This window comes from Phascolarctos cinereus, unplaced genomic scaffold, assembly GCF_003287225.1.
Source record: "Phascolarctos cinereus isolate Bilbo 61053 unplaced genomic scaffold, phaCin_HiC Scaffold_4;HRSCAF=312, whole genome shotgun sequence".
NCBI lineage: Eukaryota > Metazoa > Chordata > Mammalia > Diprotodontia > Phascolarctidae > Phascolarctos > Phascolarctos cinereus.
In genome coordinates, this window is record NW_027555847.1 from 657,804,624 (window position 1) to 657,943,014 (window position 138,391).

Genomic DNA, 138,391 nt, shown 5'->3' on the forward strand with positions numbered 1-138,391 from the left:
GGAGGTGAAAGGAAATTTCTAGCCATTTCCAAGTTGGGATAGAGGTAAGAGAGTTAGAAAGGAAATTTAAGAGAGAGGGTAAGAGAGCTTTGGGGGGCCAGCTGCCCCTTTATAGGCTTGAAAACTGTGATCATAGGGTGCCCTTCTGAATTACCAGCCTGTTTCCTTCAGCCCCCAGCCCAGGCCATCCCTCCAGTCCCTGAGCTGACCCTGGCTTGGCCCACTCAAGATGGGAAGAGGAGGGTTTCCTCCTAGCTTTCAACCTCAGACACTAAGGTTGCCCCCAATTTATGCCCAGCTTTCCTTGAAAGTCCCTTTATGCATCTGATGGTGGCAAATCCAGGCACATTTCTTCAGTGGTTACTTCTTTTCTCAGGGTAAACTCCTTGAGTTTATTAATAAAAAAGAAATTTTTTATTTATGTTTTTGGTTGTGCGGTGAACACCATGCTGGACCTGTGGCAAGGAAGACCTGCAGCCTGCTCTAGACCCTTTCTAGCTGTGGGCCCCAGGCGAGTCTCAAGGTCTCAGTTTCCTCACGTCTGCAGCTATTATCTCATGGGGTTGTTATTGAGGATTGAATGAAAAAATGTGGGTAAAGTGTTTGGCAAAACAACATGCTACATGAATGGCAGTTATATATATATATATATATTATGGCCCAGAACGCCTCTCCCCCTCAAGACTCTGGGGGTCTGGCTTGAAAGGGTCGGTTCTCTTTCTTTGGCTTGTTGCTATCTTCTGGAGAAGTCCTCAAAAACACGTTCATGGTAGAACTTGTGTCTGTTTCACCAAATGGGAGTAATTCGGTCCCCAGCTTGTTTATGGGCACTCAGTGTGCCAAATGGGCATCAATGAACTCCAGTGGCTTCCCCCTTGCCTGTGGAAGCAAATGCAAAATGCTCGATTTGGCATTCAAAGCCCTCCATAACCTAGGCTCCTCCTAGCTCTCCAGTCTTCTCACACCTCACTCCCCAACATGTTCTCTCCAATCCAGTGACACTGGCCTTCTGGCTTTTTCACAAACAAGACACTCCACCTCTCAGCTCTGGGCATTTTCTCTGACTGTCCCCCATGCTTGGAATGCTCTCCCTCCTCCACTGCAATTAGTGACCTCCCTGGCTTCCTTTTTTTTGGTGAGGCAATCGGGGTTGAATGACTTGCCCAGGGTCACACAGCTAGTAAGTGCCAAGTTTCTGAGGCCAGATTTGAACTCAGGTCCTCCTGACTCCAAGGCTGGGGCTCTATCCACTGCACCACCTAGCTGCCCCCTGGCTTTCTTTAAGTTCCAACTAAAATCCCAACTTCTACTGGAAGTCTTTCCCAATAACTTAATTCTAGTGCCTTCCCTCTTTTAATTACTTTCTTTTTATTCTGTATGTAGCTTGCTTTGTATATATTTGCATGTTGTCTCCCCCATTAGACTGTAAGTTCCTTGAGGGTAGGGACTGTCTTTTGCCTCTTTTTGCATTCCTAGGGTTTAGCACCAGTGCCTGGAACATAGCAGACACTTAATAAATGTTGATTGATTGATATATGGAACAGCCTTTATTTCACACAAATAGATACAGAAAAAACAAAACCTATAAAATACGAGGGACTCACAGGAGGAGCCTGTGAACAAATACAGAAATCTAAAGAATCCTCAACAGCCCATTAGACTCTCTCTGGAAGGTAAAGACCCTTTGGGAGGCTGCTGAGCAGTACTCTCCTTCCCATTCACTGCCTGAGCAACTCAGGACACTATCAGGGAGGGATGACAAGAGCCAGATGTCCTGCCACACCCCGACCTTCCAATCAGGGCTCAGTCCTCCATCAGCAGGGCCCCCACTGGCCATCCTCTTTCTTCTTCCCACCAGCTGCCCTCTCTTTAGATGCCTTCAGCCCTGCCGCTCTTTCCCTAGAAACTGGTGAGTTCCTCCTTGGAACCTCCTTTTGAGGAAGTGCTCAGGCCAGCTCCCGATGCTCTGAAAAGTACCTTCCCCCTTCCTATTTCCAGCTCTCTTTTATTCATTACTTTCCCCATTAGAAAGCAAGCTCTTTGAGGTCAGAAACTATCTTTTTTGCTTATATTTGTATTTCCAGAGCTTAGCACAGAGCCTGGCCCATGGTAAGGTGGTTTTTGTTTGTTTGTTTGTTTTTAAATTTATGGTAAGGTTTTAATAATTGTTTTATCTAGGGGCAGCTAGGTGATGCAGTGGATAGAGTACCAGCTCTGGAGTCAGGAAAACCTGAGTTCAAACCAGACACTTGACACTTACTAGCTGTATGACCCTGGGCAAGTCACTTAACCCCAATTGCCTAACCAAAACAATAATTGTTTTATCTAATCCAATCTTAACCTCCCTTCTCCATTAGATTAGACTAGATTCTGGCATTCCAAATCCCCCCTCCTCCACAGAGTAGTTTGGCATTCCTGAACAGCCTCATCCATGAACTTACCCTCTTGGACTGTGTTGTGTGCAAGCTACCACTGCTATGGGCTTCTGAAACAAAGTGTCTCCATTTGGTTTTGTGAGTGGGGAGGAGGAGAGATTCCTTCCCTTTCCCCTTCCCCTTCAATCCCCACATCCCCCATGCCCAGACTGAAGATTTGATTTTCTGTGCTCCTGTTTGGAAGAGAGGAAAGAAGGAAGAAAGAGTAGAGGAAGAGGAAGAGGGGGAGCGAACGATCAATTTCCTCTTATAGATCTTATAGATGGTAGGGGAAGGGCGGCTTTGCTAACAAGAGCCTGTCACCACTTACTCTCACTCAGCCGTCATCTCTAAGGTGGCCCCAAGATAGCTGAAAGCCAATTAGAGGAACTCTCTTTGTCATTTCAGAATTCTGCCATCTTCCATGGAAAATGCCCTTCCTACAAACCTCCAAAACCCATAATTACACCAAGTTGATTGGGGAAACTAGCCATTGATCAGGGGTTGCCCCACCTAACTCCTCATTTCTGGTTTATACCAGATCTCCAGAGCCAAGATGTCTTGTGGGGGAATGGATTCAGACTCAGAAGATCTGAATTTGAACCCTAGCTCTACTATTTGTGCGACTTTGGCCCGGTTATTTACCCTCCTCCGGTTCTTTCCTTATCAGCATGTTATTCAAGCTGCAGAACCTATTTGCATGCGACTCTCCTCTTTGGCGGAGATTATTTATTCCATGAGCCGTGCCTCCCGGATTTGGGTTACTATAAAATTATGGAAATGATCACTAAATGAGCACCCTCCCATCTCTAAATTCAATTATCCTAGGACTAAGATAATTCCCCCGACCTCATGAAAAGACAAGATGTACACAAGATGAATTAAATTCATTGAACAGATATCTGAGCTTGCAGGGACCTTAGAGATGATCTGGTACAATCCCTCCACTTTTTAGATAGGGATACTAAAGAGAGAGAGTGACTTACCCAAGGTCAAGCTACGGCAGCCTTTGAATTCACACCCCACCCCACCCCATACCCACATCCTCTCACAAACTGCTTCCTCTGTCCCCCCATGTCACCCCTTCCTCATTCCAGATCCAGCCCTCCTTTATACCGTTCGTCCAGCTCCACCAAGAGACACCCACCTTCTGTCCCTCCAAGCACACTCAAGGAGTCGGGGATGGTCGAGAGCTTAAGGCTGGCAGCAAATGCTTTGTGTGTGTTACCTTCGGGGAAGTTTCACAGAGGGGCCATGGGAAAGGACTCACAAAATCGAAGGTGTTTGATTGGAAGGGACCTCTGGGTTCACCTTGTTCAACCCCCTCAGGCCCCTAGCAGTGACCTGTTCAAAGTCCATTAGCTCCGTTTGTTCAGAACACAGAGTTAATCAAGTGAAATAAAGCTGGGGCTAAAGATTTGAGAGGCAGCTAACTCGGAGTAAGCATTTTAAGGTCAAAGCACTCTTTGTGTGCTATTTCATTTGATTCTCACAACAACCCTGCGAGGTAGGTGCTATTATTATCCCCCATTTGCAGAGGAGAAAGCTGAGGCAGGAGGAGGTTAAATGACTTGTTACCCCACACTCACACAGCTAATAAGTGTCTAAATCAGGATTTGAACTCAAGGCTTCCTGACTCCAAGTCCCTGCTATGCTGCCTAGCTGCCAAGATAAACAGAATGTTATACCTCAGGTTGGAAAATGTCTACATTCAAATCCTGTCCATGAAAATGGCTAGCTATTTCATCCTGGGCAAGTCACTTAATTTCAGAGAACATCCTTCAAGGAGAAGTTGTAAAGATAACATGATATAAGGGAGCCTAAAGTGCTTCTGTGTCTTGTCCTCCCCCAAAACAAACCATTAGATCCTCTTCCTTACTTCCTCCAGTTCCACAGTCCTTTCTCTTTCCAAGGTTGGAAACCTGAGAATTTTCTCTAATTCCACCCTCTCCCTTGACCACAGACCTGGGGTTCAGGCCAAATCATTTATTCAACAAGAATTTATTAAGCACCTGCTAGGTACTTCGAAAAGCACCTACTAAGCACAAATAATGAAACACTACATATCCTTAAGGAGTTTACATATTTACTGAAAGCCCTGTTGATTTTTCTCCTTGACAATATCCTACTCTCCTCACCTCCTCTCCATCCTAGGCTCATCTCTTCTTATTTTTCCCCCAATTCTTTTTTTTTTTTTTGGCAATTGGGGTTAAGTGACTTGCCCAGGGTCACACAGCTATTGTCAAGTGCTTGGTCTGAGGCCAGATTTGAACTCAGGTCCTCCTGACTTCAGGGCTGGTGCTCTATCCACTGCACCACCTAGCTGCCCCTTTCCCCCAATTCTTAAACATTTTTATTTAAAGTTTTGAGTTCCAAATTCTATTCCTCCCTCCCTCCCCTCCGGTCCTCCCTGTGACAGTAAGCAATCTGATACAGGTTACACATGTGCAATTACATAAAACCTTTCCATATTAGTCATTTTGTATAAGATGACTCAAATAAAAGAAAAAAATGAAAGAAAGAAAAAAATAGCATGCTTCAGTTTGTATTCAAACAATATCAGGTCTTTCTCTGGAGGCAGATAGTATGTTTCATCATTAGTCCTTTGGGATTGTCTTAGATCATTGTATTACTGAGAATAGCTAAGTTATTCACAGTCCTTCATCGAACAATATTGCTGTTACTGTGTATAATGTTCTCCTGGTTCTGTTCACTTCACTATGCATCACTTCATGTAAGTTTTTCCAGGTTTTTCTGAAATCATCCTGCTTGTCATTTCTTATAGCACAATATTATTCCATCACAATCATATATCACAGTTTATTTAGCCATTCCCAATTGGTGGGCATCTTTTTGATTTTCCATCACCACAAAAAGAGCTGTTATAAATATTTTTGTACAAATAAGTCCTTTTCTCTCTCTCTCTCTTTTTGGATGTCTTTGGGATATAGACCTAGCAGTGGAATTGCTAGATCAAAGAATATGCACAGTTATATAGCCCTTTGGGCATAATTCCCAATTGCTCTCCAAAGTGGTTGGATCAGCTTACAACTCCACCAACAGCACATTAGTGTCCCAGTTTTCCCACATCCCCTCCAACATCTAACATTTTCCCTTTTTCTCATATTAGCCACTCCGATATGTGTGAGGTAGTACCTCAGAGTTGTTTTAATTTGCATTTCTCTAATCAATAGTGTTTTAGAACATTTTTTTCATATGACTATAGATAGCTTTGATTTCTTTGTCTGAAAACTGCTTGTGCATATCCATTGACCATTTATCAATTGGCAAATGACTTGTATTTTCATAAATTTGACTCAGGTCTCTATATATTTGAGAAATAAGGCCTTTATCAGAGATACTTGTTGCAAATTTTCCCCCCATTTTCTGTTTTCCTTATAATTTTGGTTGCATTTATTTTGTTTGTGCAAAAACTTTTAAATTTTGTATAATCAAAATTATCTATTTCACATTTTGTAATGCTCTCTATATCTTCTTTGGTCCTAAATTCTTCCCTTATCCATAAATCTGACAGATAAGCTATTCCATGCTCTCTTAATTTGCTTATGGTATCACCCTTTATGTGTAAATCATGTAACCATTTTGACGTTATCTTGGTATATGGTACAAGATATTGGTCTATACCCAGTTTCTGCCATACTGTTTTCCAGTTTTCCCAGCAGTTTTTGTCAAATAATGAGTTTTTCTTCCAAAAACTTGGGTCTTTGGGTTTATCATACATTAGATTACTATGGTCATTAGTAAATGTAATTTGTATTTAATCTATTCCACTGATCTACCACTCTGTTTCTTAGCCACTATCAAATTGTTTTGATAATTATTGCTTTATAATGCAGTTTGAAATCTGGTATGGCTAGACTACTTTCTTTCACATTTTTTTTTCATTGATGCTCTTGATGTTCTTGAACTTTTATTCTTCCAGATGAATTTTGTTATTATTTTTTCTAGCTCTATAAAATAATTTTTTGATGGTTTGATTGGTATAGCACTGAATAAATAGATTAATTTAGGTAGAATTGTCATTTTTTATTAATTGGCTCAGCTTACCCATGAGCAATTAATATTTTTCCAGTTGTTTAGATCCGATTTTATTTGTATGAAAAGTGTTTTATAATTATGTTCATATAATTCTTGGGTTTGTCTTGGCAGGTAGACTCCTAAGTATTTTATATTGTCTACATTTATTTTAAATGGAATTTCTCTTTCTATCTCTTGCTGCTAGACATTGTTGGTAATATATAGAAATGCTGATGATTTTGTGTGGGTTTATTTTGTATCCTGTAACTTTGCTAAAATTGTTAATAATTTCAAGTAGTTTTCAGTTGATTCTCTAGGATTTTCTAAGTTTAACATCATATCATTTGCAACGAGTGATAGTTTTGTTTCCTTGTTGCCTATTCTAGTTCCTTTAATTTTTTTTCTTTTACAGCTAACATTTCTTATACAATATTAAATAATAGAGATGATAAAGGGCATCCTTGCTTCACTCCTGATTGTATTGGGAAGGCTTCTAGCGTATCCCCATTACAGATAATGTTTACTGATGGTTTTAGATAAATATTACTTATCATTTTAAGGTAAGCTCCATTTATTCCTATGCTCTCTAGTGTTTTTAATAGGAATAGGTGCTGTATTTTGTCAAAGGTTTTTTCCTGCATCTATTGAGCTAATCATATGATTTCTGTTGGTTTTGCTACTGATATGGTCAATTATGTTAATAGTTTTCTGAATATTGAACCAGCCTGCATTCCTGGTATAAATCCACCTGGTCGTAGTGTATGATCCTTGTGATATATTGCTGTAATCTCTTTGCTAGTATTTTATTTAAAATTTTTGTATCAATATTCATTAGGAAAATTGGTCTATAATTTTCTTTCTCTGTTTTGCCTCTTCCTGGTTTGGGTATCAGCACCATATTTGTGTCATAAAAGGAATTTGATAGGATTTCTTCTTCACCTATTTTTCCAAGTAGTTTATATAGTATTGAGATTAATTGTTCTTTAAATGTTTATTAGAATTTGCTTGTGAATCCATTTGGTTCTGGCAGTTTTTTCCTAAGGAGGTCATTGATGGTTTGTTCAGTTTCTTTTTCTAAGATTAGGTTATTTAAGTGTTTTTTTTTTCTTCTGCTAATGTGGGTAACATATTTTTGTAGATGCTCACCCATTTCATTTAGATTGTCAAATTAATTGGCATATAATTGAGTAAAATAGCCCCTAACAATTGTCTTAATTTCCTCTTCATTGGTGGTTAATTCACCTCTTTCATTTTTGATACTAGTAATTTGGTTTTCTTCTTTCTTTTTTTTTTAAATCAAATTAACCAACTTTTATTAGTTTTTTTTTCATAAAACCAGCTTCTAGTTTTATTAATTCAATGATTTTCTTACTTTCTTTTACTCTCCTTTGGTTTTCAGGATTTCCAATTTGGTGTTTAATTGGGAATTTTAAATTTGTTCTTTTCTTTTAAGTTGCATGCCCAATTCATTGATCTGCTTTTTCTCTTTTTTATTGATGTAAGCAGTTAGAGATATAAATTTTCCCCTAAGTACTACTTTGGCTGCATCCCATAAATTTTGGTATGTTGTCTTGTCATTTTCTTTAATGAAATTATCGATTGTTTCTATGATTTGTTCTTTGACTCACTTGTTTTTTAGGATTAGATTATTTAATTTCCAATTAATTTTAATCCCTCTTTCCATTGTCCACTATTGAATGTAATTTTTATTGCATTATGATCTAGAAAGAATTTGTTTACTATTTCTGCTTTTCTGCATTTGGTTGTAAGGTTTTTATGCCCTAATACATGTTCAATTTTTGTGTAAGTACCATGTACTGCTGAGAAAAGGTATTTTCCTTTCAATTCCCATTCAATTTTCTCTAGAGATCTATCATATCTAATTTTTCCAGAATTTTATTCTACTCAATTTCTTTCTTGTTTATTTTTTGGTTATATTCTAGTTCTGAGAAAAGAAGTTTGAGGTCCCCCACTAGTATAGTTTTATTATCTATTTCCTCCTGTAATTCATTCAACTTCTTCAAAATTTTAGATGCATACTATTTGGTGCATATATGTTTAGTATTGATATGACTTCATTGTATTTGATACCTTTTAGCAAGTTGTAGTTACCTTCTTGCTCTCTTTTGATTAGATCTATTTTTGCTTTTGCTTTGTTTGAGATCATGATTGCTACCCCTGCTTTCTTTGCTTCAGCTGAAGCATAATAGATTCTGCTCCAGCCCCTTACCTTTACCCTGTGTGTATCTATCTGCTTCAAATGTGTTTCTTGTAAACAACATATTGTAGGATTCTGTGTTTTAATCCATTCTACTATCCACTTCCTTTCTCTGTGTGAGTTCATACCATTCACATTTATAGTTATAACTATGTATTTCCCTTCATGCTATTTTCACTTGTGTATCCCCTTCTTTCTCATACCCCCACCTTTTCTCTCCTCACAAGTGTTTTTTTCCTCAATCTACCCTTTTATAAGTCCCCACTCCCCCTTCTATTATCCCTATCCCTTTTTATTTCCTCATAGGGTAAGAGATTTCTATATCCAACTGAGTGTGTATGCTATTTCCTCTTTGAGCCAAATTTTTTATTTTTTAGGCAATTGGGGTTAAGTGACTTGCCCAGGGTCACACAGCTAGTAAGTGTCAAGTGTTTGGTCTGAGGCCAGATTTGAACGCAGGTCCTCCTGACTTAAGGGCCAGTGGTCTATCCACTGCTCCACCTAGCTGCCCCTCTTTGAGTCAGTTTTGATGAGAGTAAGATTTAAGTTTTGCCTACCAACTCCCCCCCCCATCTTCCCTTCCATTATAATAGCTCTTTCATGCTTCTTTTATGTGAGATAGTTTACCCCATTCAATCTCCCCACCTCCTTCTTCCAATGCAGTGTTCTTTCTCATCACTTTATTTTGTTTTGGGGGTATCATCTTATCAAAGTCACCTTATATCCATACCCTCTGTCTATACATACTGCTTCTAATCGCTCTTATAGTAATGAAGTTGTTAAGAGTTATAAATATTATCTTACCATATAGAAATATGAACAGTTCAACCTTATTGAATTTCTTATGTTTTCTCTTTCTTGTTTCTGTTTGGAAGTAAAATTTTTTATTCAGCTCAGGTCTTTTAATTAGAAAACTTGAAAGTCCTCTATTTTGTTAAATGTCTATTTTTTCCCCTGAAAGATTATATTCTATTTTTCTGGGTAGATGATTCTTGGGTATAATCCTAACTCTTCTGCTTTCTGGTATATTATATTCCACACCCTTTGGTTGTTTAATGTGGAAGCTGCCAAATCATGTGTAATCTTGACTGTAGCTCCAGGATATCTGAATTGTTTCTTTTTGGCTGCTTGCAATGCTTTATCCTTGATCTGTGAGCTCTGTAATTTGGCTATGATATTCCTGGGAGTTTTCATTTTGAGATCTCTTTCAGGCAGTGATTGGTGGATTCTTTCAATTTCTATTTTGCCTTCCACAGTTTTCTTTGATAATTTCTTGAAAGACGTTGTCCAGGCTTTTTTTTTTTATCATGGCTTTCAGGTAGTCCAAAAATTATCATATTATCTCTTCTGGATCTATTTGCCAGGTCAGTTGTTTTTCCAATGAGAAATTTTACATTTTCTTCTATTTTTTACTTATATGATTTTGTTTTATTGTATCTTGATGTCTCATAGACTCATTAGTTTCCACTTATTCAATTCTAATTTTTTTTGGGGGGGGGTTGTTTGTTTTTGCTAGGCAATGGGGTTAAGTGACTTGCCCAGGGTCACACAGCTAGTAAGTGTTATGTGTCTGAAGCTGGATTTGAACTCGGGTCCTCCTGAATCCAAGGCTGGTGCTCTATCCACTGCACTACCTAGCTGCCCCTCAATTCTAATTTTTAAGGAATTATTTTATTCTGGGAGCTTTTGCACTTCCATTTCCATTTGGCCAATTCTATTTTTTAGGGAGTTATTTTCCTGAGTAAAATTTTATATATCTTTTCCCATGTTATTGCCTCTTCTTTTCATGATTCTCTTGCATTACTTTCATTTCTTTTCTCAATTTTTCTTTTACTTCTCTAATTTGCTTTTTAAAATTCTCTTTAAGCTCTTAGAGGTATTCTTTTTGGGCCTGAGACCAAGTTAAATTTTTCTTTGAGACTTCACATGCAACTATTGTGATACTATTGTCATTTTCTAAATTTGTGCCTTGATCCTCCCTATCACCATAGTAATTTTCTACAGTCAAGTGCTTTTTTTGTTTGTTTGTTTTTGCTCATTTTTTTCTGCCATTTTTTATGACTTGGTATCTGTGTGAGAGTTGGGCTCTGGTCCCTCACTGTCACAGCTTTTTGTGCTGGGGCTCTGGGTATTACTACTGACTTTTGCTGGGTTTCAGGGCTTCACTGCTTGTTTCCTCTGGAAGTGTAGGCTTCCCTTCTGGCTTGTACTGTAAGGTGGGGCCTCCCTGTTGACCTGCCCTGGGTGTGGGGTTTAATTGCTCCAGGTGCAGAGCCTTGCTGCTGGGTTGCTATAGAAACAGAGTCTTTCTGGTGGCTGGCCCTGGAGGAGGGATCTCTTTGCTGGTCTGCCCCAGGGGTGGGGCCCTGCTGCTGGGTTGCTATGGAAACAGGGTCTCTGCTAGTAGGCAGCAAGGGACTGGGTCTCTTGCTGACCTGCCCAGGTAGGGACTTCCCTACTGGTCAGTAGTGGCATCAAAGCCTCGTTGGTGGCTTGTCCTGGAGGAGGGGTTGCTGGGGTGGGGCCTTGGTGCATTGACACAGACTCTCACTTGCCTAGGGGGCTGCAGGCTGGCAGGAGGGCAGGACCTCCATGGTGGATTGCTCCAGGCTTGGAGCCTTGGGGCAGGCCCCCTGCTGTGATGCTGGCTGCTGCTCTTGAACTTTGCTACCTCCTTGCTCTTAGATCAATTCTGAGGCAGTTTTCTAGTTGTTTGGAGGGGACTTTGGGAGGGCTTCAGAGGGGCACTGCCTCACTTTGCCTTTTGGTACCGGAAGTTGGCTCATCTCTTCTTGACTGGACTTTTTATTGCAAGAATTACCTCCTCCTTGAGCTTTGATATCTTTCTGCCTGATCTATCCTGCACAGCTGCCTCATTAATATGTGCTGCAATATGATGCAAACCAAATATATAAACACCTACTGTGTGCAGTAGTGAGTGATGGGCACTGGGGGGGCGATGCAAAGTCTACATAAGTCTAGCATAGAAGCCAGAGGCAACCGCTGCTGGGACTCAGAGGGGCCCAGGGTAGGCACCCCTCCCTGCTCAGTACCTAGCCATTCTGTTGTGTACCTGGCTCATTGCTGAGGAAGTCTGACGTATCCCTAGAAAAAGTGGGTTCTCCAATTCTCACATCTATTGGCTCACCAAGCCCCTCACTCCTACCCAGGCTACTCTAGGAACAATCCTACTTTTGGCTCTAGCCTAGGGTTTCTACAACAAAAGGAAAGAAGTGAAAAAAAAAAGTTACCCAGAGTACAAACATAAAGTGGGTATTGACAGAACCTTTATTCCCATCCTCTAAAAATGGAATGCTAAGCACAAGAGAGCCATAGTGCGCATTACAGAATGACTAGAATAGAATTTAGCAACTTATTACTACAGGCAGTCAGTTGGGAGGCTAACATTGTAGTTTAGCCTAGTTGGGAAATCTAACAATTTTTGCAAGGTTGCTAATTAGCCATTCCACATTTCCTCCCTACTGAGCACAGCCCCATCAAACACCAACCTCCCTCCTCTCCCTGGTGGCCTCTTTCTCTTTGATGCCAAAAATTCCCTCGGCTCCAGCCCACTCCTGCCCATGCTTAGGCACTCTCTCCTGGTGGTGGTTAAAATACCAGGCACAGGCATTTCCCCCCTGCCATCAGCTGCAGCCAGTACAAGGGGTGCCATGGCCGGGACCTTGCTAGTGACAGATGCTGCAGGTATTTTGAGTTCTCTCGAGGCCTTGTACAAAAGGTAAGAAGGCAGAAAAGACCCCTATACTGTATACGGGATATGTACTCATAGCTTTCAGCTAGATGGGGTGGAGCACACTGCCTCACTCACCCCTGTAGTGTATCTGCTCTATTGCTGACCAGTAGCTAATTAGGGGACTTAACTCGTTGATGAGTTACACAAGACCAGAGCAGTGTGCGTGTGTGTGTGCGCGCGCGCGCGCGTGCGCGCGCGCACCTACCATAGAAGACACAGTCCCTGCCCTCATGGACTTCTCAGACTAGTAGGAGGAGAAGATGCCCGGACAGGTAATAACACACATTGCATAATAAGTGCGTTTGAGTTGCAAAAGAAAATACTTGGAGTTGGGGGGGGAGGAGGGTGGTAATGATAATAATGGCTCATATTTATATCCTTTCATCATTATGATCATAAGACAACAGGCTGTTTAAATGATACAAACCCCTTTTTTTTGCAGATGAGGAAACTGAGGCTTAGAGAGTCTTGTCCAACATCACATGGTCAGTACTGTCCAGGGCAGAATTTGAACCCAGTTCTCTTTTGACACTAAGGCCAGAGCTCTTCTGCCTGTACCCTGTGCTACCACAGCAATGGTGTCATTAAGGAAATGGTATCTGAATTGGGCTTTAAAGGATGGGGAGGAATTTACCAGATAAAAGGTCACCTCCCTTCTCTTCTATAGACAGACAAAGCAAAAATAAATCCTTGCACACCTCCACAAGTAAGTATGAAATAAACCCCAAACTCCTTAGATTGTCATTCAAGGTCTTGCATACTCAGACAGCCTCCCCACCTTATCTCGCACTCCTCCCAGCATGAACTTTATACTCCTGTCAAACTGGTCTTCTCAAAGTTTCCACCGCAGAAATTTTGGAGTAGAGGATAAACCGTAAAAAGCTCTATTACTGCCAGCTGTGATGATTCATCTGGTATGTCTGCCTCCAGCTCTTGGTTGATGTTTTCCCCTGCACTTGGGAAGCCCCATCATTCCTTTCTACCTTATTCACCTTCCATAGATTTCCTCCTCCAGGAAACTTCCAGGATTGCTCTGAACCCTCAGTCCAGTTATCTACTGCCTGTTCTGCTAAGTGGAAGCCCAAATGATTGAGGCCAGCCCAGCCTCCTCTTAGAAACTTTTCTAAGAGGCAGCCAGGTGTCAAAATGGATAGAGCCTGGAATCATGAAGACCTGAGTTCAAATCTAACCTCAGGCACTTACTAGCCATGTGACCCTGAGGAAGTCACTTAACTCTCTGCTTCAGTTTCCTCAACTATAAAATGGGGATAATAATAGCACCTACCTCCCAGGATTGTGAGCATCAAGTGAGATAATTGTTAAAAAGTTGTTAGCACAGTGACTGACACAGTTCTTAATAAGTGTGTGTTTTCATACTTCCTTTTCATGTGAATGTCTCCTGTCTGTCCAATGAGACTGTGAGCTCCCAGGGGGCAGGGTATGAGGCCAGGGATTCACAGTCCACAGGCAGCCCCAGAGTTATTCCCAGGTTTCCTTGAACCTATATTTGGGCAAGCATTACCAGGTTTTTTTGTTTGTTTGTTTTGTTTTTCAATTAGGCAGTTGGGGTTAAGCAACTTGCCCAGAGTTACACAGCTAGTAAGTGTCAAGTGTCAAGTGTCTGAGGCTGGATTTGAACTCAGGTCCTCCTGACTCCAAGGCCGGAGCTCTATCCACTTCACCACCTAGCTGCCCCCAAGCATTGCCAGTTTGATAATTAGTGTGGATATGTTAGGCAGCATAATAAAAAAGCAAATAAACTTTCTGTGGTCTGCCTCTCTCACACACAGAGCTATTATGATTTTTCAAATCTCTGTAGATATGGTTTTGATTGATAAAAGATAAATTCACCTTTAAGCATTTCTAAACCCATGGCAGCTTTTTGTTGTCTTGCATTTTCTCAATCATTCCATACCTTGATTATAATTACTACTATGTAGAGGTCCACGAATTTTTTAATATTTATTTATATGGTCTGGTAGGGGGTGAATGTGATAACATTTCATTCAAAGTGTATAGTAAAGAACAAAGTGGCCTATACCCATTCCGTCTTGTATCAAGATGTCAGTTCTTGGAAACCCAACAATTCGATTAACAAACAGTAATTAAGCACCTACTACATATGTGCTGGACCATGAATCAGAAAGATCTGAGTTCAGATCCAATCTCAGACACTAGCTCTGTGACCCTGGGCAAGTCATTTAATCCCTGCCTGCCTCAGTTTCCTCACCTGTAAAATGAAGATAGTAATAGTAGCTACCTGCCAGGGCTGTTTTGGGAAGGAAGCAAGCTAAAACATTCGAAAAACACCCTTTGCACACCTTACGGCTCTTATGCAAGGGAGCGAAGGTGGCATTGTGGGTGGAGGGCTGGACTTGGAGGAGCCAGGAGTCCTGAGTTCCGGCTCTCTGACACATACATACTAGCTCTTCGATGCCAGGAGAAAAACCCAACTTCTCAGAACCTCGGGCAAACTCTCTCTGCTCATAAGTTACTGAGGAGTCTTCCCTCTTCCTCTACTGAGGGAGTTTCTACAGGAGTTCCTGGTTACACTGATGAAATCATAGATGTAGACCAAAAGAAATTCACAGGCGCTATGCCAGGTCCTGGGGAACCAGAAACAAAAAACAAAACAATCCTTGCCTTTAGGGAGCTTATGGTCTATTTGGATGGGGGAGCGCAAGGTATTCACAAACAAACAAGTGTAAGATCGTTTGAAGATGGAGCCAATGCTAACTAATTAGCACTAACAACGTGGGGGGAGGGAGGATCATCAGGGAAGGTTTGGGGAGGAAGGAGAGATGGTACTTGACCAGAGCCTTGAAAGAAGATCAAAGATTTAGAGAGGGAAGGGACCTTAGAAGCCATGAAGGCCAACCCTTCCCTACCACCTCCCTCCCCATTTTGCAGATGAGGAAACTGAGGCCAGATTTGCTCGGGACCACAAAGCTAGGAAGTGTCAGAAGTAAGATTTGAACCTTCCTCTTCCTGACTCTCTACTTACTACCCCAGAGAGGCAAGGTTGAGGAGGGAGTGCATTCTAGGCATGGAGAACACATTGTTTGTATACAAAGGCCGGGAGGTGGGGAATGGCATGTTGAGCTTGGGATCAGCTAGGAGTCCAGCTCTTCGGGAATGTAGGCAGCTTGAAGAGGAGAAAGTGAAATTCATCTGGAAAGGTCGGTTGGAGCCACCTGATGGGAAGTAGTTTGTTTTACCTTGGAGCAATAGGGAGCCACTGAACATTTTTGAGTAAGGAAGTGAAGTGGTACGGGCTCCTGTTTCAGGAAGGTTACTTTGGTAGCTGGGTGGGGGATTTCTCCACGAATGATCCTGCTCTGCTGAGTCATCATGTTATAGAGATAAGTCTGAGCACTGGATGTTTATGCCAGAAGAGACTAAAAGTAGGTAGTTTTCTACTTTGTTGAAAGGGAAATGGAAGGGAATGAACGTTTATATAGCTCCTACTATGTGCCAGGCCCTGTGCTAATTCAAATATTTGAATTTCAAATTTTATCAATTTGGAAATTTTCAAATATTGTCTCATTTGATCCTCACAATAGCCTTGAGATGGAAGTATTATCCCCATTTTACAGCTGAGGAACTGAGCAAACAGAGGTTAAGTGACTTGCCCAGTCGGTGTTTGAGGCTGGATTTGAATTCAGGTCTTCTAGTTTTCAGGACCAGCACTCTATCCAATGTGCCACCTGGCTGCCTATTGAAAAACCTGAGCGTGGTCCTAGTTTGTCCATCTAAAGTTAGTACATAGGCACCTAGTTGACACGGTGAATAGAGTGCTGGGCCTGAAGTCAGGACAACTCCTCTTATAAGTTCAAACCTAGCCTCAGACACTTACTAGCTGTGTGACTCTGGGCAAGTCAGTTAACCCTGTTTGCCTGAGTTTCCTCATCTGTAAAATGAGCTGGAAAAGGAAATGGCAAACCACTCCTGCATCTTTGCCAAGAAAACCTCAAATGGGGTCGTGAAGAATTGGACTGGACTGAAAAATGACTAAACAGTAACAAATATATCTGAGGCAAACATTACCACTGGGCCATGAATTAGGCCTAGGATCTAATAGAAGCAAGAGATGGCCTGTGTAGCATTTGGGAAGTGTCTGAGTGAGTTAAAGAATCCCAGGCTGATCAACATAAAAGCCTCATTCCCTTTTGTATTTAAATACAAATATTCTCTCAACGACACTGTATGGCTGAGAAACTCAGAAAGCCACAGTCTCCAAAGAATCAGTTGCTAGTGGCCCGAAGGGCAACTGAGGACTACATAGTAGGTGCATTCAGTGGTGTATTTCCAAGAATGACCTAACCAGAAAGAGCAGAGTAAGAGATATCATAGATTAGGAGAGGGAGTTTATGACTGGAAAAAGAAAGAGGCAAGTGTCTAATACAGGTGAATAGAGAGTGGTCCTTAGTTCTTGAAGAAGACCAAGGCCATCAGGAGGGTGATCTATTGACTTGAAAGTGAATTGGATTTAGGTGAGGTAGAACTGTGCAAAGTCATCAGCCTCACTCTCCCCTTCAGAGTCATAGAAGCCCAGTGGCAATACATAGGTCCAGACCAATGGTGATGGCCCCCACAGGTAAACAGACCCATTGCTAAATAGATAGAGGAAGGCCCCTGGAATACTGAGAGGACCCTTATGAGGAAACATGGACAGAGGAGTGCACAGGATGGGAAGATACTCGTGGACTGTGTGATCTTCGTTGAAGAAGGAAATGCCCACACTGAGGAGAATGCAGATCCCATTTGATCTGAAGCAATGGGAAAGTGGAAACAGGGAGGTCAATTAGAATGCTATTACAGGAGTGAAGAGGAACGTTACTAAGTACCTGTGAGAAGGGTGGTAGCCAGGTAAGTGGAGAGGAGGAAGTATATCATGATTGCTAACATTGATATGGTGCTTTTAAGGCAATACATTACAATGGAAAGAGCCCTGACTTGTGAATCAGACCTGGGTTCACATCTTGTCTCTGTCACTATGTATAAATACTAGGGCAAGTCACTTAATCTCTTTGGGTCTGAGATTCTTCCTCTGTAAAATGGGGGAAAGGGGGAGGGAAGGTTGTACCAAGTGGTTGCTAAAGTAAAGATCTCTTCCATCTCTCAATCAATGATCCTAAGGTTTACAAAGCACTTCACATACATGATATCATTTTGTCATACATGATGCCATTTTGTCCTCCATGAGGACTCTATGAGATCATCACCAGTATTCCCCTCCCCCCATTTTACAGATGAGGGAACTGAACCTGCAGGAAGTTGATGAACTAGAATAAGGCCATAGAGCTGGTATATGAAGTCGGATTTGACTCTTTTTTTTTTTTAGGCAATTGGGGTTAAGTGACTTGCCCAGGGTCACACAACTAGTAAGTGTCAAGCAGTTGGTCTGAGGTCACATCTGAACTCAGGTCCTCCTGACTTCAGGGCTGGTGCTGTATCCACTTCGCCACCTAGCTACCCTGGAATTTGACTTTTAAGGTTGGTCCTTTGGGCTGTCTCTAAGGCTTCTCACCAGCGGGAATCCTGCTGGGTCCAATCGGGTCTGCACTTTTCCTAGGACAATTATGACTCAGTACACTTCAGTGGCTCCTTCTTGTGTTCAGGATCAAAAGCTGTTTGGCTCTTAAAGTCATTCACGAGCTGGCCTCAGCTTACCTTTCCATCCTTATTGTGCCTTACTTTCCTCCTCACATTCCACAGTCTCTTGGTTTTCCTCATGGTCAATACTTCATTTCTCACCTCTATACTGCTGCACTGGCTGTCCCCTATCTCTTGAATTCACTTCTATCTCACCTCTGAATCTGAAAAGACTTTATTTCCTTTCAGCTCAAAGGTCACTTTCTATAAACAGCCTTTCTTTACCCCCTCCCCACAGTTGCTAGTGTCCCCTTAAATTTACCTTGAATTTATTTTGTCTTAAATTTGTCCATGTTGTCTCCTTGAGAGCAGAACTATTTAATTTTTATCTGTAGGGCTAGTGCCTAGTGAAATGCCTGGCACATAGAAGGTACTTAACTAGGTGCTTGTTGATATTTGGAAAGGCTTTCATTGGATCAATGAAATGACTGACTACAGCTATCATTTTAAAGGCTACCCACCTTTTGATAGAGAGGAGATGAATTTGAGGTGCAGATTAAGATATTTGGGGGGGACGTGGCCAATACATGAATTTATTTTGCTTGACTATATTATGTTTTAAGAGCGGTGTTTTAATGTTCTTTTTCATTGGGGAAAGGGAAGAGGTGGGGGAGAAAGAATTTTCATTTGTTGAAATAATAAAATTACTAAGATAAAAAAAGGTTGCTCGCTATCCTAATACCTAATGTTCTTCTATATTTGTTGTACTTATAAAGTTTTTTTTCATACTATGAATAAAATCGATTGATGATGTAAAAGCTTCCCACTTTATTATATATTATATTATATTATATTATATTATATTATATTATATTATATTATATTATATTATATTATATTATTAAAGAGGTTCTCAACTGCATGAATTTGACAGTTCTGAACAAAAAAATCTGACAAATGAGTGAAACAGCATGTGAGAAAGAGGTTGTGGGTATAGAATTGACAGGACTTAGTAATTGATTGGATGGTAGAAAGATTATAAACTTGGGTGACTGGGAGGATAATGGTGCCTCAACAGAAAGAATTTTGGAGGGGGCTTAAGTTTAAGAGGGAATGACAATGCATTTCATTTTGGACATGTTCTTCCTGCCTCAAGTCTCATTCCAGTGATTTTCCTAAATTGAAGGTTTGACCATGTCACACACACCCCTCTCAGAAAACTCCAGTGGCTCCCTATTACTTCCAGGACCCAGGATCAAATATAAAATCTTCTGTTCGACATTTTAAACCCTTCACAACCAGGCCTTTTCCTACATTTGTCATCGTCTTCAACTCCCTCCAGTCACTCTAAGATGAAGCTTCGATGACCTCTTTGCTTTTCCTCACAAAAGGTATTCTGTCTCCTGACTCCTTGCCTTTTCATTAGAATGACCTCCCTTCTCACTCCCAGGTCCTGATTTCCCTGAAGACTCAGCTCAGATTGCACTTTCTGCAATAAATAGGCCCTTCCCTGTCTTCCCACTGCTTCCCTCTGAGATTATTACCTCCTATCATCTCCTTTGTTTGTACATATTAGTTTGCTGTTGTCTTCTTCATTAGACTGTGACCTCCTTGAGGGAAGGGATCCTGTTTTTGCCTTTCTTTGTATCCCCAGAGCTTAATACAGTGGCTGGTATGTAAATAAATACCTGTTGACTGTCTCCTTTTGAGTTTAAGATGCCACTGGACATCCAGGTGGAAATGTCCAGCAGGCAGGTGGCAATGCTTTACTTTGTGTTCCACAGTAAATGAACTGTGTGTGTGTGTGTGTGTGTGTGTATGAGATTTCATTTTCTCATTGGTAAATTGAAGCTATTCTATTAGATGAACTATGTAATAGTTGTAGCATCCACCTCACGAGTAAAAACTCTGGTAGAGTCAAATGAGATCATATTTATAAAGCAGTTGAGGAACTTTAGAGTAATGTGTTAGTTTGAATAGGGGATAGGGATAGGACCTGAGATTTCATGGTATAAAGAACTTCCATAAGGAAACTCCTTCTATCCATGCAACTCAGTACCTTCTCTGTAGTTTATAGTTTGAGTTTCCTAGAGCCCCGACAGGTTCATTTGCCCAGGGTCACACAGCCAATAGGGGGCGGAGGAGCAAGGTGAATCTAAGGTTTCCTTGCTTTGAGGAGGGCTTCCTATCCCCTACACCGAGCAGCCTCTCATCCTGGTGTTTAACAAATGTTTGTTGAATGAATGATTCAAGAGGGGTTGGGAACAGATCATGATGGGCTTCATAAGTCGAATAAAGATGCTTGGACTTTACTGTGGGCAAAGCGGAGTTCCTGAAGGCTCTGGAGCAAAGTGACAGGAACAGAACTGTGCATTAAGAAGAATAATCCCGTCTCCATGTGCAGGATAAATAAGTAGAGAAGAGAACATGAGTCTTGAGATAGGGTAGAAGGATATTGCAATAGTCCAGGTTAGGGTTAGAAAGGCCTGGACTGGGGGAAGAAGGTACGGAAAGGAGAGGGGTAGGATGTTAGAAAAGAGAGAGTGGAAGGGAGCTGGTGACTGACTAGAGAGGCGTTCTTAATGAGAGAAGGAATGGGGCAAAGCAGCTGGGGATGGCTCTCAGATTCTTCTCTTACACTCCAAGAGCGCCCCCTGTTCATCTAGTTTCCTCTCTAAGACCAGCTGGGTAAACAGGACTATCTATCCATCCCTAATGGCTTTCAGACTATAGACCCAGAGGTAACGATAGGACTGGGCAGGACTTGGGCTTGAAGCCACTTGAGCTACTAGGAGTCGAGACCCTGGGTCCAACGGATATATCCTCTGCTTTGCGATGGTGCTCAGTCCCTAGCTGAGGCAGGCTCTGGTACCTGAGAGCACCAGGTCCGGCCCCCGAGGAAAGCGCCCAGTGTGGATGAGTTGGAGCGGGATAAGGCTCCCAGGGTGCGGTGCCTGTGGAGCGGCCCACTGCCCAGGGCTGATAAGCGGGATGAAGGCGATATCCGGAAACAGCCCCGTCTGCCAGGCTTACGTCCAGCCCTAGGACCCCCAGTCCGGAGCTCCGCTCCCCAGCCCCTGACCCTCGTCGGGTGCTGGGACCCTGGCCGCACCCTAATCCCTCATAGCCCCCCTGATTCCAGCCCTACACAGTCTCCCCTACTCTAGTCTCCGCACGCCCCCCGCCTTGCTTAGGCTCTCCTTGACCCCAGACCCGCACCTGAAGCCCGGCCCAGCTTCGGCCCTCCTTGACCTTTCTTCAGCGCCCCTCTCCCCTGCCCCGTTCCCCTCACCTCGCACCCACTCTCCTGGAACCCTGGCCCGCACCAGGATCCCGGCCCGCTTCGGCTCCCCTTGACCTTGCTCCATCTCCCCACATCTCCCCCACCTCGCATAGGCTCCCTTTGACCCTAGGCTCACACCAGGATCCTGGCCCCTCTTTGGCTCCCCTAGACCTCTCTCTACCCCCCCGCCCCCAGCCTCGCACAGGTTCCCCTGGACCCTACACCCGCACTCGGAGCTCGGCCAGGCTTGGACTGTGGCCAGAACCCGCCTCGCCCCGCCCCGCCCCGCCCCGCCCCGAGGCTTTAGTGGCCCGGGAGGTTCCCAGTCCGGGGCCGGCCCCTCCCGCCCGCACGCCGGGTCGGCCGGGCCAGCCGGCGGGGGCAGGTCCCGGGGCGGGGCCTCGCAAGGCCCGGCCTTCCGGGAGCCGAGCAGCGGCCGCTAAGATGGCGCTGGCGAGCGCACCCGGGGCAGCCGGAGTCAGGGCCCCCGCGGGAGCCGGAGCCGGGCGCTGGGCGGCAGCGGCGGCCGGGCCGGGCTCCTGGTCCGAGTGAGCCGCGGCCCGTCCTTCCCGCCTCTGCCCCCGCCGGGGCATGAGCGCCCAGGTAGAGGGGGCGGGGCGGAGCAGACGGGGGGAGGGGAGGGAACCCAGGTGGGGTCCGGGAATGCCCGGCAGCCCTCGGGCCCCTGCCCGGGCCCTCACCCCAGCCCCGGCTCTCCCGCCAACAGCCCCGCGGCAGCTGGGCAGAGCCGGAGCCGGAGCCGGACCGAGGCCCATGAATTCCGTGTCGCCCGCCGCCGTGCAGTACCGGAGCGGGAACCAGGACGACGTGTGCCGCCCTGAGGCCAGGAAGCCGCCGCGGGCCCCCGGAGCCCGGGGTCAGGGGGCCGGAGGAGGCGGAGGAGGAGCGGGCGGCAGCAGCGGCCACAATGGCCTAGTGGCGGGAGCCGGCGCAGCTGCTTCGGCCACCCCGGGCCCTGCTGCCTCCAGTGAGCCGGCCGAGGTGGACAAGCTCAAGAGCAAATTCCTCTCTGCCTGGAACAATGTCAAGTATGGTGAGGATGGGCTTGGGGGGAGGGGGCCAGAGAAGGAAGGATGGGCCCGGGAGGGTGAGCACAGTAGGGGAGGTGGAGCTACAAGGTGACTTGGGGGTGTCCCCGTGGGGAAGTGGGGAGCTGTGCATCGTGGACTGGGGGGAATGAGGAGGCTGAGTCCTGGTGGGAGAGGACAGGGAGTGGGAGGACTGAATGGGTCAGGAGGGGCAGGAGAGGGAGGGCATAAGGGGAATGGAGAAACTGAGAGGGAGGAGGAGGAAGGAAAAGGGATTAGTGGTGGGAAAAGGTGGGGTGTGGCTGGGCACTTGGGTACCTGCCCACCTTAGGGCAGTCCTGCTGAGGGAGGAGACACTAAGAGCTGAAAACTCAGCCTCTGGTCACCAGCTTTCAGGGTAGCCTGCCTGCCCAGGGAGGGCAGTCTACAGGCTGGCCTGACTGTGCGCCCCCCCCTTCTTATCTTTCCCTCCAACCCATATCTCCTTCCTTGAGGCTGGACTGTTCGAACCAAGACCAGCTTTAGCAAGTTGTCTACTGTGCACCTGTGTGGCCGGCGGTATCGCTTTGATGGGGAAGGTGAGCATGGGAGGGGCCAGGGAATGAGAGAGGCCTTGCTCCCTTCGGGCAGGGGTCAAGGGCCCTCCATGGCCCCTGCAAGTAGATTCTCTTCTACAGGTGACATTCAGCGATTCCAGAGGGACTTTGTATCCCGCCTGTGGCTCACGTACAGAAGGGACTTCCCTCCACTGGAGGGTAGCAGCTTGACTTCAGACTGTGGCTGGGGCTGTATGCTTCGTAGTGGGCAGATGCTGCTGGCCCAGGGCCTACTTCTGCACTTCTTCTCCAGAGGTGAGACATTGGGAGATTCTGAGGGGGTGAGAAGCAGGGTGGACATGAGTGTCCTGGTCTGGCCTGACCCTCTGCCCTCTGACAGATTGGACTTGGTCAGAAGCTATTCTACCCCCAGGCCTCAGGGAATCTGAGCTCCTCAGAAGCATGTCTCCTTCTCGAGCCGGGGCAAGCTGGCAGCGGGTTCCTTCACCAGCCCTGGGCTTGGGTCGGGCCACCTGGACCACCAGTGGGGCCCTGAGCCCCAGGGAGCTGGAGCAGGAGGTGCAGCACCGGCACATCGTTTCCTGGTTTGCTGATCAGCCTGGGGCTCCTTTTGGCTTGCACCGGCTGGTGGAGTTGGGCCGAAGTTCGGGCAAGAGGGCAGGGGACTGGTACGGTCCCTCTGTTGTGGCTCACATCCTCAGGTGAGGTAGTCCCTTGGCTGGGAGGGAGAGGTGGGGGCTAGGGATTGCTGCTGGAGCTCAGGACTGCTCTCTTGTCCTCAGGAAAGCTGTGGAGAGCAGCTCAGAGGTGGCCCAGCTGGAGGTGTACGTTTCTCAGGACTGTACAGGTAAGGGGCCAGGCACCTCCAATGGAGGCCCCCAGAGGCCCACGCTGAGGCTTTGCCTGTTTTCTCACTGCTCCCAATCTCTTGTGGTGGGAAGAGCCTTTTAGTGAGAGGGAGGAGAGGGGGGCAGGGCATACTTGCTAGAACTTCAGCCTTGATCATTCTGAGCTTCAATTTCCCTGTTTTTCAGTTCCTTAAGCATCTGTTAATCCCTTACCATGTGCAAGGTGCTGGAGATCCAAAGATGGAAAACTCCATAAGCCCTGCCCTCAAAGAGCTTACACTCTCATTTGGGGATAAGAGCTATATACTCACATAAATATGATATGAGGGAGCAGCTAGATGGCACAGTGGATAGAGAACCGGCCCTAGAGTCAGGAGGACCTGAGTTCAAATCCAGCCTCAGACACTTGACACTTAACTAGCTGTGTGACCCTGGGCAAGTCACTTAACCCCATTGCCTAGCCAAAAAAAAAAAAAGATATGAGGGCAGGAAAGAAAAGGGTCAGATTGAAGAATAGTTTGGCTGGATTTTAGAATGACTGACAGGAAGCATGTGAAATAAGGCTAGAAAGTTGAAGCCAGACTGTGAAGGGCCATTTTAGAAACAGGCCAAGGATGTTGCATTTTGTCCGTGAGTAGAGGGATATAGTCACATCTCTGCAGCGGGTAGATTATTCCAACAGCTGTCTGAGGAGTGGATTGACAAGGGGAGAGACTAGAGACCCATGAGGAGGCCATTACAGTAGTCCAGGTTGGGGACTACCAGGGAGGTGATGAGGGCCTGAGCTAGGCTGCTAGCAGTGGTACTGTCAGGGCAAGGCCAGAGAGGAGAGGGATTGGGTACGGTCAAATGGATAGGACCTGACAACCTAACTGGATTCGATGAGCTTCCATTTTCCAGGTTGGACAACTGAGAAGAGCGGAGCCATCCATGGGTGGAGAGAAGATAGGAAAGTGAGAGGGTTGAGTTTTGGAGGGAAGGTGAAAAGTTCAGTCTTTGAAGCTAGTGTTTTCCAGGATTGTGGGCAAGAAAATTCTTCAAAGAATCAGAAGTTCTTAGACCTTTACCAGGAACCCAGAAGGAAGGAGCACCTCTGAGTAGGGAAACCAGAGGTTACAAAGCCTTTTCGGAAAACTTCCCGATGCAGAAGCTGTTGCCTCTCGCTTTCTACACACTTCAAACAAGCTTGGTTATCTGGTTCCCCAGCTTTGGGCCGATTAGAAGGGGCCAGGGACAGGGAGAAGTGGCAATCAGCAAGCAGCCTGATAAGGAGGGAGGAGACCAAAAAAGTAAGAAAGCCAGAGGAAGGAAAGAGTGCCCACAGAGCCTGGCCACTGAAGGTCATTCATTAGGCAGAGGGGCATACACGGTAAGAGAGAGAGAGAGAGAGAGAGAGATCCACTTTGTATACAGTAGGCACTTAATAAAGCCTTAGAAATTAGCTGGGCCCACCCCCTCATTTTACAGAGGGGGAAGCATGTCCAGCTTCACACAGTTAAGCATGAACAGAACTGACATTTGAACTGACTTCTCATCGTATCCCACCCCTCTTCTCTGATGATGTTAATGTCTTCTCAGTCTATAAGGCAGATGTGGCACAGCTAGTGGCCCAGCCAGACCCGAGCACTGAATGGAAGTCGATTGTCATCCTGGTACCAGTGAGGCTTGGCGGGGAGACCCTCAACCCTGTATATGTGCCCTGTGTCAAGGTAGGAGCCCTTGGTAACCCTGCAAGTGGTTTGGGAGAAGGGTTCTTGGGGCTTTTGGCATCTAGCTCCCATCCAGACTGCTCTGGTCCCGTAGGGAAGCCATCTCTCATTTTTTCATTTGTTTTTGGTTATTTTGGAGGCAATCAGGATTAAGTGACTTGCCCAGGGTCACAACTAGTAAGTATCTGAGGTCAGATTGGAACTCAGGTCCTCCTGACTCCAGGGCTGTCCTAGTCACTGTACCACCTAACTGCCCCTGTCTCTCATATAATGACAAAACTGTTTCAGTACTGATCATTTGGCTTTGGATTTTCTGTCCTGGGCCATTGCATTCACGCTTAAGACCCGATGTCCCATTCTTATTAGCATGAGGCAGCATGGGAAAAGACCAGATTTAAGAGTTTGAATTCCAGCTCCACTATTGCCTACCAGGTGACCTTCTGGTTCCCAGTCCTTTTTATGCCCGGTAAAAAGAGGGGACTCAATTAGATGATCTCTAAACATATTCTGTGTGGGGTCAGCCATGTAGGCCACAAGCTTATAGGCAGCTAGATGACACCAACTCTGGAGTCAGGAGGACCTGAATTCAAATCCGGCCTCAGACACTTACAGCTGTGTGACCCTGGGCAAGTCACTTAACCCTGATTGCTCTCAAAAAAAAAAATCACAAGAGCATAGAGTTAGAGCTGGAAAGGGCCTTAGAAGCCATGTAGTCTGATTTTTTTTTACAGATGAAGAAACTGAGGCCTGGGGAAATAAAATTACTTGCCCAAGGTCACAAAGGCAGTAAGTGGCAGGATTTAAACCCAACAACTTACTCTTTTTGAGAGCATAGTGTGCTTTCAAAAACAAACCATGTTTGGGACAGATCAGACATGACCTGGGAGCCGAGCCTCCGGAGAGTTTTGTCCTGAAGTCTGAGGGTCACCACAAGAGGAATGCCAGTCTTGAGCACTGTCTCTTCCCCTCCCCTCCCCCTAGGAGCTCTTGCGGCTAGAACTGTGCATTGGAATCATCGGTGGGAAGCCCCGGCACTCACTTTACTTCATTGGCTATCAGGGTAGGCTTCGCCTTCTCTCCTCCCCTTCCCTTTGGCCACCCTGCCTCCCAGAACCCCTGCCTCATAGCTGGCTGCTTCCTCTGGCAGATGACTTTCTGCTCTACCTCGACCCACACTACTGCCAGCCTTTCGTGGATACCTCTCAAGAGAACTTCCCCCTGGAGGTCAGTTCATTGCTGGGCTGAGGAGGAGGGAAGGGGGTGAAATGGCGGGGCAGCTTGGCCCAAACCCTTCTTTTGGTCTCTAGTCCTTCCATTGCACATCACCCCGGAAGATGGCCTTCGGCAGGATGGACCCCAGTTGCACGATTGGCTTTTATGCTGGTAACAGGAAGGAGTTTGAGCTGCTGTGCTTGGAGCTGACCCGGGTGAGCTGGCCTGTCTTAGGTTTAGGGGGGCAGCAGTAGGGCACCTGCAGCTCTTCTGACCTCAGCTTTCTTCTCAGGTACTCAACTCTTCCTCAGCCACAGAGAGATATCCCATGTTTACCCTGTCAGAGGGCCATGCCCAGGAGTATGGTCTGGAGGAGGTCTGTTCCCAGCTCACACAGCAAACACTCCGACTGCCTCAGGCAGGGAAGCTGAGCAAGGCCAAGAGGCCCAGCTCAGAGGACTTTGTGTTTTTATAGTGGGGAGAAGGGGAAGCAGAGACTGTAATATATATATTTTTTATTTATATACATGTGATGGAGCTACCCCTTGTCCCTGCAGATGGGGGGGTGGCAATATTCTCAGGCTCACTGGGGGTTTGGGGGCTGATTACCGATCCCCCAACACCTTTCACTCTTAACCCCCCTGTGTGTATGTGGGGTGGGTGGGTGGGGAAGGCTATGATTCTGCTGTAGCAACATGTTTCCACTGGAAATCAGCCTAGGCTGGAGAGTGGGGGCCTAGCCAGTGCTCCCTTCCCTTTGGCTGGGTTGTGGCCCAAGGGTGAAATTAAAGTTCTACTTGCTAAGTGTCTGAATGCATTTCAGTGCTTCCTAGGGCACACCATCCCAATGGTTAGGAAACCTGCTGCCAGTTCTTTCCTCTGTCCAGGAGAGCCATGCTGACTGCCATCTCCAAATAAGATATCCCCACCAAGTCATCTCTTCCCCAAGCACTCACTGAGGGACTGTGGATGTGTCATGAAGCTTTTAGAATTTAGACCTTCAAGGCCATCAACCAGTTGGATTCACAACATCAAGAGCTGAAAGGAACCAAAGTCATTTAGTTCATTCAGCCTCATTTTACCCAGAGAGGCAATTAGGCCCAGAAAAGGGTCACACAGAAAGCAAGGCTCATGCTCCAGACCTGCCCAGCAGGGGGCCCTCACTAGAGCAGCATCGTGTATAAACCTACTTTTATTTCATACCTCCAGATCTTCCCTAGCCCCAGAGAGCCGGGATGCTCAGGCTGCTACCTGCGCCTGGGCCCGTGCCCCTTTCTCCGTTCCCGGCCCAGCTGGCGGTAGTGCAGCCGCTTTGCATTTAGCCCATAGGCCTGCAATCTCTGGTGGCTGAACTCAAAGCCCCCCAACTTCACCCTCGGCCCCAGAAGTCCCCCCTTCTTGCCCCGAAGACTTTTCTTGTGTCTTGGAGGTGGGGCCACCTGAGTCCCAGATAAGGGCCCAGGCCCATCCAGCTTCTGTATCCCTTCAGCAGAAAGGGTGGCTACGCCTTTAGCTTTGGGTACCAGGAAATCCTCTTCCTCTTCTTCCTCTGAGGTGATCTCCAGCTTGGGCTTCTTCCTGTTGTCCTCCTCCAGGGACTCTGGTCCTTGGCCCCTTTTTCTGAGCGTGTGTGCTGGGTCAGAGGTCTCCTCAGTCCTGCAGGGTACAAGAAGCCTAAGATTGCCCTGCAGCCCTCGCTCAGGAAAAGGGCCCATGATGTTGGATTCCCCAAACTGCCCAGTCTATGCTTGTCCCAAAGCAACCCTAGGGCCTGGGGCCAGCCCGCAGGACTCACAGTTGGGCGAGAGACTGCAGTATCTGCTGCTTCTTCCGCACATTCTTTGCCTTAAGGCTGTACTGCTTCTGTTCTCGCATCTCCTCCTGCTCAGATCTGCAGACCCCAGACCCCGTTGGGCCCCATCAGCCTGAGCCCTGGCTCCTTCCCCAGGGCCATGGGATTCTCCCCAGGCCAAAAGGGCTTTCAACAAATTCAGCCCCTGCCACGTGATAAGACCTATTCTCAAAGAGCTTACAACCTATTAGAAGAGGAGGCCAGCTCATTCACAGGAGAAAAGGAAAGCTTTAGTCCAGAGGTTCTTAACCTTGTTTGTGCTCTGGACCCCATCTCAAAATAGTGTTTCTAAATGTCTTAAATATAATATATAGGATTACAAAGGAAACACTTATTCACATATTTTAAAAGTTCACAGACCTTAGATTAAGAAACTGACTCTAGACACCAAGCACCATCAAAGAGCTAAGGAGGGGGCCCAGGGAAGGTTCCTTCCATCAGTGGAACTGGGCTAGAGAGGGTAGGGACTGACTTCAGAGATGGGTGGGGGTCCACTGCACCTAGGGAAGGGCCAAAGAATGCAGGAATGGGAGAAGCAGGTACAGCAAAGCCTGGAAACACAGGCTGAAGCATCACCTGCGCAGGGCTGGGGGTGTCCCCAACAACTTTTGAGCAGAAGAATATGATAGCATTCTGGCATGAGAAACAGTACTAGGGTATGAGGGGTGAAGAGGGAGAGACTGGACTCTTGAAGACCACCTTGGAGACAATTCTAACAGTAGTCCAGCCAAGAAGAGGCAAGACCCTGAACTGAGGCAGTCACAGGGAACAAAAGGGAGGCTGACTTGGAGGCAGAAGTGACAGAACTTGGCAAATGAGTTCCATGTGAGGTAGAGGGAAGAGGCAAAGGAACTGGTGGGTCAGGAGCTAGAGGGGCTCACAGCCACAAATCCGGCATTTGATGCCCTGAGCTAAGAGTGCTGAGCCACCCATGTGGAGGCCTCTCTCCCCAGCCCAGGGGGCCTCACCTGTACATGCAAGTCTTCTTGAGGGAGCACCAGCGGTTCAGCTCCTTGTCATCCGAGGCCAGGATCTGCACAGGCAGGAAGAAACACAAAGTGTCTGCATGGCCTCCCTGGGCCAGTCTGACAGAGGGAAGGCGGGACAATTGGGGAAAGAAAGGGAGGTCGCGCCTCCCCCCGCCACTCAGCTACCTCCTCTGTGGTCAAGCCAAAGTCACAGGGCACGACCGAGCGGTACTTGAAGCGACAGGGCAGATCGTCAATGATGTCCTCATAGTCCAGCCTGTAGTACTCATCCAGGTACTCTTCAAAGGTCTTGTCCTCTGGCCAGACAGAACAGGGACCCTTTCAGAACTTCAGGCTGCCTCCCTCTGCCTAAAGGCTCAGCTGGAGCAGGGCAGGGGACGGGAGACCTGGCTAGGCTCTCAGCCACTCATTCATTCACTCACTGAGTGCAGAGGGGATGTGCAAAGATCTGCCCCTGCTCAGCCTAGCAAGGAATAAGCCATCCACAGGTAACTGTGGTACTCAACATCAGACAATTATATGAAAAAAAGTACGTTGGGTCTCACCAGGGTCAAAGACAGGCCTCTCCTGGCTGACAACTTCAGCAAAGTGGGATTTCCGCCTCTTCTTGCCAGTCAGCGGCACATCCCACTTCTTTTTTTTCTTCTTCCCACTCCTGACAGATGGTTGACTGGGGTCATAATCTGCGTCCATCTGCCAGAAAGGTTCACGTGGGTCATAAGAGGCTCAGGGGGAAGGAAAGGGCCTAGACGAGATCACACAAGCCAGAGGGATGGCAGTGGGGAGGTCTAGAGAGGATGGCACAGGAGGGGGGCTCAGGAATCTGCCCAGCCATCTGCCTCCCTGCAGGGAGCAGGGGCCAGCCACTAAAGCCCACACTTCTGTTCCCACAAGCTGCCTCAAAAGGGAAACTGGGGTCAGGGGAAAGGTACATTGAAGTTGGGGTCCTCGCAGTGTGGCTCCGCTGCCTCCTCCTCCTCCCAGGTTCCATTTTCCTCAGCCCCTGTCCACGTGTCCCAGTTCCATTCATCTGGTTTGACAGAGAGAAAGAAGGTGAGGGATAGTCGGTCGATTGGCCAGCTGCCTGGGCAGCGTCCGCCCTCTCCAGTCTTGGATGGGAGAGACCAGAGACAGGCACAGGGAAGGACTCACCATCACACCCCTCCTCCTCCTCAAACTGAGGCTTCTCCTCCTCTCCAATTCCATAGTACTCATCTCCAAAGCATTTCTGCAAAAGGGAAGGTGAGAAGGTGGGGGGAGGGGGAATAGGTTACGGAGCACACCAAACCTCCGCAAAGGAGCAGCAGTGCACATAGCACTGTGCTGGAGCTGGGGGAGACAAGAAGGGGGAGAGGACACCCAAAAGAGTAATCACAATGCGTGTTAATCAGCAGGACTCCAGCCTGAGCGTTCTAGGAAGCCTGAGGGGGAGCTGGGACCCCACAGAACCGAGAGCTGGGATCAAGCACTTGGTCCAAAGGTGAGGAAGCCACAGCTCAGAAAGGGCCCAAGGGGCCGAGGACAGCTTAAACAGAGGGCTTCCGACCCGAAAGCCCAGTGACAGTGTGTCACGCGGTTTGGCCCAGAGGTCCCAGCACCAGCCAGGCCTCACCTGCATGAGCTGGTCGTGCATGGCGGGGTCGAAGTCTCCCTCCAGGTCGGCCTCCTTGAAGCCAGCATCTCTGTTGCCTGTGATCTCCCGCAGCCTCTCCAGTTTGTCCAGAATCTCTCGGCGTTTCAGATTTTTCAGTTGCTTCAATTCTTCCTGCTTCTTCTGCTTCTCCTGTGGGAGGGAGAAAAGGCTGTGGGTCCTGCTGTCTAGTTTAGCCACCCCCCTGGGGCTCCTGCATCACAATCTAGAAAGCAAGGGACCTCACAGGCTCTCTAGTCCACTCCCCTCATTTTACAGATGGGGAAACTGAGGCCCAGAGAGGAGAAAGCGCCCCATGTCTTCTGACTCCAGGTGCAGTGTCCTTCCCACTACCCCACATGGGCAGCCCCCGGGGCTCCTTACCTTCTTCTTGCGCTCCCGAGTTGCCTCCCGTTTTTCCTTCCTCCGTTCGTCCTTCCTCCGCACAGAGGAGGCAATGGTCCGGGGGTAGGTCTTTACCTGTGAAAAAGAGGGAAAACCACTGGCCTGAGCCACATCCAGAGGACCTAGGCTCTCCTTTCTCCCCTCCTGAGGCTCTTAGTGTGAGCCAGAGGTGGGTGGGAAGGACGGCACAGAGCAACAATTCACCCTGACAGGGCCCTTTCCTCACAACAGCCCTGGAAGACAGGCATCAGATATTTTTCCACTTAAAAAAAAAATCAAACAAACAAAACTTTTTAGTTTAAGACCTAGAGAAGAAACTTACTCCCTCCCCAATGAAGATGAGTGACTGTTCTGCCACTTCTTATCTCGGCTGCTCGGAGGAGGCAAAGTTAAGTGACTTACTCAGGGTCACACAGCCCAGTCCTGTCCAAGGCAGGACTCAGACCTGGGCTTTGCTGACTCTTGAGGCCAGCTCTCTAGTATGCCACCCTGCTGCCTGATCCCCCGTTTTACAGTCAAAGAGACTGAAACAGGATTGCAGGGACTCTCTCAAGTGTCAGAGAGAGGATGAACCGGGGCCCCTTCTGACTCCAACTGCAGCACTTCTCCCTCTGATCTTGTCACACATTAAACAGTGGGGGACATACAGAGTTGAAGTCGGACGACGGCTCCTGCCCTCATGGAGCTGCCAGTTTAATGGGAGGAACAGCCTCCAACACAGCCCAGTGACAGACACCGCTGAAGCGTGTCCTCACCTGCTCAGCATCTGGTTCCTCAAAGCGGAAGTTGTACTTCCTCTCAAAGTCCTCCTGCTTCTTCAGGAACAGCTCTCCCTCGTCAGAGGAGTCCTCCACTGTCAGCTGCCCTCTGGCACTGGGAAAGAAAGGCAGTCAAGGCTCAGCCCCTCATCCCCAGCTGGACCCAGCTGCACCCAGCCTCCCAAGCCCCAGCCACCCTCCAGCTTTGACGATGGGCTGGAGAAAAGCTGCTTTGGCTCACTCTTTCTCTTCCTCCTCCTCTTCTTCCTCCTCCTCCTCATAGCCCCTATTCAGAATATAGTCTCTCAGGAATTTCTCCCCATCATCCAGCTGTGGGTTGCTCCAATACTCTTTGAGATGGGTCTGTGGACGGAAAAGACGGGAGCTGAGAATCTTCAGGGATAAGGGTCAGTCTTGCCATGCTTCTTCCAGGGGTGGGGCCCAACCTTATTCTGTCAGGGCTGAAGCCCACATACTAAGGAAATTTAGGGACAAAATCTGACCCCTCACACTGGGGCTAACCCCAACATCCAGGCTGAGAGGGTGATAAGGCATCTCGACAGAAAAGGGGTTCAAGAGAAATGTGTGCCTTATTTCTCCCCACGACTTGTTGTTGTCGGGCCTTCATTTTTGAAGAGGGCCAATGACATCAGGAAGGTGATATCTTGATTTATAAAAGAATTAGATGTGAGGCAGCTGCACAAAGTGGTCAGTCTCACTCTCTCCTGCAGAGTCCTCCAAGTCGAGGGGCAGGACAAAAGTCAGGATGCCTAGTGACTGCCTGGGATGCAGTGGGTGTCCTTGGCGTCTTTGATGTCTGACCAAGCTCTCAGCACGCTGGAGCCCATGGCCCAAAGAACAAATTGTTCTCCCTGACCCATTCCACCAGGGGAAGTCTCCACATGGTTGGGTAGATACCCCCCCCAACTCACTGACAGATCTGAGGCCTGTTGGCTGCCCTCAACCTAGTTTAGCCTGTCTGCCAAGACGGTCTGCTGGGGTGTGGCTGCCACAGGTGAGAATGGAGCACCAGGCAGACACCAAAGGCGTAGGAGCAGCCCTGGAAAGTGCTCAGCAAGCCCTCACACCAGAGGTGCTAGTCCTCCTTGAATACCCCATACACCGGCCCCCCTCAACAGAATAAAAGCTCCAAGAGGGCAGGACCTGTTGCAATTTTATCACTGAATCCCCAGTGCCTAGCATAGTGCCTGACAAGTCCAGCCGAACTACCAGCTGCTTCCTACTAGCAGATACTCCATCTCCCACCTCCAAGCATCTGCCCAAGCCTCATGCCTGGAGTACACTTGCTCATCATCTCGGCTTCCCAGAATCTTTATCTTTATCCAAGGTTCAGCTCAAGATACACATCCTCCAAAACTTCCCTGATCCTCAGCTGCTGGCACTCGACACTCTCAACTTTTCTTTTTGTGAGGCAATCTGGGTCAAGTGACTTGCCCAAGGTCATACAGCTAGTTTGTGTCAGAAGCCAGATTTGAAGTCAGGTTCTCCTGGCTCCAAGGCCAGAGCTCTATCCATGGTGCCACCTAGCTGCCCCTCACTCTCAATTTTCCTGGGAATCTACACTTGTGTCTGCTATTTCCTCCCAAAGCGCCCTGAGGAATAGGACTGTTAAATCTTTATCTTTGTACTGGGGGTGCCTCATGCATAGTGACAACCTGAAATGAAGTGAAATGAAACGCTTTCTCACCAGCTCCTTCAGGTCTTCCTTGTCTTTAGGGTCTTTCTGCCCCTTCAGCCAGTCTATGTAGTCAGCTTCTTCCCGAGCCTGGAAGGAAAAGCAGATGGGGCTAAGCCTCACACTCAGAGCTGAAAGAGGTCGAGCCTCCTCTTTCTGCAAAGGAGCGAAGTGAGGCTGAGAAAAATGAAGGCAGGAAGCAGCAGAGTTGGGATGTGAACCCACGCCCTGGGACAAGCTCGGCTGCCTCCCAGGACAGGTCCCTGTCTGTGCCCTTCCCGCGATCACCTTCTCCTCCTTGGTTTTAGTCCGTTTCTTCAGCAGACTGGAGCCACCCTCACCAGCACTTTCTTCCTCATCGCTGTCTTCGACAAACTGCCGGAAGCTGCCCTAGCACAGATGAACACTCAGCCAAACCCTGGCTGAAGGGCTGTGCACACCTCCCCAGCCCACAGCCCCCAACCTCACTCTGGGCACTCTGGCCCACTTCACAAAGCCAGCCTGAATATGGTGGGAGAGGCTCCTGGGGCTGAAGAGGGATGCAGAGGCCAGGGAAGGAGGTGCTGTTCACAGACAGAGGGGGCAATCAAGGCCGGGAATTTTTCCTATCTCTTGCCCTACCCTGAATCCCACAAGGATTTTCTAACCTTTATCCTGCCATAGCTCTCTGATAATAAATGTGAAATTAGGATTTTTTTTTTTTACACATCCTGGTGACTGGCTTTTACTCAGGGGCTTAAAAAAGCCCTAAAAATGTTTTTAAATTCTTTGGGCTTTTATGTTACCTAACGGGGAGGACACATGGAGGATCTCTGGCAGCCTGATACATTTAGGGTTTGAAACCAGACTTGGATCAAGCGAATGGAACCTGAAGAGACCCTTTAGTGGTATTCCATCCCCAACAAGGCCAGATTGGCAGAAGTGCCGGCCAATGGTGTCCAACTCCAATGCAGAGTCAGGCAACCTGGATTAAGTCTCTCCTTGATCATTCACTGTGTGAATGTGGGCATATGCCCCAATAGGCACCCCCTGGCAGCCTCTCAAAAGCTTATATCTGTCTAGTTAACAAACATACCTCTCCTTGAGGCACTTCTGCTCTTCGATGTAACTTCGGGATGTGGTTTGCTGGGCAGGGAAGAGAACAAGGAAAGCTGTTTGGGCAGCAAAGGCCCTTGGGATGCTGCTGTGAGCCCTTCCTCCTCCCAGACACACGAGCCCCTGTGGCCACAGCTCCCTGCTGCTGGGGTCAGGTCCACCTTTCCACCCCAAGGAGGGGGCACCAGGGAACTGGCCGGCAAGCCTGCCCTTCATTTCCCAGGCTCATCCAGGGACAATGCAGAAAACCCTTCCCCCACATTTGCCACAAGATAGGGCCCTTACAAATCAATCATCCAACCAAGAAGCATTTATTAAGCTCTTACTCCATGCCCAACATGACACCTAGTGTTACAGCCACAAATACAAGTTTACCTGTTGCTTCTGCCTTTCAGCTTCCTGGTCAGAGTCTTCCTCATCTATGTACCTCCTATAGGAAAATCAGTGATACCAGTGGGTGTGTGAGGACACAGTTTTCCTTCCTTAATGCTGCAAAAGGACCCCTGCCAAAGCCACTAAAAACACATCAGGGCTTCCAGGGCTCCTGAACGGATTTACAGAATTACTCTGCTACAACCAAAAGGGGCCTAAGAAACCACTTGGTTCAATTCACAAATTTTACAGACAAGGCACTTGAAGCTTGAAGAAATAAAGATTATAACCTGCCCAAGGTTATAAGTATGTGGCCATGTAGACACCTGACTCCACGGCCCTGGACTCCAAGCCTAACTGCCTCCATGGTAACAATTCCCATTTTCATGGTGTTTTAAGGTGTCTTAAGCACTTTCTTCACAATACCCTGGGGTAATAGCAAGTGTAAAGATTATCTCTTCTTTTACACATCAAGAAACTGAGGCTTAGGTTAGGAAATACAGTGGCTTTCCTAAAGTTACAAAACTACAAAGGGTTAGAACAAGAATTTGAATCCAGGCCCTCCCTCAGTTTAGTATTCTGTCCTCATCCCCTACAGCCAATGGATAGAGTAGTAGTGGGCCCACAGTTGGAACACCTAAGTTCAAATCCAGCCTCAGACATTTTCCTGACCGTGAGCAAGTCACTTAAGCCCAGTCTACCTCAGTTTCCTCAACTATAAAATGGGGATGATAATAGCACCAACTTCCCAGGGTTCTAGTGAGGATCAAATGAAATATTTGCAAAGTACTTAGTGAAGTGCTTAATTGATGCCTGTTTCCTTCTTTCCTTCCTTCAGTCCTGGTGGCTTCTAACTGAGGCCTGAAGCCATTCATACAACTAAAAACCATAGAAGGAGCCTCAGAGGTCACCTGAGCCCAACTCAAATGGGAGCAGTGATGCCCTGTAACAACCCTGTGGACAAGTGGCCATCCCATCTCTACCTGAAGGCCGTTGGGAAGGGGAAGTCACTGTGACGTATCCCATTCCCCTTGGGACAGCCACAAGTCTTAAGTTTACATTGAGCCAAAATAGCTCTCACTGGCCAAGCAGTCCACATTTATTAAATAACTACTGTGTGTCAGGGCAGCTAGGTGGTTCAGTGGACAGAGTGCTGGGCCTGGAGTCAGGAAAACCTATCTTCCTGCATTCAAATCTGGCCTCAGATAATGACTAGCTGTGTAACCCTGGGCAAGTCACTTCACCCAGTTTGCCTCAGTTTCCTCATCCGTAAAATGAGCTGCAGAAGGAAATTACAAACTACTCCAATATCTCTGCCAAGAAAACCCCAAATGGGGTCACAGAAGAGTCAGGCCCGACTGAAAACCAACAACTACTATGTGTCCTACAGTGCTAAGCAGTAGGGAAACAACGACAGATGGGGTTGGGTGGAGAGACAATCCATTCACAAGAAAATCCAAGGTACATACATACATAGAGATTGCAAAAGATAAGAGAGGAGGGGCAGCTAGGCGGCACAGTGGACACAGCACCAGCCCTGGAGTCAGGAGGACCTGAGTTCAAATCCAACCTCAGATACTTGAAACTTACTATCTGTGTGACCCTGGGCAAGTCACTTAACCCCAACTGCCTCCCCCCCCAAAAAAAGAAACATAAGGGAGGGGGAGTAGGAAAGACCTTGTCAGTTGACAAGCATTTATTTAACAACCACTGCGTGTCGGGCGCTATGCTAAGCACTGGGGATAGATACAGAGAAAAGCAGAAGACAGTACCTGTCCTCAGGGAGCTCACAGTTAGTGGAAATGAGAGAGACAACCTGCAGATAACTCTGCACAAAGAAGATACAGATGGGATAAACTGGACATGACCACCAGAAGGAAGGCACTAGCCTTAAGGAGGCAGGGAAAGGTGAGGCTGGGTGGGCAGTGGGGGTACAGTTCACCCTAAACGGTTAGCCCAATAGGAGGTGGCCCTTAAGCTGTATTTTGAAGGCCACTTGGAGATTTTATGAGGCAGAAATGAAGAGAGAATGGGGGTGTGTATGGAGGTGGGCAAAACCATTTATGCAAAGGTATGGAGGTGAGAGAAGTAGGTCACCTACAGAGAACAGTTACTCAGTCAGTTTTATGGGGGAAAAAAGTATAGCGAAAGGAGGACTGAAAAAGAAGACTAGTAGGAGATAGACAGATTATAGAGGATTTCAAATACCAAGCAAAAGCTTTTCTATTTTATCCTAGAGGCAATAACATGGAAGATTTATGAGACTTTTGATGGAGGAAGGATGATATGGTCAGATCAGTGCTTTAAAAATACACATTTGAAATGTTCTAGTTGTGTTTCTTCCACAGGACAGCCCTGCAGATACTTGAAGCTAGCTCTTCTGATCCCCTAAATCTCCTATTCTCTGGGCTACAAGCCATTAGCCTGTCCTTGAGGGCAAGAACTGTCTTTTACCTCCTCTTGAATGTCCAGCCCTTAGCACAGTGCCCAACATATTGGTATGCACTTAATACATGTTTATTGATTGACTGATTGTCAATCTGCCCTTGGCTCTGACACAAAGAACTTTCCCCTACCCCACTCCCTTTTCCACATCAGAACTCACCCTTCCTTTTCCAAAATGACCTTTCTCTCGTAGTCCTTTAAGTACATGGACTTTTCTTTCTTCTTTTTCTTCTCTTTCTCTGAGAGTTTATCATCTTCCCCTGAAGAAGAGGGTTCTATGACCCCAGAAAGAGACTACATGAGGCATCATGAAAGTCACCCCCAGCCCACATCTCTTCTTTCTCTGTTCAGGGAAGGCCTCTGGCAGGTCCCCTATCCCAGACCCAACACCACCAAGCAAGGCTTTATTCCCCCCCCCAATCCCCCATCCCAGAATATTCATGGGGAAGAGAGCAGCCTACCAGCCTCATTATAAAATGTGGCACCCTCCTGGTAGATCCTGGGGTCCTTCTTCTTCAACAGGGACAGGGTTCGGTAAAAGTCCTTGTCAAGTTCTGGGTCAAACTCCTACCAAAGGATCAAGACAGGATCAGTTCCTAGGTAGAGCTCCTTTCCCATGGAGTGTATGAAGAGATATCCTTAAATAAGGGGATCACAGAATTTAAGGGCTGGAGAGAGAACTTTACAGGAACCTCCTGATCCAGGTCATCCATTTAACAGTTTCTTGAACTGCAGTAAGTAGGGAGGAAGAAGTGATGTCTGAGTAGGGACATTTTGGGGGAGATGATTGGGGATGTCTGGGGAGATATCTGGGGACTGGGGTGGGGTGCTTGGTTAGGGATGTCTGGGGAGACATGGGTGGTGGGATGCTTAGCTGGGGATGTCTGGGGGAAGACTGGAGGAGATGTCTGTGTGGGGATATGGTGGGGGGGGAGGTGAGAAGGCTGCCTGGCTGGGGATATTTGAGTGGGGATATGGGAGGGGGGAGCAGATGCCCGGTTGGGGATGTCTAAGTGAGGGTGTCTGGGGGAGATGCCTGAGGGGTGCATCTCGGTGGGGGTGCCTCGTTGGAGATATCTGGGGGGAGATAACCCCAGTTGAAGAGCTCGGGGGAAGGGAAGACAATCCCACGTGTGTAAGGGGGCGGGCTAGAGGGGCCCAGTCCTGCCGTGGGCGAGTCCTCACCACCCGCTCTTCACTGGAGTCTGAGTCGGAGTCCGAGCTGGACTCGGCGCCGCTCCCGCGGTCCCCGTATCGGTCCTTTACTGGGGGGCAGAAGGGAAGAAAGTCAACGCGGCTCCGGAGGACCCCTCCCCCTGCCTCGTTTCCCCCCCACCCCACGCCGATCCGCCCGGCCTCCTGCCCCCGCGCATGCACCGCACTCACGCTTTTGCAGCTCCTCGCGTTGCCTGTAGCGTCCATACCGCGCCGCAAAGGCCTCGTTCACCCGCAGCTCGCACTGTCCGCGCGGCTCGGGCATGGCGGCTCACCGAGACTGGACAGGGCGGGGGAAGGAAGTTCTGCACCGCGCCGGCGCGGACTCCTCCTACCTGGAGGTCTTAAAGGAGCAGCATAGTGGGAGCCCCGCCCCCCTCCGCAGCCGCAACCCCACCCCCCGCCTACTCTCACTCCACCTCCTACCCATCCCTGGGGGCCTAGGAGACCCTAACCATTCCCTCATCCTGCTCCCGGAGCTGCTCAGAGATGAATTGCTGGTTTAAGCTGGCTGGTCCAGAGGTCCAGGCTACTGGGACCTAGGTGCGGGGGAAGTCCTGGCTCCTCCCCAGCGCCACTCGGAGGGCACAGCTGGGGGCTCTTGCTCCATTCGCGGTTTCCTGCCACCCTTCCGTTCCCGATGCCCAAACCACTGCCCCACCCAACCCCAGCTGGACCCTGGGAATCACCCCGCCCTCCCCCATAGCCCTCTAGGGCTGGCCAGTACAAATAATAATTGAACCCCTTCTCTGGGTGCTGCACTGAAGACAAAACCAAAAGAAAAAGAAAAAAATGGAGCCCCTCTCTCCCACCATACTCCTCCTTCCCTCAATACCTCCCACCAAGAAAAAACATGCGGCAGAAACTAGTCCGTCAAGGAATGTTCAATATTAATTTAATGGTTAAAAACATTAAATTACCACACAACATTCTTCAGAAAGCATAATAAATAGAATCTTTTAAAAACTCTGTACAAGAGGCTGGAAAGAGGCCTTCAACGAAAGAAAACGGAACACTCCCCCGCCACCATTCTCTCATTTTGATCCCCCAAAATTAAATTGTGTTCCTGGGTTTGCAAAAGGAAGTAGTGCCCTTCTCTTCCCTACAGCACCCCTGAAGTGACTTTGCCAAAATATAGCTGCTTCTGGGAACCTAGAAATCCCTTGAGGTGTTGGGGTGGGGGGTGGGGTGAAATGTGGGAGGAAAAAGGAGCCTCCAACCACTTTAGACCGGGCTGGGGATAGAGAGAGCCAGGGCATTGCCCTAGATCATCAAAAAAGGCCCAGCGCTCCCGTGAGCAGTGCCAGCCTGAAGGGAAGGGGCAGGGGCTAGAGGGGCAGAACTGAACCGTTGATCAGGCCACCTTCCCCGCCGTATCCAGGAGCTGGGCTAGGGCCAAGAGTCCTAGACTGTCTGCTTGCTCAGTTGGCTCTCTGCAGCCCTTGCCCTCCCCCAAGTTTCACATCACACCGAAGAGGAAAAATAACCACACAAATAAACACCAACAAACCATAACTCGGGGTAGGGGTGGGGGCGGGGAGGAGATAGACCTTCAGCACTCGGGTGGGCACGAAATAGGAAGAGAATTATCCATTCTCATCCTCCCAGAGACACAGACCTTCCCCCAACCCTACCCTATTCTCTGTTTCGGGGCTTCCTGGGGCTGGTCCCACCAGTGCCAAGTGGCATCCAGTTGTCCTGGCTGCTGAAGGGCCCCCACATTCACAACGATGGAGTAGGGAGGTGCCTCTCCAAGATCCGCCCCAACTGCCCGGCTCCACATTGCCGAGCTAGCTCAAGGGGCGTGAGGCCCCCGGCATCCCTGTGCTGCAGGTCGGATTCCCCGGCCAGGAAGCTGACCACAGCAGCGTGACCCTCCCTCACAGCCAGGTGGATAGGCAGCGCCCCGGAGCCGTCGGGCACGTTCACGTCAGCGCCGTGTTCTACCAGGACCCGAAGAGTGTCCAGGAACCCTGTGCGCGCTGCGTCGTGGGCCGGGGAGGTGCCCGACCCGTCCTGGACGTTGGGGCTGGCTCCCTGCTTTAGCAGCTCCAGAGCTACGGGCGAGCTCCCGAACATCATGACCTAAGGAATCGAGACAAAAGGAGAGGTGTTGGATTCGGGCAAAAGAAAGAGTAGAGAGGCTCTGCGCATCCAGGCCTAAAAGGGAGGAATAGAAGGAAGACCAGGATGGTGAGGTGAGTTCCCCCTTCCCTCCCACACTCACCCCCATGCCAGGCCACCAAGCAGTCTTCCTTAAGCAGCCGCCGCATCCTCCCCCTTGGTCCTCTCTGAACAGAGACCCACCTGCAGGGCGGTCTTGCCGAAGCGGTTCAGGGAGTCGGGATGCACGAATTCCTGGTGAAGGAGGCGCCGCACCTCGTTCACATCTCCCCGGGCGGCAGCCCCGCTGAGCCGGTCCCCGGCGCTTATCTCCTCTAGCAACATCTCCGACCTACAGGCCTGGCAGCCTGGATCCAACAGGAGAGAGTAAGCGCGGAGCGGGGTCAGGCCGGGAGTACAGTGCCACGGCCTTTCCCGGCAGCAGTGTGGCCCCTCTGCTCAGCCTAGCCTAGCCCAGCCCAGCCCAGCCTCCCAGGCTCGGGAGGCGAGCGGTGGGCCCCCGGCGCCTGGAGAGGTTCAGAAGCAGCGCAGGGGGGAGCCAGACCGCCGTCCCCTCGAGCCTGCCCGACCCAGGCTCAGCTGCACCGGCGTCTCGGTCTAAAGCCGGCGGCCTGCAACCAAACCCGGACCCCTCCCCAGCGGGCTCCTCCCACCTGTCAGCCGGGATCTAGAGAGGGGGCTGGGAGGGCAGACTGGAGGCCCAATCCTACTCCTTTTCCTAAGGCTCCTCCGCCTCCGCAGCCCTGCCCGGCCCCCGCCCCTTGGGGGCTGGGCTCCCCTGGGGTCTCCCCCCCAACTCACCCTCCCTCCTCCTTCTGAGCGGGCGGGGTTCACTCTGAGCTCTGGCCGCAGCGGCCGCAGTGGCGAGGACGTGAGGAGGTGGAGCCGCCGCCCCCACGTGGGCCGCTCAGTACGCGGAGTATTTGTTTTCTTACGAATTGACACTTTGTATCGGTCCCCTTTGCCCGGCTCCCGACCCTGCGAGACCCCGCCTTGTTCTCCATCCCGACCAATGGTGACGCGTCTCCGGGGCGCCTTCGCAAGCAGAGGCACACAGCGTCGCTCCTGATTGGTCGGCTGGAGGCGACCGGCCGGGTACCGGTAATGGCGGGGTTTTCAGTTTCAAATGCCAGAGGCAGGCGGGAAAGAGGCTCCCGAGGTAACTGACTGAGGGAGCAGCAGCCGGGTCAGGGTCAGAGCTGGTCCTCTTCTCGCCCAGGGGTCCGGACAGCGACGAGTGTCACCCCTCATTCTGACACAGCTGGAACCAGGACCGCACTCCATCCCCATCCCAACCAAGCTGGAATACAAGACCCTCCCCCAATTCTGCTGCTTCCTGCAGAAAGACAGCGACTCCGAACCCTTCCTCGTGCCCCAGCAATATCCACACTAAAGACTTACGCATTCACCCTCACATACAATGATACCATAACTCAGAAACCAACGTCCTAGGATCTAGATGGAGGACCCTAACCACCCCATTATAGGTCCCCTACTTCGGACCATCCCACCCCGAGAGAACAGTGTTCTATCTGCCTTTACAACGTCCTTGCCTCCTCTTACCAGGTCAGCCCCAGGACCCTGCCACCCTCTTTCTCCTGCTCCTTTGCCTCTCAAAGGTGAAGCAAAATCAGATTACTCACTACAATGGGTTGATCAGGTCTCAACTTTCTTTAATCTTAAATCCTAATAACTAGATAGGGAGGAGAAACAAAGAACCCACTCTCAGAATGCAGGAGGGTGGAAAATTCAGGGGGTTAAAGGCACAACAGGCTCTCCTGACAAGGCACTGAGGCAGTGGGGGGAGGGGTGGGGGTAAATCAGTTCCCCCACCTTTACTTCATATAAAAATTGGAAGGAGAGAGCTCTAAGGAGACCCCTGTTTCCCCTGCCCCCAACCTTCTCCAGTAAGAGAAAATCCCACCTAAGAGGCTCCAGCTACTTGAGGTTGCCCCCAGGCTTGGGCCCCCAGATCAGAAGTGGGGATAATGAAGGGGCTGAGACTCACAACAAGGGCCACGAATGCCCACCCTCCCAAATACAGACTAGGCAGACTTCACAAACAGGGACCACAGGCGCCCCTCAAACAGATGAGGGCCAAAGCTGCCCCCTAAACACACAGACAGGATTGCCTCCCATTCACAGTCACAGATGGGATGGATGCCTCTCAAATAGATATAAGAACAGGGGCCATTCACTCTCACAAAAAAATACACTCTTTAAAACAAAACTTTGGGCAGGAGGGTCCACAGGGTAAGATGTCAGCCTCTGCTGCTCCAAGGTCTCTTTCTTTTCTAGCTGGTCCGAAGCTGATAATCTAAAAGGAGAGGGGACAGTTGCCTTAGAGTGGTGATTTGAAGTAGGGATGGGAACACCTCATTTCCTCCCTCTTCTCCTCCCTTCCTATCCCCCAATATTCTTAGTACTCCCCAATATCCTTAGTCTATGAAGACAGGGAAAGTAGCACTGAACTCCGAGAAGAGAAGCCCAGACCTAGCCAGGGGCTGAATCTATCATACCCCTAATCACTTATTACCCCCTAGTCTGGGCTCTTACCCCCACTCTGGGTGATGTACCGAACCCAGGGAAGGGCCTGGTACCCACTCTTCTCAATGATCTTCATGTACCGGACCTGTAAGATACCAGGAAAAATTGTTTCAGTGGGCATAACTACTTCTCCAGCCACAATATATCCAATCACACATGTATTCCTGCCTCCGAACCATTCTTCATGTCATGGCCAGAATAATCTTTCACATAAGTCCAGTCGTATGCCTCCCTATTCCCCATGGATCAAACTCCTCTCTGCTGGAGGGTTAAGGCCTTCAGCGTTCTGGTGCCATGCCCCCTCCTCTCCAGGTGTCTTTCTTCTTACTCCAAGTGTTCTGTGCTCCAGGCAGACTAGACCACACTCTGCCTCTGAAGACAAATGGTGCCTTCCCACCTCTTATCTTTCTTTATTCACAATGTTGTTTGTGCCTATTAAGTTTCTTCCCATCTTGTAATTCCTGGTTCAATGGCCAGCTCCACCAGGAAGTTTTCCTTGATCTCTCTGACCAATAACTACCTTCTCTCTCACACAAAATCACAGAATGATACAGCCAGAAAGTCCAGAGGTTTGTATTTTTTAAACAAATTTTGATAATGATTTTAATATAATTGTTTCCCTTTGTCAGCTAGGTGGCACCATAGTGCACAGAGCACTGGGCCTTGGAGTCCCTGAGTTCAGATTTAGTCTTAGACATTAGCTGCCTGGCCCTGGACAAGTCACTTAGCCTTCATTAGCCCCGGAATATCTATCCATCTATCTCCCAGGGTGTTGTGTAGATCAAATGAGATAATATCTGTTGGTTGTTGTTGAGTTTTGTCTAGCTTTTCATGACCATATTTGGGATTTTCATGGCAAGAATACTGGAAGGGTTTGCCATTTCCTTCTTTTTTTTTTTTTTTTTAGGCAATGGGGTTAGGTGACTTGCCCAAGGTCACACAGCCAGTTAAGTGTTATGTGTCTGAGGCCGGATTTGAACTCAGGTCCTCCTGAATCCAGGGCTGGTGCTCTATCCACTGCGCCACCTAGCTGCCCCCTTGCCATTTCCTTCTGCAGCTCATTTTACAGATGAGGAAACTAGGCAAACTGGGTTAAGTGACTTGCCCAGGGTCACACAGCTAATAAGTGTCTGAGGCTAGATTTGAACCCAGGAAGATGAATGAGTCTTTGTAATTCCAAGCCTAGTGCTCTATCAGCTCTATCTAGCTGCCTGACATTTGTTAAACACTTTGCAAAGTTTTAGTTGCTATATAAATGCTAGCTATTATTATTATTCCTTTGTAATCAATCCTGTGTATTTAATTTTATGAATTTTAAAGCATTATCATGAGAAGTGGTCAGTAAGCCTAGAAGGTCCATGACCCAGAAAGGGTTAGGACCCCCTGATCTCATCTAGCCCCATTTCACAGATGAAGTAATTGTGGCCCAGAATTCAAGTGATATGAGCAAAGTCACACACAGACTAAAACCAGGGCTTTGGTGCTCTTTCCACTATCCTGTGCTCATACAGTATGTTTGCACCCTTTCAGTGCCTTAAAACAAGTAATACCCAACGTCCTATTTATCTGACCGGGTACCTAAGCCCAGGGAGAGCAGGGATTGACCCTTTATAGCCCCTCACCTCCACCCCAGCACCCAGCCCAGTATTCTGTATTTTTTGTGTAGTGAATGAATGAAGGGAACCTCTCAAGTAATTGCCCTGGGCTCATCTTTCCCTCTTCCCCCTTCCCAAACCCCACCCCCTTTTACCTGAATCCCAGAGACAGTGAAATAAGGAATCTCAAATTTGACAGAGATGGGAGGCCGACCTTCCACCTCCTCTTTATCCACACTGGGTAAGCCAAAGTGTGCTCTCATTAGGTACTCCTTTCCTCCCTGCAAGGTCAAAGGGATGGTGAGGAAGGTAGACAAGCAACAGGAAGAAGGAAGGGTGGGATGTGCCCTAAGGGATCCCTCCTGGGCTACTGGATAGAATATAGATTTTAGCACCAGACCAGACCCCCAAGAGAGCTTTCATTCCAATCCCGCCATTGAGGCCCACAGAGTTTATAGAGGGTTTGTTCAAGGTCACACTGATAGAAAATAGCAGAGCTGGGATTTCTACCTCGGTCTCCCCTGACACCAAGCCCTAAGCTCTCTTGTCACTTCACTTGGCTGGCTGAATGAGCCCCAGGAGGTCCATTTCATGCTCCTAGCTCTCCCCTCCTCAGGGTCCAGCCCCTTCCCTACAGTACCTAACCAACCAGGCCCCTTCTGCCTTTCCCTGGACCCCTGCTGTTCCCCTCCCACTGCCCCTTGACACCACCCACCACCTGCTCCTCCATCTCTCACAGGAAAGGACTTGATGTTCCAGATAACCACATTTTTCTCCGGCAGGTACTTGGCACTGCCCACACTGGTTTTGAATCGAGGAGAATCTGCATCACTGGGCACTGGGACAGCAATCTCCACGCTGTTGGCTACTGACTGCTTCTTAAACTGGCCCTTAGCCTGGCAGAGGTAGGGAGAGAAGCCGAGACTCATCAGACTTGGATGTTTCCACATTGGTTTCTACATCCTTTTCCTTTTTTTCTTTTTTTTTTTGTTTGTTTGTTTTTTGTTTTTGGGCAATTGGGGTTAAGTGACTTGCCTAGGGTCACACAGCTAGTAAGTGTCAAGTGTTTGGTCTGAGGCCAGGTTTGAACTCAGGTCCTCCTGACTTTAGGGCCAGTGCTGTATCCACTGCGCCACCTAGCTGCCCCCTCTACATCCTTTTTCTATATTGATCATCTCTCCCATCTTCCCAGTACCCGTCCTGGCCCCACTTCGCCTCTCCTCCACCCATCATACTCCAGCCAAGCAAATGTCCTCACTGAGATGATGAGGATAACCAGCATTTATATAGTGCCTTAAGGTCTGCAAAGCACTTTACATACATGATCTTATAATGTCATCCCTGTCTTTGCAATTTTGCTCCCTACCTCTCCCATCCTTCCCCCAAGCCAAACTCACCCTGTCCCTCAGGACCCAGGTCAAGCCCGACACCCTCCAGGTAACCTTCTCCCACAAAAGCCCAGGATTAGGAGAGTGCTCCAAGCACGAATCCCCTCAATTCCCTCAATAAGTGGCCATCTAACTCCCTACTTGAAGACTTCTAGTAATGGAGAACCTACTGCCTCCTAAAAGATTTCATTCTACTTTTGGACAGCTCTCATTGGAAGAGTTTCTCCTAGTGTGGAACCACAGAGTGGTTCACTGCAGCATCCATTCATCCTTCTCATTCTTCCCTCAGAGGTGGAGCACAGCAAGTCAATACTTCTTCCCTCAGACAGTTCCTCAGATATTTGAAGACAATAATTTTTATATCCCCTCCCTCCCTCCATGTCTTCTCTTTTCCAAGTTAATATTCTCTAGTTCTTTCAATGGACCCTAGTAATGATGTGATTGATCTCTAGTCCCCTCACCACCAAGGTTCTCCTCCTCTGTGGATTCGACCCAATTTCATATTTCCTAAAATGCATTTACTTCTGAATGTCAGTCACAAGCTTCAGATGTGGCCTGACCAGAGCAGAGGAGAGTGGAAGCAACACCTCTCACATTTTGAACCTTAAACCTCTTTTAATGAAGCCTAATTCTCCTTCTCCTTCTTCTTCCATGACACACTGTCAATTCAGTAAGGCTGTGGTTCACTAATATGTCTGTCTTTTTCACAGGAATTGTTATCTAAGCATCCCTCTACCAGTTGATTTTTTGGACCCAACTGCAGGATTTTACATTAATCCCTGGTACATTTCATCTTCTGAGATATATCCTGTTCTAGCCTAGAGAGATCTTTTTGGATTGTATTCCATTAAACATGTTACGGGAACAATGATCAGGGGTAGAAGATGGGCAGAGGAAGTCCAAGGCCCTACATACCTTAACCATAATTTCTACTCGGCTGTGTGAGAACTTCTCAATGACAGACTCAATCCAGATCAATGGTTTTACCTGTGGGGAGAAAGAGTCCCAAAGGCTCACCCTTAGGCCATGGCATCAGGCAATACCTCCAAAAAAACATTAGGGCTGGGGCCAGAGCCTACTCACCTGGGTGTTGAGCCGATAAGACATGAGCTCAAAGTCACCATCGGGCGGGATGAAGGAGATGGTTCGATCATTGTCAAATCTGGAGAGCCTTACACACTGATGGAATTTAACATCTTCCAATTCGACAGACTTGTTTTTGTTGCCTGAAACTCAGAGAAGAGGGAACTATTGTTTTAGTTGGAACATACTACCTGGACCTGGGTTCAAGTCTCCAGTCTGATCAAAGTGACCCTGGACAAATCACTTTACTTATCAGAGCCTCAGTTTCCCCATCTGTAAAATGAGGAAGTTGGATTGGATCAGGGTTTCTTAACTCTTTTTGTGTGTCATAGACCCCTTTGGCAGACTGGGAAAGGCTACAAACTCCTCAAAATAATGTCTTTAAATGTATAAAACAGGGGGCAGCTAGGTGGATAGAGCACCAGCCCTGGAGGAAGGAGGACCTGAGTTCAAATTTGGCCTCAGACACTTGACACTAGCTGTGTGACCCTAGGCAAGTCATTTAATCCCATTGCCTAACCAAAAATAAAAAGACTCAACTAAATGTGTAAAACAAAACACAAGGTTACAAGGAAACAAATTATATTGGAATATCTTTATGAATAATCAGAATATTTTTTTAAAAAGACAAGTTTACAGACCCCATGTTAGTAATCCCTGAGCTAGATATGATCTAAGGTTCTTTCCAGCTTTTATTTCAATGATGCAATATGTTAAAAGTTCATATAGTCTAAATTCTTTATTTTACAAGTGAAGCAACTGAGACTCAGAAAAGAAATGATTTGTCCAAGTTCACATGGCTACTAAACAGAAGACCCAAGACTTGGACCCAGGCAGGCCTTTTGACTTCAAATCCAAGGATATCTCTACCACACCACTGTGGCTTCTTCACACCTTTCATGACTCTAACACCCCTAGTCACCCCAAAGGCTGACATTCCCTGCCAGAGCTTCCCAACTTTCTATAGGGTCACCCTCCAAGGTCATGCCACCCAAATCCTCAGAGTACCTCCAACCCAGGGCTACTTCCATTTGCCCCTCCCTCATTCTCTAGACCTTTCGAACCATGGTAGCCATCCTAGTGAAAATCTTTGCCTAGTGAAGAGCTGCTGAAGGGATGCCTATGATACTTCCCTCTATCCCTTTCCCCCTAAGGATGGCCTAGGAGCTAATTCCTAGGGAGGACCCCAGACCCCAGAAACTTACGTCCAGTGAGTTCAAAAAGCACCCTGTCATTGAGGCCTAATCTCAGCTCCGGCATGCCAGACAAGAACACCTTCAGCTTAATGGTGCCCACAATCTCACTCAGCAGCACACTCCCATTGGCGTTGACCTGAACCAATGGGGAGTAGGTATCAGCAGGGGAGGTGGAGAGTGGGAGCGAATGAGAGCAAACCCTAATTCTCTCATCTCCTTTCCCTGACAGCAGTTGCCACAGGCAGTGAGCACTACCTTGCCCCCCATTCCATCCACTGATTATTCCTGACCCCGCAGACAGTCTCTTGGGCTCTGACTGGTGATAATTCTAATCCCCATTGCACCTACCCTCAACCTTAGCTTCCCAGGGGCTTACCAATAGGTTAACAGACTCAATCACATCAATGAAAACCTCATTCTTCTTATATTTGATACCCTCTGAGCGCCAGGACACTGCATTGGTGACTGTAGGGGGCACCCGGGATTTGCCTGTCTCTAATTTGTTGCCCTGCTGGGTGATATACCTGGAGGAAGAAAGGGGAAGGAATTAGGTCCATGTTCTTACCTCCCCTCTCTACCTCCCACCTGGAAAGGCCTCTAGCATGTTACCAATATTATCTCATTTGATCCTCACAACAACCCTGGGAGGTAGGTACTATTAATACCCCCATTTTACAGATGGGGATACTGAAGTAGACAAGGTGACTTACCCAGGGTCACACATCTAAGTATCTAGGGCTAGATTTGAGCTCATATTCCTGACTGTAGAACCAGCACTCTATCCACTGAGCTGCCTTAAAGTAGGCACTTAATATGTACTTAGTACTTGTCCAAAGTCACAGATGTAGTGACTAGTAGAGCTGGATTTGAACAAGACCCTCTTACTATAAATCCCATGTTTTTTGTTTGCATACTATACTTTCCCCCCACTTTTCCCCAAGCTAATCCTGTGGGGGGTGGGTAGTAAAATGATTATTATCTCATTCTGAAGATGAATCAATAATCTTAGAGAAGGGAAGTGATTCATGCAAGGTCAAATGGCTGACAAAGGACAAAGTGAGAACTCTAGGGCAAGCCTGCCGATTCCAGATTCAGGGTGTTCTACCACATCTGGTGGTCTCTCTGTTCCCCAGGAGGTAGAATCATAGAATCATGGGCTGAGAATTGGGAGAGATCTTAGAGATCATCCCATTTTACAAATGAAGAAACTAAGGCCTAGGGAGGTCAAATCACTTGCCCATAAATAGAAAGTGGAAAAGAAATGAGATTGGAAAACATGAATTCTAAGGGCCCTTGCAGGGCAGCTAGGTGGCGCAATGGGTACAGCACCAGCCCTGGAGTCAGAAGAACCTGAGTTCAAATACCAGCCTCAGACACGTATTAGCTGTGTGACCCTGGGCAGGTCACTTCACCCTGTTTGCCTCAGTTTCCTCATTTGTAAAATGAGCTGGAGAAGGAAATGGCAAACCACTCCGGTATCTCTGCCAAGAAAACCCCAAATGGGGTCACGGAGGGTCAGACATAACTGAAATGACCCAACAACAAAGGACCCTTTCAGTTTTGGCATGGCTTGCCTCTAGAATCAGCCTTCCTTATGGTGATGGAAAGAGCAAAGGGAGAGATGAAGCATGTTAGGGACTGGGGAGTGGAGGTGGCCCTGTGATCTGCTAGAGTCCTGGGGAAATAACAATTGTATCTGAAGCCCCTAGGACCTGGTGGGCCCTAGGGAGGCTGCCCCCATCCCAGTTCCACTTACTCCTGGAGGATTTTGCTGTCCGTGGTCTGGGGAAAGCCAAAATCCATGAGCTCATCCAGCAGTTCATACACAATGACAAAATTGTCCCGGATGCTTTCCTCCTCTAGCTCCTTGAAGTACTCAGAGAATACCTTTTGAGGAGGGGAAGCAGATGGGTGGGGGGAGGATGGAATGATCAGTACCCTTCCTGTCAAAAAGTCAGGGGCTAGAAAATGGGGCTAGGGTTCTCACCTCCACAGCTTTGTAGAGGAAGGAGTACACCAGGGAAGCGTTGGCATTTTTGAGTGTGGTGGCCACCACTATTACCAATCTGGGGTCAAGGAAAAGGCATCAATATGGTGGGGTGGGGGAGTGAAACAGGAAAGCAGCCTTCCCCCCCACCTCCATTCTCTACAGCCCTCCCACCCCCAGCACACAGCCAGCTCTGCCCCCCAGCTCTGGGGTCCCTGCCGCACATCCCAGCCACTGTTAGCTCTGACTGGTCTTGGGACGTGGGGCACCATCAATCACTACCCTATTTGGATCCTTGTTCCCCCTCACAGTTCTGGGCCACTAGCGACAGGTGAAGAAGAGCCTGTTCAGGCTCATGGGTGTTGGAACCAATCAGAAGGCTTGGATCTGATTACCTAATCTGCAGCTGACTACTGGGTAACACTCTCCAAGCCTCAGTAACCCTTCTGTGTAAAATTGAGGAGGTTTGACTAGATGACCTCAAATTACTCTGAATCCTATAAACAAAGACAGAGGGCCAGTGTGAAGGTAGGAGAGGAAAGGAGGTTTGGTGCAATGAAAGGAGTCTTGTCCTCCTCTGACGCTGACACTTTTGTGTGGTCCTGGCTAGGTAATTTTATATCTAGGAGCCTTAGTTTCTTTATCTGTAAAATAGGGGTGATCTTCCCTCCCCTGCCCTCTTCCCAGGGCTGTTGTTATAAGCATCCCACGAGAAAACGTCTGAAGACACCAGATTAGTCGTCCTAGGTCGGGGTTAGAGGGTCAGGGAGGTTGGACAGACAAGGACACAGTCCGCCTTTCCAAAGCCAGAGAACAAGGAACCAGGCAGATGTGCCTACGGGCAAGGCTTTAGAACCCAGAGGCAGCTCTAGCATGATGCCCTCCTTCCCACTTCCCTCTCCCCAAGGTCCTGGCAGGAAGAAGGATGCAGTAAAGGTTGCTATGTTTGATCCACAGGAAGTGCACCCTGCCATGGGTCAGCAGTGGGGTCAGGGCTCCCTCTTCTTCCTTCTGCATCAGCAGGGGCATGAAGTGATCAATCTCTGCCATGTTCACATCCCCCTTGTAGTTCCGGCAGATCAAGGGCTGGTCAATGGGAGAGAAGGAAGGGGGTGAAGTTCCTCCCCAATCCTAGCCCCACCCCCTTTTCCTTTTCAGGCTCAGCACTTTCATCTCAACTGAGTGAGAGTGTGACTACCTGGTCACCTGGGATGGGGGGGAGGAGGAAGGAGGGGCCCCCACAAGGGAACGGGGCTGGAATGAGGAAGAGTTCTCTTCACAGGGAACTCTCCTTTCTTCTCTCTTTCCCTCAGGTGAGCCTGGTTGACATCTGGGGCAGTGATGGGCCCAGGAGGCTGGTCACCCAAGACATCTAGATTCTTTCCTCCAGCCAGAGAAGGGGGCTTCTGGGCCCTGCGGGCAGTCTTAGCTCCTAGGATTGGACCTAAGGCCCAGCAGAAGTGAACTTGTCTGGGGATTGTCTGCACCCTTATCCTCACCCCCGCAGGTCTTACCTGTTCAGGACTCTCTCACACCCCAACACCTAGGAAAGCAGCCCTTTCTCACCTTCCCCTTCATGTCCAGAATGAAAACAGCAGAGGCAGACATGGCGGTAGCAGGGCCCGGTGGGAGCAGAGGCCTTGCTAGGGGCAGCAGGAGGAGATGTTCGGCGCTTCCTCCTTCCTGCAAAGGCGGCGTCACCTCACTCAGGTAGGAGCCCAGGTCCAGGTGAGCGGCTCTTAAAGGGGAGGTGACCAAGGTGAGCAACTTCCTCTGCCGACAGAAATTCTCCTCCTGCCTGGGGCGGGGTTGGGGAGGGATCCTAGGGTCCGAGGATTTTGAGCGGGAAGGGACTTAGTTTTTTTTTAAAGTCCAACTTCCACCTTTTATAGATGAGGAAACTGAAACCCTAAGAATGGGAAGTGACCTTCCTAAGGTCACAAAGTAGCCGAGCTGGTACAATACATTCCCAAGAAGGAGTTATGCAGACAAAGAGGTGTAAAGGACATCAGAGAAACGTTCCTCTGGAAGAGAAGAAGGGCTAGGCAGAGAGCTAGAACCAGAATCAACTGGTGTCCTAGGGACGTCAGAATTAAAAGAGAAGGAAGCCGTGTTGGGTGGACCCCCTTGGGTGAGCTTTAGGGGGACCAGGTGAATGAGAATGCCCAGAATGGTCAGGTAGGATGGACTATGATGGCCTTATGGGAGGGAATCTTCACATGGATCCATTAGAGTTTGAGATTATGTCACTAGCTTGTGCCTCAGTTTTCATTTCTGGAAAACTAAAAATCTCTCTCCTCTTCTCTCCCCTTCCCCCTCCCCCATCCCTTTTATTGTCTTCCACTTCTTTGACCCAGGATTCACAGCCCAGCTTATTGCAGGGAAGGAAAGAATTGAGTCCTATGTTAGTGGAAAGCCCTTTGAAAAGAACTATATCCTAGGCCTTTCCATTCTTGGGTGACCCGGATCCAGAGTAATGGAGTAAATTGTCCAACCTAAACTAAGATTGTAGTTTCCTCCAGGAGTGTGTTGGACGGCCCATACAAAAGAAGGGGCCAGGGACCTCAGTCCAACAACCGCTATCCCTCCTCAGCAGCTAGTTCTCTCCTGGACCTTTGGGGACTGATTAATCATCCACCCAAATCTCCCATTTGTCTGTGTGTGTGTGTGTGTGTGTGTGTGTGTGTGTGTGTGTGTGTGTGTGTGTGTATGTTTAGTTTGAATTTTTATGGCTATTTAACAATTTCCCACCATCTTTATTTTCCCTTTTTTCACATTTTAAACGATTTATTATAAACATTGCACATCAATGTAACTAAACGTGCTTTGCAATTATTCAGAGTTAAAGTAGTTCAGTAGCAGGGGGAGGACATCTGTTACATGCATATTAAACAAAGATTTCTATATTCCTACTATTTGCTGATCTCTATAGCAGCAGAAAAATGTTTCTGGAAAGCAGACATTTTTCAAAAGTTTTAGGTCAACCATTTTTTTTGTTTTAAAATGCTTTATTGATGCTTCCCCCCTCCTAAATCTGTCACTGCTTACCAACTTCCTTCCTCCAAGTAGAAACCTTACCTCATAACAAATATATAGTTGAACAACAAGCAAAACACATTAAGATACTGGCCATGCCTGAGGATGCACATTTGGTTCTGTATTTCAAATCCAGTGGTTCCCAATTTTTTTTGGTCTTTGAACAACCCTTTCAACAACAAAATGTGTTGTGAACCCCCAGGGTAATTTAATATACTACTCATAATATTCTGCAATTATTTACTGATTAAGGCACCATTAAAGAATTTTTAGAGTGAACCCCCTTGGAGGAGTAGCAGAAGGAAACAAGTATTTATTAAGTGCCTACTATGTGCCAGCTAGGATAGCCCCTTGGGGCAGCTGGATGGCACAGTAGAGTAACAGACCTGGAGTCAGGAAGACCAGAGTTCAAATCCAGCCTCAGACACTTACTAGCTATGTGACCCTGAGCAAGTCACTTAACCCTGTTTGCCTCAGGTTCCTCATCTGTAAAATGAGCTGGAGAAGGAAATGGCAAACCACTCTAGTACCTTTGCCAAGAAAACCCCAGATGGAGTCATGAAAAGTTGGAGAAGACTGAAAATGACTGACCAACAACTATGTGTCAGTGCTATGCTAAGTGTTTATACAGATATTATCTCATTGGATCTTCATAACAACCCCTGGAAGGTAGATGCTATTATAATCCCCATTTTGCAGTTGAGGAAACTGAGGCAGACAGAAATTAAGTGACTTGCCCAGAGTCACACAACTAGTAAGTATCTGAGGTCAAATTTGAACTCAGGTCTTCCGGCCCAGGGCTGTATCCATTTCCACAGCTGGCTTCCCTTGGACAATTCTTTCAAATCCTCAAGGGGGTTCTGAAGCACAGCACGGAAACCACAGCTCTTTTCCATCAACTCTCTGCCAAAGGTGAAGAATATGCTTCATTATTAGTCACTGCTTCAGTCTGGGTTCTTTCAGGGTTCCTTCCCCTCTGTCGTTGGTGGCGGTGGTGGTGGTATTCTTGATCCTTCGTTTTTTTTGAAGGGGACCAATCGACCGCCTCCCAGTTATTATGGTCATGGAATAAATTGTTCCCCTGATTCTATTCACTTCACTCTGCACCAGTTCATACAATTCTCCAGATTTCTCAGAATTTGTCCCATTCCTTCTTTCTCATGGTACAATCAAACTCTATTGCATTCATATACTCAATCACTTTCACTTCCCCACATACATCCCTTCTGCCTGAGAGCCAGCCTCCGAATGACATTTCACAGTATATATTGCTGTGCAGTTTCCACCCCCAATTTTGGGGCAGAAGTTTGAGGTTATTAAATTCCCCACCCTCAAACCACCCAGTTTAATGAAAGAACAGGGAAGGGAGATGGATGAAGTATTGACAGTGGATAGCTGCTCTGCTGGAGGTGGGGTGAGGAAATTCTTTATAAGGCCACCCAGAGCCAGAGTCCCTGGAGCTCCCCCAATAGCAACCAGCAAGGCAGGATAAAAAAGCCTCTGGTGTGCAGTCAGGAGCCCCACTCACAGGCCCCGAGTACTCTGGCAGGTCATGTCCCCTTTTTTACCCCCAACATGTAAAATGGGGATAATAATCCTTGTGCTAGCAGCCTCTTAGGGCCAAGGTGAGAAAAGCATTTTGTAAATCTTCATGTGCCAGGGACGCACATTTTGATGAATTTTGATCCCATGGAAGTCGCTGCATCCTTCTCCTGTGTAATTCTCTTACATCTTTTCATAAATCCTTCATAGAGGACCTACCCAATGCATTAGAGCCCTTCCTCTGGGACTGTTAATAATATCTGAGTTACATAGGCTTTCGGTTTTAGAAAGGATTTCACATATATTATTGCACTGGGTCTTTACAATAATTCTGAGAGTATAGACATTACTTCCACCTGGAAGAATGAGAGGCTGTGGCATCTGGATAGAATCTCAGACTAGGAGGGTAGAAGACTGGGGTTCAAATCCCTAATCAGACACTTCCTCATTGTGTGATCCTAGGCAAGCCACTGAACTTCTATGAGCCTGAAGGCAACTCTCTAGAATTTACCTCCAAATTTATAGATTAGTCAATAGTCAATAAATAATCATTAAATGCCTATTATATGCCCAGTTGTTGTTGTTCAGTCATGTCCTTGTGATAGCCTTTGGGATTTTCTTGGCAAAGATATTGGAGAGGTTTGCCATTTCCTTCTCATTTTACAGATAAGGAAACTGAGGCAAACAGGATTAATTGATTTGCCCAGGGTTCCACAGCTAGTAACTGTCTGAGGACATATTTAAACTCAGGAAGATGAGGTACTCTATCCACTTTTGCCACCTAGCTGCCCATTATATGCCCAGATACTGTGTTATTGTTGCACATACAAAGAAAGCCAAAAAGGTATCCTTGTTCTCCAGGAGCTCACAGTCTAATGGGAGAGACAACATGCAGACAACTAAGTACAAACATGATAAATACAGGATAGATTGGAAATAATCAGCAGAGGGAAGGCATCAGAATTAAAGGGATTAAAATGTCCATAGCCTTTGAACCAGAAACTCCATTACTTGTACTTGGGGCTTATGTCCCAAGGAAGTCAGGGATAAGAAAAAGAGTCTCCATATACTTCAAAATATTTATAGCTGTGCTTTTTGTGAGAACTAAGAGTTGGAAACAAAGTAGTTCCCATCAGCTGAGGGGGATGGCCAAAAAAATTGTGGCACATGAATGTAAGGGTATACTATGATGCTAAGAAATGATGCATGCGAGGAATACAGAGAAGCATGGAAAGATCTATATGAACTGATGCAGAGCGAAGTAAACAAAGCCAAGAAAACAACATCTGCAGTGACTAAAATAATGTGAATGTAAAGAATAACACACCAAAAAAATCAAAAGTAAATGTAACAAAATTATAAAGATTTGGGACAGGGCAGCTAGGTGGTGCAGTGGGTGGAGCACCAGCTCTGGAGTTAGTAGGACCTAAGTTCAAAAATCCAGCCTCAGACACTTACTATGTGACCCTGGGCAAATCACTTAACCCTAATTGTCCCTTCTCCCCCCCCCAAAAAAAAAAGGAGGACTGCAATGAAGAAATATGAGAAGAAACCCCCCCAACCTACCCCTTTGTAGAAGTGGGAGATCCACAGGTGTTACACATTGCAAATGTTTTTGGACTTTCTCAATATCAATGAGTTGTGCTGACTTTTTTTTTCTCTTAAAAAATGCTATTTGCCATATGGCATAGCTCTGGGAAAGGGGATGCATGGTGATGGAAGAACCAGAAATGATAAACTAAAATTTATTTTTTTATGAAAGATTTTTAAAAAGAATTAAAGAAGATTGGGAAAGGCTTCTTGCAAGAGATAGGATTTTTACTGTGACTTGACGGAAATCCAGGGAAACCAGGAGGGAGAGATGAAGAGGAAAAGAGTTGCAGGCATAGTGCCAGCCAGTGAAAATGCCCAGAGCTGAGATAGACTGTCTTATGGGAGCAGCAGCTGGGAGGTCAGTGTCACTGGAGCACAGAGTAACATATAAGAAGACTGAGCTGTTATCTGTCTCCCCCAAGAAGACACAATTTAAGCATATCCTCAATATATATTTACTGAATTTTTGTAGATAAGGAAACAGAAGCTTATAGAGGTTATATGACTTGTCCACAGTCTGTAGGAATCAGGGACAGGATTTGAACACTTGCCTATGGTCACACAGCTTACAAGAATCAAGAGGGCAAGATTTGAACACAGGTCTCTCTTGACTTCAAGTCTCAATTTTTTTATTAATTTTTTTTTTCACAAAACAAGCATTCTCTCCCCCTCAAAAAAAATGAACAAAACTACACATAATGAATATGCATAGTCATGCAAAGCAAAATTTCTGCATTGACTAAGCATTTAGTGGTACAGTAGATAGACTGCTAGGCCTGGAATCAGGAAGAACTGAATTCAAGTCTAGCCTCAGACACTTCCTAGCTGTATGACCTTAGGCAAATCATTTAACCACTGTTTGCTTCAGTTTCCTCAACTGTGAAATGGGGATAGTAATAGCATTCCAGGTTGTTGTGAGGATTAAATGAGAAACTATTTGTGTTTTCTTTGTGTGTGTGTGTGTGTGTGTTGTGTGTGTATTTTTTAAGGCAATTGGGGTTAAGTGACTTGCCCAGGGTCACACAGCTAGTAAGTGTCAAGTGTTTGGTCTGAGGCTGGATTTGAACTCAGGTCCCTCTGACTTCAGGGCAGGTGCTCTATCCACTGCGCCACCTAGCTGCCCCCCCAATGAGAAACTATTTGTAAAAATGCTTAACATAGTGCCAGGCACATAGTAGGCACTATATAAATGCTTGTTTCCTCCTTCCCTGGAGTCAGAAAAACTTGAGTTCAAATATGGCCTCAGATACATATTAGCTGTGTGACTCTAGGCAAATCAGTTAACCCTATTTGCCTCAGTTTCCTCATCTGTAAAATGAGCTGGAAAAGAAAATAGCAAACCACTTCAGCGTCTTTGCAAGAAAACCCCAAATAGGGTCGTGAAGAGTCGGGCATGACTGAAATGACTGAACAAGAAATACCTCTCTCCCCAGTGTCCTCAAATGTATATCTCATTCTGCACCTTAAGTCCATCCCCTCTCTGTCAGGAGGTGAGTATCATGCTTCCTGTTCAGTGGTCTAGGGCGTTGGTTGGCCATGGCATTAATCAGAGTTCTCCAAGTTATTTTTCTTTATAACACTGTTATTGCATAAATTGTTCTCTGGTTCTACTCACTTCATTTTGCATCAGTTCCTAAAGGTCTTCTCGGTTTCTCTGAAACTTCCCATGTCATCATTTCCTACAGTACACTAGTATTCCACAATTTGCTCCCCAATTGATGGGCACTCCCTTAGTTTCTATGTTTCATGTCCCTTATTCTTTCTATTTCATCAGCCTCTCAAGATATGAGGAGACACCCTGTTTTCCAGCAAACAGGACCAGCAAACAGGCTGTGCCCTGAGCTTGGCATAACAACAATCCTTTGCACTCACCCTCTGGATGATCTCAGCCACAGCAAAATCCCAGAATTGTTTCTAGTCATGAAGCCCTGCCATGAATCAAATTTGTCACATTGTTGCTGTTATACTTCATTGTGAGGTCTACAGCTGAGTGCTGAGCCATTGGGATAAGTGGAGATCTGTCCACACTGTCTCAGCCCACCCATCCCCTCCCCCACTAGGGGTGGGGCTCCAGTACCTGTATTTTTCCGCTTGCAAGCCTTTTTTCGTCACTTTGAAATTAAACTTCTGTTTAATTAAATTCCTGTTGCCAGCCTGCTCTGTTCAGCTCTGGCCACCCACAGGTTACAGCCTGGTTCTGTCCAGTTGACAAGCCTCTTGAATATCATATCTCTCAATGTAACCCTCTGGCTCAAGCTACCATCCTTTTCTATCCTGCGTATCCTGGATCATGCTTTTTATACTACTCCCTGCAGTCCATCCTGGATGATATACTACAGTTTCCTTATTCCTGTTGTTCTATTACCCTTTGGGTCATCTGAAGTTCTGCTTCCCAGATCATATAGGATTACAGATTTGGGGTTGAAAGGAACCATGGAGGTCCTGAAATCATTAAGTTCTGTCCAAGAGCCATTGCTAGGATTCCGGAAGATCTGGACCCAAAAACCCTCTCTGGCATTTCCTAGTTGAGTGACCTGAAGCATTCAGTTTTGTTTGTTTTTTTTTGGCAAGGCAATTGAGGTTAAGTGACTTACCCAGGGTCACACAGATAGTAAGTGTCAAGTGTCTGAAGTCATATTTGAACTCAAGTCCTCCTGACTCCAGGTCTTGTGCTCTATCCACTGTGCCACCTAGCCGCCCCTAAGCGTTCTGTTTTTCTGTGCCTCAGTCATCTCCCTAGGACTTAATCTCCTAAAAAATATCATCAGTGAGTTGTTCTCTGCTTCCGCCAAGATGACAAAACACAAACCCATTTCATTTTTCAGATGAGGAAACTGAGCCTCAATGATTATGTGACTTGCCCAGGTTCACACAGTAAATTTCTGTGATGAGATTCACACGCAATTCTTTCTGTCACTGATTTAATTGGACCATAGCCATGATGGCATTCCATGGCACACATAGCCACTGAGCATCACTAAGACAGCACTTGGTGGACTCCCACCCCAATTCAGCTTCCTTCTGTGCGTAGTCTCCCCCATTAGGTCATAAGCTCTTTGAGGGCAGGACTGTGTTTTGCCTGTCTTTATATCCCTAGCACTTAGCACAGTGCCTGGCACATAGTAGGAGCTTAATAAGTGTTTATTGACTGCTAACAAGATAGATTTTTGTTTTGGAGAGTAGCTTGACATCATAGTGAATTCCACACAGTTCTGTAAATGTATCCTTGCACAGTCTTTCCCTACTTTTCAGTTCTGTGCCCAGCTGATTGTCTGTCCGTCTGAAGTGCCTGGCCAGTATAGATGCACTGATGAGCTTAGTTAGTTCTTGTTCCATATAGGCACGTGCATCAATCTGAGGCGTTTTTAGCAATAAAGTGGAAACAATATCGGTTGGGTGGAAATAGCACTGGGTGGGGTGACTTTGTTAGTGTGGTGCAAGTGGATGTATCCTTGGCTCAGGGCCAGTGCCCTAATTCTGGGTCTTTTCTACTCATTGGGTTCAAGCTTGGTCATAGGATCATATATTTAGAGCTAGAAGAGAACTTAAGAGGCCATTTAATTCAATCTCCTCAGTTTTATAGACAAGGAAACTGTGGCCCAGAAAGGTTAAGTCACCCAGAGACAAGGCCACACAGTAAGTGGCAGAGACAAGATTCCAGCCCAGGTCCTGTGAGTCTAAACACTGGCCCCATCACAAAGTGTTGTTCTTCTGATAGATTATTCTACCTGCCCCTCTCTGGCACAGTCTTCCTCACCTACCAGGCCACCTGAGCTCAGGTGAAGAGCCACCTATTATTTTTATTTATTTTTATTTTTAGGCAATTGGGGTTAAGTGACTTGCCCAGGGTCACACAGCTAGTAAGTGTCAAGTGTTTGGTCTGAGGTGGGATTTGCACTCAGGTCCTCCTGACTTCAGGGCCAGTGCTCTAGCCACTGCGCCACCTAGCTGCCCCCCAAATATTTTTTTAAAAGTTTATGGACCCAGGCTAAGAATGATGCAGTCAGGAAGAGTTCAAATCCTGCCTCAGACATTTGTAATCTCTGTGACCCTGAGCAAGTCATTTAATCTCTTCTGTGCCTCTGTTTCCTTATCTGTAAAATAGAGATAATAATAGTGCCTACTGTAATATTACTAATAATATTGGTTCCTCCCAGGGTTGTTGTGAGGATCAAATGAGATAACATATGTAAAATGCTGTATAAATGCTAGTTATTATTATTACATTGAGTCTAAGACCCTCATCTTATATATGAGGGAATTAGGGCCCAGAGAAGGGAAGAGGTCCCACTGGGAATAACTAGGGCCTCTCTCACTATATTACTCTGTCAGCCTGACAAAAGCTCCTCTTTCCTAGCAGGGCTAACCAAATACCTTGATTGGAGGTGGGGAAGGGGCTCACTGCTCTTTCCAAGAATCTGCTAAAACACCCCATTCATTTATGTGATAGTCCTGCTTTCCCACCCTGGCATTCATGGTCCTTCACAATCAGGCCTCAGTCTACCTCATCTCCTGCTTCATCGTGGAGTTAGGGTGAAACTGAGATGAAAACAGGTTTTTTTGATTCCTGTTCTGTGGTTACTTTACTATACAACACTGTCTCCCATCTTGTCTCCCATTGCCCAGCTCCAGAAATATTCATGAAAACATAGGCTCTAAGGATGAAAAGGACCCCAGAGATAATCTAACCCACTCATTTTTCAGAAGAAGAAACACAGCCTAGGTCACACAAGTAGAAACACTGTCAGGATTTGAGGCTGTTTTCTTACTCCAAATCCAGTTTACATGTTCCCTTACACCAGCCTGGTACTTGGGGATCAATTGCTTTCAGTTAGGCAAAAACAGAGAACAGTAGGAATCTCAGAGGTTCCAGTCTGCCCATCTAGAACCTATTCATTATACCTGATGGGCCAGGGGGTCTGGGTGTCCAGAACACCCAGACCTTCCCCTTAAGATTCCAGTAAACATCTATTAAATTAAAGCAAACAAAAGCTCCACCAGGCCAGTACTGTGGAATCCGAAACTCAGAGCTGGTTTGGTTGAAAAATTCATGAGCCGGACAGTTCCAGCGAGCAGCCAGAGAACAGAGGCTCCCTGTCTGTTCGACAGCCCCTCCTCTTCCCTCCCTAGACTCTGGCAGGAGTATGGGGTGGGGGCGGCCATGGTGAGAAGGACTGCCCATCTGTCCACAGCTTGTTGTCCCTAAAGGTAGCTCCATAACCCTGAGAAGTTTTTTTAACCTGGAAGTTTTTTTGCAGGGAGGGAGAGAAAGGGGGCTTCCTAGTTCCAGCCTGAAGAGGTATTACACCTGACAGGTCCCAAGGGTAAAGCCTACAGACCTGGAGGCTAGCTGAGAGGACTGAATGTCTGAAGACAAAAAAAGTATGAAAATGACTGAAAAGTCTAAATGTCTAGGGGACAGGGATGGGGGTGCATGAGTTTTCATTTCTGGGCTTATTTTCCTGGAGAGATCTGGGGAAGCTGCTTCTCAGGCACTGCCTCAGTTTCTGCTTCTGCCCCTTAAAGGGAAAATAACAGTAGCTCACATCTGGACACCAGTAAGGTTTACAAAACATATCTTACATAACCAACCTGTGAGGTAATGTTAAGTATTATTGCCCCCATGGCTCCCTATTGCCTTCTGGATAGAATGTAAATTCTTGGGTTTGGCATTTCAATTCTTTCCCAGTGTGGCTCTAGCCTACCTTTCCAGCTTTCCTGCATATTCTTCTCTTTCAAGCAAGCACATCTAAGCTTCTGACAGTCTGGTCTATTTGCTGTCACGTGGGTGTGCAATAACCCATCTCTCTGCCTTTGTAGAGGCTGGACTCAGCTGGAATTCATTCCCTGTCATCCCACATCATGGAATGGTTAGCACCCTTCCAAGGCTTGCTTCGAACATTGGTTCCCACCAAAGGTCCATCCTGACCCCCTACCCCAGCTGAATTCCTTAGTGTTCTCTTCCCTGGAACTGATTTTGTATTTACTTTGTGAATATTTTGTGTTTAAAGCTTCTGGGTTTGTATTGTTCCCTACAAGTAAGCTCCCTGAGGGCAGGGGCTGTTTCACTGTAGTATGTGTATTCCCATTGTCTAGAAGCATAGAACAATGCTTGGCACATAGTAGGCACTTGTAAATGCTCCTTGAAAACAGACTGAATGAGTCGACTCAGGGCTAAGGCGTTCACCTTCCTAGCAGGAAGAGACTGAGTTCAAACTCCACATCTGGCCTTCTGGAGAAGAAGGCTTCTGTCTCCATACTATCTCTGCTAAGTAGCTCCAGAGCTGGGGGTGGAGGCTGTCATTGGAGGTATGAGGTGAGCCTTGGGCAAAGTGAAGCACAGAGAGCTTTAGGCTCTAAGTCCTGTGATCCTATCCGTTCCTGCCTCTTTGAGACCTGGGGTGGGATGGTGGAAAAATCTGGAACTGTGATTTAGGAGGCTCAGGTCGTAGTCTTGAGTCTAATTGCTGCTTCTGAGTCATGTGAGGCTGGGCCTCGGTTTCTTCATCTGAAAAATGGGAGGGAGGAGGACAGTGTTGTTTAATGCAAAGTACTACGGGTTGGTAGTCATGAGATTAAGGGGTTGCAGTCCCCATTTTACTATGAGCAACAGAATTTCAGAGTTGAAAGGGTTCCTGCCCTGGAGCAGGAATCTTCTCAACATTATCCTCTCTGTAGGACCTCAAGTAGTGGTGGATCTCAGTCAGTCAGTCAGTCAATGGGCATTTATTAAGTGCCCTCTGTGTGCTAGGTGAGGCCGCTTGGTGTCAAAGTGGATAGAGCTACGGGCCTGGACTCAGGAAGACTCATCTTCCTGAGTTTAATCTGGCCTCAGACACTTACTAACTGTGTGACCCTTAGCAACTCACTTCACCCTATATACCTCAGTTTCTTCATCTGTAAAATGAACTGGAGACAGAAATGGTAAACCACTCCAGTATCTTTGCCAAGAAAACCTCCAAATAGGGTCATGGAGAGTTGGACAGGACTGAAATGACTGAAGAGCAAATTGCTAGGCACTATGCTAAGCTTCAATCTACCTCTCTTGTCATTTCATTTATTGCTCCTAGTACTGTCTTCTGGGACCTAGCATACAAATTGACTTCCTTTTCACCTTGGCAGCCTTCCAAATACTTAAAAGACAGCTAGCATATCCTTCTACCTATTGTTGCATGACACCCCCAGTTGCTTCAATCTATCCTGTGGTTTCCAGATCTTACTCCTCTTTCGTCAATATTCTTCCTAAACTGGGGCCTAGAACTGAAAAGGAAAGGCCATGTGTGAACTGACCAGACCAGAATTTGACTTCAAAAACATGGGCAAGAAACTTCTTTTCTCTGGACCTCATTTTTTCCCACCAGTAAAATGATGGAGTTGGACTCATACTGTAGTGGAGATTCTTTTTCAAGTATAATTTGAAAATTTGAGGTCCCTTCCAACTAGGAAATTGCCCGTTCGGTGAAGATCGGATCTAGTTCTGCTACTCTAAGATCGTACTATCAGGTGATTTCTAAGCCCCTTCCTCCTGGAAGACTGTAAATTAGGGATGGGCCTCAATCCTTCTTGGGCTCCTCCCCCGCCCCCGCCCGCTCCCCCTTCTCATTGGAGGGGCCGCAGGGGGCGGGCAGCATCACTTAGACTCCCGCCACCTCTTGCTCCAACCAGCCAGGGCTGGGGCAGCCTCCGGTTTTTGCGCCCCTTGCCTCCCCCACCATGGAGGATGGCCGAAAAGAGTCTGAAGGACCCTATGGTAAGATCCAATCCCCCATTCTCGGCCGAGTGTGTGTGTGTGTGCGCGCGCGCGCGCGCTATTCTACTGGGCTGGAGGGGAGACAGGGCTGTACCTCGGAGGTACCCTGAGCTAGGGATGGGGGAGAGGGGACCGGAGTGCCAGGTTCGTTTCTGCCCAGTTGTCTGAGACACGTGGACAGCCCGGGGGTTCTGGGATGGGCTTGCGGAGACACCCGCATCCCCAATCCGTCTACGATAGCGCATGCTCCGCTGCGGAAGGGGGCCCGTTATCTGCGCCGCTTGGAAGCTGCTCAGCGGCAGAGAGCTGGGACCCTGGCTCATCTTGGGTCTTGAAACGGAGGAAACGGGAATCCTGAACCCTAGTGCCTCGAGGGCCCGCCAGCTGATGTCAGGCATTTCCCCTTGGCACTGAGAGGGAAACTGAGGCGGCGGAGGAGACAAAGGAGGCCCCAGAGCTAGGCGGTGGCTGCCCGGGGTCCCCAGAGTCCTGACCCTCCTCCGGGGAACTCGGGGGCGGGGGGGCGGAGCAGGATAGAAACAGGAAACAATTGGTAAACTTCCAACTCCGAGGACGGGCACAGAAGGCTGGGTCAAAGACCCGGGGATGTGGGAGAGAGGAGAGAGGGAGAAAGCGGCAGATGGCAGCTGGAGGCAGGGTAGCCTGTAAAAGCAAGGCTAGGAGGGCCGTGGCTCCCAGAACCCTCCCCCCCCAAACACAGACTCCCCTGGGGACCCTCTCTGGTCGTTTGTGTGCTTAAGTCTTAGCTCTGTTTCCGGGCCTGGAAGGGGGAGGGGACTCTCTGGGGCGGAGGAGGGGGGCATGACTGGTTGTGTCTGTGGTTGCGGAGGTGGGGCGAGATGTTACTAGTGGCCGGGGGGAGGGGTGTCTGCGCCTGCTCCCAGACTCGGTCTAGCTATTTGTGCCCCTTACACACACACATACACTCTACCCTGCCTCAACTCCCCTCCTTTCCTCCACCCCACCCCCATCCTCGGCCACTTTCCCCGGGCTGCTGGGTTGATCTTCCTGTGGTTCTCACGGAGCCTGAGAGCGAAAGCCTTAGCAGCTGTTGTATTTTTAGCATCGAGGTTCCCAGGGCCCTAAATAGTCTGGGAGAGGACTTCAGCACCCCTTCTCGGGCCATCCAGTCCTAGGCTGGAAATAGGAAGGGAGGGGTTCTGCGCTTGGGAATGGGGGAGGGTGGGAGGTGGGGCCGGTAGGCAGCTGTGCCCGCAGGGCTAGGGCTGTGAGACTGCGGAAACCGGCCTCAGGCTATCGATGAAAAACAGAAAGGCTGATTTGGGTGGGGTTGAGACCCGGGCCTGGAGGATTTGGGGGAGAGACTGTGGGAATTAGCCATCTATGTGTTGGGAGTTCCGAGGGGAAATGGATGACTAAGTATCTGTCCTTTAGGTTCCTTATGAACCAGGAAAGAAATAAAGCTGCCTCAAGGAGCGGGTGGGCGCCGGGCCTGGTTCCTGAATAGCCTGAGGCTCGAGAGAAATCTCTGGCCACACCTCTTAACTCCCCTCCTCTCTCTCCTTAAGTCTGGATACTGCTGGCTAAAGGCTGGCCCTGAGTCTTCTTACTGATCTGTTGTGACCAGGCTGATGTCTCTCTTTACTCCTTTCTTTTCCTTGTTCTACCCAGAATCTAAGCAAGGACTGCCCCACTTTTGAATTTGTATCCCTGACATCCCTAACCGTGCCTGGTATACAGAAGGTACTTAATAAGTGCTTGCTGATTGAAAAGATGTTTAGGAAGTACCAACTATTTACAGAACACTATGTTCCCAGTCTTGAAATGCCTCATGGAGGCAAGGGTAGTGGGAGATTAAAACAACACAGCAGCTATATTATACAATATTATATGGTGAGGTCTGAGGATGTAAAAGAGTAGAGGTGAAATCAGGTAAGGCTTCATGGAAGAGGTAGCATTTGAGAGCTAATTTTTTTAAAGGTAATTGGGGTTAAGTGACTTGCCCAGGGTCACACAGCTAGTAAGTGTCAGGTGTTTGGTCTGAGGCTGAATTTGCACTCAGGTCCTCCAGACTTCAGGGCCAGTGCTCTATCCACTGGGCCACCTAGCTGCCCCCCATCTGAGAGCAATTTTAAAGGATGGCTGAGAATTTAGTAGGAGAAGGAAAGTAGGAAGGACATTGCAGCATAGGTGTTGCAAGGATGGACTTGCACCTGGAATTGCAACTTGTAACTGGATCTAAGAGAACAGGGAGAAGGAAATGTCAAAAATAACCCTAAGGTTTGAAAATATGAGGCTGGGGCTATTACTCTTGCCCCTGACAGAAATAGTAAGGTCATGGAAGAGCTAGTGTTTTTATTTTCGTTTGGGACTTGTGAATTCAGTATCTACTATGCCCTTAGAAAATTGTCTGGGGCCCCAAGAGGTTAGATGGTTAACTTAGGAGTCAAACAGCCAGTATGTGTCAGAGGCAAGATTTCCTCCCAGATGTTTCTGACTCTGAGGTTAACTCTCTACCCACTACACATTGCTTTTCATCTTCGAATTACAAATGAGGAAAATGAGGAACAGAATGGTCAATGCTTTGCCCAGAGTTATGGTGTAGGAGCCAGAATTTGAATCTAGGTTTTCTGCCCTGAGATCTGGACCAAACTTGGTCTCTGGAGCCAATTTATGGCTTGGTTTTGGACATGTTTGAGTTTGAGGCGTGGCTAAATATTCTGGGGAGTTTTCTTTCCTTTAGGCATTTGGGAGATATGGGTCTGGAGCTCCGGAGAGAGATCTGGATCGGAGACTGGGATTTGGGCTGCTTCAGCCTAGGGATGATTGAAGCTGTGGGAGTGAATGAGATCACCCAGGGAGACAGCCTAGAGATAAAAAAGAAGGCGGAGTCTTGGGGAACACCCACATGAAGGGTGTTGGGAAGAAGATGAGGAGACCCAGGAAGAAAGGTAAAAGGAGAATCTGGAGAGTGTGGTCCTTTTCTGCCTAAGGAGGAGTCTGGGGTTACCAGTGTCAGATGTTTCAGAGAGGTCCAGGAAGATTGGGGCTGAAGAATGGCCACTGAACTCAGCTATTGGGACTTTGCTGGTGACCTTTGAATGTGATTTCAGTAGTGGAAGAGTGGAAGGCATTTATTTCTGAGAGGGAGACAGTGAGTGTCAAGGAAATAGGGACTAGCCGACTTTTTCCAGAAGTTTGGCCGGTGAAGAGGAGGAGGGAGGTGGTCATGGCTGGAGAAGAGGGGCTAAAGGAAGGGGTTTTTTTTAGAATGGAAGAGACTCCAGCTTGTTTGCAGGCTGATTGGAAAGGAGCCAGTTCTGGGGGAAAGATTGAAGATGCGTAAAAAGAGGGAGTGGCAGTGGAAGGGGAAGGAGGGAATGGAACCCAGAGCACAGTATGCAAAAGGAGTAGGAAGAGATGAAAATGGGCAGGTAAGTTTGAGCCAGGGTGTTGTTGTAGGCCTTGAAATGCAGAGTCAGGAGATTTTACTTCATTCTCTAGGCAATGGGGAGCCATTTCTTGTTTTTAAATAGAGAAGAGACATGATTAGAGCAGTGCTTTTGGAAGATTATCCAGCTATCCCAGAGAATGGATTAGAGAGAACAGACTGGAAGCCAAGAGTCTAGTTTGAATAACACAGGTAAGAGGGAGGGATGCCCAAAACTACCCTTGGGGGCCTTAGGAGAGTTGAGAGGGCACTGAGACAAGTGATATTTTGAAAATAAGATCATCTGGTCTTGGCAACTGTTTGGATGTGTAGGGGTGAGGGACAGGACAGAGTCAAGGACAGAGTGAAAGGCCCTGGAGTCAGGAAGTTGTTTTTGTTGTCAGTTGTTTTAGTTGTATTTGACTCCTCATGACCTTTTTTGGGGTTTTCTTGGCAAAGATATTGGAGTGGCTTGTCATTTCCTTCTCCAGGTTATTTTACAGATGAGGAAACTGAGGCCAACAAGGTTAAGTGACTTGCCCAGGGTCACACAGCTAGTCAGTGTCAGATTTCAAGCCCAACGTTCTATCCATTTTAACACCTAGCTGCGGAGCTGAAATCTGGCTTCAGACCTGGACTAACTGTGACATTCTAGGCAAGTTGCTCTTCTGTCTCAGTTTCTGTAAAATGAGGATAACAATAGCTAGCACCTCTCTCTCATAGTTGTTGTGAGGATCAAATGAGATATTTGTGAAGTACTTAGCAGAGTGACTGGCACACAGCAGGTGCTCTATAAATGTTAGCTGTTATCTTAAAAATTTCAAGCCTAGATGGCCCTTGCCAATGATGATAAAAATAGAAAAGCTCCTGGGAGGGGCAGGTTTAGGGGTAATGACAAATTCTGCTTTCCACACTTCTAAGGGGAGGTGCTGCTCAGGCAGTTGGAATTCAGGGAGAGGTTGGCAGTGTTGGTAATAAATCCGGAAATAGTCTGCATAGTTTTTGATAATTGAAGCCTCCAAAGTGGATAAGGTAAGATGAAAGAAGGGAACTATTTGTAGTCTCTATCATCTGTCTTTCCCATTTTAATGGCCATTCTCAAGTCTGGGCTGGTGTCCTGGCTAAATTGTTATGGTCTAATTTCCCTTTGAGATGCAGGTGTTTTCTGAGGGGGAAGGAGACCACAGTAGGCACAAAAATCAATACATCACACAAATGTTTCTTCAACAGTCATTGTTTATGAGGGTCCCTTTGGGGCTGCAATAAAAACCAGAGCAAAACAATCCTTATTGTCAAGAGACTTCCATTCTCCTTGGGAAGATAGGGAACCAACATGGATACAGATAAGTATATACAAAGTAATTATTGGGGGAGGAGAGGATACTATCAGGATAAGCTGCCCTTGGCAAGTTGTGCTTGAAGTAAGCCAGGAAGGGAGTTAATTGTGAAGTGGAAGGGAGGAGAGAGTATGTTTCAAGCATGGGGGACAGCCTGGGCAAAGCCCAGTGAGGGGTGATGGAATGTTGTATGTGAGGAATAACAAATAGGCCGTTTTGGCACAAGGATGAAGAGAGGCTACAGTAAGCCAAAGAGGTAGGCTAGGGCCTGATGGCAAAGGGCTTTAAATACCACACCAAGGAGTTTGTATTTTGTCCTGGAGGCAAGAGGGAGCTAGCTACTGGGGCTTCTTGTTCAGGAAGAGTGTTGACAGGGCCAGACTTAGCCAGGATTTAAATCACTTTTTAATCACAGGAAATCACTTTGGGAGGAGATTTGGGAGCTCAGCTGGAGAGAGGAAGACATAAGGCTGAGGGACCAATAGGTCATGGGATCAAGGGCACAGTATTCCAAGTGAAGTAGAGAAGATGAGGCTGGATGGGAGCTAGGTGATAGAAGGCCTTGTATTCTAGTGAGGAGTTTTTACTCTTTTCTCCAGGCTATGAGGTGAGAGATAGTAAGGGACCTAAACTAGGGTGACAGCTGTTTGATGCAGGGAAAGGCAAGAGAAGTTAGGAAGAGGGGAGGGTTTTGGGGGAAAATCTTTGGTAAAACATCTGTTGTAGACATGTTGAGTTGGAGAGGTTCTCAACAAATCCCAACTGGAAATGTCCTATAGGCAGCTGAATCTATGAGAATGGAGCTAAGATTTAAGAGAGGAGAGGGTCCAGGACAGAGCCGGGTGGTTTTATATCCACATATAAAAGGCCGTATATGGAGGGTGATGATCCAGCAAAGGGAAATGAGAAGGTTGGCCATACTGGTAGAAGATCCAAGAGAACAGTGTCATGGAAAAGAGAATGTGCTAGGAGGGTAGTCAGCTGTGGCAAATACTGCCTAGAAGTTCAGAAGGATGGCTGAGAAAAGGGTCATTCCAATCTGTCAAATAATAGATGACTGGTGATTCTACAGAGAGGCATTTCAGTTGTGATGAAAGTGAAAGCCAGATTGCAAGGGTTTGAAAAGCCAATGAGAGTAGAAGGATGGAGAGCTCTTTCCAGGAGTTTCCCTTCAAAGGGAGAAGATCTAGAACAAGGGCAGCGAACCTTCTGCCTTGAGGCTACTTTCGGCCCTCTAGGTCCTCAAGTTCAGCCACATGTGGCCTCAAGGCCGAAGGTTCTCCACCCCTGAAAAGGATGGTACCATTAAATGAAAGTTGTTTTTTTTTTTAAGGACGGCAGAGACTTGGGCAGGTTTGTAGACAGCAAGGAAGGAGCCACAATGGAAAGACTGGAAATTAGAGAAGGGATAATTGCCCAAGTAAGCTGCCAGAGAAGACAAGAGGAGATGAGCTAGGAAGAGGACGGGATCTAGGGTATAAGTAGGGTTGGCCTTGGAGTGAAGGGCTATTTCTACTTCCCTAGACTAGATCAAATTCTTAACTTGGGCATTTGTGAACTAGTTTTTCTTTCTTTAAAAAAAATTTCTTGTTGTTTACAGTGTTTCAATATAATTGGTTTCCTTTGTAATCCTGTGCATTTTATTTTATGCATTTAAAAACACCAGGGGCTGGAGTGGAGTCCCCTGGCCTCACTGGATTGCTTTTGGAGTTCCCAATAACAAAAAGTTTTAAGAATCTGCACTGTAGCTGTGGAGAAGATAATGGGGGGTGACAAGGGGTTTTGAGATGTAAAATAGGGGAGAAAAGGGAGCTCCAGGCCCATTGCCAGAAATGAGACCCTTTGGGGAGGGGAAGGAGGTGGGGATTTGTTAGCCCCTACTGCAGGGATGCAGAATTGTAGTCACCTCTGTTAGCTCAATATCTACTTGGGAATATAGCAGAAAGATGTCTCTTCAGGTCTTCCCTTAGGGTCAATTCCCACTCAATAGGATGATTATCTAGAAGACCTGGACTCCACGTAGGGCTGAATTCCTGACCTCAATGGACACTATTTCCTTAGGGGGAGTGGCCACCCACAGAACTGTAAACTGACTATTTACAGAAACCTCAGTGCGGCTATTTTCAGATGAGTTATAATATTTCCTTTTGTACCTTGCCTGGCTAGCCAAGGGGGCCCACTGCCACAGTCTTGGACCCACAGCCATGGCCTTCATTGCCCTTCTCTTCCCCCACTGTTCAGCCAGCTACAGAGCCATTTTGTCCTGCCCCCTGACTAAGAGTTCCTTATGATGCCAGCCAGTGGAGCCTGGGTCTTTCCCTTACTCCTTACATGCCTCCAGCTTAAAGCAATCCTAGCTAGCTTAGCAGGATGTCTGTGTTTGAGGGAGATAGGGAGATGGTGTTTAGGACTGCTGAAATCACCCCCCCCATTAATAATGTGTGTGGCCTTAGGCAGTTCATCCTCACTCCCCGCTTAGCGTCTAAAACATCAGCCTTTGTTGGTGCTGGGACCAGTCAACAAGTATTTATGAAGTGCCTGCTGAATACTAGGAGAGAGGATGAATGGTGGATGTAGGGCAGAGGTGTCAAATTGGGGTGGCTGCATTCCCCAGTTCAGTCAGAACCGGATTAAAATGTAATTGGAAAATGGTTCACAAAAAAATTTTGTTAATATAGTAAAACAGAGATAATGTACATTTGTGGTTTTCTGAGTCAATATGCAGCTTTCCAGGATCCTTCTCTATCTGAATTTGACACCACTGCTGTAGTGGATAGAGTTGTTCAGTTAAGTATGACTCTTTGTGACCCCATTTGGGGTTTCCTTGGTAAAGATATTGGAGTGGTTTACCATTTCCTTCTCCAGCTTATTTTAGATGAGGAAATTGATGCAAACAGGGTTAAATGGCTTGCCTAGGGTCACTCTGGTAGCAAGTATCTGAAGCTGGGATTTGAACTCAGGTGTTCTTGACTCCAGTGCCCCAGCATTCTATCCATCCACTGAGCCACCTGGCTGCCTAGTGGTTAGAGAGCCTTCCTCAAAGCCAGGGAGACCTGGGTTCAAGTCCTGCCTCTGACATATTGGCTGCATGACCCTCAGCAAATCTTGATGCTTAGTGCTTCCAAGCTATTCTTCTAAGAGTTCCTTAGAAGATACTTCTAAGTTGTACAGAAGGTACTGATCTGTATTGATGGAGGGCATTTCCTAGTTCCAGGAGTCCCCTATACTGATGAGATCACAGATCCCATCCCCATCTGTAACCACTGATATATTCCTGGTTGTGGCCTGGGCACTTAGGGATATACAAAGACAAAAATGAACTGCCTAATACATTCTATTGGGAGGAGGTTTGATTTCTCCTTAACATTCCAGTGGAGTCTCTCAAGGCCCCTGAGGACCTGACATTCCTATTTCCTTTCTCCTGCCCAAGAATCAATCAGTAATCAATAAAGACACCTACTATGTTCCAGGCACTACACTAAGCTCTGGAAAGAAGGGGAGGAGAGATCTTATCTAGGTCAGAAATACTCAGCTGGAATAAATGGTCCCACTTATAGTCTGTGATCTTTGTTGAGTCTCCATCCTCTCCCTTTGCCTCAGTTCCCTTGGTAAAATGAGAGGGCTGAATTAAGGTCCTTTCTGTCTCTAAAGTGGGGTATCAAGAGATGTCTTCCCGATAGTATCTGCAAATAAACCATTCACAGGGGAGCTCTGAAGTGGCAAAGCTAATCATAATGGGAGATTGATTATTCAGTAGCGTTAGGTCCCCATTAGAAGGAGTTAAGTCACCAGAAATCTATCTCCCTTTAGAGATCTGCTAGCTTACTGTGATATATGCCCACTAAGCAGCTGTTGCCCATCGGTCACAGGAAGGATGTGACCTCTGCCCATGCTCAAGCCTATATGTGGTTTCCCATCCCTTGAGATAGGGCCATGCAGGCAGGCTTTGCTTCTGATGCTGTTGTCTAGGCAAACTGTCCCTCTGCTCTGGGTTAAACAGAAGACCTTACATGATTGTTAGGGACCATCGAGTCCAACTCCCTAATTTCTTACAAGTTAAGAAACTGAGGCAAGTTGCAGACCTTTGACTTGAACCTAGGTCTCTGACTCAGATTTGGTGTTCTTTGTATTTCACTGCTTGCTAGCCTTATATGTGGCGCCCTGTCCCACCCAGCTTTCTAGAGACATCTCTGAGGGCAGCTAGGTGGCACAGTGGATGGAGCACTGGCCCTGACGTCAGGAGGACCTGAGTTCAAATCTGGCCTCAGACCAAACACTTGACACTAGCTGTGTGACCCTGGGCAACCCAATTGCCTAAAAAAAAAAAAAGTTTCAAAAGAGACATTTCTGCTCTGGCCAGTGTCACATGGCTAATAAGGTCAAAGGGAAGCCACAACTCCAAGTCTTCTCATGCCTATACTACATTTCTCAGTTGCTCACTGAGGTCTTTTTGGCAGCTATAGAAGAAAAGGAGAATTTAGGGTAGCTGTGTGGTGTCCTGGACAGAACACTGGAGGACCTGAATTCAGATCCAGCCCTAGGCACTACCTGTGTGACTCTGGGCAAGTCACTTAACCCCAACTGCCTCCAAAGAAAAAAGAATTGCAGTCAGAGGGCTTAGATTCAAATCCTGGTTCTGCTGCTTACTCCCTGTGACACTAGGCAAATCATCTAACCTCTCGGGGCCTCAGTTTCCTACTCTGTTAAATTTTACATGAAGGGGTTGAACTAGATGGTCTCTGAGGTCCCTTTTGGTTCTAAATGTATGATCTCATGACTTCGCTCCATTCAATTCTACTACCATTTATTAAATGCTTACTGTGTGCAGTAATGCAGAGAGAGAGGAGTTAAGATACAGAACTATAGTATGTGTAGGACGGCATAGTACAAGGCAGAGTGGGGTGAGTACACGGGAAGTATATAAACCAAAATGGAGGAGAGCATAGAGGAGGAAGGGTTCTTTACTAGCTGGGAAGGCTCACAGAGGACTTTCTGAAGGTGGTGGGCCCTTGAGTTAGGCTTTAAAAATGAGTAAGAGGAAGGGAATGGAAAGAGATTGTTTCCATTGGTTCTAAAATCTTAATCTAAAATCTTTGTTCCAAAAGGATGGGATTTTTTTGGGGTGGGGAACAAAAGAGTGGTTAGAGTTTTACTTAAATGTAGACTTTAGTATAGGAGGCAGTGAATGAGTGGGAGATTAGGCTGGAAAGGCTGGAGGGGCCACATCAAGGGTCTTGAATACCAGGCCAAGGAATTTGGATTTTAACCTGCAGGCATTCGGCAATCACTGAAGATTTTTGAGTAGGAGAGTAACTGGACTGATTCCCTGTTCAGAAATCAGTGTGGGATGGATTGAAGAGGGGGAGAAAATGGGCAGAGAAAAAGATGAATTTAGAATTGGAAGGCCTTGATTTGAATCTTGACTCTACTCCTCAAGACTTGTGTGACCTTGGGTGAGTCACTTAACTTTTGGCTTCAGTCTTTCCATTTGCAAAAGGAGTTTAGCCACATGACCTCTGAGGTCCAGACCCTCCAACTTTAAACCCTGTGATCCTGTTAGAATGGAGGCGGAGAGAATCTAAGTTTAGAAACTAGTGCAGTAGAGAAGAGGGATGAGATGGAAGGAGTTTGGTTGAAGACAGTCAGGTGGAGTAACTACATATACTTGGAGATCAAAGAGTAGGAGACCTAACCGCCCTTCTCGGTTTACAAAGTACTTTCCCTGCTCTTGCCTCTGCCTTCACTTCAGCCTAGAATGGGCACATTCAGGTCCAGTTGGGTCTATTGTACCAAGCTGGGGCGCCGGGGAGCTCTGATAGCCTCCAGCCTTACCGTGGCAATGTAGGGGGAATCTGATAAGGTCCGAGGTGTGTGTGGGGAGATTGGTGCATGTCCCATGAGAATCCAAAATATTTCCCCTCCCCCACCCCAGCCTTTTCCACCTTGTGGGAAGTTAAGAGTTGGAAGGGACCTTAGACTATGATTTTTACGACCGGCCACGAGATGTGTGACCTTGTGCAACTCTCCTTCCCTCTCTTGAGCCTCAGTTTCCCCACAAACGAAATGGCAGGGTTGCACTGAATGATCCTCCAGGGCCCTTCTAGCTCTGACCTTCTCTGCGGCTCCCAGCTGCCGCCCGCCCTCGCGGGTCTCGCTATAAGTGACAGGAGCAGCTGCCCCCTCTGCTCCCCCGCCCCGCCTCCTCCTCCTCCCCCTGGCCCCGCCCCGGAGAGGCCCCTCTCTCGGCTCGGCCACCGCCCCGGCCCCACCCGACCCTTTACATTGGGCTGCCGCTACCTCCCAGGAGAGCTTAGGGGGTGGGGGCACAAGCTGCCTAGCCAAGCACTGCGGGGCGGGGGAAAGCAGTCGCTAATCAGGACCGGTTAGACCGGTCGGATCCTCTGGGTAGAGTCTCTCATTGGGCCACCTCCTCCCAGCCTGACCGGCCAGGGGCCGGGGACCCTGGAAGGGGCCTCGGACCAGAGGCAAAGCCAGAATGGGGGGTGACCGGCAGCACTACTACGGCCAGCATGGTAGGTGGATAGCCCCCTTGGCCCTCCTCACCCACAGCCTCTTCCCCTGCCCCGAAGGCAGCTGGTGGGGCTTCTACAGAGATCCCCAAATGCTCTCCAGCGCCTCTGGGTCCAGGAATGCAGGACGGAATGTGCTGCGGGGTGCGCTAATCTCCTGGCTGCTCTGAATCCCCCTCCGCATGTTGTACCCTTGTGTGTAAGGAGGGGCAGGCCTGGAGATGCTCTCTGGGGCATCTGAGCCCCTCAACTTAAGCTCAGCCTCGTGCTCTCAGCCAGCTCCCCCCTCCGGATCCCCAAATGCAGCGGGAGTCAGCACTGGGGCCAAGGCTCGGGGCTTGTTTGAGCCCTTCTTGGCTCGCTTTGGTCCCTGCCTCCTCTTCTACTGCTCCCCCGCCTATTCCTTTCCCTCCCCGCAGAAGCATAGCTAATGAGCACATCGTAGAAGTGCTCCTTACAAGTCCGGTATAGGCAGAGGGGCCAGCAGGCACTTGGGTGGGTGGGTGGCAGCTCTGAATTGGCTCTGGCTCCAGATTCTGCTTAGCAGTTGGTCCTCTTCTGGGCTGCACTCCCCTCCACCACTTCCTTGACTTGTGTAGCTCTGCGTGTGGGGGGATTGTGTTAATTAAGATAATGTTAGTAATTAATGTCCTTTGAATCCCTAAGGGGGTTGGTCTCGCCTTGGAGATCTGTGCGTGGGAGGTAGTGGAACAATGTCATTTTGTATTGGCTGCCCCATGTTTTTCAGCCAGGCCTTCTAGGACACCCCCATCCCCCTCCCATTCCTCTTCCCTGCTCCCTTCATTTCCTTGGGAATAACTCCAGCAAACCTCCCTGTTGCAAATTTCAAGGAGAAATCTTGGAGAAGGGATATCATTAGGATGCTGTTAGGAATTTTTGGCTAGACCTTCAGTGGCAGCCTGTCCTTCTGATTCTGGGTCACTCAGGGCCAGAACTGGGGAGGGGCTGAGGCCACTGGTTTCCCTGACTGGGCTTTGGGGTGTGTTTCTTAGGAACGCCTCAGAAATATGATCCAACATTCAAAGGCCCCATTTACAACAGGTGAGATTGGGTCTGATGAGGGGGAGGGGAGGGATCCCCAGCTCCCTTCTGCTTAACCCCTCCCTGGTCCTCAGTCCACCTGACTTCCAGCCTCTGTACCATGCTCATTTCCCAATACCCTAGTTCCCTTGGGGTCCTGCTTGGCTCTTCACTACCTCTAATTCTTTTTTCATTCAACAGCTTTTTATCCCCCTTTCTGGTCCACGGGCCCCATCCCTCTAGCATGCAATGCTCTCTGTGTTTCGTAGCCCTCTTGCCTCATCCCTGCCCCATTATTTTTTTGGGGTGGGGTGAGGTGGAGTTCTCACGGGGTTGTCTGGGCCTGACTTACCTTTCCTTTTCCAGGGGCTGCACCGATGTTATCTGCTGTGTGGCCTTATTCATAGCCATTGTGGGGTATGTGGCTGTGGGCATTATAGGTACGTAGGGTATGCCACAATCCCGGGCACGATTCTGCAATTATGTGTTTTTGATATTTTGAGGGGTAAAAATGATTAATCCAAACATTTAATTCAACAGACATTTAAGCACCTATTGTGTGCTTGTGAATCCCCTGTGTTGAGTGCTGAGGAATATAAAGGTGAAAAATCTCAGGCAGATTACAGTTAGAAAACAGGTATATAAAGAAAGATGTGAACTAGTCAGTCACATTTTTTAGATGCCTACTCTGTGCCAGGCACTGTACTAAGTATAGATGCAAAGAAAAGCAAAAGACAGTTATTCCTTGTTCTCAAGGGACTGAAGTGTACAGTGGTGTCTCCCTTGCTCTAATGGGTGTGTGTGTGTGTGTTGTTTTTCCTTCTCAAAGAGGACCATGACAGCAGGAAGGAGATGTCATGACTCAAAAGTGGATTGGATTTAAATGAGGGAGGGCTGTGCAAAGTCACCAGACTCACTCTCTCCTTCTCTGGAGCCATCTGGGTCCAGTGGCCAGATAGAGATGAGGACAACTGAAGATGGCTCCCGTTTATAAATTATATATTAAAGGCAAAAGAGGAGACCCAGTTAGATTGCAGTGAGAACTGAGATTACTTGCAGCTGAAGTGGGCAGGGAAGACTTCATGGAAGAGAGAGCACCAGATTTGGGCCTTGAGAAACAGGAGGAACAGCTGAGGAAGAAGGATACTGTAGGCATGAGCTAACCTGTGGAATATACAGACAAAATGAGATGTGGAAACAGTAGAGGGCTGTTTGGCTGATGGAGGGAGGGGGTCAGGGGAAGGAGAGGGAGAGGGAGAGAGAGAGAGAGAGAGAGAGGGGGGGGGGGAGAGAGGGAGAGAAGATTGCTAAAGTGCTTGGAGGTTCACTAAGTGCTATCTTCGCATCAACCCTGAGAGAGAGACAGTGGGACACAGTGGTGAGATCACTGGCTTCCAAGCCAGAGGACCTTGGATTTGAATTTATTTCTCTACCACCTAGCGTGTATGTAACCTATAAAATGGAGGGTGGTTGGGCTATGCAATCTTAAATGGCTCTTCTAGCTGGAAATTCTCTGATTCTATCCCCGCTTTATAGGTGGGGGATACTGAAACTCAGAGAGAGTAAGTTGCTTAGCCTTTTTTTTTTAAGCTGTTCCTCACCACCCCTCCCCTTGATATATAAAAGTCAAATACCCAGGTCCCCTGATTCCAAAGCCAGTGATTTGAGCCTTTGGGGGGATATGGTGGTGGTGTGACAGCTGAGGAAGGGGAGGGTAATGTTGAACTCAGTAGCTTTGACTTATCTGCAGCCTGGACTCATGGAGACCCCCGAAAGGTGATTTATCCTACTGACAGCCGTGGACAGTTCTGTGGACAGAAGGGGACACCTAATGAGTAGGTCTTACTCCTTGCTCCCCATAACCCCCATCCTATTTCCCCTGACCTTGGCTCCTAGACTCTTCCAACCTCTAACTTAGCAGGCTGACCTGTGGTGGGGGAGGGAAGTCCTGGGTCCTGTGCCATTTGGAGAGGGGGGGAGAAGGAGAACTGAACACTGGCACAGTCCTAGTGGACTGATACCGTCCCCCATCCCTTACAATGCCTTCCAGGAACAAGCCTTTTTTGTTTTACTTCAACATCCTGAAATGTGCTAGTCCCTTGGTGCTCCTCGAATTTCAGTGCCCAACCACGCAGGTAACTGACCCAAATACACCCTATACTCAGGCCCCCTTTCCTGGCCCTGTTTCTCCTGGGGGGTGGGGCAGGACCCAGAAGGACTCCCAGGGCCAGGTCTGTGGGTGGTGGTCACAGTGTCTGGTACAGCTGGACGGAAAGCCAGACCTGGTTTTATTCCCTTTCTTCCCTAGACTTGCGTGGAGAAATGTCCGTCTCGATATCTTACCTATCTCCAAGCCTATACCCGCCCCCAGGACTTTGAGTATTATAAACAGTTCTGTGTTCCAGGCTTTGGCGAAAGTAAAGTCAAGGTATTTGGGGCAGAGGGAAGTGAGAACCTACCAGGAAAGTAGCTTCAGTGCCCAGGGTGAGGGTGAAAGGGTGCAACAATCATAGCCTGAGAGAGGCAGGCTGAGAGAGGAGTGGACCTGAAATTGAGTCCTGAATGTGAATCCCAGGTCTGTTGCTCACTAACCAGTGAGGGAAAAGAGCACTCACTGGCTCTGAGTTCAAATCCTACCCATGACTTTTACTATGCTTGTGTGACCCTGGGCAAGTTGTGTAACTGTCTTGTGCCTCGTATATTTAAAAAAAAAAAAGGAAAGAGTTGGACTAGATGTCCTCTAAGATCCCTTCCAACTCTGTTTATGCTTCCCATGACCGCAGTGAACTTGACAATTCACTTCCCTTCCTAGGGCCTGAGTTCCTGTATCTGTAAAATGTAGGCTGGGTGGGGAAGGGAGGAGTCAGACTGAATAAATATGAATAAGCCCAATCTGCATAGGGAGTGTTTGAGGTTAGAGAGTTTTCCTCACCTCCTCCCTTATGGTGTAGGTGCTGTCAGTATTATCCTCATTTTTATGTATGTCTCTAGAGCATGTGATTTCCTTGGTGTCGGGAAACTGGGGAAATTCTCCTCTGCTAAAGCAACTCATCCTTCCTTCTGCAATTATTAGTCTGAGAGTGTAGCCCTGGGGCACTGAGGTGAAGTGATAGCCAAGGGTCTCAAGGCCAGTGTTTCCCAGAGGTGAGACTGGACCCTTGTTTCCTAACTTTGAGGCTGGCTTTCTAGCCTCCTCTACTCCATGCTGCCCCTCATCTTCATTTTACAGATAAGGAAACTGAGACTCGGAGGGGTCAGTGGTTTGCTCAGGCTTATGCAAAGTAGTCAGATGAGAATGTGAACCTCAGCTCCTAAGGCCTGAGATCTGCTACATCAGGTTCCCTCTAAATGGCGGCTAAAGTGTCTTTTAGCTTTAAATGTTATTATGCTATGACTGAACCTCAGCCCTGAGGGTGTCTGACCTTGGGGGTTGAGAGAGGCTGAGGAGGGGGCTGTGGGGGCGATGAGACTCACTAGCAGCCTGGCCCCTCCCTTTTCATCTCTCCTCCCAATCTTCCCCCAGAGTCCAACTGAGGTTCTTAGAGATGGAGACTGCCCTTCGGTACTTACACCCAGCAAACCTCGTGAGTGTTGGAACTAGAGAAGGGAAGGATGGGACTGTGTTTCTGGGTCAGAGAGGTCAGGGTAGATTCTGGCCTCTGACCGTCATCTCCAACAGTGGCTCGTCGCTGCCTTCCTGCCATTGAGACCCACAAAGGCGTGATCACTGTGGGCAATGAGACCACATTTGACGATGGCCGTGGCCAGAAGAGAAACGTGTCGGAGCTGGTGGAGGGAGCCAAGTGAGGAGAGGGTGCCCTGAGCTTCTGGGGGCCTTCCTTCTCTCTTCCCTAGGACTCAGTTTCCCCTCTTTTCTTCAGAGGGGAGGGGAGGGAGGGAAAGAGAGCTCCTTGGATGGGATCAGATTCTCTCTCCCTGATTACCACATCCTTTATAGGGTCTTTGGGAGGGGTTGGAGGGGCCTAGCTGAGTTGAGACCACCCTCCTCCAAAATACTCCCCCTTACCTTCCCGACTTCTCCCTCCCGAACCATCCCAGGAAGGCAAATGTGGTGCTGGAGGCAAGGCAGCTGGCCATGCGAGTGTTTGAGGATTACACTGTCTCCTGGTATTGGATTCTTATGTGAGTCTGGGCCCCAACGCTGCCTGTGTCCCTGTAAGGAGCCCTTGGGGAATTGTAAGGGAGTGAGCCTGGGGAGAGGGTGCACACCACAGGGCTGAGGACCTGGCATCTCTCTTTTCTCTTATTGTCCCTGTGCCTCTCATTCCCTTGGAAGGACCTTTGTCCAGACCTAGGACTCAGTCTCTTGTCTCATGATGGCTGTGTCTGTGCCTCCAGCTGTCTTTGTATTTTTGGCTCCCTTTGGGGGGAGAGGGGCAGGGAGTTGGTTCGGGCACAGTGCCTGGGAGGGGGGGAGTGGTGATCTGACTCACTCCTCTTCTTCCTGCCTCTTCTCCCCAATGCCCCACAGTGGCTTGGTGATTGCCATGGCTCTGAGCCTCATCTTCATTGTCCTGCTTCGCTTCCTGGCTGGAATCATGATCTGGATTATGATAGTCATGGTCATCTTGGTGCTAGGCTATGGTGAGGACCCAGGACTCTGAGGGTACCCCTTCCCCTCATCTCCTAGAGAGCTCTGACAGTTCCAGAACTGACCCCCCGCAGACTACCTGAGGTTCCCCAGTTCTCCCTAAGACTCTCTAATCCCTGCAATAACCCCTCTGGACTGTGCTTCCTGTAAGGATTCTCAGATTCTTTGAGACTTCCAATCTCCCCTAGCCCCTCTGACTCCCCCCCCCACCCACCCAGAACCCCCAATACCTTCCAGAAGGCCCTGTTCTAAGATATTCCTTTTGAGGTATGTACCTCTAGCTTATAGACTCCTTTAAGCTTTTTTAATTAATTAATTTTTAAATTGATAACAATCACTTTCATAAGGTTTTGAGTTTTAAATTTTTCTCACCCTTTCTCTCCACCTTCCTCCCCAAGACTGCATGCCGTCTGATATAGGCTACACAAATATATTCCTATTAAGCATATTTTCACATTAGCCATGTAGTAAGGAAGAATTAAAACCAATAGAAGGGACCACCAGAAAGAGGAAACAAAAGAAAAGAAAAGAAAGGAGCAAATAGTGTGCTTCAATCTGCATTCAAACTCTATAGTTCTTTCTTTGGATGTGGATAACATTTTCCATCATGAGACTTTTGGAGATGTCTTAGATCCTTGCATTGCTGAGAAAAGCTAAATCTATCAAAGTTAGTCATCGAATAACATGGCTGTTACTGTGTACAACGTTCTCCTGGTTCTGCTCACTTCACTCAGCATCAGTCCATATAAGTCTTTCCAGGTTTTTCTGAAATCTGCTTGCTCATCACAATAGTATTCCATTACATTCATATACCACAACTTGTTCAGCCATTCCCCAATTGATGGGCATCCCCTCAATTTCCAAAGACTCCTTTAAGCTTGAGCTCAAAATCCCAGAATCACCTTATTATCTCCTCCTCCCCTAGGAATCTTTCACTGTTACATGGAGTATTCTCGACTCCGAGGTGAAGCAGGCTCTGATGTCTCTATTGGGGACCTGGGCTTCCAGACTGACTTTCGGGTATATCTGCACCTGAGGCAAACCTGGCTGGCCTTCAGTGAGTGCTCACATCTGGTTCCCCAATCCCCATCCAATACTGACCCTTCCCCTGCCCCACCCCCCTTACCTTAGATCTACTCATGGAGCTTTATTGTTAGGGGGTAAGGGAACAAGCATTTTAGCACCTGCTATGTGCTAGGCACCATGCTAAGTGCTTTACAAATATCATCTCATGAAATAATATACCCGGGGAGGTTGGTGTTATTTTTATCCCCATTTTAGAGTTGAGGAAACCAAGGCAGATAGGATAAGTGACTTGCCTAGGGTCACACTGCTAGTAAGTACCTGAGACTGGATTTGAATTCAGGTCTTCCTGGCTCCAGGCCCTGTTAGCGGAGCCCAGACAGGGCTGGGAGCCAGGACTACTAAGGCAGGCCTGCCCTCCCCACCCCCATCTGCCCCACCATAGGCTTCTAAACTATAGAGGCCCGACTGCTGTTGCTTACTTATATACTGTCTTTGTGACCCTGAGCAAGTCCCTTGCCCTCTCTGGGCCTCTTTCCCCCATCTGTAAAGTGAAGGAGAGGAAGTTAGTTTCCCTTTCCATGATGTCTGAGGCCCCTTCCAGCCCTGTCCTTCTGTGCACTATGTTTCTATGCTCCTTCCCAGCTGTGGGGGATGGGGTGGGCTGGCTCACCCGCCTTCCTTCCCCATCTGCAGTGATCATCCTGTGTGTGCTGGAGCTCATCATCATCCTCCTGCTCATCTTTCTGAGGAAGCGCATCCTCATTGCCATTGCCCTCATCAAGGAGGCTAGCAGGTGATCGAGCTGGTAGTGAATGGGGAACTGGGGGGCTGTAGAGAGAGCTTAGAGGGGATTAGGGAGGGAGCTGGGGGGGGAGTGGACTGGATGGGATTGGGGAGGGGGCTGGGCAGGGCTGGAGGGGGTTGGGGAGGGGGCTGGGCTGGGCTGGAGGGGTTTGGGGAGGGGGCTGGGCTGGGCTGGAGGGGGTTGGGGAGGGGGCTGGGCTGGGCTGGAGGGGGTTGGGGAGGGGGCTAGGCAGAGGGGCTGGAGAGCAGACCAGGAGGAGCAAGAGAGGCTAGCGGGAAGTAGGACTTGGGGGGATAGACTGAGGAGGCTCCACAGCAAAGACAGCTCTAATCTTAAACCCCCTCTTATTTTGCTTCCCCAGGGCTGTGGGCTATGTAATGACCTCACTGCTCTACCCGCTTTTTACCTTTTTCCTCCTCTGCCTCTGCATTGCCTACTGGGCCAGCACTGCTGTGTATCCACCTGCTAACTCCCAACCCTCCACTGTTCCCTATGCCCAGTTGTCCATTTTCCTGCCCTCCCTTCTTTCTCTTTCTTTGGGACCTTGGTGAAAGAAGGGGTCCAGAGTCTTCCCTTATCCATGATCCCCAGGGATGGGGGTGGGGTTTCCCTGAGCATGAGGGACTTGCCTCCCACCATGTACCTGGAGTTAAGAGCCCTTATCGAGCACCTAGCTTCCTGTCCACTTCCAATGAGGCTATCTACAAGGTCTTCAATGACACAGCCTGTGTAGCTGCTGGACAGACATGTAATCCGGAGGTGAGGGGCCAGAAAATCATGGTTGGGGGCAGGGAGCAGCCCTCCAGGGAGTCAGAGGCATTCTGGCTAATCCCTACACTTCCTCCCACTCCCCACACCAACCATCGCCTCCTACCCATTGTGACCTTGCCTCTGCCCATCTCCCTGCAGACTTTCCCTACCTCAAACGTGACCCGATTGTGCCCTGATGCTCGATGCCAGTTTGCCTTCTACGGTGGGGAGACTGGCTATCACCGGGCGCTGCTCGGCCTGCAGATCTACAATGTCTTCATGTTCTTCTGGCTGGCAAACTTCGCCCTGGCTTTGGGCCAGGTGACACTGGCCGGAGCCTTTGCCTCCTACTATTGGGCCATAAAAAAGCCAGATGACCTTCCTGCCTTTCCCCTCTTCTCCTCCTTCGGCAGGGCACTCAGGTCTGCAAGGGTTAGGGCTGGGACCAGGACCTTGGGCACCTACCTCCTCCAGGAAATGGGGAGGAGAACCAGAATAGGGGTTAGCACTGGGGGAAACTGAGGGGGGGGGCGGGACGGACCCTGGCAATATAGAAGCCCAGCTGATACTCCCTTACTCTCATACCCTAGTCCTATCCTCTCCTAGGTTGTGTCCAGTTTGTAAGGTCAAAGCCCACTTTGAAGGGAAAGGGCTTCGTGCTCCCCTGCTTACCTTTCCCATCACAGCAGGAAATAACTGACACGCCACCTGTCCCCTGCCCAGGTACCACACAGGCTCCTTAGCCTTTGGCTCCCTCCTTCTGGCCATAGTGCAGGTAATCCGTGTGATACTCGAGTACCTGGACCAGCGGCTCAAAGGTGAGGGGGCTTTAGGGAGTAGCAGCTTTGAGGTGGGCTGGTGGGAGAATTGACAGGGTAAGGCCTAGCCTGGCAGCTGGTTCCTCCTGGGGTAATAGGGGTTAGGGCAGGAGTCAGGAAGTAGGAGGGGCCACTTCTCATGCATTTTCTATTCCCTCCCCTTCAGCTGCAGAGAACAGGTTTGCCAAGTTCCTTATGACCTGTCTCAAGTGCTGCTTCTGGTGCCTGGAGAAATTCCTCAAATTCCTCAATAGGAATGCCTATATCATGGTGAGGGCCCCAGCCTCCCTCACCAGCTCCTTCCCCTCATCCCCCCAGCTGATCTCCTGCTTGTTCTCCCACATTCCCCTCCCAGCTACTCTTGTGTCACTCCAAGTAACCCTAGAGACCCTGAACTTGGTATTTCCTTTCCCAATCCTGAGCTCCTCCCAGATATTTCCTCCTTCATCTACCCCAACTGGAAAACATGATGATCCTCTGAAGATATGTGGGCCTGCACTTGGGCTGAGGCCCTCCTCCTCCCCTCACTGTACAACCTTATACACACACAGATTGCCATCTATGGCACCAACTTCTGTACGTCTGCCAAGAATGCCTTCTTCTTGCTTATGCGGAACATTGTTAGGTGAGAGCAGAAAACTCCCATCCTCCACCTCCTTTATGGTTCCCTTAGCATTCCCATTCCTTGAATTCTCTTCCCTCTCCCTAGTCTGATTCTCACCTTCTCTCTTGCACTCCAGGGTAGCTGTCTTGGACAAAGTCACTGATTTTCTTTTCCTCTTGGGGAAGCTTCTGGTTGTGGGGAGTGTTGGTAAGTCATACCTGTCCTTTCCCCCAGTGCCCATGGGAGAGCCCAGCCTTCTCTGTCCTTGATTTTCCATCCTTCACAGGGAAGAAGAGTAAAGTATGAATATGGGGGTGGGGGTTAGATTGGACCTTCTGGCCTCAATGAAGCCTACCTTCACTCTGGCTCTCTAGAGCCTGGAAGTGGGGAGGGCTTATGGGGTGAGTGGGTATTTTGGAAGGGCTATCTCTGAATTCATTTTCCTAACTGCCCTGTCCCTGGGCTTCCTTAATTCTCCAGGAATTCTGGCATTCTTCTTCTTCACCCACCGAATCAAGATTGTAGAGGACACAGCACCCTCCCTCAACTACTATTGGGTTCCCATCCTGGTATGGACCTTTATGAGGCCTGGACAAGGGCTCAGAGCTTGTGGGGTCATCACACCTCATAGGATCCTAGGCTGAGAGCTAGGAGGGAGCATAGTGGTCAGCCAGCCCACGCACTCATTTTACTGATGAGCACAGTGAAGCCCAGGGGAAGAAAGGAGCTGTCCAAGGTCACAGGTGTAGTCAGCAAGTCAACAAGCATTGATTAATATTGATATATAGGGAGTAAGGGACAGGGCCAGTATTCTAACTCAGCGCCTTCTAAGTTAGATGTTTAGTGACCTAGACTAGCCTACATCATCCTCAGCACTGTGCTGGGGATAGGGTTAAGGACAAAGCCAGAAAGACCATGGCCACTTCCTTTGGGGAATTTACTAATTGGGAAAGGTAGGACTCAGGCACACAAAGAGATGATGAATCAGTCTAGAAGGTATTGGGGTAGGTTCCAGTAGTGAATACATATATTCTAGAGCTGGGAGATATCATTGACCCAGTTTGGTCAGGGTCACAAAGGGGATGGGACTTGGGCGGAGAAATTTCTCTTAGGGATTTGGGACCATTGGTATAGAGGAGTTTCCAGGAGAGGAAAGTCCCTCCACCAATATGTTCTTAAACAGCTGCCTAGAGCAAAGCTAGGTTAATTGACTTGCCTACCTAATAGGTGTTAAGAGGCAGGATTTAAATTAGGGGGTCTTTTGGCTTTGAGGAGCTCACTGCCATTTTGGCATCTTTTCTGTCTTCTATTTGGGACCATAAAATTATAAAGGTAGAATGGGGTTTGGCCAGAGGACTGTCCATTTTGTGTCAGGCTAATGAATTTGACTGGTTCTTTAGGAATGAAGAGTTACTGAAGATTAGTAAGGAGAGGGCTGACTAGAGGAAAGTTTACCTTAGGGAGCTGAATCTGGCAGCCTGTGCAGGGTGGAGTTGGGAAGATGGCTATGGAGGAGGCCAGGGACCAAGCATGTCTAGCCTGGAACAGGGACAATGACTAGGGCTGTCTCCTCCCTCCACAGACAGTGATCATTGGCTCCTACCTGATTGCTCATGGCTTCTTCAGTGTTTATGGGATGTGTGTGGACACACTCTTCCTCTGTTTCTGTGAGTACCCAGGGGACTTGGGGGACAGCTCTCCCATAGGGTCATGCTGCCGTGGCCTCTCCCTCTTCTAAGGCCTTTTTTTTTGTTTGTTTTTTGTGTGTGTGTGTGTGTGTTTTCCTTCCATAAGGGAATGGACAGGGACTAGACCCCAGCTCCCACCAGGGGCCCTGACCCTCTGTTCCCCACCTTCCCATCCTGCTTCCTTCTCCCCCACTTCACACTCATTCCCTGTTCTGTCGTGCTGCTGCCGCTGGTGCCCCCCACCCCTTTCCCTGTGTCCCTCTACTCCACCCTGCAGTTCTGACCATCTTCTTGACCTGCCCAACTCCCCACTGGGGGGGGGTCACCCTGAGGGACTGAGTGCTTGGTGTTTCTGGCCTTGATTGGGGAATCTGTAGCTGCCACTAACTGGTTTCTCCGTCTTTGTTTCTTTTCTCTCTCCCCCATGTCCCTGACCCTTCTCTGCTCCTCTGCTGCCTGGCTCCCCATGTCCCCTTGTCTTTCTCTCCCTGCCTGTTCCCCTCCTTGCCCTACCCCCCAATTCCTGGGGGTGGGGGGGAGCTCAGGTGAGGACCTGGAGCGTAACGATGGCTCCCCCGAGCGTCCATACTTCATGTCCCCTGAGCTGAGAGACATCCTGCTGAAGGGGAATGCTGAGGCCGGGAAGAGTGAAGCACAGGAGGAATAGGCTGTTCTTGGGTGTGGGGGTGTTCTGGGCCCCCTCCTGACACATGGGGTGCCAGGGAGATGTAATGTATTTGCAGGCAAGGGCCCAAGGCTACTTCTCTCCCTTGGGGTTGGTAGGGTATGGACATGAAAATACGGAGCCTCCTTGGCAAAGGCAAAGGGAGAAGGCTAGTTGGTGTTTGTGTTTAGGATGAACTGTCAACCCCTAGGCCCCTGTCCTGCTCCTTGACCCTCATCTCCCTCCTGCTGGCCAAAGCCCTCCCCATCTTCCCTGCCTCTCCCTCCTGCCCCCTTCTCCTAAGGTCTTTGCCCTCTCATGAACCCCCCTCTCCTGGGCCCTCTCTCTGCAGTGGAGGACCTGGAGCGGAATGATGGCTCCGTGGAGCGGCCATACTTCATGTCTTCCAACCTGAAGAAGCTCTTAAACAAGACCAACAAGAAGCTAGCTGAAGCATAGGCCTCCTCCCAGGCCTCAATGGAAGGGAGGGGAGGAGGTAGTTTACATTAGGGTCAGTACACGCCATGGCCCCCTGAGGGCCTCTGCCCCCCACTAACCTCTGCCAACCCACGAGATGGAGCCTGAACCTCACTCACTCTCCCATGGGCTATTTGACAAGGGGGCCTCGCTACTGCACTATGGTTTACACTCTTAGGATAGGGCAGCTAGTCCACCAGCCCCTCCCCATCCTTGGGCCCATTCATCTAAGAGACTGCCAGTCACAGGCCCTCAGTGGCTTCCTTGTTTTTGAGGGGGAGGAGGAGAATTACTCTTGTGCTGAGAGATCTCCAAGAAAGATGTCTCTTCACTCTTCTCTTGGTTCCCTGGTCAAGAAGGTTTTCTTCTTGTTGGCCCTTTTGGCTTGAGGCCAGCCTCTTTTTCTTTCACCCTGAGAAGGGCTGAGGAGGCAGGCTGAGCTGCCTGGATTCAGTCCTGGCATCGACCTGGTCCAAGAGGTCAGTTTGCGGGTGAAGGGGAATGTTAATAACTTATTCTGCTGCTTTAAAGATGACTTTTTTTTAACCTACTTCTCTAGCCAATGTGTCCCTACCTGAAAAGGGTCTATTTTTCTGACTCATTTCATACTTGTGGGCGATAAAAAAATCTCTTGAATTTTGCATATGTATTCCTGTTCTTAGGCTCGGAGGCCGAGGTTGGGTGTGGGGCATGGATGGACCTGTCAGGTGTCTGTGTGTGTGTGTGTGTGTGTGTGTGTGTGTGTGTGTGAGAGAGAGAGAGAGAGAGAGAGAGAGTGTGAGAGAGTGTGTGCTATCCCTCCCTTGCACCAGCACACCTGCTTTTGGCATGTTTCAAGCTGGTTTGTAGGGAGATGAGTGGTGGTGGGGTGGGAGGCCCTTTGTTTTCCATCTTTCTCTCCCATCAGGGAGGCAAGGGCCTGGTGGAATGAGGCAGGCATAGGAAATGTAAGGTTTGGGAAGAGGATGAAAACTAATAGCCTTTTAATGGAAACCTGATGGAAGGGCTGGGAAGGTTCTCCTCCCCCTTTGTTGATATGGCTGGGGTCCCAAGGGCATTCTCTTCGTTTGAAAGGAGGAGGGCTGGCAAAGAAAAGTAGTCAGGAGGTGGTACAGGGCAAATGAGCCTTCTATCTCTCCTCTTGGGCCCTAGGGCCAGGCTCAGCTAATCAGACTTGCTTTGTTTCACTTGCTTATGTGGATATAGGCTTTCCTAAGCCTAATATTTTAATGTCCTCAAATCATATCCAGTAGGCTTTATTTCATTTTCCCAAAGAGGAAGTATTTCCCAACCTTGGGGCCTTCCACATCCTGTGCCTGCTCTGAGACTTCTGTCCTCCCCTGGGCCCGATTATCTGTGCCCCCTTCCTATGTCTAACTGCATTCCAACCATTAATAAAAGTGCCTATTTGTACCAGGAGTCCAGGCCCAGTGGTGCTTTGTTCTAAGTAGGGCTGGGAGGAAAAGGGAACCTGCCTCCAGTTATGGGACCTGTGTCCCAGATCAACCCCAGGTTTGTGTGAGCTGAGCCTGGTAGATACAGAGTTTGTGAGGCAGGAGGCTTGTCCTGCTTTTTACAGGCTCAGGGTTCCCCCCCAAGGAGTTGGGAACAATTGTCCCTTATTAACTTTGAATCCCACATCCAGAAGAAAACATTAGGGGCCAGCCTCGTACTCCAATGCAAACTGAACCTAGCCAGTTCTGTGCAATGCCTCTTGTTGGGCACTGAAGGAGAGACAAGGTGAGTTTATAATTGGGTGAGGGTAGATGTAAGCAAGCACTTGAAGTCCTGCCTTGATCTTAATTCCTCACCTGGCTTGGCCCCCATCCTATTAGCCAGCCACTAGGTGAAGACTTCCTTTTATCATGGTGAAATAACTATGGAGAACTTGCCTTAAAACCAGGAAACCCTGGGTTTAAGATTTCCCTCTACTATGTACTGAATGAACCTCTTACTGCTTTAGGCTCTAAGGGATAGAGAAAGTGTGTGGATAGTTTCCTTAATAGGAGTTAGGCTGATGAAATAACAGGTCCAGACTAAAAAACATGTGCATGAACACACACACACACACACACACACACACACACACACACACACACACACACGAAAAACCAAATGGAGAATACTGGTAGTCTAGGTTATGAAATGCAGTTAAATAGATAGCCCATAGAGCTGGTCAGTCAGCAAAAGTATATCCTAAATGGGCAGGAGATGGACAATAAATTGGACCCAGAATTCAGGCTTGATGGCATTTAGAAAACTGCATGTTGCTGCTTAAAAATGAACAAATTCCCTACCTCTACTTTCATACACTGAAAAAATAAAAAGTTCTTGTAATAAATATAGTCAAGCAAAACAAAATCTGACATTGGCCACGTCCAAAAATTCAATGTGTTGATCTGTCCCATGTCCTTCACCTCTCAGACAGTGGCATGTTTCATCATGAGTCCTGGAATCATGCTTGATCACTCACTGGATTGAACATTGCACTTAAAAGTCTTTCAAAGTTGTTTGTCTTTACAGGGTTTGTTATATAAACTTTTCTCTTGCTCACTTCACTCAGCGTCAGTTCATACAAGTCTCCCAAGGTTTCTCTGAACACTTTTCTTCATTTATCATTGCACAATAGTATTCATTGGCAATCATAGATCATAATCTATTCAGCCATCCCCTCAGAACCAGTTCTTTGTCGCCAGGAAATGCTACTATAAATAGCTATAGTGCTTTTAATGAGTTCAAGCTTTGCCCTGAAATGACCCATATCTTTTAACAATAGTATTCTCAGAACTCCTGGTTCACATTAATAGAAGGCCACAGTCTTCAAAGGACTAAGTTACAGTTACTTATAGGAAAATGGAGAGGCACATGGTGGGCCTGAGGTGGCCATAAACAATGTATTATCAAGGATGATTATGCATAAGAGGTTTAACGGATGGCACTGGGGAGATGTACAGCAGGAAGAATAAGTGGGCTGGTCATGAAGAAAAGCCTGGGATAGCATACCCAGCTGCCAACTTGAATGCTGTTGAAGTATCCATACAAAGGCAAGAGAGATCATGCAGGAAAGACCCCAGAGTACTGGATGGATCCCCTAAGGAGAACTTGTAAGAGGATGTAGACAATCTGCAATGTGAGTACGTATTGAGAAGACCTTATTTATAATTGGTCACATCTAATAGTCAACAAGGCTTTGTTTTACTATAGTCAGGCACAATTGAGCAATGTGGATACAAAGAAGGGCGAAAATGAGGTCCCCCAAGGAGCCTACATTCTAATAGGGAGACAACATGCAAATCACTATGTGTGTACAAAAGATATTGTGTTAATGAGGGGCAGTCCTTGAGAAGGACTAGAATAGGCCTCCAGTAGGTGTGGTGAGATTTGGGATAAATTCTGAAGAAAGTCAGAGAAGTGCTGAGGCGTTCCAGAGAATGACATTTCAGGCATGAGGGACTGTATGTAGGAGTTGGGAGCTGGGAGTGTCTTGTGCAGAGAGCAGCAGATTCGAAAGGTAGGAAGGGGTTGTAAAGGGAAGACTTTCTGTCTGATCCTAGAAGTAATTGGAAGCCACCGGAATTTATTGAGTAGGGTGAGATGGTTCTAGGAAATCATTTTGGATGCTAAGTAGATTGTAATGAGAGAGGTGAAAGAGGGAAGACTCTTGAAATAGTCCAGATGAGAGGGGGTGGGGGAGTAGCTTAGGGTAGTTACCGCGGGGGTAGGGAAGGGAATGCATGTGAGACGTGCTGTGAAGGTAGAAAGTGACATCTCAGACAACAGACTGGTTATGTGGGGGCGAAGGAGAGGGAGGAGTCCAGAATGACACAGAGATTCAGAGCCTCAGTGACCGGGAGGATGGTGTCCTTGACAATAATTGGAAAGTTGGGAAAGGTTTGGGAGGAAAGAGAATAAACCTTGTTTGGATACGCTGAGTTTGAGATGCCTGTGGGACACCTGGTCTGAGAGGTCCAAGCTACTGATAGGGGAATGAGTTCAAGAGAAGGACTAGGAGGGAAGAGGACTTGTGACAAAATCTTGGGGAACACTTGTGGTTAAGGGGCATGTCCTAGATGAAGATCCAGTAAAGGAGACTTTGAAAGACCATTCGGAGGGGTAGGAGAAGAACTGGGAGAGAACTGTCACAAAAATCTAGAGAGAATATCTCAGAGAAGATGGCGTTTACCAGTGTCAGCAGCTGGGTGGTGCAGTGGATAACAGCACTAAGCCTAACTTCAGGAAGACCCAAATTCAAATTTGGCCCGAGATACTTCCTAGCTGTGTGACCCTAGGCCAGTCACTTCTTTCTTTGCTTCAGTTTCATCTGTAAAATGGGGATAATAATAACACCTATCTCCAAGGGTTATTATATCAAATAAAATAATAATAAAAAAAATAATAATAGTTGTAATGCATTATATAGATACTAGCTACTACAGGCTGAAGAGAAATCAAGCAAGATGAGGATTATAACTTTGAAGATAGCAGTTTCATGTGATAATGAGGTCAGCAGCCAGACTGCAGAAGTTTTGCAAGTGGGCAAGAGGAGAGGAAGTGGCCGGTAGTACAGATAGTTTTCTCAAGTAATTTAAAAAGAAAAGGAGAAATATCAGATGATAGCTAGCAGGGATGGTCAGATCAAGGGGTTTTAAGGATGGGGAAAACATGGACGGGTTTGCTGCAGGGATGGAGCCAGTAGATAGGAAGAGACTGAAGTTTAGAGGTTAGGGTTGATGGTCAGGATATCTGCTAGAAAAGATGGGAAAGAAAAGGATTAAGGGTACATGTAGAGGGGTGGCTTTGGCAAGAAGGGCCACTTCTTTGTCAGAGATAAGTGTGATGGAGGGAAACAGTGGAAGACGTCAGTGATATGAAATGAAGGGAGAAGAGAAAACCAACTTTTTTGGGGGGTGAAGTAGGAAATAAGGAACTCAGTTGAGAGGATGAGAAAAGGAGGTATCATGGGAGGCCTGCAAACCAAGAAGGATTGGATAGCTGCTGAGGTGAGTGGGCTGTGAATTGATTAGGGAGGTGTATAAAAAGACTACCTTGCTGCAGTGAAGGCCCAGCCGAGATCATGTAACATAAATTTGTGGTGGACGCAGTCAGCAGGGTGTCATGATTATTTAGTGGCATTTGAATCAGAGTGAAGTAGGAGGATTGTGGGAATGGGTCAGCTGACTGGATCAGCAGGGTTTTGTGACTTTTTCCAACTTTGTTCAGTGGCATTTGAACCAGAGTGAAGGAGAATGGTGGGAGTTATCCAGGGTTGGGGTTTGTCAAGGTGCAATTGGCCACAGGACAAGGAATACCAGAGTGTAAAGGATAGTGTAAAGTTGAACTGGTTCATCAAGTTTAGAATGAGAAGAGAGGAGCCAGTGTAGAGGGACAGAACTGAAGGGTGGGCAGTTTGGAGGTCTTGACAGGGTTAGGAGTTCTAAAGCACAAAGAATGGTGGAATGCAGAACTGTTGTGGGTGATAGCAAGATGAGGGACATGACCATCTTTGTGTTTATCGAGGTGGATGGAGGAATAGATCATGGAAATAAGTAAATTGAGGAACTGTGAAATTAGATATTTGAGGGAGCCTTGATATGTTGAAATCTGACAGTATGGACAGGAATTATGGTAGAGAGGAAAGCTGTGAGTCAGGCAATAAACTCATTTATGGTCCTGGACATCTATAGTTTACAGCAGATATGGTGCTTTTGCCACAACAGATAACTGAAATAGGTAGGATGTGAACTTTAAAAAAATTTTTTTAACAGAGGTACAAACCAGGGGGTATGAAAGTTTAAGGGCTAAAAGAGATTCCTATTGGCTGAGTACAAGGAAAGCTTTTTGGAAGTGGCACCATGACTCCATCACTGCTGGTTACTAGGACCCCTTTATGCAGATGATTCTCACATTTATCTGTCAAGCTCTGAATTCTCCCGGCCTCATCTTGCCTCTTCAACTGCCTATTAAACATCTTAAACTCAACATGTCCAAAATTGAACAAATTACTTTTCACTCCAACCTGTTTCCTCTTCCAAACTCCCCTAATGTGGATGACACCACCACCCGCCCAGGTACAAAACCTAGCTGCCCTCCTTCAGTCTCCATTCTCTTTCATTCCCCATAACCAATCTGTTGGCAAATCTCATCAATTCTACTGCCACATCTCTATGAGCACCTCCCATCCCCCTCAAAACCATCTGATACTGCCAATCCTGGTGGTGTAGACCCTTATTACTTCACATCTGGACTACTGAAATAGCCTCCTGGTTGGTCTCCCTAGTCTATTCTCCACTTGGGTACCATGGTAATCTTCCCGAATCCCAGGATTGACAGATCATGTGACTCTCCTATTCAACAAATTCCATTGGCTGCCTATTGCTTCCTGGATCAGACATAAAAAAAATAAATTTTCTTTGGCTTTTAAAGCTCTTCATAACCTGGCCCCTTCCTACATTTCCCCCTCTGACACTACCTCCGATATATCTCGTAATATACTTTGTATGTACGTGTTTGCATGTTGTAGCCTCCATTTTAACATGAGCTCCTTGAAGGCAGGGACAGTTAGTTCATTCTTTGTATTATCAGAGCTGTTTCGATAACATTAGATATGATATATAATATACACGGAGTCCTTTGAGGTTTGCAAAGTGATTTACGTGTGTTAACTCATATTTCCCACACTTAGCCCAGTGCTTGGTACAAGGTAAACACTTAAATGCTTGTTGACTGACTCGGCTCCTGGAATCTTGTCCCAAACACCGTGGGTTAGAAGTTAGAGATCACCACTGTCACTACCCAGTCCTCCTCTAGATTGTAAGACTGAGGCTGCAGATTTTGGAAGCTCATTGACGCCCCCTGGCGGCAGTTTTAATTCAGATATCAACTACGATTTGTGTTTTCCCATTTGTGCCCTCTAATAGTTCTTAAAAAGGTATAACCTCAAAACAAGACCCTTTCATCTTTCTCCTCTTGTTCCCAACTTTCAGCCCCAACCTAAGCTCCCATAAGTTTAGGTATTTTACTGTTCAGAGGCTTAATCTGGGCTGGAAAACGCAACTCTGTTCACTATCACCTTATTTTGAATGTTTCTACCTTTCCTTCCTAATTAAAAAAATCCCTGGAGAGCTATCTTGTTTACCCCTATTTTCTCCTGCCTCTAATCACCTTTCCTCCCCTAGCCCCTCAATATTTTCCTTTGACCTGTGGTCTTGTTCAACTTTCCATAACTGAATGAAAAATACTTAAGTGTTTGTGTACAAAGCACACTGGAATACATGCAAAGAGAAATGCAAGCTAGTCCTTGCCCTCAAAGAGCATACATCGTAACAGAAGACAACACACAGAAGTTTCAGCTCCAAGATATATGGAAAGGTCCTGTGGTCCTCAGGGTTACAGTGGTCAAGGTGATGGTAACAGATCCTCTTTAATATCATTCCTGTTACTAAAACCAGATGTTACCGGTGCTGGAACTCTCTCCTTTGGGTCTTTGGTAGCTCTGGCTGATGAGGGAACAACCAAGAACTGCACTGCCACAAAAGTTGTTTCACCTGCCTGTGGTTTCAAGGGCTAGTGGTCTGCAGGGCTGTACGTGTTTCTGTCTCCCATCCCCAGGGCTCTTTGGCTTCTCTGCCTTTGGGTGGCCATCGGTGAGCAGAGGGTGTTGAGATCGGCAATGGCAAGCCCCTTTCTTTCTCACAAAGGTTTCCCCCCAGGATTCTGGGCTGCCTCTACCAGGGATAGAGGGGAGGTGGTTCGATCTAAGGGGCATGTGCCGCCTCTTGTCTCTTCCTCAAGGCATCTTGCTGCTTCAGGCAGGCTGGTTCACCTTGCCGAAAAGGAGGCAAATTAGAGTGGGGAATAGAAAGAACCTCTCTGGTGGTTTTATACTACCAGGACCATAGAGTTGAGAGGAGAAACATGTTGAAGTGGAAAGAAAACTGATCTTGGAAATTCAAAAGATCCTTAGGCTCTAATCCTGGCACTACATGGCCATGGGAAAATCCGATTCACTTTTCTGAGCCTCAGTTTCCTCCTCTATAAAACAGGGATCATATCTGTAGTACCTACCCTACCATGTTATTGCGAAGAACAAACGAGAGCATGTATGTAGAGTACCATGTAGGGTGTACAAATGCCAGCTGTTGTTAAGCAGAAGTGGAAGGGACCTTGGAAGCCCTCTAGCTCATTCCTTTGTTTCACAGATGAGGTTACTGATGCAGAAAGGCTTTCTTGACAAAGACCTCGCCAGTAGTAAGCAGCAGAGCCATGGAGATTCAGAGCTAGGCAATCTGACTCCGCTAGTCCTTTCCAGACCAGAGACAGCATCCACACTCCTCCAGCCTTGCTCCCGGGTCTTCCTAGCTCCTCTGCGTGCACACAGGGGAGCCAAAGGGCTCGTCAGAGGCCTGCTCTCTCAGAACAAAAGTAGCTGGTGCACACACTAGGACAAGCTGTATGGGAATCCCCAGGCACTTACCTAGGCGAGTTTTACCCTAGTGAGAACTCTCACCTGTCCTTACTGGTTTTACACAAAGCAATAGAGGCTGACTGTCTCAGGCCTGCAAATGGAAAATATTACCAAGTAAGGAGTAAGAAACAGGGCCATGCTGGGTAGGAATTATTTCATAAAGAAATCAAACCACCCTCTCTGTTCAAAGGTGCAGAATATAGGGAATGAGATGGCAACCCTCTCCTGCGCTGGAAGATAATGAAGGTTTACTGTGCAATGTTCTAAAACACACTGAGACAGAAGTTCCTTTGCGACTACAGTAGACGAAAAGAAAAAAATGGAAAAGACCTAGGCTGAGTTCATTGAAGAATGTCCTTTGCTAGGTACGGAAATGACTATGAACATCTTGGATCTGGACTAGAAGTTAAGGTCCTCTCAACTCTAAAAGCCTGCAGCTGTCTGCAATTGCTAATGCAAATTTAATGGCAAAATCACAGTTAATGAAAGGCAACAGTTTGGGCAAACTGCTGCTCTAGTACGTCCTGTGTTCGGAAAAATGGAGCCTCTTCAAGGCTCTGTGTAGCACAACCTTTCCCTATAAAGTCCACTCCCCCTCCCCCTATGCCTTCCCCTCTCAGAGTGTCTTCCATTTACTCAGTACTTACGTTTTATCGGTGGTAGACAGTTCTCCCTCATTAGAAAGTGAGCTTTTTTTTTTTAGGCAATTGGGGTTAAGTGACTTGCCTAGGGTCACATAGCTAGTAAGTGTGTGTTGAGTGTTTGGTCTGAGGCCAGATTTGAATTCAGGTACTCCTGACTTCAGGGCTGGTCTGGATCAATCACTGCACTGAATTGATAAGAGATGGGTGGGATTGTCAAGCAGTAAGTAGTGAGAGGTTAATTCAAGGCATGCACCATTAATCAGGTAAATTTTGTATTTCTCTTTAGCTCAAGAGAAAAAAAAAGATGGGGATTGCTAGGTCAGGGGGCAATGCATTCTTTTATGGTAGTGGCAAGTAAATCACTAAAACGGTAGATAATACTCAAGGGAAACCACTGCAGGGGAAAGGTACTAGGAAAATGGAGGTAGGTCAAGGAATCAGAGGGTTGAGAGTTGCATGAAAAGTAGCTTGAGTTAAGTGAGAGACAAGACTACCAATCCCCTCACACTCGGGGTCTGAGTTTGAGGAGCCCCTGAGCAGGCTTGCAAAGCGATTGCATGGTCTGTTCCGGTGGAGTCTCACAACCACCGTGTGAAGATCAAGTCAAAAAGGGTTCTAGTGAGCGCTCCCTCCACCAATACAGACCACTCTGCACTTTACAGACTTAGAAAGCTGCCTGGGGCCCAGATAGGTTAAGTGACTAGCCAAAGGTCGCACTGCCAGCTTGTCAGAGACCGAGTCTGAATCTAGGGTCTCCGGACCCTGAGGCTGTCTCTCTACCCTACTCTACAATGTCTCCATCTTCATTTTAAAGAAAAATGAAGTGACCTGCCCAAGGCCACAAAGCTTGCAAGTGTCAGCCAGAATTTGAACTCAGGGCTTCCTAACTCCAGCCACGCGGTGGACGGCTCAGGCTGGGCGTCCTCTGTCCAGCCCCATCAGCTTTCCTCCTTGGCTGGGTTTCCTCACCCTGTTCTGAATGAGTAGATTTGGACTCACGGGAATCGTTTAAAATTCTTGCTCTGTTGCTTCCTGGCTGAGTGACCCTGGACAAGTCTATAGCCCTCTCTGGACCTCGGTTTCCTCTTCTGTGACAAGCAGGGGCTGGATGCGACGATTCCCCACAGCCGTACCTTTATTCTCAGCGGCCGCCGCGGTGCCGAGAGCTGGGAACTCTAGTTTAAAAGCTGGGGCGGAGTCTCACGCCCTCTACCCTCCAGCCTCCAGACCGCCCCTCAGGCAGATGCGTCTGGGTCTGCGCCTGCGCCGCTCTGAATCCGGGATGGCGGCTCCTCTGGAACGTCTGCCTCTTGTCACGTGACTACGGCACCTCCCGGCAACCAGCCCAATATAGGGGAGAGAGAGAAAAAGTACCACTAACATGTGACCAGAAACGCACAGGACGCCACAGGCTCTAGCCACTGTCACGTGCCACGGATCACGTTCTCCGCCCCCCCCCCGCCCTCACCTCTACGAAGGGTCCCTGGCAGAGGAGCCTGCGCGTAGAAAAGCGGAGAGAAAAGGGGGCGGGGCGCCTTCGGTCACGTGCTCCCATCTTTCCGGCGCGCGCTCCCGCCCGCCTGCCCGCCCGCTCGCCCCCAGTCCCGGCTCCTCCTCCTCCTCTCGCCATTGCAGTCGGACAGAGCAGCCCAGCGCACCGCGTGGTTGGGGGACCCGGGGGCTGTCGCTGGAGGAGGCAGCGGCGGCGGCGGCTGCTGCTGCTGGCGAGGGGGTGCCGACAAGGTAAGGGCGGGCCCCGACGGGGCTCTCCTCCTTCCCCCTCCCCCCTGCGCACGGCGGCCCAGCGGCCTCCCCCGGGCCCGGTCCCCCGCGGGCGTGAGGCAGGGGGCCGGGGTCCTTGACGCGCTGTGCGGCGCCCCCGGGGGAGCGGCGCGGCCGCTGCCCCTGGGCCCCGGAGCCGGCCCTAGTCCCCGCCCGCCCCTCGCTGCCGGGCCCCTCCCCCATCCCCGGCCTCGCTCCCGCGCTCGGCCGTTACTCTCCCCCATTGTGCCGAGGAAACAAAATGGCGGCGGTGAGGCCCCGGTGCGCGCGCATGTTCCCTTCATCCTCACGCCCCCCAGCCCCGTGCCCGGCGGAGCCTCGCGCCGGTGTCGGCGGCATGAGCGTGCTGGCCCCATACTCTGCCTCCTCTCACGGGCCCGGCCCGGCCCCGCAAGGGAGGGCGTGCGTGCGTGCGTGCCAGCGGGCGGGCTGCTTGCTTGCCTGCCTGCCGGCGCGGCCTCCGGCTTTGTCCTCCGTCCACGCCCCCCCTCCCCATGGCAGCCCCTCCGGGACCCGCGGGCACGGCGGGGATCCTGCCTGCCCCCTCCCCCGGGGCGGTCGCTTGGTCCATCTCCTCGGTCGGGGCCTGGGCCCTGGGAGCCAAGCGCTGGCCCGCGGCACACGCCCCTTTTTGGTAGAGCATCCCCGCTGGCTACTCCCTTTATCCTTGATCCTCGCTCTCGGCCCTGCCCAGTCCCGCGTCTGGGTACCGGTGGCAGGTTGGTGGTAGCAGGCACGGGAGCGTGGGCCGCTGGATGAGGCGATTCTCGCCTGGGCCCTTGTGCGGATTGTGACGGCCCAGGGTTCGCTATGGCCTGGTCTCCTCCGAGCCTCATTGCATGTTTTGAGGTGTTGGAGGGGCTGCGTTTTTGTCTTGTTGGAAGCTGCCACTGGTCTTTTTGGTGAATGCTGCAGCCTCCTTTGTCCTCTTCGGGCGCGTGGGTGCTCCCTTAGGTGCTCTGAGCAGAGCCCTGAGTGGCCTATGGTCTTCCATCTCCATACGGGCATTATGCTTGCAGATCTTGTCCATGCTGCTTCTGAAAAGGGAGGTGGGATGGGGGAAGGACTTGGGTGTATGTATCTGACGATTTTTTTTCTGTAGTGAGAGGCAAGGGAGATAAATAATTGGCATTAGGGAAACTTATCCATACCCCACTGGAATCTCTTCCTCTCCACCTCAAAAAATAAATAAATAAAAGGAAAAGAATCAATAGCAATGGGTGCCGAGATTGTTAAGCAAGTCGCCTGGGAGATTGAATTGGGGATTTGATTTAAGTCTTCCATTGTTCCCTCATAGATTTCACTGATTTGAAATTTTCTTACATTTATAAGTTTAGATTGGTGAGAAGTTGTGTTTCCTATATCTTTGAAAATTCATATTCAGTCAGGCTGTTAGGATGCTAAGGCACAAAATTTGGTCTTGCAGCACCCCTGATGATGAAGTATGGGTAAATCAAGAATAGTAAAGAAAGGCCAATTCAAGATATGAGAGGAAGAAATTCTCATGCCACTTCTGTTATTTTGTAGACCTGCATCATTGTCTTTGCCCATCTTTAATCGTTTGCAAAAACAATCTCAGCTCTTGATCAGCTATCCACAGTTTTCAGAAATTGTGAATGAAATCAGGTTGCCTTTTGTTCTCCATCTAAATACTGGAGGAATCTCTGCACTAAGTGTAGAACCTGTCCTCGCTTACATCAGGTTCAGGTTCCCTGCCCTACAGAAGTTTGGGATCTAAAAGGCTTAGTGGCTTGTGAATCACTGCAACTGAACTGTCCTTAATCACGTGGAAGTATTCTCACTGAAGGAAAATGGCCCTAGGCAACAATTTCTCTAGTTCTTTGCAGTATATTCACAATTTTGCAGGCTTTTCTGTGGACTGTCGGCATCAAATTGTTTTTTTTCTCACATTTGAATGTTTGTTTTCAAGTGGTATATTGGCAAGATTACTGTTAATATTTTGATTTTCCTGTGTCTCAGAATGTGGTGGTTTTCTGTGCATTCCATCTAAGCATTTACTTGTGATAGACTAGAGGAGGAATTGGAGGAAGAGCAAGTGTTAGAAGAGAGTTCCCTGAGGATGGCATCTTCCTTATTTGTGGTAACATATCTTGTCTGTCCACCATTTCTCTGATTGGTCGTTAGCAGAACTTGCATATTGAGAGTGAAATCTGCTTTTAAAGTTTGGTTTAGGCTGGTACCTAACTTCTACGTGGACCCTGTGTCCTTACTTAATTTATTCAAATTTTATCATTCACTGCTTCAGATAAAAATTTGTTCTTTGTGATGTGTGGCATACAAACCTTTGTATCTCAGGATACAAACCTATGTCTCTTGATCCCAAGGCTGGAGGTCTTTTCTATACAAAAGTTCTACCTGTCAACTGATGATACAGGCTTCATATTTCTTGCTACAGTTTTTGGTTGCTTAGGCTACAATAACTTTAGCTTATCCTTTTTTTTAAGGTAAGTGGATGTCTATTTCTGCCAGGCCTGAAATTGTTAGTTAGAAATAACACTTCTAAACATGAGTTAGGTGTATTTGTTTTTTCATCCTCATCAGTTTATTAATTTTGTGTCTCCTAGGGTATGTGATCTGTTAAACATCCAGAGACCCTTCCAAGACAGTACTTTACAGGTATTACAGTATAGTTGGCAAGTGGTAGAGTTAAAACAATTAGAATGATTGCTATTCTTAAGTGTCTATTAAAAGGAATGACCAATTGAATTCTCGCTTCCCACCTCCCACTCCCCATCTTCATGGCTTAAAACTTAAAAACTTAGAATTACAGCTTTCAATTACCAGGGTTGCATTAGAGATTGTCTTTTATTGTATACTATGTCCGATAAATCCTTAGGGAAATGTGTAATGGTAATAGTTGAAATTAATCTTTCTTATTAAGTCATTTTAACATGTGCAAAATGCCTTCACATTCAAATTAAGAAAAAGCCGTGCTCTGGATATTTGAAATGTTGAATCATTTCATCAGAGCTAGTTCCATTGAAAATTTGAATTCTGAAATTATTTCTTTGAATAATGCTTATTCTTAGGCTTACTTTAAATGATTCTGGTTAGAATTAATGGTTGTCAGTCAGCAAGCATTTAAGTGCCTACTATGTGGCCTTCAGGCACTGTTGCTAAGCAATAGGGATATATAGAAAGGCAAAGGTCCCTGCCCTCAACAAACTCATATTCTGAGGGGGGGAGGGAGGGGAGACAAGTATGCAAACAATGCTGCACGTACAAGAAACATATATAGTGTAAAGGGAGGCTAAAGATGAAAAGTCTACTCTTGAGTTACTCTATGATGGATTATTAGTTTACTTGATTCTTTCTCTTTTTTTTCCTCCCTCTCCCTGCTGACTTACTGCCTTTTCACTTTTCTTTCCCACCACTGTCAGAGAGATGGCTTGCATAAATTAAGTGAGATAGAGCACAGAGAATTCACTTTTGCTTCTTCTTAGTTTAATAGTTTTGTACTCCAAGATGAGAACTACTGGCTCAAAGGGGATTTGTGCATTTTCTATGGGTTTTAGCAATCACATACTGTGTGCTAATGACTTTAGCCTTAATAATAAAAAATAAGCACTACTGTTGTTTGGGACCTGACTGTAGTGAAAGGTAAGTGAAAGAGATTGCTGGTTAGTTGTTACATCATAATAAACAGGCAATTCCTTCTTATAAATGGAAGATGTTAAAATAGTTTTTAAAATGTTTTACACTGAATTAGTTATGTGGAAGTGTATTTAAGTGAGGGCTTCATTTTATGTCATAATCTTACTGCCTGTATTTATATTGGATCTTAAGTTTACTAAGTGGCATTGATACTCAGTTTCCAAGTTGACACCTTCAAATTTGTTAAGTCAATTAAATTATTTTCAGTTCAGCTTTTCATAAAGTCTGAAGATGTAAAACAGTTACTACTTAATTTCACTGGTTGGTCAGAGATGGATAAATGAGGTTTGCTTGGGCTAATATAAAGGCCAGGGCTTAGTGCCTATTGAATTGAAACTTAATCCCTCTAGGATTTGTATTGACTCTCTGGCCATTATTGATTGATTGACTCCCTGGCCCTTGATTGATCCATTGTTTCATTAGAGTGGAAATTCTGGTCACTGAAGTATAGTGCTGCCCTAACTAGAATGCTAGTATTGGTGGAAGCATTTTAAGAGTTGCTGTGGCAAAAAGGAAAAAAAAATCATCACCCTTCATCCCCAATTTGTGAATTTATCCAAATCTAATTAAGTTGGTTCTTGGACATCCTACATTTAAGCCATTACTGAACCCCCTACCTGAAGCCTTTCCAGATTGGTGTAGAACTTAGCAGAGAGTATGCTCAGCTGATACAAGGTTTAAAAATCTAGGGTCAAAACTCCCCCCCTCCTCACATTCCAAACCTCAGCTACCTAGGAACATCCCCATACCACAGTGATCAGAGGAAAACTTATTAAACATAATTTTTATTAAATATAACAATTTACATTTGTATAGCTTTAAAGTTTACAAAGTACTTTCCTTGCAGTGATGTGCTAGGTAGGTAATGTAACTTTGAAAACATGTTACTTTCATTTTGTAGATGAAGAAGAAACAAATTTGGAGGACTTGCCTAGGGCCACACAGTTATTAAATGTTGGAGCCTTGATGGTGCCAGTCTAGTCCTCTCCTGAGCCTAAGTCCAGCATACTTTTTACCCACTATTATACCTTAAACTGATTTTTGTTTTGAATGTTCTCAGGTGGCCCTGGCTGATGTTCGGGACAGGGTAGGTATAGGAAACTTCTGAAGTGATAATACAGGAAAACGTTCCATTTGAAGAACCAAGAATCTCCTCTTTTTAACAACAAGTTGAAAGAATCTCATTGTAGTAATTAGGGAGAGTTCAGATGGCAGTTTAAATGATTTCTTTGTATTATGCATGCTGTAGGTATTCTCTTCAGGGCAGGTGAAATAGACTAGTGATCGGGGAAAAAACTTGATCCCTCAGTCATTAAAATTCTTTAGTGTAGAATTTTTTTCTTGTTAGGATGCTTTTCCTCTAGTTGTTGAATATTTAGAAACAGAATCTCAGGCTTTAATAAGCCTCACCGTCATGTTTACTTGGTTTTTTGTCACGTGCATGGAATTAGGATTCTAGGCCTACTATAATATAGTATGCCTTCATTTTTGCTAGCCTGTAGAAGCTTTGCACTAGCAAAGGTCTTTGGATAGAATAGATACTACTATCCTGAAGAACTATGGGAAAGTACTTTCCCATGGAAAACCTAACAGCTTTTAGGGAGAACAATAGAAATGCATACTTGTAATCAGTTGTCCCTTAATATTTTACTTTTTCCCTTTTTCCAAGCCCCACTAGCTCTGCTTTTCTATATATGCGTCATTTATTTCTCACATTGGTAATATCATTTATCTCCCAACATTGAACCTCCTCCACAAGATTTTTTTTTTGTCTTTTCAAAGATTTTTAAAATGTTCAGCCTTGTGCAGCTCAGAGAGGAGTTTCTTAGGGCACAAGGAATCTATCTTTGTGCGTGCTTCCTCACAGCTGAATAAAGGAGAAAGCAATACCTTGATCAAAGCAAGAATTTCAGCTGGACTGGCTTAATTCTTCCACTCATGGTTTAGTTGTATTTCACAGCTTCAATCAGTTATTTCTTTATAAAATTAGAATCATAAAGACAGTTAAGTGTTGTAGAAGCTGTAGGGGCTGTGTGCCAGAAATCATGTACACCACTTTAAGTGTAAATTCTTGGAAAGGTATTGCCATTTACAAAGAATAGATTTTAAAATAGAATTGAATTAGTGAGATATATTCCACAACTATTCATTATTAAGAGATTTTTAAGGTTGGTTTAGATTGTATATATGAGATAAATAGAAGAGCATATCAGTGTGTTAGGCTATAAAGGATTTGACTCCAGCTTTTTAAAATACTCTGATAATTATCCCTTAATTTTATTCACAAAAGCGTGTCATTTATTGCCATATAATTGTGCTGGCCTGTTGCTAGAGGAAAAGCTGGTGAGATGATTTATCAGAATTAGGCAGTGTAATATTGTGAGACACATTAAATTACTAAGGCTTTTAACAACCTACTTGATTTCATTCATTGATATTATTGTCTTTAACCTCCTTGATTTCATTCATTGATATTATTGTCTTGGAGGCAGTAATAAGAATACAATAAGTAAAAGCATCCTGCTTTTTTTAGACTTTTTAGACTTTTTTTCGAGTCATAATTGGTACTTTTTTTTAAAGTTACTGATATATTTTATTTTATATAACCTTCATCTCTTCATATAGTCCTTTCACTACATGAGAAAGCTATCCTTTAGAACAAAGAAGGGAAAAAAAGCAGTTTAGCAAAACTAAACACATCAAATATGTCTTTTGGTATTTGCAGTATTCCACATCCATAGTTCCCCACCTTTTCAAATAAGGTAGAGAAGTATATTCTTCTCCTGGCCCTTCCCACCCCCCCATTTTTGATAGCCAGGCCTGTGATAGCTGTCATTGGTTGAGGAGCTCCCAGGGAAGAACCCCATCTGCCAGTGTGGGTCTGCTTAATGTTGGCAATATAGCCTTAGAGAGTTTCCTGGGACAGAGGAGAAGTGCCTTGCGTAGGGTCACACAGCCAGCCAGTGGGACTTGAATCCAGATCTTCCTCACTCCAAGACAAAATCTTTTGTCACTATGCAGTCTCCTCAGGGTCAAACTCAGTCATTATAATTTTGCTACACTATCAGTTTTATTTCCAAATATGTCCCTCTCCCCTCTCTTAACTAGAGAGCTATCTCATAACAAAGAATAAGGAAAAAAAAGCAGTTCAGCAAAACTAACCAGTACATCATTTGAGTCTGACAGTATATACGGTATGCTGCACTATAGACCTCCACCTTTGCAAAGAAGGGAGAGATGTTCATTTTATTTTTCTTTTTTGATCCAAGCTTTATCATGATAGTTATATAATGTTCATTTTTTAAGAATGTTATTCTTTCCATTTACATTATTTTCATTTTGTATGTTTTCCTGTTTCTTCCTTCTCTCTGCATCAGTTCATATGTCTTCCCAAGTTTCTATATATTCTTCATGTTCTTTGTTTCTTATGGTGCAGTAATATTCCATTATATTCATATATCACAATTTGGTTAGCCATTTGTCAGTTGATGAATGTCTACTTTGTTTCCAGTTCTTTGCTACTACAAAAAATGCTACTATAAATTGATGTGTCTTCTGTCATCTACCTCTTTGGGGTTATGTGCCAAGCAGTGGGAATTCTGGGTTAGAGAGGATGAGCATTTGAGGCTCTGTTAACATAATTCCAAGTTGCATTTCAGAATGGTTGTAGCAACACTACCAACATTTGTGTGCTAGTCATGTTTATTTCACACGTATTGTCATACCTGGGTGTTTCTAGATTTTAAAAAAAGTGTTGAATATAAACAGGTTTTAGCCCAAATAATATAGACAAGTTCATTACTGGTGAAAAGGGTCTGATGGAACTTTTTTCTTGTTTTATGGAATCAGAGTTTGAAATGAAGAGTCTGTCCATTTTTTCTGTGTTTGGGAGACTGGGCCACATAAAGAAGCATCAGTGGTGTTGCAAGGTGTTTTAGTTGGAAATTTTTACTTTACTTGATTTGGAAACATCAAGGTACATTATTGGCAGCTGTGATTCAGCTTTTATATTGTAACCTTTATATTATGGTCCAAACTAGTGAACATAGTTCTAACCCCTTTAGTAGAAGCCAACCTAGATTGGACCATGTGTGGTTTATTATGCAAATACCTGATGATTTTTAAAGTTAGCATCTGGCTAGCTATATTCCTTATAATATTCCTATTCAGCTAGTTAGAGTAGATATTCAGTGGTTGTATCATCTAATGATCTTGTTCATATGCATGTCATAACAACCAGCACTTTTGAGCTTCTTAAGCATGTAATTTTGTGTAGATTCCTGAAGTGAATTCTCCTGCACATCTATATAAATTTCTTTGAATTTCTAATTAGAACTATTAAGTAGTCCCAAGATCTTGTGGGATGATGTTAATTCGGCCAGCAAAACTGTGTATGTAAGTACTGTCTCCTATGGTGTTGGCCTAGTACTTTGACACTTATATTTTAAAGTGTAAGAGTCAGCAGTTATACAGAATGAGTGATTTTTTTTCAGGACCTTATATTCATCAATTCTGTTTTCTTCATTGGAAGATTATTCTTGTGCAGACTGGATTGTTTGAATGGAATAGGAATTCATAGATTGTAGTTGGATTGTACTGACTACATTGTAATCTTAGCTGTGTTTGTATTTAAGTTGTTATAGATTATAGAAAGCAGAGATCTGAAGGCTTGCCTTGATTCATGATGTCATATCTTAACATATTTGACATGTTATTTTGAGAAGACGTGTTCCTCCCTGAAGTTTTTAAGAATCTCTCTCCATTGATATTCTGTTCTAACCCTCACACCAACTCCCTGAACCACTGCTTTGCCATATCCCTTCCATCTGTATATAGCATTTTCAATACCATTATAGTGGATCACTTGAAGGCAATTTATAATTGGTATTTGAAATCTTTAGCTCCTCAATGAATTGTTTGAAAACACAATAAAGCACTGTCCTACTATGTGCTCTGGCTTCATCAGTATGACAAACAACTTTACTTATCCATGCATTTTAATAACTACTAATGGAAGCTACAGTTTACTGTACTGAACCATTTGGAACTAAATACTCTTTCTGGTTTTTTAGATAAAAGTGGCAGAATTGATACATCCAAGGACAACTGTCATACGGTTTGAAAAATTAGCCGAAATTTAATTCTTAGACACTACAAAAGAAATCCCAAGAAATAAAAAATGGTAAGCTGCTAATATTCTTAGCTCTTGCATGTGTATGGTAATCTATTTCTCTATAAAATTTATAACTTTGAATTATTTATTTTCCAGCGGCCAATGCGTATTTTTGTGAATGATGACCGCCATGTGATGGCAAAGCATTCTGCTGTTTATCCAACTCAGGAGGAATTGGAAGCTGTTCAGAACATGGTATCTCATACAGAACGAGCACTTAAAGCTGTGTCTGATTGGATAGATGAACAGGAAAAAGTCAGTGGAGAGCAGCCTGAACCTGAGGCTATGGATGTGGTAGCTGAAGAAGAAAACAAAGAAGGGGGGTAAGTTTTTGGCAGGCCAGTGAGTGTAAACAGCTCCTTTCTTTTTAAAAAAAAAATGGCCAATTGACAGTGGGATGACTGGGTTCCCAACCAAAGTGAGTCTAACTTCATAAGATTTATTGGTTTGTCCCTCAGGGAACAGAAGACTGAGCACTTGACCAGGACTCTTCGAGGAGTGATGCGGGTTGGCTTGGTAGCAAAGGGTCTCCTGCTCAAGGGGGATTTGGATTTGGAATTAGTCCTTTTGTGTAAGGAGAAACCTACAAGTGCCCTTTTGGACAAAGTGGCGGACAACTTGGGAGTCCAGCTTGCTGTGAGTATAGCTTTAGGAGGCGGTAGCCCATGCCCACTACTTTTAGCACAGACCAAGAATCATTTTTTGGAACCATTTTGTAAAATTTTACAAATTGCTAGCCTCATTTTAGGCCCATATTTTATATGTATCAAATTGAATATTTTCATCTGTATGGATTAGTCTGGTCTTTTACTTATTGACATTTTATACTTCATTGTAAATCTATTAAGCAATGAGCCATGTCTGTAATAGTACCCAAAACGAGACTAATTTGTTTGATAACAGAATTATTAAAATCCAGATTTTTATTTCCTCAGATGAAAAGTCAACTTTTGCTAGGACACAGAGTGCATAATTGAAGTTCAGATAATCTGAAAAATACAATTTAGCCTCTACTACTGTTGCTTTGTATAGTAGATGTGTTCCTACAAAGTTGCAGATAAATTGATGTATGTGTATATTTTTTTTAAAGTGGACTCAAGCTGTGCTTATTTAATCCTTGATTAAATGCTTTTGTAAAGCACAAGATTTAGCATCTCTTAGTTTATCTTTTTTTTTTAAAGTTCAGGTTTTTATATGAATGAAATTTTATTTATGAAAGCCACCATCTTTCTTAGCTGTGAAATGATTACATAGGCATGTTTGAGGGGGAGTCCATCAAACAGCCTGCTCAAATGACAAAGCTAATAAATAAACCCTAAATAATTTTTTCTTGCTTGCTACAGGGTTTTAGGTTGATATATTAACTACAACCTAAGGTGAAAAGTGTTTTGAAAATTTTTTTTTATAATTTTGCATTACAGGCTATTACAGAAGACAAATATGAAATAATCCAATCCATAGGTGAAGCAGCAATTGTAATAAAAAATACAAAAGAGCCTCCATTGTCCTTGACCATTCATTTGACATCACCTGTTGTCAGGGAAGAAATGGAAAAACTTTTAGCTGGAGGTATGGAAGGCTGAATATAGTCAGCAATTGTCTGGAAACTTGAAAATGTTGGTGTTAACTCACTATTTAAATGTGCTATTCAGTTTTAGATTGTATTGGTCAAATTATGCCTAAATAGATGTCATCACTTTGTCTTAAAGATCAAATCTCAGTGTTCACCTTTGTGAAACTTAAGGGGATTGACAATGGTTGTGCTAAAATTGAGTAGCACTTTTCATTTGGGACTTCACCATTTTCATTTGGGGCCTTTAGTGTGTTCATGTAAATGTTGTAAAATTGTTTTTGTGTCAGTTCATCATGTGGCCCTTTGAAACCGTGAAAACATGGTAACTTTAAAACTCTTTAAAAATTGTTGAAGACTACTGAATGAATTCTGCATGTTCATGAAGTTGGAGATATGCAAACAGTTTGTGTTGCTGCAAAAATGATAGGTGCTTCATTTGGTCTCTTCATCTGACCATTTTTAGTGGTTGAAGTTTACAAAATTCCCAAAGGTGTGATGTGGAGTTTTGGATAAAGTTACACTCTCATTTAATTATGTTTTTGAAATTATAGATGACTTGATGTCTGATCATTTCAAAATTTTTTGTTTTGCTCCAAGGAATGAATAAATTCTGTATCATAAACATCACACAAATGCTCCTGTTTGCAAAATAAAGCTTTTGAACTAGCCTTATCTAAAACCCTGATCTGCAGATTAAAAGGAAAAAAATTAACTTCAATTTTGCTGCAGCACAGTCTGAAGATGCTTTTTTTTTTTCTGTGGTCTGTTGATTGCCTTTGGTTCTGATATCTGACTTCGTCTACCAAGCCTTTTAGTTTGTCAACTTTAGGGACGCTGGACCTTTGACCAACAGGACTCTCTCTGTCACAGGCTGGGGCCAAGGCAGTCAAGCCTTGTGGGCGGAAGTGGTTCCCTTCGCTCTAGAAACTTTAAAATGACATTGAAAGCAGAGAGGGATTTTATTTTAACACCCCCTTTTTCTTATTATAGGTTTGTAAATCAGGTAGTTTTGGGGAAAAAAAACCCAGAAAGTAATAATAACATGTAAAGAAAGGATAGAATTTATAAATCTTCCCTTTAAATAGGACTTTTCCTTTTGCAGTAACTTCCCTTTTTGCAGTTTTTAAGTTTTCCTCTTAGGGAAGAGTCAAGTACACTTTAGGTTCTCCTTCCCTGGTAAAGGGTAGAGATCAACATCTTTTGGGAGCCTCAGCTGCCCTTTAGGAAGCTGCCACATCCCCTTTCCACCTGACAGAAACCCCTTGGTCAAACTGTACCTTGTCTTCTTATTCCATCCATGAATAGAAACGCTATCAGTCAACGACCCCCCGGACGTTCTGGACAGGCAGAAATGCCTTGCTGCCTTGGCGTCACTCCGACACGCCAAGTGGTTCCAGGTTTGCATCTTGTTCTTATATTTGTCTTTAAGTAGCAAATTCATAAATTTTAACTGGCTAACTTTATATTAAAGTACTTAACATGGGATGACAGCTGTGCTGAATTTAGCGCCTGTTGAGTACAGTAGCTAAAGGAGCACCTGAATGAATTTAACATCCCAGAAGGGGACTTGTAAAGGAGTAGAGGCATAGTTGCTGCTTTGTGTTAAGAGTAATGTTGCTTTTCTACATCATAATGACTCAACTATAAACTTTAATGTTGTGACTCTACATTGTTTACCCTTGACAAAGTAGCACCGCAAGACATTCTTTGCCTTTGGTGTGTGGGGGTGCTTTGGTTTAAAGTGCCTGTGCTTTATTACTCTAGGCCAGAGCTAATGGGCTGAAGTCGTGTGTCATAGTCATCAGGGTTCTGAGAGACCTATGCACCCGTGTTCCTACTTGGGCTCCCCTTAGAGGATGGGTAAGGGTACCTTTTGATGGCCATTTCTACAATTTTATATGTACTTTCTTTGTGTGATTTTCTATGTGAATGGCAAAAAACTTCTTGTAACCTGAAACCATTTCCAGCTTCACAGAAATTGCCTTTTTGGGAAATAAAAGTGAGATTTTATTATTTTGCTATGTGTATTTTCACAACCATGTCTTTACCTCAACTTCATACCTCCCCCTACCTAGAATAGTACTTGAAAATAGTAGTTATTTAATTAATGTTTGTTGAGTTTAATTCAGTCAGCTAGAGGGCTTTGATATAGAAAACTCAGATGTACTTTTAGATGAGCCCAAATTCTTTGTTTTAGGAAGAACTGTTGAGCATGTAGAAGCCCTCTCTTGGAGTTTGCCACAGACAGACACACATATATTCAGGAAAATAATTTGTTAGGAATCTTTGGCACTTTTTGTTCCTTTATCATTTTTTTTTAAAAGTCTCTATCATTTTTTAGCCCCTGGAGCTTCTCTGTGAGAAGTCAATTGGAACAGCAAATCGACCAATGGGAGCTGGCGAGGCCCTCAGAAGAGTGTTGGAGTGCCTGGCATCTGGGATCGTTATGCCAGGTTGGGTGACTTCTCAGCTTTAAAACTTGCAGGGAAAGGAAAGGGACAGAGGCGTGTTCCTCAGTGGTGCATTGACTGGGTTAGGGCAACAGTACCTTGTCCACTACTTAGGGTATAAGCATGTGACTACCCTCTTGCACCATCATATCCAGCCCTGTGCCGGAATCCGCAGCTGTGAAATCAGTGCTTTAGCGGACCGATTCAAGGGCAGTGGTGACCCACTCCCACGTGACTTACATGCTCTGAAATACATGTGGATTATTTCTTAAAAGGGCTGGACGCTGAGTGGGTCACCTCGCTCAGTGTGTTTCCAGAGCTGGGTGTGGATGGGGCGGGAGGGGAAGCACCTGATTCCCTCTACCAACACCACCTCTTCAGAGATGCTAAAGATAATCCTCTGCATATCTTCCTTGTTTCCTGCCTTCAGATGGTTCTGGCATTTATGACCCTTGTGAAAAAGAAGCCACTGATGCTATTGGGCATCTAGACAGACAGCAACGGGAAGATATCACACAGAGTGCTCAGGTATAGTTATCTCCATTACAAATGTGATCCCTTACCCAGTCTTTAATAACTGGCCTCCAGTTCTGTTACTGGGTATTTTTAGTGTAGCTCTTTGAAACTTAGTCAGATATGGGACCAAAGGTAAATGGATCCTATACTAATACAGGGGACCCCAATCTGGTTTTCTTTTTCCCCATGGTGCCATACGTAGTTGTTTTCTATCCCCAGTTATGCTCGAGTGCTGTTTTGGACACCGAGGTCAAGGGGCAATTTTTTCTGTTATTTTTGCTGCTAGTAGGGCTTGTTTCCCTGCATAGATATAACATAGCTTCGTGTGGCATATGGGCCCTAGTTTGGGAACCCCTGTACCAACAAGAGGGCAAGGGGGATGGTCACAGGCTGATCTTCCACCACAGCAAGGTTCGGGGCCCTAACAGTCAGGATTGAATCCAGGCTTGTTGGGGGCCACCTTGCTGTTGTGGGGGAGAAGTCATTACTGACACCCAACTTTTGGGGTTGGGAGGGTCAGAGATCCCTCATGAGTAGTAGTGAGCACACACCATAATTGCAGTCAATGTAGGGTAGACAAGTAAAACTCCTCTTCCCATTTTAGCATGCTCTGCGACTTGCTGCTTTTGGCCAGCTTCACAAAGTTCTTGGTATGGACCCTCTCCCTTCTAAGATGCCCAAGAAACCAAAGAACGAAAACCCAGTTGACTATACTAGTAAGTATCCAACCCCAAATTCTAGTGTTTGGCTTGAATTGTCATGTTGCTAACCACTCACTTCTCAATCTTGGTTTTCAGCCTTCATCTTTTTTCTGTATTTGCTCTTACAGTCCAGATCCCTCCAAGTACCACCTATGCCATTACCCCAATGAAACGTCCCATGGAGGAGGATGGAGAAGAAAAATCTCCTAGCAAGAAGAAAAAGAAGATTCAGAAAAAAGGTACTGAACTCCTACCAGATGGAGCAGTTAGAAATCAATGAGAAAGTTGAAAATTTTAGTTTTTCTGGGAACATATTCTGTGGTAATGAAGAGCAGAAAGAACTAAGAATAATTTTTTCTTAATTTAGAAAATGGTACATATGTTGTTAGGTCAGTTGGTAATGGTAAGTAAGCTGACCTGTCAGATTCCTAAAAAGAAAAATATCTGTGTTCCTATTTTAAGAGGAGAAGACAGAACCTCCACAAGCTATGAATGCACTGATGAGATTGAATCAGCTGAAACCTGGGCTGCAGTATAAACTGGTCTCCCAAACTGGCCCAGTGCATGCTCCCATCTTTACTATGTCTGTTGAAGTGGATGGAAGTTCATTTGAGGCTTCTGGACCATCCAAAAAGACTGCCAAGTTGCACGTGGCTGTAAAGGTAAGCATGGCCTGTAATTTGCAGTTTCTGGTTTTATTGACATCATAGCAAATCAAGTCCAGTCCATGTTCAGCTCTGCTTGAATATTGATACTATGACTGTTGAATGTGGAAAAACACGAGCTTTGAAAAGCCTAAATAGCACTGAAATGTCTGCATTTTTGAACATAGGAACAAAGATTGCTTCTTGTAGGAACATTTGTTGACAGTCATTGGTGGGGGTTCTTCTTTCCTGTACAGGTGTTACAAGACATGGGTCTGCCTACAGGAGCAGAAGGTAAAGAATCAAATAAAGGGGAGGACTCTGCTGAGGAAACAGAACAGAAGCCTGTGGTTGTTGCTCCTCCACCTGTAGTGGAAACTGTTGCTACCCCCAGTGCTGCTTTTCCTTCTCCAGACCAGACGTCGGAGGTGAGCTCCTAGAGGGGCTCTGGCCATGAAAGCTGTGGAGCTCATTACCTGGCTTCTCATTGACTTGTCAGCCAAGAGATGGGAACAGTCCTTTCTGTCTAGGCTTTTCCCTAGGAAGTTGAATACTTAAAAGCCATGGACTTCTGAAGCTCTGACTGCCATTCCCCTTTGGTCCCATGTCTGAAAAAGTCTGCCCTGAATCAGAGCCCTGGACAAAGACATGGCCCATACAGCTTATAGTGACTAAGGGGCCAGCTGGGCACCTGATTGTCTGTCAGTGTTTCCCTATGTGCAGCAAGGCTGCCACTCATTTGGACTTGGTGTAGAAAGCACCCTGACTAGGTGTGGAGTCTGGAAACGTCTAGGTTGGAATCCTAGGTCTTGTACATTGTAACTCTGTGATTTGGGGCAAGTCACTTAACCCACCTGAGCCTTTTTCCTCATCTAGGAAATGGGAATAGTAATATTAGTAATAATTGATAATAATGGTAGTAATACAAATGGGGATTGTACTGAGCTTCTTTTACAGGGTGGTTGTAAAAAAACTGCTGTTTAACCTTTAAAGTACTGAGAAACAAATGTGCATTGTTAACAGTTTTGTGGCTAATTTTAGAGAAGTCTTTTAAATTTATATTTAGTATTTTTGGTGAATGTGGATGCTTAGGAGAAAAGATGACAGGAAGTAAATGGTTAGGCTGATGTTAAGGTCCTGGACCATGGGAGCACTTAAGACAGACACCTTGAATGTAATTGGCCTAAGTCATGTTGACAGATCACATGTAGTTAACATACCCTATTTGAAGAGCAGTGTTGAATAGGAATGCAAGTAATTAACAGATTTTTAAAAAATTGTCTGCCTGGTCTGAGATCCTGGGTAAGCTGTGCTGGGGGTGGCAGCAGGGTAGGAACTGATCGCTTGCCTAGAAAATGAGAATGAGGCATAGAAAATGTCTGAAGTTCTAATTGGGATTTGCATTTTCTTTTTAGAATGTAAAACAACAGGGTCCAATCTTGACCAAACATGGCAAGAATCCTGTCATGGAACTCAATGAGAAGAGGCGTGGCCTCAAGTATGAGCTTATCTCTGAGACTGGTGGCAGTCATGATAAACGCTTTGTTATGGAGGTGAGTGGGACGTGTGCCCCCAAAAGGATGCTTTTAAGTTATCCTTATTTCATTGGGACTAAATGGAGTCAGTTATACTTCTCAATATGTATGTACCTGAAAATACGCTTAATGTATTAAAATGTTTTAAGTACCATTGGTACCCTGGGGGCTAGAATTTTTCCTGAGATGACTTAGTTCTTGATCAGGCACCGAAAAAACTGTTGCTTTCTCTGACTGATCATATTGATTTCATGATCCTCCCATGCACTTGTCCTCTCATAGGTTGAAGTTGATGGGCAGAAGTTTCAAGGAGCTGGTTCAAATAAAAAGGTGGCAAAGGCATTTGCTGCTCTCACTGCATTAGAAAAGCTGTTCCCTGATGCTCCTGTTGCCTTGGAGCCCAATAAGAAGAAGAGAGCACCAGTACCTGTGAGAGGGGGACCGAAGTTTGCTGCAAAGGTGGGTACCTTTGATAGACAGTGCTAGTACAGTGCGAGGAGGTTTTCATTCTCTCATTTAGTATTTTCAACACCCTAGTAAAGGCAGTTGCTACTACTGTCATCCTTGCTTTATGGTGAAGGCGGGGCTTGAGTATTAGGTTTAGTGACTTGTCTAGGGTCACATAGCCAGTCGTTAAGGCAAGATTTTGAACCCAGGACTTCCTTACTCCAAATCCAGTGTTTTGCCCTCTGTCCTATACAGGAAATAATAGTGTAGATTAATTAATCTTAATTTCAAGTTGCCCTTATGTTTCTCTGAGGGAATATAGAAAGAATATACTGCATGAGCTACTATTGAAATCTCATAAATTATTTGTGTGAGTTTAACCAGTCTGTGTTTTCTAATTCTCTCTTATAGCAGCACAACCCAGGATTTGGAATGGGAGGCCCTATGCACAATGAGGTTCCCCCTCCCCCAAATATTCGTGGTCGAGGTAGAGGTGGGAACATCCGAGGTCGGGGTAGAGGCCGAGGTGGATTTGGTGGTGCCAATCATGGTGGCTACATGAATGCTGGTACGAGTGCAGATTTTCTTCCACTCTCTGTTTCTAAATTTGTTTTGTAAGACTTTGAATTGTTTAAAATGTGGAATTTGAAATCTACAAATGAGTATTTGTCACCAGTGTCCCCTATTAAAGTCTTCCCAGAGGTTAATTTGAAAGCTGTGAAGAGAAGCCGTCCCTCCTGGTTGCCCTTACTGAGGGCCCAACCAACAGTCGAGTAATTTTACTCTGTCCTGTTCTAGGCGCTGGCTATGGAAGCTATGGCTACGGTGGCAATTCTGCAACAGCAGGATATAGTAAGTGTTAGTTTGTGTTCTATCAATTTAAAATGAAAAAGAAACCCACAAACACTACTTGCCTTAGAACAGTTGAAACCTGGCCTGTTTGTACCTAAGACTTAGTAGCACAGCCCTTTTTTGGCAGATGGGACAGGTTGTTGAGCAAGAGATTAATATTGTTTAACCGTTAAAGTACAAAACCCATGTGACTTGACAATTCCTTTTTAATATGTAAATATTTTAAATTTCTCTGCTTTAAGCCATGTGAAGCAATACACCACTCTTGTGAATATGCTTTCCTGACAATGCCCAGCTATTTGTATTCAGAAGAAGCCTTCATTGGGGGGTTACAGGAGCAGAGAAATCTAAAACATGAGTTTCATATGTGGCGCTCTGTGCCATCTTCAAAACAATTCTAATTTTTTTTCTCTGCTCTGTCTCCCCCTTTTGTAGGTGACTTTTTCACAGACTGCTACGGCTATCATGATTTTGGGTCTTCCTAGATCATCTAAAAGTATTGCACAAAAAACAGCTTTTTACTCCAATTTTCTCGAACTCCAAAACCCAAAGTGTCCGTGCTGTGTCCCTGTGCTTCACTGGGTTTCTCAACCGTGGCTTTTCACCGCAGCTTGTCTGAAACTCTTAGCCTGCAGAACTTAAGACAGTGGCAGTTTTTATTGTGATTTGCCTTTGAACTTGGTCGTATTGATGTTCACAATAAGCGGAAAGTAATTTTCAGAGAATGTTTTTGTGCCAAGTTGCACAAAATTCTAGAGCCAGCTTTGTTCAGCATAAAGGCAAAAGCCCACCTTTGCTTTTTATGGAAAGCATTACTTTATTTAAGGGACAGATACAGAAGCATTTTAATCTACCTTTGTCTTAATTTACAGCAGGTTTTGTATGAATTTTAAACCTTTTAACAAACTCCCAAACCTGGTTGATACCTTTGACGGTAATAAGAAAGACTTCACCGTGTCTGAATCTAGTGCAGCCCGACTCTTTTTTAAGCATGCACAATGTTAAATTGTATGTGGAATCGTAAGATGTGCTAAGTTAACTTCTCCATCCTTTTGTAACACACTGGTGGGTTATTGCTTGAGGGATGGGATTAATTGTGGCTGATAGCTAGTTAGTGTACTTTCAAAGGAATTGTAACTGTGCTTCCAATACTGGTACAATAAATATCCAGGCATTAAGGAGTTGATGTAAAATTTTGCAAGTCCTGATCACAGCTGAAAATGCATGGATTCAGATTTTTTATGGGCTTTTTTTATAATCAAGTATAAAGGGCCTTAAGCACTTGACATTGGTTAGCAAACCAGCAGCAGGGATTTGTGTTGCTGGGACTTTTGCTATAACTGACTTTTGGCCAAGACCTGGAAGCTTATCATGACTTCTAATACAGAGGTATGTGGAGTCATTTGGTCATTCCAACTAGATTCTCTTTCACTTGTAAGTGTATGGCCCTTTATTCTTGCTGTAATACTATGTTTTAAATTTGTATGGTCCTCTTCTGTCTTGTTTTGGTCAGCGGTTCTTATCGCACAAAGCCTGCATCTTTGCATTGACTTGCAAGATTTTGAGTTTGTTCAGACACAGAAACTGGTCAAAATGATTACTCACCACTTGTTCAAAGAGGTTTGAAACATTCAGTGAATACTTTTTAAAACTTTTAATGCATGATGTATTTTTTTTAGAAAGTTATTGTTTGAGAATAATGTCTTTTTATACCAGGGAATAGATGTTGTCCTGAATGAGGTGGAGAACTGCCACCCCCCTCCCTTTTTTTTTTTTTAAATCAATACATGTTAAAGTAAATCATTGGATACTTTGGTGTCTTCATTCATGTTCTTAATTGAGGGAAGAGACTGAACTGAACATAGGTGTTCAAGTGTATGTTAAGCTTAGTGCTGATGTTATTAAACCCTTCTTCTTGAAAACTTAGATTTGGGGAGGTCATGAAAATATTTGTTTGTGATCTTCCTGAAGGAGAAATTTCTGCTTTCCCCATCTCTCCACAATCTCCTCACTGAGCATTGCATGTTTGCTTTGCTGCCTTGTTGGATGTGTCTCCTTTCTTGGCGTTTTGGCTTTGTTACTTGAAAATGAGCTTGATCTAATTGTTCCTCAAGCTGCCCAGGCCTCAGTGAGAGTGGGTTGGTGGGGGATGGGGTGGGATGAAGGCTCAATTCCATTAGTCCAATAACAAAAGGCCATGAAATGAATACCTAATAATTAGGATGTGAAGGCCAAGCTGTGCTGGTAGTATCGTTCACCGTTCCGATCCTTTGCCACAGGCTAGGCAACATGGAGGCTGGTACTTACCTTTCTGTTCCAGTTACCTGCTGACAAAGTCAATGCCATCTTGTCAAGGAAAGCAGTCCATGGGCGTGCCCACTCACAGGGAGCTTAGGTGCTCTGCTTTCTGCTTGGGGTTACTGGAGTGAATTGGAAAATGTCATTCTCTGTACCCCTCATCCCCCTACATGTCACTTAGGTTTGGGGGCTTGAACTGACTGACTTCTGGACAAATAGAATTGACCCAAACCATGAACATGTCTGCACACACACATACACCCCCCCCCCACCCCTACACCTACCTGTCCCTTCCCATCCACATACCTGCTATTGAAAAGCCTGAAGTGGTTCACATACGAGACTAACTTTAAGTAGTCTCGGTTGTATGAAGCCCTGAGGTACTTGGGCATGCCAGAGGAAAAAACTACATGAGGTATCTAAACTGAAGAGCACCTTGCACCATGCCTTACATATATAGTAGGTACTTGGTGTTGCATTTTGTTAAAGAAAGGGATCATTATGTCCCAGAGCCAGATGTGGAGGGCTGATGGAGGTCACAGTCTCACCTTCAGTTCCTGAGAATGTGGCAGCTACATCCATCCCATGCTTTGCAATCCCACTGCATGTTCCTGCCTCTCTGGGGCTGTGACCCAGAGCTGAGCGCTAAACCTGGCTCCCAAGCATGGTGCTAGTGACCCATGGGAAAGACCTGCCTGGTCAGGGTAGGGGCACTTCCTTGGTCCCCTGTCTTGGGGATATCTGGCAGAAGCAATGCTTGCCTTTTAGCCTTAGTAGTACTAAGTGTATATTCTGGCCTTACTAGCTCTCTTGCACTGTGGGTTTCTGGGATGAGCCTGAGGGGCACATCTCCACTTGTAAGGGGTAACTGGTCATTTTGCTGGGAATGATCCTGTGATGAAACAGTTTATTTTGCCAAGTCTGCATTTGGGGCCTTCTAACCAGCAGGCAATCTCAGAATAATTGTCTGATTTGGCAGCTTCAATCCAGGCATTCCTTCTTGCTGATACTGCCCCTGGTCAAAGGAGGTTTGTGACTGTAATGAAGACTTGCCTGTCCTTCCAGGGAGATGAGCATGGGCCTGTGCTGGCCTTGTCACAGTGAAGTACAGGGGTGGACAGAGAGGTTTCCATATAACAGTCCCAGACTGACTGCTTCTCCTCAAGAGCCTGGGGTTAAAGTCAGCCTTGCTTTTCTTTTCCTTTCTTTTGGGGGTGGGGGTGTGGCCGGTGGGGGAAGGAAGTGGTTTGACTGTGATTTCATCAGTGTAGGGAACTCCCAGTGTAGAAACTCCCTTCACTGATGCAGATTGGCAAATTATCTGAAACTTGATGGCTTTCGCCAGTTGCCTGGGGGCATTAAGGGTTTTATTGACTTGCCTTGGTAATAGGCAGTGTGTGTGAGAGGCAAGCCTGGGAATCGGGGAGACCTGAGATCCAGACTGGCTTTCTGTCATGCCATGCTGCCTCAGCCTTGCTTTTCTGGGGAGCTTTGGGGAGGTCTGGGTTTGTTAAACGGTCATAAGTCATCAGCTAAACCAGCCCATCTACGATCTTAAAAACATTAATAGCCACTGCAAGAGCTAACATCTTCCCTGCTTACACCTGAGCATCTCCTGAAGGAGGATTAGTTCTTAACATCAGCAGAAAAGAGGATTTGAGAGCAAACCCAGACCGCTTTTCTTCTTGAATGAGATGGGTGACTGCTCAGATTTCTCTGGACCTCAGAATAGGTCCTTAAAACCATAGCATAAGCTTTTGTGAATACATGGAGTAGGAGTCCTAAGGGAAGTAGATGTCAGGTATACCCTCAAAGGGGGATTTAACGTGAGTTATTTTTACTTTCTTGAATCTGGAATCTTCCCTTTTCCACTCCCTAACTGATGCCATCCCTTCCATTTAGGTCAGTTCTACAGCAACGGTGGGCATTCTGGGAATGCTGGTGGAGGCGGGGGTGGCGGTGGAGGCGGCTCTTCTGGCTATGGGTCCTACTACCAAGGCGACAACTACAATTCACCAGTGCCCCCAAAGCACGGCGGGAAGAAGCAGCAGCATGGGGGCCAGCAGAAGCCTTCTTATGGTTCAGGGTACCAGTCTCACCAAGGCCAACAACAATCGTCATACAGCCAAAACCAGTACAGCAATTATGGCCCACCTCAAGGCAAACAAAAGGGCTATAATCATGGACAAGGCAACTACTCCTCCTATTCGAATTCCTACAACTCCCCAGGTGGTGGAGGTGGATCAGACTATAACTACGAGAGCAAATTCAGTGAGTTGGCTTTGGGTGACCCATGTCCTCATAGCACCTCTATTGAAAACAGGGCGTTGGGTGGGGTAGCAAACCCCATGGAAACACTGAAGTTGCTTCTAATCTGTCAGCTGGTGAAGGCAAGTTGGCATGTTGGGCTACAAGCTCAGGCCTCCTCTGCCTCAGCACTGCTCTGATCAACAGCTGGTAAGATCTTATGGAGGTGGGGCATCAAGTGGTAGTAGAAAAGAGATACTTAAGATTTTGCAGGACTTTTATTAAACTCTCAAATTTAATTCCCTAGTACCTAATTTCCTGACTGTTTTACTTAAGCTCAACCCTGTTGCATAGCTGGGTCCCAGATGAATTCCACACCACTCTATATCTAGAAACTCTGTGCCTTGAGCTTCCTGCTGGCCCTGGGTGGTTTAGGGTCATGCCTTGCCATGAGATAAATGACTTTCCTGAATGCTCATAGCTATTGACTAAAAAAGAAAACGTGTCAAAATAGTGATCAGTCCTTAACAATATGGCTTCCTTGTTCCTCGTAGTGATTTATTATCCTCCCAAATTGAACCTGAGTAGTTTATTTAGTGGAACTGAGTAGTTCTCACCGATCAGTGAGCCACGATTGTGTTTTTTTTCCTTGGCCTTCTGCATAGGCTTAGATGAATGGATCAGTTGTCCTGGGTACAGGAGTAACATCTGTGGATTTTTCCTGAAACAGTGAAATGGCTGGCATAAATGCTGGCCTTTTAAGAAACTGCACTAGAGGGGAGTAGAAGGATGGGAAACCTGAGAGAAATTGTCAAGGGGAACTGTCCCAGAAACAAAGCTTGGGTTAATGGTGTAAGTAAGATATTCGACAGAACTGATCTGTGGAATTTTTTTTTTAAATGAGAGCAGCTTGGTCCCTGGACTGATGTCATTGAAGGGAGATTGGGTAGGCAGGGACTTTTGTCAGCTTAGTGTAGCCATAGCAAAGCATCACTTAAACATCAGCCACCCCCCACCCCCTTTTAGAAGTGTAGTTGATCTGTCAGCAGGTGTAAAGCCTGGTCCTTGGTGTACGCTGTGGAGCTCCAGGCTTCTTCATCTTCTGATGTCTTTGTGCCTTCCTCGATAGGGATCAGGGCTTCCATTACTAGGTTCTGTTGAGGGGAAGTTAACAGTACTTTGTTCTGCCCCCCACTCCAGATTACAGTGGCAGCGGGGGCCGAGGTGGTGGTGGGAACAGCTACGGGTCAGGTGGATCGTCCTATAACACAGGGTCACATGGCGGCTATGGAGGCAGCTCTGGTGGTGGCTCCTCCTACCAAGGCAAACAAGGTTGGTGTCTGTTCCGCCTGGGATTGGGGTCTTGGAAAGGGCGGTGGGAGAGAGGGCATAGCTGCAACCTTCTCATCCTAACCCCAACTTATATTTTCTGTCCCTACTCTCCCTAGGTGGCTACTCTTCACAGTCCAATTACAACTCCCCAGGCTCAGGCCAGAATTACAGTGGGCCTCCCAGTTCCTACCAGTCTTCGCAAGGTGGCTATGGCAGAAATGATCACAGCATGAATTACCAGTATAGATAAACTACCTTTACTCCCCAGGGGTGAAGTTTTGTTACCTTCTGCACTCGCCCCCCCCATTTGAATATTCAGTTTTATTGCATCACAGTTAACATGTCAACCCTTCCCCCCAGGTTCCATGTTGCCGTGTTCTGTGTGATATGCAGGCGGCTACTCTGATGGTGGCATCTCCCTGTAATTCCATACTTAGCTGTGTTTGGGACATCTGTGTATTTAATGGTTTGTTAGTTACCATTACAACTTTGTCTGAATAGAGTTTTTGAGTTAATACAACTCAGTATCCCTTCGTCTATTTAACATTGGTGTTAGTGTTAACTAAGTTCGTCTTTAAATAGTTACGTGAGGGATACATCATCTGTTAATGCTTTTGTGAAGTGAGTTAAACAAGCTTTCTGTATTTTAATGCTTTAGTGTTTCAGTTTTATAAGTGAAGATTTTATTTTAAAAACCAGTGGGAAAGAGTGGGTTTTTTTTTTTTTTGTATGTCTGGGTCATTCAGGCAGGACATCTGAATTAAGCTGAATGTAGACAAATAAAGATAAAGAAAACTCTTTGGGCCGATGTCTGGCCTGCGTGTCTGTCCCACCAACCCTGGAAAAGCTGCCACCTTAACTGGTCCAAAGCCAGGGAGAGAGCAGGTACAGGGAGGCAGGTGGGGAAAGACAGGTTGGAGGGGCAGGATTTTCTTGGGACTTCTTAATTCCCTGAGCTTTTGGAAATAAGCACCCTTGGTAGGTAAAGTCTTCCTGTCCATGAAGAGCCATTAAATATCCCCCCAAAAATAGAGGGGCAGGAGGTAGAGGGACACCATCAAGATAGACTGAGGAAGGTAAGGTGGGGAAAGCTTTCTCCATGGGGGAAGGGGTGTTAGATTTTTCTATGCATATGTGGGCTAGGCTAGGATCCTTGAGAAGGCCCAGAAGCACAGAGCTATTGTTTTGGCAGAGCCTGCATTTCCTTTAGCTTAGGGGTTGGTGTTTGCAGCTGCTCTGGAGGCAGCTTAAGAACAGAAGACTATTGGAGGACCAGCCATTTTGCTTGGCATCTCTCCTTGCTTTGACTAGAGTCTTGAGGCTGCCTCTCTAAGACTGCCTTGCCTTGCCCCTGCCAAGGTGTCTTGTAACCAAGTATGTTGGAGTGGGAGGAATGATTGAATAATGTGGATTTAAATAGTCATGAAGGGGTCTAAATGCCAGGCCCTGGGGTTTTCCTTTAAGTACTTCAGTTTAGGCCAGGGTGAAGGCCTATGCTTGGACTGGGTCAAGTAACCCTTCCTCATAGCCAGAGGATGACGAGAGGGGAATCAGCTCAGGCCATCTCCCTCACTCTAAACTTACAGTTGGAGATTTTAGTGGACTGCAAGCTCAGTACAAGTCAGTGCTTTGTAGACTAGTTGTAATCTTAGTCTGCATTGAGAGAAGTGGTATCCAGGCCAAGAGTGAGGTTAGTTCCTCTGTGACAACATTTTCTTCAGGGTACCATAGTTTAAGGAGAACATTGATAAGCTGGAGAGGAGGGGGATGATGATAGGATGCCAAAGGGTCTTGAAAGAAAGGTCAGTTAAAGGAATTGGGGATGTTGGGTCTAGAGGAAACGTGGGATCATGATGTCCATTTCCAAATATCTGAAGGGCTGTCATGTGGAAGAAGGAGAAGTCTTGGTTTCTTTTGCCCCAGAGGACAAAACTAGGAGCAGTGAACAAAAGGGGCAAATTTAGCTTTGATGTCAAGAAAGACTTCTTACCAATAAGAGCTCCTTGGCAGATAGTTTGTTTTTCAGCTGAGGTTTGAAGTAGAGACTGGATGATCACTTGGGTGTGTCGTAGAAGGGATTCTTGTTCAGTTATGTATCAGACTAGAATGGCCTCTGAGGTCTCTTCCAGTGCTGAGAACCTTGGATGCACTTGCTTAATGGCATTCTTGTTTGTCTGGAGAAGCTGTTTCTGAAATAGTAACTTATCAGTGATAGGTTTGTATTGCTCCTCTATCTAGGAACTGAATCCCTGCTCTCATACAACCTATATGGCCTTGGGAAAGTCATTCTACCCCTCTAGGCCTCAGTTAAACATACAAAAATGAGAGGGTAGGACTAAGTGAGATCAGAGGTAGTGTGGTATGTTGGAATGGAGCACTGGAGTCAGAAGACTTGGGTTTGAATTTTGCCTCTGCTATTTTACAATCACTGTGACCTTGAGCAAATAACATTCTGAGTCTAAGTTTCCTCATTGTAAAATGAAGACATTGGACTAGGTGATCTCTAAGGTCCCTTCAAGATCTCCATCCTGTGATCCTCATGGAATTGATTTGGCCAAGGGTAAGGAGGTGGAATTCAAGTCCAAGGCTAGGATGTTCATCACAGGACAGGGCAGTAGATAGGAATGAAGAAGGGCATAGCCATGGTCTGGGGAACTTCAGCGCCAGAAATCAGCAATGAGAGCCTGGAGAGAGAGAAAAAACTTAGGTCCAACAGGAACATCAGTATGTAAAAGAATTGTCCAAATTCCTGGAAATTATAACTGGTTTTATACTAGGAAGTAGCCACAGCTCAAAGGTCAGGTGTGGTGCCTCGTGTAGCAGTTTTCCTTTCGCCAGAAATTTAACAGAAAAGCAGACTTGGTAAGTAATACTTATTTTGTGTTTATAATGCCACGACTGATATGACTGGAAGGGATCTCTGGGGTCATCTAATCTACTTCTTTGGGCCTCATCTGTGAGGTGAGGTGTTTGAAGTGATTTGTCCAAAGTTTTAGGCAGTTAAGTTGAAGAGTCAAGACTGTACCCAAGTCTTTGGCCAAGAAGTTCAGTGCATTTTAACTTTCCAGTTACATTGTCTGACATGTAGTATTCTTGGAAATAGTTGCTTACAGTAGACTGATAAATGCTTGTTGATAGCACATGGCTCTCGAAAGTCAGTGGGGAGGCCTGAACCTGAGCAGAACTATCTGTAGCTGTCTCGATGGGCCCAGGGCTGGACTTGGTTCAGAAATCTTGACCTTTTTTTCATCAGGTTTCAGATAGATCTCTTCCTCCTTGCCTCAGTGCTCAGCCCTGGTGATAATTAAGTTTAGAGTTGAAAAGATACCTTAAAGGTCACTTATAGTTCACCCCCTCATTTTACAGGTGAAGAAACTTCAGGCCTAGGAAGGGAGCAGTGACTTGAGTGAATGAGAAAACATTAAATGTTGACTATTTCCCAAACACTGGATACAAATAGAAGAATGATGCAGTCCCTGTTGTCTTGGAGCTCATGTTCTGATTGGGGGGAGATGGCGTAGACAGGAGAGAGAGGTCAACTGCATGACAGGGGCCTGGCTACAGGTGGGATGGCAAGACCCAGGTCAGATGGCAGTGCCTGGGGGTCAGGAGAGGGCAAAGAGCAAGGACCACAGTGCTCCTCCATCTTGGCAGAATGATTGTAGTTGGTAACTGCTCATCTAAGTGGTGTGAGCAGCCGTATCTTAACTTGACCCAGGTCTGCTGACTCCAAGTCCAGCACTCTTTCCACTACACCACAATGCCTTATATTTTGCCTGTTCCCTTTACCTGGTGGACAGTTAAGTGTACTTTTTAGTCACCTACAAGCAGGTCTCCTTGGAGTGACTTGGTTAGAAAATGGAATATAGCAATGTTTCCTGAGAGGATCACCACAGAGGACACCATGAGATTTTATGTGGCTTTAGGGACTCCCAGGGTGACCTAGAACTCAATTTGCAGGAGTAGATTAGTGTCCCAGGTCCAGGTCTTACGTCAGACCCATCACAATCTTCCTGGAGCTCTGTACTATTCCTTTAATACTAGGCCTTGGTTACAATATTAAGTAATTTTTCCAAGGTGTATGAGCTATTAAGCTATAAAAGTTGAAATCTAATTAAAGCTGCACTAAGACTTTGGGGATACCCTATCAAATGCATACTGTGTCCTTTGATCATGGCCAGAGGAAAGTTCATTTTTGTCACAGCTTTTAATGATTATAATGCTAGTCCAGAGAGCACAGTAAGTGGGAAACCCATGGAGTTGGCCCTGAGGGTCCTCTGGATAGAGGGGTATCATGGTTGCTATACAGATAATACTGGGCAACAGGTATTGCTTGCCTCCTGGAAGGTAGTAGGCCAGTACCTCAGCAGGTCCTGGGGCAGAAAGCCATTGACAAGAGTAAATTGAAAATAGCTACATTGATGAAATTTAATTCATTACTGCTGGAAAGAGTTAGAAAGGCTGTGTGAGGGCTCTACTCCAAGCTGTTGTAGGCATGGCCCCACAAACACATCTTCCAAGTAGATATTATTTACATTTGGGGCAGCAGCCAAAACCCTAATGAGTAGATCGCTAGGCATCACATAGCCAAATCCACTGCAGTAGGGAGGGTACTTGGTTTGGGGGCTGACCTCCTCAGTTATTTCTTCACTTCTTGGGGTCCTGTTGGGTTCCACATTCTTATGTGTCCTGTTATGAAGTTCTGGAACTGGGGTCCCTTGGAAGGTAGCACCTGCTGCAACAGGAAGCTGGGGTTCACAAAGACATTGCCATCTATCTTGAGCACATAGTGGCAGCGAGCTACCCATTCCAGTTCCATGAGGGTCTTAAGAGCCAGATTGTGCTATGTATCTAGGAAGCCCACCTGAAGGAGATCTTTGTGCTTTCTGTTCTCATCTACCAACAAATCCCATAGGTGTCTAGGAAAGAGGAATGGAGGCAGGCCCACCAGGAAGACAAGGCGAATGTCCACCTCGGGCACCATGGCTTTGTGGCCCCACGTGCGTCGCATGACCTAGCATCTGCTGGCTTCCTGGGGTTTGGTCATGAACATCAAAAGGAAGGGGCCAGCAGGATTTCTCATGCATTTGTCTGGATGGTTGAACAGGAAGGGGTAGGTGTGGGCTTGCACCTTCTCCACAGGGTACTGAACCTGCCTCTGGACCTTCTCATTGATGTGTGGATAACCTTCCAGGAGAAATATTAAAAGTGCCCCGAGAGCAGCCCCTGACAAACCCCTGAGTACCAGGTGTCCCTATGGTAGTCTCATGGTGCCAGTAGTGTCCTGGTCAGGGAGGAGCAAGAGGCCAGATGAGGGTTAGGGACCTAGGTTACAAACAGTTTCTGTCCTCAGTCCTTCCTATCCCCTCTGCCATGCTAGATGTTTTCTTGTGGAGAATTTGTTTGGCTCTCCAAGATGTAAATCTGGGAGCAGCAAGGGAGATAAAGGCATAGTGGAGAATGTCTGCCCACCTCCCTCTTAATGTGGCAAGAACTTGGATGGGGGCCCTAGAGATTGGTCAGTGAAACTGTAGTGGGAGTGTCCTTTGTAGGGCCCTGTCTTCTTCTCCCAGCCTTGATCTCTTTCTTACTCCTCACTAGGAACAGGGACTCTCACTATAGCTGACCTCCACATAGGGCACTGGTAGGAGAGGGGCTTTAGTGTGCCCTTCAAGTTGATTAAAATGGGTGAAAGAGAATTCCATAGGGTCCCACAGCAAGCAGATGCATCTCCTAGTAAAGCAAACAATGCTGATGTGGGGCCGGTGGGGGGGGGTTCGTGTGGACATTAAACGGGATAAGGTTCTCATAGGTTTTATCCATGAGAGTCTTAGAACTGGAAAGGATTTTAAAAATCATTTTGTCCGTCCCCCTCATTTTGCAAATGGAGAAACAGTTTCAGAGAGGGAGCAGTGATTTGCCCAAGGCTACTGAATGAGTTGGTAGGGTCACAACTAGAATCTGGTTGTGTCTTCCAAACCAAGGGCCTTTCCTACCACATCAGGTGCCTCCCTTCCTAACCTGGATTTTTCTCTCCTCTCAGCAGCCCTCCACAGGAGACTTCTCCCAGCCTAAACTCAGCTTTCAGGGATAGTGTCAGGATTACAGGGGCCTTCTACCAGCTTATATTTGCCCTACCCAAGTGACCGCAGGAATCCCCAGCCCAGACAAGGTTCTCATTCCTTAAGTGAAGGTGGACCTCGGTTTCCCATGTTGACTGTTGCTACCTTCCCTCCCCTCATTTTAATACTTATTAATAATTATTGCATCACAGTTAACATATCACCCAATCCCACTTTCCTTGCTGCTGTGTTCTGTGTGGTCAGTCGATCACTCAGAGGCTAGATGTCTTCTCATTCCACAACTGGCTGGCTGCCTGGGATGTCACTGTGTGTCCTGGTCTTTTCATTAGCATTTGGGCTTCTGGGTAGAGAAAAGGGAGTTAAAATAACTCTGTGGGATGGTATGGTGAGGTGATCATTTCTGACAGGGGGTCAAGGAAAGTTTCACTTAGAAGGTGACATTGAACCAGAGCAGTTGTCCTGCAGAAACTGCAAATTCAAAAGCCCCTGGGGGCTCTGAAATTTCCCAGAAATTTTTTTTATTACAGAATTTGTGGTGGGAGACTAAGCCCCAAAATGCTTGAAGTTCCTGCCACAGGTACTACGTTCTATTGGCTGTTGTCCAGCCTCCTGGACAGTTCTTGTGTGCACCAGCTTTCATCACGACAGGATTTCTGGGACAGTTTGGTTACCAGACTGGAAGAAGTTCTCCGGTGTCCAGTGTGAGTCCTACAGACTTTGAAGGGCCTGAATTCACTGGAAGATGGTGCAGAATAGTTTCCGAGATGGCAGAGGAGCATCTGTCCCAAGAGGAGCATATATCCCTATGACTCCTCAGGAGATTCAGGGTCTCCAACCCTGTGGTTTGGTCCAGTGTCTATCCTGAGGCAGCTGCTCCCCTTTGCCCATCAGCTGCCCTCTGTTGAATTGAAGATTTATAAAAGCTGTATTCTATTTCGTTCTGGAACTAAAGGCCTGAGGACAGTGAGATGAAAAGGGTTATGAACCCACGTTCTATCTAGATCATTAACGGGCCCCCTTCATCCTGGATGTCTTACATTTTTACGCTCATGGCAACCTGCCGTTCCCAGAAAGATGCCTTATCCCCTGACCACTATTTCCAGTGTTGTTTGTTCCTTTTCTTAGCAGGTGCACTCGTGTGCATCCTGCATACACATACACTGTTCACTCTCTCTCTCTTCTCCCCTCCCATACCCTTTCCTCTTTTCTCTCTTTCTCTCTCTTTCTGTCTCTCTCTCTCTCTCCCTCTCTCTCTCCCTGGAGTTGGTACTATCAAACTCCTCATTCCCCTCAAATTACTGCTTGAACACCCACCATCACTGCAGCCTTTGAAGTTCATGACATCCATTTCTAGGACCAAGCCCAGATGTTTGTTGCTATAATTGTACCAGCTGTGGATTCCCTGCTTTTTCTCAAGGAGTTTAGTTTCTGGCTTATAGCTTTCCTTTCAACCCAAACCCCTGCCTTCATATTTGTGGACTTCCGTCTACATGTTGATTTCTTCCTTGAACACCTTGACCTTCTGATTAAACTCAGATCCCATGACCTTCATCTTCACAAAATTTTAGCCTCTTAAAGGGTGTTGAGAAATGCTTGTGAAAGCATTTTATGTATTTTGTCCTAGTTAGGCCTCCTCTGGGGTACTGAATTTAGTTCTGGGATGCACATGTTAGGAAATCACATTGAGAAACTACAGTATGTTGGGAGGATGGTAACCAGGGTGGTGAGGGCGCCGGACGTGGCCATGTGAAGATTGGCTAGAACATCTAGGTATATTTGGCTTAGAATAGATTGGGGGAGGGGGAAGAGCAAGTTTTTGAAGGGCTGTTTGTAAAAAAGTGAATTAGGTTTTATACTACTTGGCCCCATAGGTCAGAGCTAGGAACAATTAGTAGGTGAAAAGAGGCAGGTTTCAGTTTTGCCTCATTGGAGGTCTTCAAGCAGTGACCAGACGACTTGGTTGGGCTGTTTTTATGGAGATGCCTCTTCAGCTATGGGTTGGACCAGACACCCTTTGAGGTACCCTAAAGCCCTGAGCTTCAGTGAGTCTATCATTTAAATCTCTTGTACCTACCTCACGGGGTTGTTAGGAGGATCAAATGAAGTATTGTCTGTAAAGTGCTTTACAAACCTTGAGGCACTATATAAATGTCAGCTTTTATAATTCTGTGATACAAAGCACTGTAAAAATGGGAAGTTATTTTTTTCCTATTTTGTTATTGATGGTGGCTGCTCTGTGTGTCTAGCTGCTAATGACTATCTGTGGACACTCCACTCTAGGTGACTACGCTGTTTTGAACACTGCCCCATTAATCCCTTGTGTCTTATTTCCAGTCCTAGAGTTTTGTGTTGGGGGTCTGGGGTTGGTGCGGTCAGGAAGTTTCTTGTGACTAAAGTGTATGCCTGGATAATTCCAGCATCCTAAATATAGATGAATGTACATTAAATGGGGATGTTTGGGTGGGGAAAAACATCCCCACTGTCATCTATATCCCTGACAGATGATGCTGTCCCACATCGACTGGTTAGAGAATTTGCAGCCATCTTGGTGAGAGGCTGGGCTCAAACTTTCTCGAGAAACAGAATGAAGGAATATTCAAGCAGGGCACCAGAAGAGAGAAGAGAAAAAAATGGATGTGGAGTCAGGAATCATCTAATTCTGGGGGCTAATAACAGGAGGCATGTCCCCTTCTGTGGTGGGAAGCAGTGACTGCAGACATTCTCCCAGCTGTGGTTCTTGCCCAGAGAGGCCAGAGTTTCAAGACTTCACATCTCTATTGTCCTGAGATGTGATTCTTTTCAGAACCTGAGTTTCAGTTGCTGGGCAAGTTGCTAATAGACCTTTAGGGTCTAGTTTGCTGTGACATGCTGATACACAGCTCAGGAAAGGGCCCAGAAATCGAACTCAAAAACCTCTTTTATCCTGTTCAACTAGCTTACAGTGCCAAGCTGTTAAGCCATCAGGGAAGCTGAGACAGGAGGACTCACAACCTACATTCCCTTGAAGTTTGGGAGGTTGTAGTTTGGGAAACGGGTGGTGAGAAGGTTTGCTGCTTGATTCTTATCTCCTGTTATATATCTTTGGTTTTAAGTAAATGTCCTCTTGCATTGCTATGATGTCATGTGATTAATTCTGACTGGTGGGGTTCAGAGGGGGGAAAATGGCTTGGGAGTAGAGGTTCATATGGTCATTGATTTAGAGCTGGAAGTAACCTTAGATGCAATCCAGTTCAACCCTCATTTTGTAGGAGACTAAGGCTGGGAGAGGTTATGACTTGCCTAAAATCACAGGTGGAGCACAAACTAGGACAGAGCTGGGGTTTGAACCCAGGTCATCTACCTCCAGAACTTTTCCCACCACATTCTGTTGCCTAGATGATGAACCTAGGAACCCGAATGTATGGTCCTCTACACAAATAAAGGAAAATGGGCCTGCCCTGATGGATGTGTGTTTTATGTGTCTATCCCGTAATGGAGAAATTTCAATGTCTTCCCAACTCTGGTCTCCCAGGGGTGAATGGCCCAAGTCTTGGCCCTCCGAATCTGTGGTTGTAATTCAGACATTTAACAGCATGATTTTCAGACACTGGGAAAGGTTTTTTTAAAAAATTTTTTTTTAAAGATTCTGTGGTCTGACACTTTTTGTTGTTGTTATTTTAGGCAATGGGGTTAAGTGACTTGCCCAGGGTCACACAGCTAGTAAGTGTTATGTGTCTGAGGCCAGATTTGAACTTAGGTCCTCCTGAATCCAGGGCCGGTGCTCTATCCACTGCGCCAGCTAGCTGCTCCAAAAGGTTTTGTAAGTTCATAGGATCATGGGATTTTTATATTTGAAAGAGACCATTGGAGTTAGATCTACTGATTTTACAGATGAGCAGAGTGATGTCCTAGAGAGGGGCTAAGTGAGTTGGCCAAGGTCATGGAGGGAGTAAGCAAGCAGGTTTTTCAACCACAGATCCAGTGTTTTCAACACCTTAGGCTTACCCTGGGAACCCTAGCTTGGAGCAAGCAGGGCTTTGGCTGTGGTTCAGATGAAAGTTGGGGGCTTAAGAGTACCTCCAAAATGCCTTCCCAGAATGATTTTTTTTGGAACCCACCCATCTGGTTCTCTAGCTCCATCAGATTTACGTGACTAAGACTATTGAGAAGCATTGGTTTTGGTGGGGTACAGGAGCAATGTTTGGTGGTTTTGGGTTGAATGTGGAGGTGTTGCAGCAGCTACCTGGCAAATATTTTTGTAAGTCTAGAAAAAGGCCTTCATTGCATCAAGAAGCAGCTATGGAGCCAGAGAGGGCACTACTTTTATGAAGTATGTCCTATCTTTATCCTACCAGCCCTGGTGGGGTAAGGGAATGGGCACTGCCTGGAAGTATCAGTTCCCAGCCAGGTGCTGCCTTAGCAGCATTTGGTGCAACACTCTCATTTTACAGTTGGGGAAACAGGTCCAGGACACTGACATTACCACCAATGATGCACAGTGAATTGCTGGCAGGGCTAAGATTCAAACGCGGGACCCTTGACTCATTGGTCAGAGCCCTTTATACCAGTCTGTTTTCTTTTGAACCTAGACCTTTCCCTTCCCTCTCCCCTCTCTTCCCTTCCCATGCTTTCTCCTTCGCTCTGTCCTTTCCTCTAGATGAAGGCGTTTCGGTCACCACCTTTAATAGAACTATTCAGGTCTGTGGGAAACAAGGTAGGGAGTGGGGTGGTTCAGTCTGTCTTGCAGAGAGTAGGGAGGAATCAGGAGGGCCCTCCAGTATAGAAAATGCCTGCTGGAAGAAGAGGGAAATCAGGGTCCAGTTGAGAAGTGTTCCCATCGTAGCCCTTCACTCCAACGGGCAGGTGGTGTTGCCCTTCTGAAAGTCAGGCCAGACCTGAAGAAGTTCCTCATGCTTGAAGGGATGGACGAGGACAAAGCCACGGAAGTCACAGCGATTGTATAATCGGCCAAACATCAGGAAGGTGTTGGGGGGACTGGGAGTGGGTTCCACCCCTAGCTGGTGCAGGCACAACCCCACAAAAACATCTTCCAGGTGTACAGCTGGCACTTTTCGGGCAATGGAGAGAACCTTAAGGGCCAGGGGTCTAGATAGCACATAACCAGGGCTGCAGCAGTATGGTGGGTACCTGGCATGGGAGAACATGTCTAGGGGCATGTACTGAGGATGGGACTGCCTTCGAATGGGGATTCTGTTTCTGTAGATACAGCCAGTGATGAAGTCTGGCTGGGGTTGTTGCTCAGCCTTCAGTATCTGCTGCACCAGTAGACTGGGATTCAGGAAGACATTTCCATTCACCTTAAGCACATAATGGGTCGTGGGGCAGTATTGGACCACCCACTCCAGTCCCATAAGGGTTTTGAGGGTCTGGTTGTGGTAGGTATCCAGGAAACCCACCTGGAGTAGATCCCCGTGCTTTTCATCTTCTAGCAGGTGGTGGGAGGAGGAGGAGAAAGAGGACAAGCCCATTAGGAAGAGGCGACGGATGGTCACACCAGGTACGGCGGTTTCATTCCCCCATGTGTACCGGATGGCATCTCTCACAACTTGGTCCTGAGGCTGAGTCATCACCAACATCAGCAAGAAGTGCACCCCTCTTGAAACTTGGCACTTGTCTGGATGGTTGAGAAGGAAGGGGAATACTTGGGTGGGCTCCCTGTCCAGGGGAAGTGGAAACTGGGCTTTCCATGTGAAGTTCTGTAAGGTAAAAGTCAGTGTGTCTTCAGTCCTGGGGCTATATGTTGGCTTTCCTGAAGGCATCCAGCCACCTCGTGACCAACCTACCAGTAGCACCAGCAGTCCCCCACAGGTTGCACCCAAAAGGACCTCCAGTACTGGATTCCCCCTGATCAGCCTCATGATAACCGAAGTTCTCCTGGGCAGGGAGGAGAGAGAGAGACCGGGTCAGTGTAGGGAGCCGAGGGTATACATTCTCTTATAGCTAGCCTGGCCTTTCTGATCCCTTTGAAAGATGGGCCTACTCCCTGGTAGCTGAGGGTGGAGGAGAGCTGGGCTGGTGGAGAGGAGGGTCAAGAAAAGGCCCTGAGGGGAAGCTAGGTGGCGAAGTGGATAGAGCACTGGCCCTGGATTCAGGAGGACTTGAGTTCAAATGTGACCTCAGACACATATAACACTTACTAGCTGTGTGTGACCCTGGGCAAGTCACTTAATCCCATTGCCTAGCCAAAAAAAGAAAAAGGGGGGGGCCCTGAAGAACAGTGATACCTAGAAAAGTGGAATTGCACAAACCTCAGTGGGTGGAGGTGGTGGTGGAGATGAGTAATAGTTTTCCACAAAGTTTGGAGGTGTTGCCTGTAGGATCTGGGTGGATAGTTAAAGGTAGAGCTTTTCTGGATGGGAATCTGAGCAGGGATATTGAGGGTTTATATGGTCATAAGGACCCGTAGTCCTAACTTTTAGAATCTTTTAGGCTGAAAAACCCTTAGAATTCATTTCAACCCCCTCAGACATTCTAGACGTTATTCCAAATCTTTCATTTTACAGAGGAAAACAAGTCCCAGAGAGAGCAAACAGATTGCTTGAGTTTGCAGGATGACTCGGGGGTCAGAGCCAGGACCAGAACCCAGGTGTCCTGGCTCCCGGGGTAGGGTGCCTAACACTTACCCTGGACCTCAACTGTCACATCCCTCTCCTCTATTTTTCTTTTCTCTTTCCTCTCCCTTCCCATGTCATTTTCCTAGAGAGTCTACTATTCTCAATTAAGGTATCTTAGGGCTTACGCCAAGACTACAACAGCCTCTTACCTCTTATTATCCCAGTCAGGTTATAGCGGGAATCCCCACTCACTCCCGGAAGGAAGGGGAGCCTTGGCTTACCTTGTGTATTGGTCTCCATCCACTTGAATATTCAGTTTATTACATCACAGTTAACCTATCACTCCCCGCCCCTGGACAGGGTTGTGTTCTGTGGCGTTGTGAGTCAGGTCACTTGGAAAGTGATATCTGCAAAGGGGATGCCCCTGGGCAAGTGAGCACCACAAGGCATTAACAGCACAGTTGGCCAAACCTGCAACATTTGTGGGTTTTCTTAGTAGGAGAGTTTTCACTGGATTTTTAGAGTGTGTGTTAAAATCATGCCTCCAGCCTCATCTCTCTGATTTCAGTGTGAACCATCCCCAGAGGATCATGGTGGGAGTGGGGCTCTGCTTGTCAGCTCTGAGGGGAGATGGAAAAGGGAAAGGAAAGGTGGGCATGTGGGTCATTTCTCAGCATATTGCCTCCATCTTTACATTCTTAACCCCAAAACACTCCACTGGGGTTCAGCTGCCTGTTGACCTTTGACTTCACTGTATTTTGGAGTAGCATCACTTCCAAGACTCAAAAGTGTGAAGATGTATTCCCCAGCCTCAGTTTCCTTATCTTTTCCTCTCCCTCTCACACTAACCCTGCTCTTCTTCCAGACAATCTGCCCTACCTTGGGCTCAGGTGCCTTTAGTATGAAGCCTTTCTCCTGATCCTGTGCTCTTCTGTTGAATACCTCACAGAATCATTTAGAATGAGAAGTCAAAGAGCTCAATTTTTCACTTTACAGATGAGGAAACTGAGGCTGAGAGTGGTGAATTGTCCAGCCCAAGGTCACACAAGCAATGAGTGGGAGAGCCAGGATTTGAACCTATTTCTTTTGACTCCAATCCATCCCTCTTTCCCACCTGTCACTACCTTAGAGTCCTTTGCCAATAGTTTCCTTCTACAAGAAGCCTTTCCAGATCTGTCTACATGCTACTACTGCCTTCCATCTATGTTATGTTGTATCTCTTTTGTATGTACTTATAGACATGTTGTTTACTTTAGCTAAAATGGAAGCTCCTTAAGGGAGGGCAGAAACTTTCATTTTGGTCTTTGAATCCCGAGATCTTAACATGGTACCTGCTCCATAGTAGGCACTTAATAAATGCCAGCTGAATGATTGATTGCTTGCCCATTCCTTTATTATTATTATTTTTTTAGGTAGTGGCATTTTATTTTTTTCTTTTTAATATATAATATTTCCCCCAAATTACATGTAAAAACAATTTTTTAAACATTTAAAAAAGTTTTGAGTTCTAAATTCTTTCCCTCCCTTCCTCTCTCCATTCCTTCCCTTCCCTTTGACAGCAAGCAATCAGAATAGGTTATACATGTGCAATCATTTAAAACGTTTCCATACTAGTCATTTTGTACAAGAAGACTCGAATAAAAGAAAAAGAATGAAAGAAAGTGAAAAATAGCCTGCTTCAGTCTATATTCAAATATATCAGTTCTGTCTCTGGAGGCAGATAGTATGCTTCATCACTAGTCTTTTGGGTTTCTCTTGGATCCCTCCTGACATTTGTAACGCTTAACTCCCAGATAGAACTCTCAGCAGCAGATTTTTCTTTCACTGAAGAAAGATATGGATTTAAACTGATTTCATCCTGCTTCGTGGTACCTAACCTCAACTGGGGCCCTCACTGCTGGGCAACCATGCACTCTACAAATCCCTCTCACGTGCCACAGGGGCTGTGCCAAACCATTTGCTCTTTTCTCACACCCAGAGGAAGGCTTGGGGAAGCCTGCCATAGTCTGTTCCATATCTCATGTTCTTGTCCGATAAGAACGTAGCGATTTTGCTGACTGGGCTCAAGGTGTCACTCTAAGGTAAGAGAACACATTTACAGGTCCTACCAGAGGTTTATTGTCAGGTAGGTGCTGAGATCATCGTTCGTTAGGGTAGTCTTGGAGGTGATCCATTTATATCTGTGAGATGTCCACCGATTCAGCGTATCTGTGCTCTTTGGGTGGTGGTTATTCAGTCATGTCTGACCCTCTGTGACCCCATTTTGAGTTTTCTTGGCAGAGATACTGGAGAGGTTTGCCATTTCCTTCTTCAGTTCCTTTTACAAATGAGGAAACTGAGGCAAACAGAGTGAAGTGACTTGCCCAGGGTCATATAGCTAGTAAGTGTCTGAGGTCAGATTTCATTTCTGGATGATGAGTCTTCCTAACTTCAGACCTGGTGCTCTATCCACTGTGCCCTGTACTCTTTAGGAAGTGCCTCCCAATCTAGTTCATGAACCACATAGGAAAATCAGCTTTGATTCTATTGGCTCCAAATGACCAATACCTAATCTATAAAATCCCTCTGAATCCATGATCTTACGGTTTTATGACTTTGGCCCTTCCCCAAATCAAAGCTACCCTTGAGAAGCGGCTAGGTTGGTAAAGTGGATAGATTGGTAAGTTCAAATCCTGTTTCAGG

The 138,391-nt window shown here is 46.6% G+C and overlaps 7 protein-coding genes and 1 long non-coding RNA gene across 20 annotated transcripts; 4 read left to right on the forward strand and 4 right to left on the reverse strand.

The window, feature by feature from the left end:
- Positions 1 to 21,709: 21,709 nt before the first annotated feature.
- Positions 21,710 to 27,486, forward strand: ATG4D (autophagy related 4D cysteine peptidase). 2 transcript variants are annotated; one of them, XM_020994894.2, is made up of 11 exons: positions 21,710 to 21,905; positions 22,030 to 22,356; positions 22,846 to 22,929; positions 23,029 to 23,202; positions 23,288 to 23,609; positions 23,691 to 23,755; positions 25,335 to 25,465; positions 26,447 to 26,525; positions 26,613 to 26,689; positions 26,773 to 26,892; positions 26,970 to 27,486. In XM_020994894.2, the coding sequence occupies exons 2-11, from the start codon at positions 22,077 to 22,079 to the stop codon at positions 27,150 to 27,152; spliced, it is 1,515 nt and encodes a 504-aa protein (XP_020850553.1). In that variant the 5' UTR covers positions 21,710 to 21,905; positions 22,030 to 22,076; the 3' UTR covers positions 27,153 to 27,486. The 2 variants fall into 2 exon arrangements, with proteins under 2 accessions (XP_020850553.1, XP_020850554.1); XM_020994895.2 differs by having other exon boundaries at positions 23,321 to 23,609.
- A 365-nt stretch (positions 27,487 to 27,851) lies between these two features.
- On the reverse strand, positions 27,852 to 39,441 carry KRI1 (KRI1 homolog). Its single transcript, XM_020994892.2, has 19 exons — positions 39,306 to 39,441; positions 39,105 to 39,184; positions 38,381 to 38,486; positions 38,080 to 38,194; positions 35,478 to 35,532; positions 35,083 to 35,132; positions 34,296 to 34,392; positions 34,020 to 34,097; positions 32,553 to 32,674; positions 32,309 to 32,426; positions 31,533 to 31,628; positions 31,131 to 31,301; positions 30,671 to 30,746; positions 30,451 to 30,548; positions 30,064 to 30,211; positions 29,684 to 29,814; positions 29,498 to 29,562; positions 28,473 to 28,568; positions 27,852 to 28,333 (listed from the first exon to the last, which is right to left on the reverse strand). The coding sequence occupies exons 1-19, from the start codon at positions 39,397 to 39,399 to the stop codon at positions 27,925 to 27,927; spliced, it is 2,205 nt and encodes a 734-aa protein (XP_020850551.1). The 5' UTR covers positions 39,400 to 39,441; the 3' UTR covers positions 27,852 to 27,924.
- A 566-nt stretch (positions 39,442 to 40,007) lies between these two features.
- Positions 40,008 to 42,207, reverse strand: CDKN2D (cyclin dependent kinase inhibitor 2D). 2 transcript variants are annotated; one of them, XM_020994898.2, is made up of 3 exons: positions 42,060 to 42,207; positions 41,442 to 41,605; positions 40,008 to 41,219 (listed from the first exon to the last, which is right to left on the reverse strand). In XM_020994898.2, exons 2-3 carry the CDS (start codon positions 41,580 to 41,582, stop codon positions 40,857 to 40,859), a joined length of 504 nt encoding a protein of 167 aa, XP_020850557.1. In that variant the 5' UTR covers positions 41,583 to 41,605; positions 42,060 to 42,207; the 3' UTR covers positions 40,008 to 40,856. The 2 variants fall into 2 exon arrangements, with proteins under 2 accessions (XP_020850557.1, XP_020850558.1); XM_020994899.2 differs by lacking the exon at positions 42,060 to 42,207 and adding an exon at positions 41,912 to 42,003.
- Positions 42,208 to 42,914: 707 nt separating this feature from the next.
- Positions 42,915 to 52,704, reverse strand: AP1M2 (adaptor related protein complex 1 subunit mu 2). 2 transcript variants are annotated; one of them, XM_020994897.2, is made up of 12 exons: positions 52,621 to 52,704; positions 51,984 to 52,140; positions 51,055 to 51,122; positions 50,824 to 50,954; positions 49,444 to 49,591; positions 49,077 to 49,203; positions 47,872 to 48,014; positions 47,704 to 47,775; positions 46,138 to 46,296; positions 45,556 to 45,681; positions 43,815 to 43,890; positions 42,915 to 43,575 (listed from the first exon to the last, which is right to left on the reverse strand). In XM_020994897.2, the coding sequence occupies exons 1-12, from the start codon at positions 52,660 to 52,662 to the stop codon at positions 43,553 to 43,555; spliced, it is 1,272 nt and encodes a 423-aa protein (XP_020850556.1). In that variant the 5' UTR covers positions 52,663 to 52,704; the 3' UTR covers positions 42,915 to 43,552. The 2 variants fall into 2 exon arrangements, with proteins under 2 accessions (XP_020850556.1, XP_020850555.1); XM_020994896.2 differs by having other exon boundaries at positions 47,872 to 48,020.
- Positions 46,217 to 59,365, forward strand: LOC144457068 (uncharacterized). The gene is made up of 3 exons (XR_013486387.1): positions 46,217 to 46,305; positions 52,368 to 52,764; positions 59,000 to 59,365. It is a non-coding gene; the product is annotated as an uncharacterized LOC144457068 (long non-coding RNA).
- Positions 59,366 to 64,841: 5,476 nt separating this feature from the next.
- Positions 64,842 to 90,158, forward strand: SLC44A2 (solute carrier family 44 member 2 (CTL2 blood group)). Of its 7 annotated transcripts, none has more exons than XM_020994948.2 (22): positions 64,842 to 64,975; positions 77,268 to 77,316; positions 77,662 to 77,735; positions 79,046 to 79,130; positions 79,346 to 79,430; positions 79,604 to 79,723; positions 80,819 to 80,879; positions 80,975 to 81,098; positions 81,355 to 81,438; positions 81,788 to 81,900; positions 82,833 to 82,964; positions 83,627 to 83,726; positions 84,100 to 84,192; positions 84,413 to 84,497; positions 84,648 to 84,910; positions 85,212 to 85,306; positions 85,473 to 85,576; positions 85,858 to 85,931; positions 86,047 to 86,117; positions 86,391 to 86,479; positions 87,493 to 87,577; positions 88,144 to 88,608. In XM_020994948.2, the coding sequence occupies exons 1-22, from the start codon at positions 64,939 to 64,941 to the stop codon at positions 88,263 to 88,265; spliced, it is 2,145 nt and encodes a 714-aa protein (XP_020850607.1). In that variant the 5' UTR covers positions 64,842 to 64,938; the 3' UTR covers positions 88,266 to 88,608. The 7 variants fall into 7 exon arrangements, with proteins under 7 accessions (XP_020850607.1, XP_078010032.1, XP_078010033.1 ...); XM_020994945.2 differs by lacking the exon at positions 64,842 to 64,975 and adding an exon at positions 67,589 to 67,908; XM_020994950.2 differs by lacking the exons at positions 64,842 to 64,975; positions 88,144 to 88,608 and adding exons at positions 67,595 to 67,908; positions 88,615 to 90,158.
- A 9,241-nt stretch (positions 90,159 to 99,399) lies between these two features.
- On the forward strand, positions 99,400 to 132,267 carry ILF3 (interleukin enhancer binding factor 3). Of its 4 annotated transcripts, XM_020995407.2 has the most exons (22): positions 99,400 to 99,590; positions 102,215 to 102,266; positions 108,377 to 108,486; positions 108,574 to 108,800; positions 108,936 to 109,113; positions 109,899 to 110,046; positions 111,356 to 111,447; positions 111,815 to 111,910; positions 112,392 to 112,503; positions 112,931 to 113,028; positions 113,621 to 113,732; positions 113,846 to 113,956; positions 114,180 to 114,379; positions 114,619 to 114,789; positions 115,777 to 115,914; positions 116,179 to 116,355; positions 116,755 to 116,911; positions 117,142 to 117,195; positions 121,396 to 121,764; positions 122,941 to 123,072; positions 123,189 to 123,275; positions 131,657 to 132,267. In XM_020995407.2, exons 3-22 carry the CDS (start codon positions 108,484 to 108,486, stop codon positions 131,863 to 131,865), a joined length of 2,871 nt encoding a protein of 956 aa, XP_020851066.1. In that variant the 5' UTR covers positions 99,400 to 99,590; positions 102,215 to 102,266; positions 108,377 to 108,483; the 3' UTR covers positions 131,866 to 132,267. The 4 variants fall into 4 exon arrangements, with proteins under 4 accessions (XP_020851066.1, XP_020851065.1, XP_020851067.1 ...); XM_020995406.2 differs by lacking the exon at positions 102,215 to 102,266; XM_020995408.2 differs by lacking the exon at positions 102,215 to 102,266 and having other exon boundaries at positions 116,758 to 116,911.
- A 1,714-nt stretch (positions 132,268 to 133,981) lies between these two features.
- On the reverse strand, positions 133,982 to 135,995 carry LOC110214440 (beta-1,3-galactosyltransferase 2-like). The gene is made up of 2 exons (XM_020995378.2): positions 135,919 to 135,995; positions 133,982 to 135,029 (listed from the first exon to the last, which is right to left on the reverse strand). Exon 2 carries the CDS (start codon positions 135,011 to 135,013, stop codon positions 133,982 to 133,984), a length of 1,032 nt encoding a protein of 343 aa, XP_020851037.1. The 5' UTR covers positions 135,014 to 135,029; positions 135,919 to 135,995.
- Positions 135,996 to 138,391: the final 2,396 nt, after the last annotated feature.

Bases quoted from the DNA above. Each gene is read 5' to 3' on its own strand.
- ATG4D (XM_020994894.2), top strand. From the start codon at position 22,077: ATGAATTCCGTGTCGCCCGCCGCCGTGCAGTACCGGAGCGGGAACCAG. The intron at 23,756-25,334 runs GTAAGGGGCCAG...ATGTCTTCTCAG, and splicing joins CGTTTCTCAGGACTGTACAG to TCTATAAGGCAGATGTGGCA. The intron at 26,690-26,772 runs GTCAGTTCATTG...TTTGGTCTCTAG, and splicing joins AAGAGAACTTCCCCCTGGAG to TCCTTCCATTGCACATCACC.
- KRI1 (XM_020994892.2), bottom strand. From the start codon at position 39,399: ATGCCCGAGCCGCGCGGACAGTGCGAGCTGCGGGTGAACGAGGCCTTT. The intron at 34,393-35,082 runs GTATGTTTGTTA...GTGCTAGGGCAG, and splicing joins CAGAAGTGCCTCAAGGAGAG to CTTCCGGCAGTTTGTCGAAG. The intron at 28,569-29,497 runs GTGAGGCCCCCT...TGGGGTCTGCAG, and splicing joins AAGAAGACTTGCATGTACAG to ATCTGAGCAGGAGGAGATGC.
- CDKN2D (XM_020994898.2), bottom strand. From the start codon at position 41,582: ATGTTGCTAGAGGAGATAAGCGCCGGGGACCGGCTCAGCGGGGCTGCC. The intron at 41,220-41,441 runs GTGGGTCTCTGT...TCGATTCCTTAG, and splicing joins TCGGCAAGACCGCCCTGCAG to GTCATGATGTTCGGGAGCTC.
- AP1M2 (XM_020994896.2), bottom strand. From the start codon at position 52,662: ATGTCTGCCTCTGCTGTTTTCATTCTGGACATGAAGGGGAAG. The intron at 52,141-52,620 runs GTGAGAAAGGGC...CCCATTGACCAG, and splicing joins TTCTGGACATGAAGGGGAAG to CCCTTGATCTGCCGGAACTA. The intron at 51,123-51,983 runs GCATCCTTCTTC...GATTGGTAATAG, and splicing joins CAAACATAGCAACCTTTACT to TGGTGGCCACCACACTCAAA.
- SLC44A2 (XM_020994945.2), top strand. From the start codon at position 67,866: ATGAAGGGTGTTGGGAAGAAGATGAGGAGACCCAGGAAGAAAG. The intron at 84,911-85,211 runs GTCTGCAAGGGT...TCCCCTGCCCAG, and splicing joins TCCTTCGGCAGGGCACTCAG to GTACCACACAGGCTCCTTAG. The intron at 87,578-88,143 runs GTGAGTACCCAG...GGGGGAGCTCAG, and splicing joins CACACTCTTCCTCTGTTTCT to GTGAGGACCTGGAGCGTAAC.
- ILF3 (XM_020995407.2), top strand. The intron at 111,911-112,391 runs GTAAGGGTACCT...ATCATTTTTTAG, and splicing joins GGGCTCCCCTTAGAGGATGG to CCCCTGGAGCTTCTCTGTGA. The intron at 117,196-121,395 runs GTAAGTGTTAGT...CCTTCCATTTAG, and splicing joins TTCTGCAACAGCAGGATATA to GTCAGTTCTACAGCAACGGT.
- LOC110214440 (XM_020995378.2), bottom strand. From the start codon at position 135,013: ATGAGGCTGATCAGGGGGAATCCAGTACTGGAGGTCCTTTTGGGTGCA.